Source organism: Equus caballus, chromosome 15 (genome assembly GCF_041296265.1).
Source record: "Equus caballus isolate H_3958 breed thoroughbred chromosome 15, TB-T2T, whole genome shotgun sequence".
Lineage (NCBI taxonomy): Eukaryota > Metazoa > Chordata > Mammalia > Perissodactyla > Equidae > Equus > Equus caballus.
Window position 1 is genome coordinate 56,004,425 of NC_091698.1, and position 144,179 is coordinate 56,148,603.

Here is a 144,179-nt window from a genome sequence, read left to right on the forward strand (position 1 = left end):
TGCATGTTTTAAGTGATGGAAAGACTCATCTAATCCCCATGTTGGGTGCACCTGCTTAGATCTGTAAGTTCCAAAAGTCTGTACAGCCTGTGTATGCTGAGGTTGCAGAGGTGTGGGGTTGCTGAGGGCCTGTGACATGGGTCTCATTAAACTGCTGTATCTTAAAGCAGTCAAGGACCTAGAAACCCTGTGCTTACTAAGGTGCTGACGCCTCCTATCCCAGCCACACCTGAAGCGTCCTTTTCTCTGGATGTATCTTAAATCTTCAAAGCCCTATCTTTGTGCCTGTTCCTTAAGCTTTCCTGGTTTGTGGACCGTGTGTGGTGGCTGGGGGTGAGGAGGAAACAAATCAAACCCCCCTCCTCTGAGTTCAGAACCAACAGAGAATTAGGATCAGGACATCACTAGGGATCAATGCATCAATTTTACTGCTGATAAAGTTGAATTGGAAAATGCAGCTGGGAATCCAGCCACCGTGGGGCTTCCTCACACCTTCCTCCGGGATTGAACCTCCCCACCCTAAATGCCGGCTTCCTGGTCTGCCGGGGAGGTTGCCAGATGCCGTGTTGTCACTAGAGCTAGTGCAGCCTTTCCCCAACCTCCCAATCAGCTCGTTTACTTGGTCTTTGGCGAAGAAGACCAGGAGAGGTGCTTTGGTACCATACCTTCCTGAGTGGGTGTGAGGATGGAGGAATAAGTTTTTCTCCGGCTGTGGGAACAACATTTGAGGTTATTGACATCAAAGAAAGAGTCTAGAATGGGAAGAGGGGAAAGTCAGGACTAAGGCTTGAGGAAGGCTCACCGTAAATGTGGTTTCAAGGAGGAAGCCCCAGCCAAAGAAACTGAGAGGAGAGACCAGAGAAAGGAGGAGGACCAGGAGCCTGTGGTGTCAGAGGCTGGGTGAAGAGCATTTTCAGGTGAGAGTGATCAGCAGAGTCAAAGTTTCCTGAGGGGGCCAGAAAATGCAAAATAAAAACTGTTCCTTAGACTTAGGCACGTGGAACCCACTGGTGATCTTATTGAACGGTGGGAAGGGGAACCAAGCTTTAGGGTAGTCACTGGAAGGTGTCTAGGGGGAGATTTTAAAGATTGGCACCTGAGCTAACAACTGTTGCCAATCCTCTTCTTTTTTTTCTGCTTTTTCTCCCCAAATTCCCCCCGTACACAGTTGCACACTCTAATTGTGGGTCCCTCTAGTTGTGGCATGTGTGATGTCACCTCAGCATGGCCTGATGAGCGGTGCCATGTCCGCATCCAGGATCTGAACCAGTGAAACCCTGGGCCGGCGAAGGGTAGCTCGTGAACCCAACCACTCTGCCACAGGGCCGGCCCCTAGGGGGAGATTTTTTTAAGGGGGACAAAGCGTGTTTGAAAATTGGTGGGGAAAGACAGCCACATGTGCTATGGAAGTTGTGGCAGGAGCAAGTAGCCGGTGCCCACCTCTCTAGGCCAGGTGCCTGGGTTTTAGGGTGTTGTCTGTCTGGAGCACGTTTTCCTAATTTGCACAAAGATACAGTGTGAGCTAACAGCAAGTGTGAGTGGGACAATACTGGTGCCCAAGAGAGGGGATAAAGGATAGTAAGTCACGTAGTCACCTGCAAAGCCAGGACTAGAAGCCAAACGCTTTTGGCTCCAAGTTCAGAGATAGCTCGAAATTCCGCTTAGGTCAGAAACAACAAAGGCTCTTTTTCACTTGAAGAATTTGCCAGTATTTTTGGCAGTCTCTAATTATTTCAACACCAATATACCGAGTATTTAAACCCTGATCTGGTAAGATGATCAGGATCCAATGGTCGTAATCTTCTCTTAGTTACAACACCTTAGTTCCCTAGGGACCCACACTTTAGATTATGGGGAGGGAGGCCCACAAAGGTGACATACCAGCCTCTGAGTCTCAGGATGGGAGACTGTCTCCCTGGACCAGTTGGTGGTCTCTCCCTACTGTCTATCACTAGTCTCAGAGCCCATATTCTCTAGGAGCTGGTCTTCAGACACAGTTTTTAGAACCAGGGACTTAACCTTTATTTACAGTATCTTACTTTTTTCAATTAAATCATTTCCAACTCTGATATTATAGAACTATTACCATTACTACAATATAGTAATATTACTTAATGATAAGCTTCCCCCTGCTAGTACCACACTCTTCCAATTTCCTAAATCATTTATCATGTGCTCACATGTCTGGAAAACCAAAATAAGTGGACTTGGGAGAGAATGTTTGGCAATTTTGCTAAGGATCTTATAGGTCTCTCAGTATGTGTTTTTTTCCTGTAATGTTAATCAAATTCCATAAATAAAAACATAATACTACAAAGGTACATTTAGCCTATATTAAGATTTAAATCTGTCCTTGAAGGAAAAAAGTACAATTGATGCTAAAAGTTTATTTTAAATTGGCCTCTGGATAATTTAGATATGTAAGTTATTTTTTAAAGGCATATGCACACACCAATCTTATCAAACAGACAGATTTTAAAAGTCTAAACTTCGCATACTGTAATTAGGAGTCAATTAATCAATAATTTTAAGTTAATGAAAATCTACCCATGTTTTTGGTATTCAAAGGTAAATGAAATGACAATATAAAGATTTATTAGGAAACGATTAGGTAAAGGACCCAAGGGGACTACACAAGGGGATGTATGATGATCAAAATCAATACACATGTGGTAGCCAGAAACTTAAAACAGAATGAGAATAAATTTGTACAGAAACATTTCTCCATCCACTGTATAACGTTTATGCCAAACTCTTTTTTAGCAGATAAAATATTACACTGTGATGTAATAGGCTTCAAAACAACATGATAAAAAAACACAGCAGGGACTTATTTATAGATAAAAATAACTTCTAATGAGATTTTGGCCTTTCCTTTGAATGGGGTCCGAGGTGGAGTGATCTTTGCAAAAGTCTATTTTAGGGTTAACAAGTTCTTGTGGTAGTTTTAACGTGGTTCTATTCTTCTGAAGCCTAGGAGGAAGCTGACTAGGTCTTGTACTGGACATGGAGGACACACGATCACTTCAAAGAGACATCACAGGTCTGTGCAGAATGATCCCCTGGTTCAGGCACGGCTGAGACACGGGGCTGTTACACCCAGAGATATAGAGAGAGGAACCAGGATGGCCCCTCTACATACAAAATACTCTCTAATATATGAGAATGGTTTCCAGTAGGGATGAGGGGGGAGTAGGGAGTAGAAAGGAAAGGAAATAAATACATAAATAAAACAAGAGTGACATTTTACCATGCAATGATATAATAATGATGAGCATAATGTGCCATGAACTGGGGAGTAGAGTTAATAGTTCAATTAAAAAATACATCATACTTACAAAGAAAGTATACCCAGTATAAAGTGGGTGTGTTTTCAGTCCTTTTTACTTTTCACTTGGCTCCTTTCCCATTCCTTCTTTCCTAACCTTCCTTTTCTCCATTCTTTGGCTGGCCCCATGGCTACCCAAGAACTCATGTGAGCCCCTCCCCAGGCAGTATCTCATGCTGGCCACATATTCCTCCCTTCTCCCTCCCCTGTGCCTAGCCTGCACTTCAGAGGGCTGCTCCTGCCATGCCCCTCTCTAGGAGGAGTCCCTAGGGCCAAGGGGACACGCCCTCTTGTCCCATCCCAGAGTGCACGCTCTCATTCTAGAGTACATTCTGGGAATCTGGGACCCCAAAGAGCCCCAGCCCTCCTTCAGGCCTGTTCCCAGTATTGGTCCTCTTGAGGGCAGACTGTGAACCGTGTGTGTACTCCAAAGTCCAAAGTGTCCAGTGTGTATTCCAAAGTCCAAGGGGCAGGTGTTTGGGGAGGTGAACAGAGCTTGGAGCTGCCGACTGGGGTGTCCACATGCATGTGCAGGAGGCCCCTGTGGTGTGGGATGGAGCCAGGGTGGGAGGAGAAGGGAGGCTGGACATGGGCTGGGGGCTAGGGGCTCTCCCTCCATGAGCTACCTCTTCTGGCAAAGAAGTCCAAAGAATCTGAGAATTCTAAATTTGAACCCAACCTTCCAGGTTGCTCTCAGGGTAGAAGGATAGAACATATTTTATCAGTTTGTTGGCTTGATTTATAACTTTCAAATATTTAAACACATTTTTTAGGCCTCCATTTGCCCTCTTGCCTTGGCAAGTATAAGCAACTGTCTTGGATTGGACTCTCTGCCTTTCATAGGACATCTAGGGCTTTAATTGGTGACCCCTAGAGACATAGCACCTTAACCCAAGGAAGAGCTGCCCTAATCAGAGCAAGGCAACTGCTGTGGCAGGTGAGTGGTGCCTCACTGCCTTTGCCAGCTCGTCCTGCTGGAGAACTGCAGTTGGCCATTATGTTATCACTGAGGTGTGCAGTTAAAAGCAAGCCTCCCGCTCCGTATGCAGCACTGGGGCAGCTGGCGTCCCTTCCACCCTCTCCCACCTCTAATGGGAGAGGTGGTATTTACACAGGCTGTAAATAGTTTTTTGTTCTTTCTTAACACACACCCTTGTATGGTGGAAATTTTAAATGGGGAGGCTTTGATACAACCTAAAAGAAGCGCCATTAGTGACGAAACCAGCCAGAAGGATTCCTTCGTTAGGAGGAGTAATGAACCTGGGAGGGACCAGAAAGCAGAAGGGAAACCTGCTTCAGGACCTAGCTGAGGCAGAAAGATCTAGGGCAAGTCCAGTCCCGTGGGTCATGCATTCCATGGAGTCCTCTTCCCTTCATTTGCCTGCCTCTCCTCTCTTCCCTGTTTCCTTGCCCTGGCTCCCACTCTCCATTCTTAGCTGTGTTCTCATTAAAGTATATTAAAGATTAGAAAGGGATTACTGGGGCAGGCATGTGTAGCCTCTGTTAAATAGAACTTTCAGAAATAAAGGGGAAAGACAAAACTATTTCCCCCTTCAAATAAGTTGTATTCTCTCAGGCCAAAGAACTCTTGGAGATTTCCCCCAAGATCTCTTTTACCAAGCTGTTTGTTTTGTTTCTCATTCGTGAGTAGGGACTAATTAATGCATTAAACCAGTGTTTACTGAGCTTGTATTACAGGCCAGCACTGCTCCAGGTGCAGGAGAAATTGGAATGAACTGAAATGACAAAAACCGTGCCCCCATGCTCTGTACACTCTACTGGGGAAAACAAGCATTAAACAAGGTAAATAACAACAACAACAATGTGTGTGTGTTGGGTTTGTTGGTGAGAAGTACTGGGGACAAAATAAAGAAGGGTACAGTGTAAAGTAGAGTGGTCAGGGAGGGCCTCACTGAGGAGGTGACATTTAAATAAAGACCTGAGGAGGTGGGGAAGAGGCAGGAGGATACCTGAGGTAAGAACATTCTTGGCATAGAGAAGAGCAAATGCAAAGGCCAGAGGCAGGAGTGTGCCTGGCAAGTTTAGGGATCAACAAACATGCTAGTGTGACTGAGTCAAAAACAGGATGAGCACAGGAAAGAGGAGAAGATGAGGTCAGAAAGGTGTGGGTGTGTGGGTGGGGGATCATGGAGGGCCTTTACAGCACTTTGATTTACTCTGAACAAGGTGGGAAGCCACTGTATGGTTTAAGCCTAGGAGTGACATAATCTGATTTGCATTTTATCAAATCACTCACTGCTGTGTTGAGAATAAACTGTGGAGGACGAGGATGAAACCAGTTAGGAGGGTACTGAAATAATCCAAGGAAGAGAAGAAAGTACCTTAAACCAGGGTAGAAATAATCTAGATGGTGAGAAGTGGTCAGATGCTGGATATATTTTGAAAATGGAGTCAAAAGGATTTGCTAGTAAATTGGTTGTGGAATGTGAGAAAAAGAAAGGAGTCAAATAGAACATTAAGTTTTTTGATTTGAGCAACTCGAAAAGGGGGGTTTGCAGCAGTATTATTAGCAATTGTTCAAACTACAAACAATTCAAATGCCCATCAACGGTAGAATAGACTAATAAATTGTGGTATATCCATACAGTGGAATACTGAATAGTATCGGAAGTTTGCAAACTACGGCTACAACCACATGGATGAATCTCACAAATGCGATGTTCAGTGAAACAAGCCGGACGTAAAGATTTTCCTCAAAACATGGAACGTCATAAAATCAGGAAAATCTTAAGTGTCTATGGTGTTAGAAGTCAGGACAAGAGTTACCTTTGGAGAAGAGGGAATGAGTAGATGTAGGGAGGGCACAAGAAGGGCTTCTGGGTTGCTGGTAGTGTGTGTGTGTGTTTACACCTCAATGATGGTTATACAAATAAAAAATACATATACATTTTGGATAATTCACTGAGCTGCACACCTACGATTTGTGCGATTTTTTGGTCTGTGTATTTCACTTCAATTAAAAACCAAGACTGCCGCCTTGTTCCCGTCCCGGGCCAGTTAAATCAGAATCCCTCAGGAGAGCGTCCAGGGTTGAGAATACCGCGCTCTGCCTTCGCTGGTGCTGTTCGCTCTAGGAGGGAAGACCTAGGGCTGTGTGTCTGGGAGCTGACCTAGTGCCTCAGAGAGGTGGTGGGGACAGGGCTGTCTCGTGGAGAGAAGGCTGGAGGTTCCTGTGCGCAGGTGGCAGATAGCAAAAATGTCCCCTGAGGTCACACCTCTGAGGGTGAGGACGAGGCTCGGCACCTGGGGTAGTGACTAAAGACTACCAACAGGGACACTGGCCTCCAGGGACTGCCTGTAGTCACCCTCCCTTGAGAAGTGACTCTTGAATTTAATTTCAAGTTCACCAATCGTTTGCTGCAGCCTTTAGTTATTTTTATTTGCCAGACATTTTGTGAAGATTTTCACCTCTTCATTGGTGTTTTTGTGTTTTACTTTAGTGACTTAGTTCTTGTTGTCTTAATTCTTTTCTGTCTTCTTTCTAATATATAACCTCTCAGTCCACCAGTGATCCAGCCACATCCAATGGCTGGCCCCTCACCTGCCAGGAGGTTGGGGCTTGTTTTCTAACTCTCGGCCCACACAGGGGGTTGGAGGGGACAAGCAAATGCTAGTGCACGGCACTCTTTTTTATTTTTTTAAAGATTGGCACCTGTGCTAACATCTGTTGCCAATCTTTTTTTTTTCTTCTTCCTCTTCTCCCCAAAGCCCACCCCCCACCCCCGGTACACAGTTGCACATTCTAGCTGTGAGTGCCCCTGGTTGTGCTATGTGGGACGCCACCCCAACGTGACCCGATGAGTGGTGCCATGTCCACGCCCAGGATCTGAACCGGCCAAACCCTGGGCTGCTGAAGCAGAACGTTTGAACCCAACCCCTCGGCCACGGGGCTGGCCGGCCCCCACCTCCACTCTCAATCTCTGCTATTCTCAACTTTACTCCATTGAGAAAAGGGTTATCAACAATGAAAACCTTTAGTATCTCTCAATAATTACTCTGAGTTTATAAACAGAAAACATTTATGGGCCAAGCTCTGTAGCTTGATAGAGACTCTACCCTTTTAACATTTCTTCAGAGGCTTTAACAAAATAATACCTTTAGAATTCAACTTAAGTAGTATTTTAACAGGGCTGTACCCTCTTTAACTTTTATTTAAATAGCTGGATATAGCTTTTCTAAAACTATTTTTGTTATAGAAGATTTAAGGTATTATCAAAAGAAATAAACTTGGTTGTAGCTTTAAAATAAAGCAAAATTTACTGTATAGGTCACATATACAATTGTATAGATTTTACAGATTTTGATGTAAAGGATAGTGAAACAGAATGCATAAATATCTTTTTAGATGCAAAACTGTTCTTCATATGACCGTTACAATTTCTGAAAGAAAGTCTGTATACATATATCTCTATTGTGTAGGAAAAAGAGCTGCTGCTTATTCATTGGATTATGGGTGATTTCAATGTTTTCATTTTTGTCTGAATTTTTTTGGTCCAGTAAAAAAAAGCAGAGGAAAAAGTAGGAAATATGAAATACAGGCATCCTTCTCTACAAAGTAGTTAAGATCTTACTAGCAAAGCAACTGAGTTTCTGGAAGCTGCAGCATCAGCATCACCTGGGAACGGGGTAGAAATGCAAATTCTTGGGCCCACCTCAGACTTGCTGAATTAGAAACTCTGGGGCTGGGCCCAGCAATCTCCTTTAACAAACTCTCCAGGTGATTCTGATGCATCCTAAAATTGGAGAACCGCTGCTCTAAAGAATAGCAGGAAACCAATTTGGCCAACCCTCAAGCAATCCATTCTGGTGTTTTGTTTGGTAAGTTTGTTTTTTGCCCCCCCCCCCCCACTCATCACCCCCCTATCAAACCTATACCAGTAGTTCTCAACTCTTTTAAAAAAGACTCTCCCCAGATGGGTCTTGGGCATCCAGGTGCTTCTGATGTGCGCCAGGGCTGATAAACTCTGTTCTATATTCAGGTACTTTTGTGGTTGAGACAGATGATTGTTAACACCTGCCCCCAAATTCTTTTGGTTATTTCCTGCAAGCCCTGTGATGCAGAACTCAGGCCTCTATGGACCGCTTGTCCAGATCTAAAGGTGTTTCCTGAGGGCCGAATTGGCCTCGTATGCAGGTTCCTCTGCAGACCACAGCAATGCATAGAAGATGCGGCACTGCCTCCTGGCATGCACACAGGGCCGGCTCCCCCAGCTACACATCAAACACCAACTCTGCTGCCCATGCCGGATGCCAAGTGAGATAATGTGAGTTAAACCCTTAATTTGGTGCACAGAGAAAATGTCAACAAATGCTAGCTATCTTTATCTTCATTATCTAAAGCATATGGATCCCTTTTCGTTTAAGCTCACAAAATACCTGCTTGCGAGACCCATCTTGGTTCTTTCATCTTAAATTCTCTACCCCCTGACCCCCTGCTTCTGCCCTCGCCCCCAGCTTTACCTGCAAAGCCCAGGAGGGACTACTCACATTCATGAGGGATGTTCTAAGCCAGTGGTTCCTAAAATGTGGTGCTGGTAGGAGTGTCAACAGCACGAGTATCATCTGGGTAATTGTTAGAAATGCGAACTCCTATCACCTAAAAATGTAATAGTAATAAATGAAGAGGGCAGGAGGAAACTTTTTCAGGTGATGGATATGTTTATGGTATAGATTATGGTGATGGGTCCACAGATGTATATTTATCTCCAAACTCATCAAGTTGTATGTATTAAATATCTACTGCTTTTTGTATGTCAATCACACCTCCATAATGTGGTTTAAAGAGAATGCAAACTGTTGAGCCCCAGCCCAGAACTTCGACCTCAGAAACTCAGGAGGTGGGGCCCAGCCATCCACGTGTGATTCTGATGCGTGCTCACCTTGGACAACTACTGCTCTAAGCCCTTGACTCTCAAGATGGTTAGAAATGCAGAACCTCAGACTCCAACCCAGGCCAATGGAATTATAATCCCCAGGTCACCAGGGTTCACCGTTAGAGTTTGAAAAGCACCGCTCTAAATTCTGTCCCTCCACCCAGTTAAGATTAGAACACCAGAAAGGTGTGTTCTTGGATTGCAGCTTCTTGGCTCCCTGCAGAAAAGCCATCACAGGACAATCATTTCAGTGTGAGAAACAGATGCATGAAAGACCTTTCTATATCCGGGGAAAACAGTTTCTACTGCCATTCACCACCCCCTCGGATAAAGATTCCTCCTGTCCGTTTTCTTAGAGTTTAGAACAAGCACGTATGTCTGTGTTTTAAAAAAGAAGTTGAAGTTATAAAACTCATTGTACCTAAGTTGCCAGGACACTTAGATTTTACCCCAATTCTAAGATATATTCTTAGTCTAGGTTCTCTCGTACAGCTCTCTCTTCTCCTCCTTAAAGTGATCTTTGTGTTTTAGTTCTTGTTTGAACGATTCTACTGTGGCTGGCTGCCTTGTTTTACTATAAGTAGCCTCAAATATGGTGTGAGGAAATAAGGGATTGATGAGAAATGAGTCTGGCTGATGCCTTGGAGCAGCGCCGCCTGTGTGACGCGTAGTGCCTTCAAGAGCTCAGTTCAAGGCCCTCCTGCTCATGAAGCGTTCCTGGTGGCTCTCTGCCACAACTGTAATTAATGTGGCCTCAGATAACACTGGTATCGTCATTATAACATATATCACTATTGCCCAATATTCTGTGAGTTAATGTTGGTAAAGTGCTCGAACAGAATAGGAACATAGTACATATTCAAATTATTGTTGTTACCATTACCATTATTATCATCATTGCTTATATATACTATATGTCGTTCCTACTAGACCATAAGCCTCTTTGGCGTGAGGAGAGGGCCTTAATTATTGTTGGATTCCCAAGTAAGCCTGGTGGATGTTGCACTCACAAGAATTTCTTACACATGACATTAATGAGAGTAAATATGAGAGTGCTTTGAAAGGGAAAACATGATTTAAGGCCACGATTGGAGCATCGAGTCCCAGCCCATCTATCCAAAGAGAGATGCTGTTGTGACAAGAAGAGCAGCACATCCCTTAGCCTGGGTTCTAGAATGCATCAAAAAAAAAAGGAAGTGAAGGATAAATGTCACAAAACGTGTCAGTGAAACTCAGTTCAGAAGAAACTCTGACCAAAACCAAAATGGAACCAAATGAAAATGTTAATGGTCATTTTTAGTAAGTCACAAGAATTTGAAGAAAGGCTATTTTAATAAATAGAACAATTTCATTTTCCATACAGCCTAGGAAATTAGATCTAGTTGGTTTCTTTTACATAGTCTCTGCTCAGCTTTGCACTTCTTTTGCAGAAAGCAGTATGGTTTCACCTTCAATAACTTATGAAAAAAGGAAGCAAAAGAGAGAGTGTCTTAGTATTTGTTTACAAGAGAAAAACACATTGGATGTCATTTGTGGAGTTATCTTACATAGGGGAAAAAAAAAGTTCAGGCAAGAGAAGAAAATCGAGCAAAGAATCAGGTTTGCCTGACGTGTGGAAGCAGGTTCACAGGGACCCTCATGAAGCCGGAGATTCAGGGCCCCTCTCGTAGGCTCTTCCAAAGCCCCAAGAGAGCCCCTGGCAATTTTGTATTTATAATTCTGCATTAGCGTTCATAAGTGGGCTTCCCAAGTTGTCTAAGTTTGAGGGTTTGTGAAACTGAAACTGATCCTGAGGAAATGCCTGTTTCTGTAGCTCTTGCTTTTCAGATTCACTCTTTTCCTTAACTTGTCTTGCCAGGTAAGGTGATGCAACAACTAGGGGATTTGATAATGAGGAAGAGGTCCTTGGAAGACTGCTGGGAGGGGAGGTGGATCACCATGGGCTGAGTTCAGTGATGAAATGTAGATACTAGGATGTTTTTCTTCAAGAATTAGCATTGTCTTTCTAGGGGTAGTGGTTCTCAACCATAGGTAATTCCACTCCCCCCGCCCCCCCCGACCCCTGCAAGAGACACTTGACAATGTCTGGAGACATTTTTGGTTATCATAAATAGGTTGGGATGGGGAGGGCTGCTGCTGGCATCTAGTAAGGGGCCAGGGATGTTGCTAAATGTCCTACAATACACCGGACAGCCCTTCACAACAGAGAATTATCTGGCCCCAAATGTCAATAGTGCTGACGTTGAGAAATCCTATTCTAGGCTACTCCTTTTACCGTAGGTCACTGACAACTCAGGTTGTCAAAATGAAATAACCAACAAACAGTATAAGGTAACGTCTCAAAGGCATTTTGCAGTTTGATCTCTCCCATAAGCCATTGTTTGGCACGTATCTGGCTTTCTTTAGTAACTTCCACTCCCCCCACACCACCCACCTCCCATGTGCAAAGGCTCTCAGGACAGTGGCTCTAACTAAAGCAAAGGTGGAAACCTGGTTCAGGCGCTGATGTGTGAGAAACAGGGAGTCCCTCTTACAGTAGTGGAGAGGGGACTGGAAATGGCCTCCACACCACAGGAGAATCCTAGGCACTGGAATGGTGCTTTGTTGTGCAAATCCTGATCAAAAGACTGGGTTCCCGAAAACTAAAACAATTAGCCACTCCCTTCAACAATTTCAATGTCAATGCAATGCTGACAGAAAAGTCCACACCTTGAAAATGTTGATCCCACCCCTAGGCTGCTGAGCCCTCCTAGTTCAAATCTCAGAGTTACCAATGGACTGCCCCAGATTACTGCCCTCTGACCAGAGCTGGTCCTTCACCACCTTTGGCCTTCCTTCTAGTCACCTTCTTTTTGTATCTCTGTCTTGTTCCCATGGCAGCTCACTTCCTCTGAGGCCCCAGACTGTTCTCTCCCTATTTCTCTTTTGCAGATGTCCTTGCCTCCTGCTTTCCTGAGATGAGTAACAAAATAATCCTAGCTGCTATCATTCATGCGGTAGCCACAAGCTCTAAGCAGGTGCAGAATATACTCTTCATCTGCAAAGTGAGTACTAACAATAACCCTGCTTTGCAGATGATGAAACCAGAGCTTTAAAGAAGCCTCTAACCTATTACAACTCATGGTACAGGCATTTGGTCCCGGGACTACCCATCTCCAGTATGAACTCCCTGTATTTCTCTCTTTTCCTCTGAAAATCTGTCTCTGTCTTGATCCCTGGTCTTGGAGGAAGAAAAGTTCTTTCAATGCAAAGTTTCCTCCTCCATCTTGAGCTTGGTTTCCTCCTGTCTCCCACTGCACCTCCCTACATTAACTGTCCCCTCCCTCTCTCATATAGATCAGCCTCTCCTCCCCACTGCCTCTTCCCTACAAATGCATTTGGTCTGCCCACCTTCACCAATCACTCCTGCTTCATCTGCCTCCTTGCTTCACTGTCAGCTTGTCAAAAGGAAGGGTGTTTCAGTTTGGCCACCTCTTCTGTTCCCTCATGCACTCCTTGGCTGTCCAGTCACCTACTTGGTGAGCAAAGCCTTGGTCCCTTCCCTGACACTGTGTGTCTTGGGTCCCTTCTCTTCCCTCCTGGATGGGCACCATGTCATCTCCTACCCTTTTGTTTCTCAGTGCCTGGGACTGTGCCCTGAATAGCAAGGGCGATGGTGATGACCTCACATTCAGAACTGGTCAAAAATCAAGACAAACACTTCCCAGGGGCAGGGAGCTAGCTGAGGTGGGGCTCCCAGGGAAATTCCTTTGGGCTGGAGTTCTGTTCAGCAGAATGACGACACACTATTGCCATTTTTAGAGCAGTGATTACCAAATGGAAATACCCTATTTCACCAGAGACTGAGATCCGAAGTCACTCGCTTCATAGCTAAATGTCATTTACCTCTTCACTGTAACTGAGGCGCTGAGAAACAAGCACATGACTACATGCTAGGGGATTCAATTCCTGTTTTTCCTTCCTGTTTGTCCTCTGTTAAAATAAAAAAAGAATTACCTAAAAGAAACTTCTTGGTATTGTTATCCTGAGAGTGTATTACTACCACATATATGGAGATAATGTTAAATGAAACAATAAATAGTTTTTCAGTTGTTGGTATCGAATGCCACCAATTTTTAAAAGGCAAGTAACATCTGGGCGCTAAATCTATATTTGACGGCAAAGATCCCTTTTCTGGGTAATTCCATTCTCATACCCTCTCCACTGAAATGTCTGTAGGAATTTCCATAAGTTGGTATTAGTAAGCTTTTTCTAACATTCATCCATCTATTTATCTATTGGTTCATTTCTTAATTCATCAAATATTTATCAAAACTGTGTGCTCAGTGCCTGTCATCAGGGAGTGTAGTCCCATCAGCATTTATAATTCAATGTGATGGGTGCTGCGTAAGAGAAACATAGGGTGTGGTAGGAATATTTACGTAGACGCTAACCCCAGACTTGGGGGTGGCTGGTCAGGGACAGCTTCTAGGAGGAACTAATTAATACCTAAGGTAAAACCTGAGTGTGTTAGGTGAAGGCAGGGGACGCAGTTGAGGGGAAGGGGTTGTCCCAATAAGAGAGAACATTCTAGTAGGCTCATGTCAAGGAAGAGAGAGATACAGAGACAGAGAGGAGAGAGTTTTAGGAACTGAAAAGTTCATTCTCACTGGATCGGAGAAGAACAGAGATTATCATCATCATCATAGCTAACACTTTAGTACATAAAATGAGTGCTATTATTATCCCCATTTTGCAGATGTGGGAACTGAGGCACTGAAAGGTTAAAGTAACTTACCCAGGGTCACCCAGCTAGTATGTAGCAGATCCCAACACTACCCGGTATCTGTGCCCTTAACCGACACAATACTGTCTGCCATCCTGTCTCTGAGATAATTTTCTAAACTCCCTCCCAGCAACGATTTGGAGGCGCCAGAAGAAAAGAATAAATTGAGGCAGTGATTTTAAATTTAGTGGGACATCTGAGTGGAAATCTTAACCAAAGAAACCTTGCCCTTGCCCACCTGCTCCCCTCCATAAATCAGATTAAGGTAAGAGCACTGCTCTTCTGAGGGGAGTTTTCACTTAAATGGGGGAGGGACCAACGAGTTTTGAACACTGTAACTGGTAGGATGGGACAGAGGGAGATGTTGTGGGGTAGAGGCCTAGCCTGTGCCTCCCAGGGTAACAAGTAGGTTTTATATAAGGACTACCTAGTCCTGTAATCGGAGGCATCTCTTTGGCCTAGTAGAGTTGGTATGAATTACTAAACTCTTAATTTTCTATCAGGGAATGACAGGCTCTTGAAAGCTGCACATTAGAAGGTTTTTTTCCCCTCCAATTACTGAAGAAATAGGTGGATATTACTCAAGTTGACTCAAGGAGTAAGTTGGCTTATTCAGAGGTAGCTGAGTTCACTGATCTGGAACAAACAACAGCTTCATATCCCTTAAGGAGGAAGCCAAAAAGGGCTTAATGTCATAAACTTTCCAAATGCACACTTCAAAGCGGTGAAGTGTGTGGATGGTTCACCCAAGCATGGTGCATGGTGATAAGACTTCTCAAGACCAAATAATCTCTCATGGACAATTACCCGTCAGTTAGATTAAACCTTGAGCCAACGAGAAATCTAGAATTTGTTCACAACTAATTCTTCCTAGAATAAAAATATTTCAGTTTGAATAGTCTTGTATGTCACCCTCCCTGAATCAAATGCTCACTTTTCCTATTTCATCCCGGTTGCCTGGTTCCTTTTCAAGAGAGTAAACAGGGATAGGTAATATTTTAGAGACTGGCTGAAACTGGCTTGAGTTAAAATGCTCATCTCTAAGACCTGCAGTGGTGAGATGGATGAGGAATGAGTTATTTTCCATGTTTATGTCCAACACTGGTAAAGCTGATGGCTTGTGTGTATGTGATTGGGTTTGATTAGAAAAGGTGTTTTGGAGAAGCTGATGGTCAATGTGAATGTGAACACATTGGTTTAGCTAGTTGCCTGAGTAGAGATGATGCTTGTGCTTTATATCCTTGTCTATACCAGTACCTAGGGAATTCAAAGTCACTTGGAAATTGATATGGTTTATCATTAGTCTTCTTGACTCAAACCATTCCCCATCCCTCCACCAAAAACTGGACAACAGTTTTATTGGTCCTTTCCCTATTACTTAAAACTCCTCCTTCTACTTGGCCAGATCTGATTTTACTATTCCTCTCAGACATGTGGATAGAGAGCTTGGTTAACAACTTCTGCTTGTTGATTTATTGTATAGATAATTAGTTAACTCATCACCTTGAAAATTCAGGAATGTCATTATATAATGATTGATTGACACTTTTTTTCATTGGGACATAGGCTGCCCCTGCCCTTTTGGTACATGTTGTGGTCAGAAACACAACTGTCAGCAATGAGCCTTTATCCTTGTTTGTTTCTCTGTTGCCATTGGGTCTACTTGTCACAATAGCTAGAAATGTACGATGTGGTGCTTCTGCCTTGGAGTGATGGAGTGATTGAGTGGTGGGAAAGAAGGGAATTGAACCACTCAACAAACCCAACTCTGACTAAGTGAATGACTAAATGAACCCAACTCTGACCAAGCCAATGGCTTCAAGAGTACTGGAACAATGAGCATGCCATGGTGGTTCTCATTCCACAAACATTTGTTCTTTCAAACAGATGGTGCCTTTTATGAGCCAGATATTTGGAAGACACAGGTCTGACCTTGAAAGCTCACATTTAGAACTCACCCCAAAGTGGGCCCAATAAAGGTGCTGAAAAGACCTGAGGCTCATCTACAATCAGCAGCCTCTTCCCCTTTTCACATGATAAAGTGGATGGAGTTGTTTTTCACCCTTCTTTGGCCTCGACTTGCCTGTATTAATAAACTGTAAAGGGACAGACTCAAAATGACTTAGATAACAGAGGGGTTTATTGCAAGGCTCATAGAAAGAAGATTCAACAACTCAATCACAGGAAGGGCAGAGCATCATTTATAGGGAACCAGGGAATCCCTCCCTCCCTCGTCCGTCCTTCCTATCCTACAATCCTTCTCTTTGGCTAACTCTGCAAGGAGGCTCTCTTCTCTCTCCCAGCGGATCGGGGTCCTCCTCATGATGGTGGTACCACAGCCTCACATTTCCCAGCTTCCATTCCTCTTTCTGTCTCCTTGGGAAGCTCAGCCCCTTAACTGGCCACCAAATGTTAGAGCTCCTCCGGGCTCTATCCTAGGTCCTCCTACTCCCTCCCTCAGAGATCTCATTCATGCCCACAGCTTCAATCACCATCTCGACTTAGAGGATTCACAAATTTATTCTCTAACACAGACCTTTTTCCAAGCTCTAGGCCTGTGTACTCAAATACCTACCTGGCATCTACTCTTGGGTATCTCAGAAGCATCTGAAACTTTCCCCTTTTTTCTTGGTAAGAGAAGCTCCATGTTGTTGGAAGTGATAATGTACTCAGCTGAAAAGACTACATTTTCCAGCTTCCCTTGCAGCCAGGGATGGACGGTGAGATGTATGCAGAAGTGAAGTTGCACTTCCAGGCAAGTCCTTCACAAATGCTGACTCAGCGGGAAATTTTGCCGTTTTTGCCATTATGCCTTCCTCCTTCTTCTGCTTGGAATGTGCATGTGATAGCTAGTGCTAGTGGTCGTCTTGAGGATATGAGAACTTGAGGATGGAAATAGCAGAGACAATGGTGGAAAGAGTCTGGATAAAAATGCCTACTTTGTATCTCTAGACAATTTTTAGGCGAGAAATGATAAATTTCTATCTTATTGAAGCCACTCCTATTTCAGGTCTCTATAACTAGAACCAAACACAATTCCTAACGAATATGATGGCCTCTTCCTACACCTCCATCCTCCTCTGGCATCAGGCCCCACTCTACTCTCTTCACTCTTCTCTAGTCACACTGTCTTCTCTCCCTATACTCACCTGCTCTCTCCTGCCACTTAGTCTATTCAGACACCATTCCCAAGGCCTACATCTTAGCTTGGTCATCACTTCCTCAGGGAAGCCATTCTTGAACTACTTCACCAGGTCAAGTCCCCTGTAATAGGTTCTCAAAACACCAGCAGCCTCTCTTTAGTAGTAATTGTCCCCATTGCAATTTTATAGTCTAGTGGGAGGGACTCATAGCTCTCCTGCCTTCTAGATTGTAAGCTCCATGGACGCAGGGACTGTGTCCTTTCCTTTTATTACCGTTGTATCCTTTATACCTAAGCACAGTTTTGTAATAAGTACTCACCCCCAAAAATAAAAATGTTGACTACATGAATGCACCAGAAAGGTGTTACTCAGACCTCTCTGGTCCATATTTTTAAAATCCTAGGGAAGGATTGTGACCAGCTTATCTAGGGCCACGTTTCCACCTCAGGACTGTGGCCAAGAGCAGGGTCTATAAGAATATGGCAGCCCCCATTCAACTCACATGTTTGGAGTAGGGAGAAGAACAATTTCAAAAAAGGGAAAGGGATCAATACCTGTAACAATAAATATCCACCCATTTAAGGCCATCCTTGATGCTTAGCGTAAATTGATTTTACCTGTAGGTGAAGGTGGAGGAAAGAGGGTTCACGATATAATGTGGCTCAGGTCCTGCATGCCCTGGAAGAGGACCTGGTCCCCAAACTCTTGTATATAATAAGAGGATGACCTTGGTAATTCCCTCAAGGTCTATTCTCCATTCATTGTCAGTAGATAATGACAATAAAATTGAAAAACTTTGTTTTGTCCAATTTTATGACTTTCATTTAATTCAACAAACACTTAAAATAAAATATAAGCTCTTTACTCAAAACACTTCCCTTTCTGGCCCTGCTGCCTTCTCTGACTTCCTTCTCTCTCCCTACACATCCCTTCCTGCCTTCTCTGACTTCCTTCTCTCTCCCTACACATCCCTTCCTGCCTTCATTGGGTTCCAGCCATTCTGGCCTCTTATTTCTCAATGCCTGAGCTCTGTCCTGCCTCAAGGACTTTGCACTGCTGCTCCCTCTGCCTGGAACTCTCTGCTCCTAGATCTTGGCAAGGCTGGCTCCGGAGGCCAAGCCAGCAGTGCTGCTATGAACACTTCTGCCGTTTGTACACTGCACAGAGATGCTGAACTAAGGCCTGAAATTCAGTTCCTATGCTGCCCACCAAGCTCCGTGCTCTGAGGAAGAGGTGCATTTTTCTTCACCAAAGCGCATCCTGTAGCAAATCCTAGGGTCATTGGAGCTGCATCTGGCCAGAGGGGAGATCTTTGTCTATTTGTACACAAGCCACGTAAGGCTAGTGGTGGCCCAAGGCTAGAGGGCCTCCTCATCAGAGCTGGAAAATTTTCTCCTCTACTGGATGATGCCCTGTGGCTAGACTGACACTGGAGCTGAAAACCTTGAAACTGACTGAAGGTGAAGGAGAGAGCGCTCCACGGGGAGATCCTGAAAGTTAGGTCTGCTTCTGCCTTGTGTCCACACTCTTTTGGTCTAGTCACTTCTTCAAACCATGCCCTCCATTGTCCCACAAGTATATTGTGAGCTCCATCACATGCTAGGGAGGGATTAAAGGCGACTAGCCTCTGCCCTCTAGGAGATTAGTCCAGAGGTAGAGAGATACAAATCAAATAATCACACCAACAGGATTTCACATTGAACTGTGATGAGCCCCCACAGGAAGGAGAGGCGGGTGGGGCCTTGAGAGCTGGTGGTAGGAAGATGTGACCTCGTTGGGGGATGGGGTGTTGGGAAGACTGCCTTGAGGAAGTGACTCAAGCTGAAAATGGAAGGATGGGTAGGAGGGAATGGGCAGAGAAAAGATGGGACCTCATATGGAAGGTAGCCTGGTCCAGAGAAGAACAGAGCCCTGGTTCCTGAGGCCTGGGCCCAGCTCTGAGTGCAGGTCACTCTAATGCCCAAAGGTGTTTTGAACAATTCTGTTTGGCTTTTAAGAATGTGCTGTTATTCATCACTGAAGTAACACTTGCAGATCATTCTGGTAAGTCATCGTTCAGTGTCCAAGTAGAGCCTGACTGAGTGGTGTACTGGAGCAGGCTCCTTTCTGCTTGCAACAGTGGCTTGCACACATCTCTTCCCAACTCCACATTCAATGACATCACATTGGTAGCTTGAAATTGGTCATGGTGAGAGTATTTACACCAGAGAAATTGGCAAACAAATCAGGGCTTTTTTTTTTTCTTGGAAAGTCAATGTGAAACATTTACTAGCATGCCACTGAGCATGAACCATCTCTGACAGCCCTAGAGAAGTTACCCAGTTTCACAGAGCATCACAAGTTTTCTTGAAAAGTTGGATTTATGACAAAGCAACATGGTGGATTTGGGATTCTGCCTGAGATAGCTGGAAAAAGATGCTGCTGACCCAGCTGAGATGAAATGTGGTTTCTGTCACTCATGAATGCTTCCTGGGAATTGATTTTCAAGAAGCAGAACCTCGTAAATGCTGTTATTTGAGCATGATAGAAGTGGTTGGACCTGGACGGTCAGCATGGCTTGCTGACTCCCTCTGTGCTCAGAGAAACTGTTACAGGTCTTGGGAACAAATAGTAAAAGGCACCCAAGACCTCATCTTTCCCCTCTGAGGACAAGCAGTTGGTGAGCAACATAGAACAAATACAAATTATGTGTGTAACTCCTGTCCCCTGCTTTCTACCACCCTAGTGGTTTTGGCAAGGCTTGATTCAGATGATGAGTCTCCTGAGAGCATGAGTCCATCTGACTAAGAGGATGTCTTAGTCATCTTCGTGTTTCTCACAGTAGCTGGCACACAGACAATCTCTCATTAAATGTGGGCTTTCGAATGAATGTACCTAGTGAAAGAGAACCCAGAAAGTTTACATAGCTAGATCCCCTCCTCACCCAGGCCGTTGTTTGTCCTTATGACTTGCCTTTCTGGCAACTTCTATTTATCCTGCTAAACTCAGGGGAATTCTGAGAAGCCTTCCCTAGTCCCTGGATAGTGGGGGTGGGGTGGGGGGGGTGGGTGGGAGGCCTACACCGTGCAGGCTATCCCCGGTACCTGTCCTCTCAGGTACTCTACCCACCCCATCTACTGTGAGTGTCGCCATCGTATCCATCCCTCCAGCCCTGGCCCCTCACACAATGCTTGGCACAAAATAGGTGCCCAATAAATATTTAATGTGTGAATGAGGGGCTGAAGCTAGTGCACATAGGAACTTAAATTTCAGGAAAGATTGAAGAAAGTCACACTTAACAAGTTCCTTCACATGCCAGATGTATGAAGGGTAGCAGAATAGGGCACCCCAAAATACGTCACTTTGGCATAAGGATATTGCTTTGAGCTGAAGAAAAATTGAGAAGCAGCTACAATAAAAGCTCTCTGCTCTCCCCCTATTTTCCTAAAAGTAGGACAGGAATTCTTAAAGGTGTCCCCCTCCCCTCTCCACCAAGAAGGACAGAAGTTAATCATTGGAGAAAACTCTAAACCCTTATCAGCCCGGAAACAGCACTGGAGGAACCGACTTCACAAACCTTGTGAACCTAATGGGCTTTACTTTCATCAGTTCCTCCATACATTTGCCTTCCCACAGTTTGCTGCCCCAGAAACTCAAGGTCCTTTTCCTTTTCTTGTTACTTCTCTAAAAGTGTATTGCTCTTTTGTTAAGATGCTGTATAAGCCCAAGCTCTAACCAATCCTTTGAGTTACTCATCACTGGGTACTCGCATGTGTATGTGTGATGCACATGTTAATTCTTGTTTGTTTTCCTCTTGTTAATCTGTCTTTTGTCAGTTTAATTTACAGGATCACCTGAAGAGAACCTAAGAGGGTGGAGGGAAAAAGGTTTTTTTCCTCCCTTACATATGGTACAATGTCCTTACATTCTTTCTCTCTTTTCATCCTTACAACAACACCATGAAATAAATTCTATAATTCCCATTTTACAGAGAAGGAACTGACGATCAGAGCTGTCAAGTAATTTACCCAAAGTCACACAGTTCACAACAGGAGGAGCTAGTATTAGGGTTTCAGTATGATTCTCTGCCTTCTACTACACAGTGATTTAGGGTGGGCTGGAACCAGAGAAATCAAGTGCAGCAATTAAAAACTGTTTAGTTTTAGGGTCCCTTTCTTTGCCTTTTTTTCTTTCCTCCAACATCATAGACTTCACTCCTAGGGGCCAGTTGGTGCAGTGATTCAATTTAAGTGTATAGGACATCTGGGTCTATTTCTGTTGCACTTGTTACAGCTTTTCAGGGAACATTTTGCTACATTTGTTCCATTCACTCCAAGTGCTCTAGGCTTATGGAATAGGAATGTGTGTGAAGCAGCTAATGGGCCAGTACATACCTTCTGCTGCAACTCTTGACCAGTGCATAGTAGAGCGCTGTTCCAGGACAACCTGCATCAGAATCCCCTGGGGGCTGGATAAGACTCAGTTTCTCAACCCCACTCCATAGAGTAGGTCTCTGGAGTGGCCCTGAAATCTTCATGTTGACCAGGAACCCCTGGCTGAATGTTTTTTAAACGAGGTTTCAAGGACCTGTTTAAGGTATAATTTACAAAAGGCAAGTACACAAATCTCAATTATATAGCTAGAATTTTTATATAAGTACACACATTTAACCTGAGTACATCTGCGTAACAATCACTCAGATGAAGATAGAGAATATTTCCTTCTAAGTCTTCCCAGAGGTAACTACTATTCTGACTATCACCATGGGCTGGTTTTGCCTGTTTTTGAACCTCATAGGTAAGGAATCACACAGTCTATGCTCTTCTGTGTCTGTTTTCTTCCACTCACATTATGTTTTTGCAATTTATCCACATTGTTATGTGTAGCAGTATTCTTTTTATCGCTGGTAATATTCTATTGTATGACTATCCTTATTTATTCCCTTATTGAAGATCACTTAGACCGTTTCCAGTTTTGGACTATTATGAACAAAGCTGCTATGAACATTCTCGTACTGGTCTTTCGGTCGACATAGGTGCTCAGTCTCCTTGGGTAACTACTTAAGAGTAAAATTGCTGCAGCCTTAAGGTTTGACTGTGAGAGGCCGATGGGAGTTTACATACAACCCTGAGCCAGAAACGCAATGTTGGGGCAGGATGTCAACCGTCACCGCCCAAAAGGAAGAAAGTGCTAGGGCGGGGAACTCAGTTGCTGATTCTAACTCATGGATTCTCGACAGGTGATACTGCCCCCAAGGAGGTGAAAATTGTTGCTTGGAAGGACAGAGGTATGTGAAAAAAATCTTAGCTATTAAAATGGTTTGTGGCCCTGAAATATGCTGATATATAGTAATGTCATGGGGAGAAGGGGAACTAGGAAAAAAATATCTGACAAGACTCCTGAGCAGGTGCTTGAGAAATGTTGGTCTGGCTAAACCTACACATTCTCGTATCTCCAAAATCTGAAACATAAGGGGATCACCTTGCTTTTGGGTCAAGGAGGGTAACCTGGGAACAGGCAACACTCCCCAGAGATGCCCAAGAAAAATACAGCTAAGTCCCTGTGTGTGTGTTGGGAGACGCTGGGGCTTGTAGGTACACAGACACAATAATTCTTTGAAAGGACAAGTAAGTAACCAGAGTCCTTAGAAATCTTGCTCTAGTCAACACAGCGGCCAGCTGGCCCATGAGAGGAAAAGTTTCTTTTATTAGCACCTTTTGCTGAGGGAGGAAGTGATGAATGTCTCCATCAGCCCTGGGCGTCATGTGAGATCAGATCTTGCATGGAGGAAGCTCAGGAACCACAAGACAGCCACCACACTCAAGGCTTCCTCGGCACCTCGGCGCCCAATCTCCTTTAACTCATGCGTGATGTTTCCGCCCCAGCAGGCCTTCACTTGTGAGCAAATGGAAAGAAAAGAAAAAATCTGGAAAGAATGAATGCATCAAAGAGAAAGCAGACACCGTGAATCAAGCCAGAGGGAGACACATGTGGTCTCTGGACACTAGGCAGGCAGAAGGGGGGCTTTGAGAGAAGCCCCTGCAGTTCTCCGTGTTCTCTTTAACCCAGGTTTCTGGTGGGCCACTCATCTCTGCTTGCTCCTGCGGGGCTTGTGGTCAGCTGTGAGAAGGGCCACGGGGGCAGTGTACCCTACTAAGCCCCAGGCACTGCCTTCAACCCTGAATTACACAGACCAACATATGGTACAGTGACCAAATCCACTTATAACCTGTGTGACCTTAGTAAGTTTTGTACTCTTTCTTAAGCTTTCTGTGCCTCAGTCTCCTCATCTGCAAAATGGGGTGATCATAATGGTACCTACCTCATAGCGTTGTTATGAAACTAGAGAATAGGATGAAACTAGCAAATATATGTAAAGTGTTCAGAACAGAGCTTGGCACAGTCTACTCTATATGAGCATTACTCTCGACTATTATTGATGATAACTGATAGCTGCCCTCACCCTGCTCCCACAAGAGGGAGGGGGCTACCTTCTAATTTCTGAATCAAAAGGTTGACAGGTAAGTATGATTTTAATAATTTTTGCCTGTTCCTCTCTAGACTTCAGGCAGGGATATTGCTGCCCCCTTGGGGTTGTCGTTTCTTGATTGACTCGTTTTCTCCTTCCCTCCTTTCTCCCACTCAGCAGCCATGCTCCACAAGGGGGAGGCGGAGATAACCACTGTCCTGAGGTGGGGGCGGGGTACGTAGCGAAGAGGAAATTTTGATTGAGCCCGATGACTCATGAGTCACTGTACATTTGGCTCAGCAGGGTGAGGTCACAGCACAGACAGGGAGCCCAAGCTCAGGTCTGCTTGGCCAAGAAATGAAGCTGCTTTCACGTGAGGGATGCTCCAGAGCCATGGACACGATCATGGGCCATGCACACCACATTCTCTTCCTTTCCAAGTTATTTTGTTAAAAGGGATATGATGAGCTGGGCTCATGCAAACACAGGTAGGATTGGTTCATCTGGTGGTGGTTGTGGCTTTCAGAGGTCTAGCTTATTTGTTCTGTGTCCAATTTCCCAAAGATCCTTCGACCTTTCCCGAAAGCCACTGGATGATTGATTCTGAGCATCTCGGGCTGAGCTCCCCAGGAAGCAGGCTCTGCAACAGAGATTTGTGTACACAAAGTTTATTGGGGAGTGCTCTCAAGATCAATGCCTCTTGGGGAGGGAAGGAAGCAGGAGGGACAGAGGGAAAAGTTGAACTTCAGGTGCTGTCACAGCTAAGGCTTCAGCTAATGCCACAAGGAACTCTGGAGCTAGGATAGGATGGCCCTTTAAAATCGGAGCCCAGGGCAGTCTTTATACCTGCGCCCCCCACGCCCCCCGCTGACCGTTGGTTACAGGCTGCTCTGGAAAAGGGCAATGGCCTTGGGTGAGGCAACTCTCTTTAGGCCAGGGCAAGCCATGAAGATGCAGCTGTGAGCTGCTGGCTGCCAACACTCCCAGTAGCTGGGGTAACGAACACCGTGGGTTGAGGGGAGATCCAGCATCCACTGATGTGGATCAAGGCTGCCCCAGGGAGAGAAGCCCAAGGCATCCTGGCCTACATGCCGATCTATATGACCCGATTCATATCTAAAGTTATACGACCACACAATAACCAGACCCCACCTGCACTGATACCATTTAATGACTATTTATATCATCTTTTCTTTGTCTACTAAAAATAAGTTACATACCCATGCCTTATAAATTTAGTCCTAACCCTCAACATACTGCAGCTCTTCACTGCCCATGGGTCCTGTCCCCATGCTATTCTCTGAGCACTACTACCAGACCTTGAGAGTCCAAGAAATCTTTCTTTCGACTCCTTGGCTTATTGAGCCCGCATCATCCACCACACTGAGCATGGGCATTAGATCATTGTTCTGCCTTTTATCACCTGTTCAAATCTTCCCTGTTCTCTGAGATCCACAGAGCATAATGATTAAGGGTATAGGTTTTGGAGTCTGAAACACTCATGTTCAAATCCTATTTCTGCCATTCATTTGACAATATTTATAGAGCATATTTCAGGTGGTGTTCAAGGAACTAAGGATACAAAAGTGATAACGCCCCTGCCTCTGGAGCTTATATTCCATGGATGGCAGGGGGACACAGACAATTAAAAAAGAAATACATATATTTAGCATCATATATATAATATATGTAATTATGAGAGATACTATTTGTGGTATATAAATTCTATGTAATGATTAGTGACATGGCAACAGTTCAGTAGGGTGTGGGGTAAGGGAATGGTGGGAGTGCAGTTCTGTGTGGCAGTCAGGGAAGGCTTCCCTGGGAAGGTGGCATTTGAACAGACATGAAGAGGGGAAGGTGTGGCTGTGCAGAGGTCTGGGGAGAGTGGGTTTCAGATGGAGGGAACTGTGCTGCAAAGGCCCTGAGAAGGGAGGTGCCGGGAGTGTTCAGGGAGCACCAGGAGGCCATGGTATTGGGGGCAGGGGGCGGGGAAGGAGAGGGAGGAAGGTGTGGAGAAGGAGTAGGAGATAAAACCAGAGAGGTTTATAGGAAATACCCACAACAAGCAAAGCTATGGAGACAGCAGGTTGCCTAGGGCTGGGAGCGAGGGAAAGACTGGGGAGTGATGGCTAGGGGTGAAGGGTGTCTTTTTGAAATGATGGAAGAGTCCTAAAATTCACTGAGATTATGGCTGCACAACTCTGTGAATAAGCTGAAAGCGACGCATTTGTACACTTCAAGTGGGTCAACTGTATTGTATGTGCATTATATCTGAAGAAGCTATTTTAAAAATCAGAGCAGGGCCTGGGTCATGCAGGCCCTGGTGGGCCGTGGTGAGGATTTGTGCTTTTACTCTGAGATCAGGGCCACTCGAAGATTTTAAGCAGAAGAGTGAAATGATTGGATTTGTATTTGAAAAGCACCCTCTGCCGCTGTGTTGAGAAGAGGCTGCGGGGGGCAGGGAGATGGAGGGGAAGGAGTTTCTTGCGATAACCCAGGTGAGAGGGGCTGGCGGCTCCTGGCAGGTGTGGGAAGCAGGAGAGGAGGTGACTAAGTTTAGACATCTTTGGATGCTGGAGCTGACGAGAGGTGCCTAGAGGATCACAGGGTGTGGATGTGTGAAAGAGAGGAGGCAAAGTTCTTGAGTCCTAACTGGTGGAGTAGAGTCGCCGTTTACTAGGATGAAGACAACTGTGGGAGCAGCACATTTTGGGGAGGAATCAGGAGTTCATGTTTGACTAGGTGAATTTGAGAGTCTATCTCAGAAGTGCCGCATAGGCAGCTGGGAGTTGTGTCTAGAGTTCAGCACAAGGGCAGGCTGGGCTGGAGAGGAAATCTGAGTGTTATCAGCATATTCATGGAATTTAGTCTTGAGACTGGATGAAACCTAGGGAGGACTAAAGAGACCAGTCCTAGCCAAGTGTCTGAAGCTTTGAGCCTTAGTTTCTCAAACTGTGGAAGATCTACCTTGCACAGTTGTCGTGAGTGTTGACAGATGCACAGCGGACGAAGTGCTCAGGGGATAGTAACTCTCTCCCACTGCCTTTTCTTTTTTGAGGAAGATTAGCCCTGAGCTAACATCTGCCACCAATCCTCCTCTTTTTGCTGAGGAAGACTAGCCCTGATCCAACATCTGTGCCCTTCTTCCTCCACTTTATATGTGGGACACCTGCCACAGCATGGCTTGATGAGTGGTGCTTAGGTCCGCACCTGGGATCCGAAATGATGAACCCTGGGCCGCCTAAGCAGAACCTGCGAACTTAACCACTGCATCACTGGGCTGGCCCTCCCACTGCCTTTTTAATCTCGGAGTTCCTCAGGCAGATTTATTGTCTGCTCAGGGTCTTCAGCCTTATTTAACCACTTTATCCAGTTCAGTAATGAGGACTGACTGCGAATCAGCCACTCTGCTGGGAACATCAGCTACCTAAAGATCCTGGCTCATACTTTCTACCCTCCAAGGATGTACCTTCCAAAGGAGAGAACAGAAAACTCCATAAACCTAATGATAATGGATAGCAAACTATAGTGCAACAGTGGGCTGGGGATGGGCAGACATTAAGTCAGACTGGAGACATTTGTGAGGACCTCATTAAGGAAGCAGAACATGAGCTGCAGCTTGAAAGTCAAAAAGGAATATGTTGGGGAAAGATACGGGTGGAAGGGAGGGCTCCCCAGGCAGACGTGACAAGAGCAGGACCATAAGCCATAGGAGTTCTTTGCAGCTGAGGCATGGATTCGTGGTGACGGGGTAGAGGGGCTCAGACTGGTTTAGGTCAGACTGGAGGAGTTGGCAGAGGGCACTCCATTCAGGAAACCCGTGCCCATGGGCACACCTTGAGTCATGTGGCTACCCAGAACTGCTCCCCTCTGAATACATGCCTGGGGTCTTTTGGCTCCTCTCACTTTTAAACCCATCACATCAGCTCATCAGCTTCATTGAGACTGCCATTTTCTACCCATCTAACCATGACCTTCTAACCACCTCTTGCTTCCTTCCTGTGGTTCCGTCAGTGTAGCCCATCTCTCGCTAGCATCCTCAACTGATTTACCTCTTTGGCTTTCTATTCCATCACCTTATAAACTCCCAATCCTGTTAGTTCAACAACTTCTTTCTCTTCTATTTCAGGGCGTCGGGATAGCTGGATAACGATTCCTTGACTGCATGTTGCAGTGGCTTTGACTTTGTTGTCACCGATCTCAGTTGGGCCCTAAGAGTATTCGTCCCTCCTGTCATGCATCCTTAGCCAGATAAATTTCTTACCTTCCACTGTGGCCATGCCAAAACTTTGCTCCTCTTTTTACTTGTTCTCAGCACAGAAAATGGAAGGCTGTTTGCCTTCCCTGCAGGCAAACTTATCTGCTTCTTATTAGTGATCTATTGCTGAATTCAAAACTCAGTGGCTTAAAATGACAAACATTTATTGTCTTACAGTTTGTGGACTCTGGCTGTTAATTGGGTGCCTCTCCTTCGAGGTCTCTCCTTAAGATTGCTGTCTCAAGGCTTGAGTTGTCTGCGGTCGTCTCAAGGCTTGACTGGGGCTGAAGGGTCCTCTTCTAAGGTCACTCATGTGGGCCTTTACATAGCGTTGCCTAAGCAACATGGCAGCTGATTTCCCTCAGTGGGAGTGATCCAAGGGAGAGAAGACAAGAATGCCCAAGATAGAGGCCACAGTGCTCCTACAACCTAATATCAGAAGTGGCATACCATCACTTCTACAGCATTCTCTTTGTTAGAAGTGAGTCAGTAAGGCCAGCCCCCACTTAAGGGGAGGAGATCACACGAGGGCATGAATACCAGAAGGCAGAGATCACTGGGGACCATCTTAGAAGCTCCCTATCACCACTTCTCCCCTCTTTTCCATATTCCTGTTCTGGGCCTGCGCTAGTTCTTCAACATGTGCAACTCTTCCTGTCCTTTGGATCTAGTTCTATAAAGTATCTACCATTGTTCCATTGGCTCCTTCTCCTCAACCTTAAGGCACATTCAGAAATCTCCCAAGTTAAAAATAAACCTTCCCTCCACCTCGATCTATGACCCCTGATCTCTCCCTCCTTCCCCTGCTACTCTTCTTGAGAATGTGACCTTTATTCCTTGCATTCACTTCCACCTCCACAGCACTGCTCTGCTAAGGTCATCCTAAATGCCAGATCACATGGCTACCTTTTAATCTTTATCTTAGTTGACCTCTGCAGTATTTACTCCCCTCTCTAGTGTCTCTTGCTTTGCTAACTTCACTTTTTCAGCCCCCTCTTTCTTCACTTACCCCTAAATCTGAAATTTGTAAGGCTTTGCCCACATTCCTTGGCTTCACTCCCTCTAAATTCCCACATCCAGGACTCCCAGCACCTCTATGTTCTGACGACTCTATTCTCTGTTCTCTATTGTCGGAGCCGTGAATCTTAGTCTCCCATCTCTGGGGTGAAGGAAATGACACATTTCTTGACTTCATTTAAATCAACTTCAATCTGATGTTGAGCCCCCATTCTACTGAGCTGGCAGGAAATTAATCTCAGCAATTGTTGACTATCTCACCTTCCACCCAGGGTTGTGCCAAGGTCGGCTCCTCTTGGGAGGCCCCCACAGGCAAAGCCATTGGTCTTTGGTTCTGGCTGATAATTGCTGAGATGTTTCCTCGTCTGCCACATGGTCCCTTCATGTCCAGTAGCCTTGCTACTTGGAGCAAAGGAATCTTTGGTAAAATGACTGCTCCTGGACCCAGGGTCCTGCTTCTTAACTACACTGATCAACTGCCCTCTTTGAGGATTTATCACCTCCCCATGGGTTGACACAGAGCAGTCCTTGGGGACCTGCTGCTATTTCCCCTCTTCCCAGTCCCTGGGTCAAATTTCTTCTCTCTCCTATTGCAGCATTCAAAGCCCCTGCCACAAGAACACCGAGAACAGACAACCAGTGATTGCTTTTTCACCCTGCAAAAACATCTCAGGAAAGGAACTACTACAGGCCTGACCACCTACTTGGAATGCAGTGGAAGGAAAAGTACAGCAAACAAAACTTACATTAAGGGGCCGGCCCCATGGCCGAGTGGTTAAGTTCACATGCTCCACTTCAGTGGCCCGGGGTTTCGCTGGTTCGGATCCTGGGCACCGACATGGCACCGCTCATCAAGCCCTGCTGAGGCAGTGTCCCACATACCACAACCAGAAGGACGTACAACTAGAATATACAACTATATATACAACTATGTGCTGGGGAGGCTTTGAGGAGAAGAAGAAGAAGAAAAAAAAGAAGACTGGCAACAGATCTTAGCTCAGGTGCCGATTTAAAAAAAAAAAAAACCCCAAAAACTTACAGTAATATTCTTTGGAGTTTGGCAGTGGTTTTGATAAACAACACTTTTTCCCTCCTGAGTTTGTAGGAGACATGGAGATCAAAACATTTGCTTTATTACTGATAAAGCTGATTTGAGACTATGACTTTGGGTCTGTTCCAAGTGGCTCACTCTACAGACCAACCCACTGCAATCCCAGGGGAGCCATTCAGCACGTGGGGAGACAGATCAAGAGGAGGTGAACCCCCAGGGGCTGGGCTGCGCATGCCCAGTTCTTTCCCCAAGCCAACCAATCAGATAAGCCACTTTCTCTCTCTTTCTCTAGTAGGAGAACCCTCTCGTGAGGCTAATTCCCCCCTAAGAAATATCTATAAAGATAACCCTGCCATGCTGTGAAATCTAGACATCCAGCTAAGGCCTCTCTCCTGGGCTCCAGACCAGTATTTCCCACTGTCTGCTGCACATCTCCACGTGGATGAACTTGAGGCAGCTCACATTCAACCTTGCCAAAACCGAATTCATGACTCTCTCACTGCAACCCTCCCCTAGTATCCTCAGAATTGATTAACGACAAGACAATCTGTCTTCCAACCCAAGGAGAGTGGGAACTGTCCTCTACTCTTCCCCTAATCCAGTTTGGCAGCAGATCCCATCCATCCTTCCTCAGAACCTCTCTAAACATGTCCCCTCTGCCGCTCGGTTTCCTCTCTCCCCATTTCTTGACTATGAGCAGGAACCTCACCATCTCCCTGCTCCGCTTCTCCCATCCACAGGTGTAGGACTCGGTCTGCATTTCTAGCCTCTTATAACTTTTGCTCAAATGCATCCAATCCTTTCGCATGGTCCTACTATGACATCTAATTTTCAGAACCTCCATCCTTTGCACAGGTGGTTTCCTCTGCATTGCTTTCCACCCTCCCACCTCTCGCAACTGTTGGTCTGCCTGGAAAACTCCTAATTGTCCTACATTCAACTCCAAGGTTATTCTTCCCTAACACCATCCATGCCCAAGGCAGAAGCAAGGGATCCCTCTGCTGTGCTCCCACAGTACAGCACAACCAAGATGACAGCCAACTTCCCACCAGTCTGAGGAGTCCATCAGTGTAGGGACAACTTTAATTCTTGCTTGTGTCCTGGGTGCCTAACTCAATGCCTGGTGAATGTTAGGGGCTCAATAAACATTTCTGGAATGAATGGCCTCAAGGCTACTGTCTCCCACTGGCCCCATCAACTTAGCCTTGTCAAACCCATCTCATCCTTTCTTCCCTCCTTCCCCATCCCCTTCACCTGGTGACCTTGGTGCAGCTCATTGGCTCAGAGCTCACAGGGAATTTAATGGTGCTTTCCCTCCGGTGTGCTCAGCTGGAGGCAGGCAAAGCAGGCGTCTCAGCAGGCGTCTCGGCAGGCAGTAAGTGGGCCTCGCTGGAGGAGTGGCTGCTTTGTGCAACCTCAGGGCCTCCTGCAAATCAGACTCCATCGCCTTCACTTCCTGTGCACAGGGAGATTAGACACTGCCTCATCAACGCTGATTTTTTTTTTTTCTTAATATTTGAAACTACCAAGTACCAGTTGCCATCCTAGTGGGTGGCTTTCAAAAATCCCCTCTTTTTCTGGTGTTTGACTTCTTGTGAGTTTCAAGAAACCAATCTATTTGGAAAGAACCTGCACTTAGAAGTTCTTTGAATTGCTGTGAAGCCCTGGCAGGAAATGACTTGGGATCTGGGTTAGATAGTCTTCTCTCACTCCCAGGAGAGGTGGGAGTAACGAGGTACAGGTGCATTTGGGTGTGAGCGTGGCTTTACATGCATTCCTGCGGCCAGTTTTACGATGTAGCCTGACATGAACTCAGAGGATACCTGTTTCAGCTGCAGAGCATCTGTCGCACACTGGTGTGGTGCACCTGCTCCGCTAGGTACTCTGAGTCCCGGCCTGGCAGAGATGGCCTTGATAGGCTTTCTCATCTCAGCCTAACCTGTAAACTTTAAGGAGACTGAAGAACAAGCCAGTGAAGTTCTATAAGAATTAAATGAGTCTTATACACTTTCTAGAAATAAAACAACTCTTCTGAGAAGTATGTTTGGAGAGGGGCTTCGTGGCAGGGCAAGGACCACTTATCTCCATATTGTTGCATGGGAGGTAGCCATCTATCCTATTAGTCTGGCTGGGGAGACTTCTTCTCTGATTCTTCTGATGTGTTTTTGGGAGAAAGGGATGCCTGTTATGGGTCAAGCGCCATGCATCCTGCATGATGTGCTATTTTGTGTAACCCTCATAATGCCTGAAAGTTATTTACTGAAACCCACTGTGTGTCAGGAGCTTCTGGATTGTCTCTTTTAATCCATTTAGCAACTCTCCCAGGTAGGTTCTGTTATTATAATCACCATTTTTCAGAAGAAAAGACTGAGGCACAGAGAAATGAACTAATTTCCACAATTTCTCACAGGCTTTCAGTCAGTAAGATCTGGAATCTGAGCTTAGACAGTCCACCTGCAGAGCCTCTCAACCATTTCCCATGCTTCTCTTCTGACATAGGTAGTGACAGTCCCACTTTACAGATTAGCAAACTGGAACTCAAAGAGGAGAAGCCACTTGCCCAAGGTCCCACAAGCAGTAAGAGATGTAGCTGAGGTCTGTCTGTTTCAAAGTCTACAACATTCTTTTACTGCCGACTGGCTAGATAGGGGATATACTGGTTTAAAAGTGAAAAAGTTCTACAAATCTTCTTTAAAAAGAAAAAAAGCCATCTCCTCCCTTCCTTTTCCCCATTCCTGATTTCTGCTCCCTAGAGGCAATTATTTTCAACTTTTTGAAACTTGTCTCCTATTATTTACTCTTAGTTACTATTTTTCTCTGGTTATTTCTAAATAACATGCTTACACTCTTCTAGACTTTTAGATATTTTCTGGTTATTACTACTAAAGATAAGGATTTCATCTTCTTACACTCTGTCCCCCCTTCCCCAACCACCTTCTCAGTACTGTTACAATTTGGGGCTAGTTCAACATTCTCTATTTACATTATTAAGACTATATGAAGATTCACATCTGAGCCATGTGATATACTGTAATTATATTTCCTTTTTATTTAGCTTTTTGATCTCCCTAAAATTAATATGTAAAGTTAAAAAAATTTACTTGGTTATTCTTGAACTCTGACAGAAATGTTTCTATCCTCTCACTATGATCGAGCCTATCAGGTAAACGTTTTTTTCATTGTTATTTTCTTGACACTATTTCTCCTGGATCCCTTTTCTTCCTGCTCCAACCTAGACTGACAGCTAAGAAATGCTACATAGCTGTTATTCTGGGAGATGAACTGTCCATCCTATTTGTAGAACTCTGCCAATCTTTTGGAATACTTTCATGTCACAGCTCCCCTATGAGACTTGAAGAGCAAGTGTTTCACATGCGAGAAAACAAAGCACAGGAGGGTTGGGTGTCAGTTAAAGTTACACAAATGTAAGTGGCAGAGCCAGGCTGGAACTGGGCTTTCCCGACTCTCAGCCTTGGGCTCTCTGCAGGAGGCCACAGTGCTCCCTGCAGCCTGGCATAAATGACCATTGTTGCTGCTGGCCAGGGAAACCTCAAAAGTTCCAGACTCCACAGAAGAATGCAGGGTGGCGGCATTTTGATCCACACGCCTCCATCTAACTTCTTTCCTCAATGGGAGATATGCTTGAGTGCTAGACTTAGAGTCATACTTCCTGAGTCTGCCTATTCATAGTTATGCAATTTGGAGCTGGTCACATAATCTCTCTAAGCCTCAATTTCCTCATTGGTAAAATAATTATAGTGCTACCTCATAGGATCATTGTAAAGATCAAATGCCATGTTTTAAAAGGTACATCCTACATGCTTAGTAAATGTTAAACACTTATAATTATGGTCTGAAATTTCTCAGGAGATAGTAATACTTTTACTACGGGCCTCAATTCTCTAGTATTCTTGAGTTCCTGGACCACGTTGGGAGATTAGATAAGAGCTGTGTACATTAGAATTTTCTAAATGAGTAATTTATGCACGCCACTCGAGCGACTCTTGGTTAATAAGATGTGTCTGTCATTCTTCAGTTTACCCCCAGGTTATCCTCCGGAGATTGATGACATCCCTTTGCCAGCCAAGGTCAACTGACTAATACCAAAATAAATACCATCCAAATGACTCAAAATTCTTACTCTTTGCTAATGTCTGGCTTTTACTTTTTTTCTTTATTGTTGATCAATGCAAAGATGTTAAGTTTTTGGGGTAAGATTTTTTCTTGAGAGAAAGGAGCATCTATACTTCATCTCCTTCTCCCACATGCTTCACACTGCTGTCCCTTCCAGTACTGCTTGCTGTAACGGCTGCATTCTAGAACAAGCAGACCGAATAAAGAAAGAAGATCCAAGTTTGAGATTAACTTTTTCTAATGTGTATTTCAAACTGTAGGACTTGACTCAGGAGAGGTTATGAAATCACCTTAGCGAAATCACAACTAGCACTTAAAACAAAAAGAAAATATCAACCTCTATTACACACAGTAAGGAAAGCATTGTTTTGTGAGACTTGTTTTATTTATATATATAAAAATATTTGTATATGTATATATGTATATTTATATATACACACATACATACATGTATGTATGTATACATATGCTGCCTTGCAATATAAAATGTATTTCTGTTACAGGTGAAAAAGTTTGAAAAAACATGTCTTAATGATCTCCAGGTTGAAAGTTTGAAAAATATGTCAATCATTTTCACTAAGTTTTTTTTGCCTCTGAGTCTTAGTTCCTTTATCAGGCCCCTCTTCTAGATAATCCTAGTCAAAGAAAGAATCAAAAACAACTAGCCAAACAGGACTCGTGCATTTCACCCTTCGGCATTTTCTAGGCACCCACTATGTGAAGGTTCTTGGATAAAGATTACTTCCACTCTCAAACCTACAACCTCATCGGGGGAAACAAATAGGTAAACTGAATGTTAGGAAAATTGGAATAATTAATGCTAAAAGCTCCAAGGAACATTAGGAAGGGGGGATGATTCACTCTGGCCAGGTTATCATGGAAAGCTTTATGCTGCCATTAGGTCTAAAATGTCAATAATCAGAGACTGGCAAGGCCGGTTTTAACATGTGCTGTAAGAGCATACATTCCCATTTGCCCTTAATACCTTAATGCATCCAGATCCACGAAGAACCTGTCATGGCGTTGATTTACTTTAAAACATTTCAGCATAGTGTGATAATTGTGTTTAAGTTATATCCTAGGAGCACTGAGTTGACCTAATCAGAAATTCACACTCCAGGGACAGTCAGCTGGCAATCCAATAGGGAAGCCCACAAGTGACTACTAGAAGCTCTTCTGTTATCCATACTCAACCAACATAGGGGGCTTTATTAATTAGCTTAATGAACGTCAAATGTGCTTCCAGGGGGCCATGAGTGGCTTGCTAATAATCTTAATGATGTAGACACACGTGGTTATCCATGAATTCAGTACTAGTATTCAAGATATGTGGATTGGTTCAAAACAAGTCACTGTTCCTTAACAACAATGGAACAAGCTCTGTAATGTGCACTTCTGTAGACAGTACCCAAGGCCTGATTACTGTCCAGCCATTAGTAGAGGATTCTGGTCACCTGATGTTGATCACAAGGGTGACAGAATTTTGCCCTCAATACTTGAGGCAGACTCTACTGTTGTGCTACTGCTTGCTAATAAATGTTTAATAAGCAATTCTGTGTGAGGCAAATTGAGTATGAGCTGGGCTTTCATATTAAGTAGGTAGTAGATACCATTATCTGCCAAAGAGTCTGAGTGGTAAGTGACCAAATTGGCTGTCAGTTTGAAAAATAACTAAGTAAAGCTGCCTGGTACTTTTGAGTTACTCCCAAATAATATCAGTCAATCATCAACACCTAGTTATTAAAGCAAGTTTATTTGATTACTTATTCCAGACAAATAACGAGGCTTGTGTGTACAACTAAGAAATAAGACAATCCAAATAAAAAGCAGGAAAAATTACTATGAACTACACAACAGCTATCTAGAAAGGAACAGGAGCTGCATTCATTGTACATAACACTGTGGAGTGACGTAGCACCATTGACCTCAAAGATATCCTAAGTACTTTATAAGGTAATTATGTGGGTCTCTGCTAAAATGCAGCAATAGCTTAAAAATTATAGCAAGCCTGAGGATAATCTTATGTTCAACTAACTTCAAATATAAAATTATATCAGAAAAATTATTTCAGAGAAAATAGGGAATTTGGGAAGCATCTGACCTTGCATAATTCTTTTTTAAAAATCCTAAGGAAACAGTTACCATTATTGAGACTGGTTTTCTTCCATCATCTGCATGATGTATCACTATCATCATGACCTAAATTCTAAGCTTTGGAAAATATAATAGGTAGTTACTTATTTAAACACACACACAATTTTATTTGCAAAATTTTTTTTCTTAAACCAAAGTTCTATTTATTGGTCTGTTCTGGTCTGAACCACAAACATGGATGAACAAGAGAGAACTTTAATAATACTGAAATCAAAGGATTAGGATCTTAAATAATAATTTTTTTAAAAATCATTTCTAATGATCATTCTAAGCTATTCTACTCTGATCAATCTTAGGTTGAAATTTGTTGAACAAAGTTTGACCCTGTTAATGAATCTAAGTTAACATGAGGACATTTATAAATCCAATAGTAAGCATTTTTCTGAATACTGATGAAGTTTTATCTGAAATATAGAGAAATTTGGTGTTCCAGAGTCCTCCGTCAGCCTACTTTACCAGTTAAGAGCCATCATACACTTTCAGAAATATACCACAGAAAAACCTTATGGAAAAAATTCCAGACTCTGGTATTATTCAGTCCTGGAAAGCTGTGGTTTCTAACTCCTCCGGCCCCCTTTTTTTTTAGGGTCATGAACCACTTTGAGAGGCTGACGAAAACTATGAAATTTCCCCCAGAAAAATGCATATAAACAAAAACTTCTTACATACATTTGCAAAGGATTCCCTAAAGTCCAGGATCCCCATGTTAGGAATTCCTATGTCAAAGCTGTGGGACACAGCGCAAATAAATTTAGCCCATTTCAACACTGCCCATCCTCACTTCCTTGCTACTATAGTAAACATTTTAACGTTACTAAACTGTTGCCTTAAGACAAAGTTACTCTTATTGTAAGCACCAACATAATCTTAAAATTCATTCTCCCGCTCCTTTATAAGGTTTTAAGCCATGTACCCTGTCTCTTAAATAAGTTAAGTCCCTAAGGTTTAAACTAGCAGATAACTGTTTTCCTTTGATATATACTATTCTTAAGTCAGTCACTGAAAAATGAGATTAAAATTTAAAACCCTTGTGAAAATGAACATGTGTCTACATATTGAAGAACAGGTTATTTGACTTTATAAACCACTTCTAGGTTTAGTTTCAGACTTGAAATCAAACACTTCTACTTCTTATCTCTGGACATCATAACAAATGATCCCAGACCATCCCTTCCCCTTTTACTTACTTGGAACCAGTACAGTGGAGGTCTCCTACTATGGGAGCAGAATGTACTGAACTTTCCACCTATGGTACAGGATAGAAAACACTTCATTTCTGACCAAACCCACCATCTCAAGAACATCTGCTCCTGATGCTTGGTAACTCCCCAGTTACCACACAGGTTGAAGACTGCTGTCTTTGAGGAGCCTAATGTTGCACCAGTGGCTATGTCTTAACCCCATGCTGAATGGATCCTTAAAACAAGAGAAATGACTATACTATAGTTGCTTTCTTATTATAAAAAAAAAAAACTCCACTAGTCACTCCAAAGAATCTGTTTATATAATAGGGTAAACATAGGTAATTCTTAAAGAGACTGTGAAGACTGATAATAGAAGGGGATAATAGCTGCATATTAAATACAGAAATGTAAACACATCACATATATAAAATTTAACCAAATCCCTTACTAAAGAATTTTTCAAAGTTTGTAGTCAGGTGACAATTTTTTGGTCCTTTCATAATCATTCCCTTTTGTTCAAATAGCGTATTTGTAGAACAAACCTTAAAATATTTGATCAAAGGAAAAGGGTCAGCTAACAGAACAGCTTTACCAAGGAAGCTACAACTTGGTTATGGGATTTCGTTCTTGTCTTTTGCTATGTAAAAAATGAACAATGGCATAACCATTATTATTTCCTTGTTCTTCTTTACTTCTAAGAAGTCTTTCTGTGAAAGTGAAACACTAGAATTTCCATTTCAGAGACCTGGGGCAGGGAACAGGAGTGGGAGAACGAGGATACTGCTCTCAATCAGGATTCAAGTATTCAACTCAAGGGTGAAGAGCTTGCGAGAGAAAATGGACTGCTCTTACTCCACTGGCTAAATGGCATCCCATGAATCCTATACAATACACAGCCAAGTATTTTCCCTGCACCATTCAAATGTACCATTTTGTGTTTTCCTACTGGACCTACTAAATGATGAGTGAAAGCGGAAGAAGGTAATATATACCAGCATTCCTGGCTGTGCAATCTATACATTTTCATTTTAAGAATAATTCAAGCATAATCCATATTTAAAAAATTAAAGAGAGACAGTAAAGGTTTTAAAGTTTTCTCTTTGAAAAGATGGTATCTTACAGTACATACAAAAATACTCTGAAAATACATACGACTTCATTTACAAAACACTGAATCAACATATTACAAGAATTACATGGTTATGGATTTTAATAAACTGAGCATGCGTTCATGAAACTTAAAAAATATTAAGAAATGCATTGAAAAAAGCAGTGTAAAAAAAGACAACTTATGTAGTTAAATAAAAATTACAAAGGTCCTGAGCCAATTAATGGTTGGTAACAATGTCATTCAAAAATGCCTTCAGGTTTCAATAAAATCCACTGCTTATTTCTGCATGCCTAGTCCATGAAGAAACTGTCTGAAGTTGTGGGGTAAGTAATGGTCAGGAATTATCATGCCAAGTTAATTTTACACCTCAAAAATACAAGTTTGCCATACTTAAAGGTATCTTATTTTGATGCTGGAATGAGATGCTCCTCAGTAAAAAATACCAGTCAACTAACAAGGATGGCATGAGACACAATACGTAACAATTTCACCATTCATATACTGACTTTCAGTATCCTGGTTATATTTTGATTCTTAATAAAGATGCATTTTGAAGGCCTCCACAGGAGGCAAAATATTGAGAATTTATGGTGCCCAACTCTTATGTAATCACTGGACTAATCCTCCCTGCTAACTATGCAACATTTGGACAGAAAGGCACAAAAAAATAAAAAATTAAATATTCCAAGTGCCAATCTGGAGAAAAAATAATTTAAATCAACAGAACAGACAATAAGTACATCTACACAAATGAAGAAAGCTGAAAAGATACCTCACATTCATTTATCTCAGGATTCACAAAGTGGCTTCAATGCTAAAGTAAATATGTGTTAACATTTGGAAAATTACAAGACAATTTTTTTTTTTGTTTTCAACTTTTTCAGTTCTATACAATGATTACAACATAAGACTTAAAAAAAGGAAAAAAAAAAAAGAGTTCAGGACTTGTTTTATCAGTGTCCAAAGAGCCAAGAACTGGTTCCCATAACAGAGAAACAAGCATCGAAAGTTAAGGCAGTAAAACCTCCAACGCAAAGCCATACTATTGTAGATGACAATTTGATAGCAGGTGATCCTCAGAGAAGTGTATGTAGCAATCAGTGAGAGAATGCTACAGCATCTGCAGGTCAAAGTGTGAGAGTTCAAAAACCACTTCAAGGTCGTTAGGCTGATGACTGTAACTTTCACCTTATTTTATGCATGACAGCCACTTCTCTTTTAAAAAGAGTGGCTGCATCTACGCCACTAAATGATTGCATATTCACTTAAGTAAGGAGGCACTGCTTTTACCGATTGAGGGTCAGTCGAATGGAATTTTTGATGACACGGATGTTATTTGCTGGAACTGGAGATGATGAATCTGGTAGTTCTTTACTGGGTAGTCTCTATCAGAAAGAAATAGAAACTGTATGTTACAAAGGCCCAACTAGTAGATCAGTCACAAAACTGAATTTTTCTCGAAATCCTTTAAGCTCCTAAACACTCAAGTCTGTGTTGAATATTTTCTCCCAATGTTTCATACGCATTTCTTGTTGGGGGGAGTTTTTTTTTTTTTTTTTTACAGTCAGAGGTGAAAAGCAGAGGGATAGGGAAAGGGCAGAAGTGGGAGGAGCATAGGTATAGGAAAGAGGACTTTGTTAAATCAACTGCCACTTCCAAACTGAGAAATGCATAAAGAACAGAGTCTTCCTAAAAGTCAGGCAATGGTAAAGAGAAATAGGAAGTATATGGTCACTAAACAGGAATCTCTTGGAGTGTAAGCTGAAAAACGAGTGTGTGTTACAGAGGAAAATTTGATAACCAATTATATCCTCAATCAGTTTCTATAATACATTCACGCAGAAGAACACTATAACCCAACCTGTGAGGCACTTAAGTTCTCAGGAAAACTGACTGCACTCAGGCTGGGTAACTTCAGTGATGGTGAAATTCAGGGAAGTCTATATGAAGGCTTTTGTGGACACTAAAGATTATTATATAATGAAGGCAAAGTCCAACAAATTGAGAAACATAGACAGACCTTGACCCCCAAAATACAGATAGTTGTGTGATTGAAACAGTACGTTAGCTTCTTGTCAAGAGATAACTACAGGAGTTAATTCTCCTCTCAGGTTACCTTGGCTAAAAGTATCTATATCACAGGCACATCCATTCAGAAAAACAAGAAAAATTTCAGACATACATAAAAGTAAAGAATAGGACAATGAAGACTTAGGTGCTACAACTAAGACTCAGACATTATTAAAATTTTGCTACATTTGTTTGGTTTATGCTCTTACTCTTTATACTTGAAATATTTTAAAACAAAACCCAGATATGTTATTTCATGCTTTCACACTTGAGTCTCCATGTCAAATTTTTTTCTTCCATTATCACACATAAAATAACTAAACACCCATATTTTTTGCAACCCATTCTTATGTTAAAAGAAATTTCACAAATTCTACCACTAATAGAAAGTATGAGGACACTTTCTATTTTGCTTTAGAATGGCCAATAAATCCTGGGGAACCTGGCAGGGTGGCAGCTGCTTGTGATGAGAAGCACTTTATTCTTTAATGAGGGTGAAAATACGCCATTTTGTTCACTGTAAACACTCAGGGAAGGGCTTTCTCTGTTTACACGACACTGATTTTTCGAGCACCTGCTTATTAGCTTACCATGCTTAATACTACTTTATTATCAGTTTCAATGGTAATTCTTTGAAAAATAAATTTTTAAATTGAGATTTAGGAGACTCTTTAGTTCATGTTTTAAAAGTACTTACTAAACACTGGTACATTTGGTTCCTCCAAAATATTATTAAGTATAGTTCCTAATTAGCAAACCTAAATTTTGACAGTAAGCAGTGGTACAAAAGATATCTTATCAAATGTTGGTAAGAAATTATTGTGCTGAGCACTAAACTGCTTCTTTAAAAATAAATAAAAAACAAAGGTTGAAGATAATCTGAATAAATTATGAAGTCTTAAACTACTCTGTCTTCTCTAGACTTCTGAGGTACATACATTTAGGACTTCACACTTTGCTATTTCCAGCCCCAACTCCCAACTACACTGCTGGTCTTTGAGGACAGGGACAAAGGAGTAACCTTTCCTTCACCCAGTTAGGCTCTTAATAAGCTTTTTGTATCTGTAGATTATCTATGAATTTTTACCTACGTATCCTACCTATGAATAAGACTATTTGTTACCTTTTTGCGTGATGTATCAATAGTTGGAATAGGCATACATTCTCCTCCAATGGTATCCTAAAAACAGAACAATTATATACAAGTGAAAACTTTCTTTCCTATATGTAAAAGCTTATTTCTACATGAAATAAAACATAAGCAAAACTTGCAAGACAGATCTAATCTGATCTTCTTTTGAATATACTACTTTCTCTGATACATGGCTCTTTAAAAGTAAATAGTTTGAAGTACATTATTAATATATTTACCACTGATTTTCTTTTTCTGTCCTCAGCAGCACGAGATTCCTTAAACGTTGATTCCAGTCGAATAAACTAAAATATAAACATTAAAATGAGTTGCTATTATTACCTACAAAAACCATACAAATCTATATAAAGTGAGAAACTAGTGATTAAGGCTATCATCAAAACTACAAAAATGGGTTGGTGAGGGAAGGAAATTTAAATTAGATTGAATTCAACTGCATCCATCCTTAATTTCTACAGTTTGCGTTAGCTTTTTGGTTAAATCGATTCAGATTATAACAAATAAAATAGTTTTACCACCACCTACTGGAGAAAGAGGAGATCAACATTATGACACACAATAAATGATTATTTAGTCACCAGTAAAGACTTCTGTGTATGCCAAGGAGAAACTAAGACCAATCATTCAATTTTTCTGACACATTAGTAATTTGAATTTAGGATGAACAATTAGTATTATTCCTTTAGGGTTTGGGTAAATATTCTTTTTAAACAGTCAAATCGTAACAGAACATTAAGAAAGCTACAGAGAATTGTGAGTTCAAATACTATTTTAAATTAACTTTTAAAAAATCAAGTGCTGAATCACCACTCAAGTTTTAACTTTACCTTTTCTATGTCTTTCAACCTCTTGGAAGACCCATCTACGGATGGGGAATGGGATCTTTTGGGCGTAACGTTCTTAGCTATACTTGACATTCCATTTAGATGTGGTTGTGCCGGGGCAGGGTTGTGGGGTGTTGTGATTCTAGGAATGACATTTCGTCCTACTACAGTAGGAATGGTGCACACAGCTGGGGGTGATACAGCTTTTACTGCAGAGTCAACTTCTGAAAGGGAGAAAAAGAAAGATTTTAGTAATTAAATATATATGTAGTAGAATCATTATCAACACGAGTGTAGATACCTACTTGCACCAATGACTGGAATAGACAGTCCTTGAGCTGGTGGAATACTCAGTGGCTTTTCCACAATTACGGCAGCAGGCTCAGCATTATTCCTATTAAAAGTGTTAAATTATCATCATTAAATATTTAAGTATTACTTATTTAAAACACTCAACATTTAGGATTACTTCTTTCAAGTTCTCCTACTTTAACATTTCACTGAAGGAAGAGATAAGGGGAGAAAAAGGCAGAGGACCCAGTGAGAATTAAGACAAAAAATTAAATAGAAAACCTGTGTGTTTCTGGGTACTTATCTAGTCCCACATTACTCATAAACGTATACCATGTCCCACAGGATTACCACGAATTGTCAAGTATTTCTAAAGAAAAAACTGACTAGCAGCTGGTAAAAAGAAAATCTTTTAACAATTAAAAAAGGTACAGCAAAGGTAAAGAAAAGTTCACATTATCCTCAAACAAACTGAAGACTGAAAGGACAATTTTGAAACACAGACCTTTCAGTTTCTCCTGCAGGAGGAACATCAGGCTTGGAAGGTTTGTTTGTAGACACTGGGGAATTAAAAGGTGTTCCATTGTCAGTGTCTCTGGAGCTATCCAAACAACTGCCATCCAGAGATGATCTTTTGGATTGAAGTCCACTTGAACTTCGACTGACATCAGAAAGACTTTGCTGAAAGAGTAGAAAGCTTTTAGGATTTCAAAAAGCAAATGAGAATAATGACTGGTTTCAATTCTGAAGTACATATAAAACACTATCTTTGTGATTCATGAAGGTGAGTTTTTAGTCCCAAATTGAACCCCCTGTACCTTCCCTCTGAATCCCAATAGGAATGGGAGCTGTAAGAACGCAAACTGGGTCCCAGGATCATTTGTGTGAGTGCAACACACTGGAAAGTTAAGATTACAAACTCACCTTTTTCTTCTTTTGAAGAATCTCTGCTGGAAGGTAGTGATGAAGTTGTTTTTTTTTAACATGAGTTGCTTCAATTTTCATTCCTTCCTTTAGCATGTTTATATTGTTTGCCTGTCTGTACACTGTAACAATGTCAATACGTTACTAAATGGGAAACTTCTTTCTGAACCAAGGACTCTTTCTTTTTCTGAAACGCGTACCTGTTATATCTCCCTACGACTACATAAACACACATTCCTCTTACAGAACAAATTATTTCTAAAACATTTTCACCATGTCACAATCCTACTCAAGTACCACTAGTTTTCTCATGTCCAGCTTCTAAGAGTTCCCCATAGTCAAATCTCATTAACAAAATGAATGTATGAAAAAAAGGTTTTTCCAAATTTTGTCAGCTGTCTTCCCAAAAGGCAATCTCTTTTCATAATTATTTGCCCAAGTCTAAGCTAATCCTTATACCAAATACCCAACATGTAATTCAAGCTCTCCTCTCCCATGAAGCTTCTTTTACTGCACTAATTATAGAACGTCAGATGTCAGAAGCCATCTAGAAATACATTGTTACTGTACAGGTGAGGAAATGAGGCTCAACAGCCCTGAATGCCTGGCTGGGATTGGCCTAGATTCCCATTCTAGTGCTTTTCACACCTTAGGAGAAAATCAGTTTTATTAACTACCACATAAATTATTTAATGTATAGTCATGTATCGCTTAACAATGGAAATACTTTGAGAAATGCGTCGTTAGGTGATTTCATCATTGTGTCAACATCAAGTGTACTTAAACAAACCAAGATGGTACAGCCTACTACATGCCTAGGCTATGTGCTACTAATCTTATGGGAACCACTGTGGTATATGGGGTTCATTGCTGACTGACAGGTCATTATGCGGAACATGACTATATTAACTGTGAATATTCAATCAGATTATAAGCTTACTGAAGACATGGACGGGAGGCTTCTTTTGCACAGTAACTACTGTGAAATGTGGTTAATTAATCTCTTGGGACCTCAGTATCTCTATGGAGGAGAACATTTTATCAATCTATAATAAACAGAGCTTCCAAACCTCCCCCTTTTGAAAAATGAGCCCAAATTAGAATGGAAAAATTTATATCTATGTTTTCTTTCCAGATTGCTTATAGAAGAATCAGCAGGAGTGCTTGTTCAACTTGCAGATTCTCTGGCTCCACTCCCAGAGAGTGTGATTCAGTAGTTCTAAGGCAATGCAGGAATCCGCATTTTCATGACAAATATGACAGCTAGTTGAATAGAATTTAGAAAACCCAGATGAGCCAAACCAAGAATATTAATAGTAATGAATGTACATTATTCCAGATTATTAAGACAACTCCAAATTTATAACAGATATATTAAGATAATCCAGAAAGGCGTTATTAGGGAGCTGGGTGTTCTGAAAAACACTCTTTTCACTGATTCTGAAACATATTCAGCAAGCCTATACTGACTGATATTTACTTCATATAAAAACGTAAAAATCAAGTCATCTTTATGACAGTGATTACAAACCCTGCCTGTGCACACTAAGAATCACCTGTAGTTTCTTTTTTTAAAAAATTTTTTTTTAAAGATTTTATTTTTTTCCTTTTTCTCCCCAAAGCCCCCCGGTACATAGTTGTATATTCTTCGTTGTGGGTCCTTCTAGTTGTGGCATGTGGGACGCTGCCTCAGCGTGGCCTGATGAGCAGTGCCATGTCCGCACCCAGCATTCGAACCAACAAAACACTGGGCCGCCTGCAGTGGAGCACGTGAACTTAACCACTTGGCCACGGGGCCAGCCCCTCACCTGTAGTTTCTTTAGTCTTTCTTTTTGTTTTAAAACAGATACAAAACTTAAAGGGTTCAAGAATATTCAGTGAAGTCTCTTCACCACTGTCCCCTAGATACACCTGGTTCCTCGTTCTAGAAGCAACCAGTTCTGCCAGTTTCCTTTTTTAAAACTATATATCCTTCCAGAAATACTCTATGTATTTACAAGCAAACATGCATATATTCTTTACTTATTTATATAAATGGTAGCACACTATAGACACTGGTCTGCAATCTATCCCCCACCCACAACTTAATGTCTTGGAAATTGTTTCACCATGCCTTTACTTTTTTTAATAGCAGCATAGATTTTCATAATATGGATGTACCACATTCATTTAACCAATTGCAGAACTTTAAAAAATACAGCCAGCCGGATCCCAGGCAGATGATACTGCGTTACATACAGCCAAGGTTGACAACCACAGCTTTATGATGACAAAATCTTACCTGTATCAGTAAATGACTGTATATCGTACGTCAAGTCTATGTTAACACTTTCTGCATTCTCTACTCTCCGAAAAATTATTCCAAGGAACCACATTGATACGTAATTGTTGCTATAAAAAAAATTTTTAAGAATTTCCATTAATTTTCTACAATTTTATAGATGCTATTTTGCAATTAAAACTTGGTATCTGTGGACACGTAAATACAAATTACAATGGTCTGGCCAAATTCTTAACACTGACACTAAGAACACAGGTGAGTTATCCTGTGTTGTCATAGAGAGGATTAAATGGCTTTGAAAATGACTTACTAAATATATACTTAAAGATGCTCCAAATATTGTGTTGGAATTTTTGCCAGAGTGTGTGAGCTACCAACATAGCATGTACTTAGTTTTAATGCATGACCACTCATGCTCAAATATACTAATGTATCATCCCTCATCAATGCCTAATAAATAACAATCTCACAATTGATCTTAAATAATGCATATGTCAAATAGCATCATTTAAGAAATATAATATTAAAAAATAACTTACTCTTTATGATGTTCTTTATTTCCTGGGAATGACTGAGGATTTACATGGGCAAGAGTAATAAATTCATTCCGTTCCAAGTTCCCAACAAGTACACGGATTTTGGATTCTACTAATCCAACCCTAAAATAAAACAATGGACAAGATTTTTCACATTAAATTGGGAAGCTACATCCAAGTAAACCAAACAGCATATTAGCTATCATGCTTTACAAGTTCATTTAAAAAATCCAGTCCACTATATTAGCGACTGTTTAAAATACCATTCCAGTAAGTGACAAGTTACTTAGAGAATCTGTGTGTGTCCCCATCTCCTTTTTTAAAGAACTGATCTATTTAATGCATTCCCAATCTAAAATACCCTGCCTGTTAAGACCATAAAATAGTCATGATTTGAGCATGAACAAAAACTCTTGGTTAATCTGATTCAAAATCTTTTTCCACTTTCAAATCTTATGTCTAAACCCTAAAGCTAAGATATGTTTAAATAATGTGAACAAAAAAAGCTAATAATTCGCGCTTAATTCATGAAATAAATATGCTCTGTTTCATTTCAATTTTGTTCTCACAAAACTGATACAAGATATTGCATTTAAAAAAAATTCATAGGGCAGGCCCTGTGGCATGGTGGTTAAGTTCAGCATGCTCTGCTTTGGTGGCCAGGGTTCACAGGTTTGGATCCTGGGTGCAGACCTACGCCACTCGTCAGCCATGCTGTGGTGACGATCCACATACAAAATAGAGGAAGACTGGCATAGATGTTAGCTCAGGGCTAATCTTTCTTCCCCAAGCAAAAAGAGGAAGATTGGCAAATAGACGTCAGCTCAGGATGAACCTTCCTCACCAAAAAAAAAAAAAAAAAAAAAAAAAAGAATTCACTAATATTAGACCAGATATTACTAAAATATAGAAAGTTTCATCAGATTTCTACAACTTTATCTCACTTATGAAACGTGATTGCTGTCAGCTATCATGTTAACTTCTTAATGACTTTATGAGTTAGAACAAGAATATTTTACATTTTCCAAACACTTGAAAAAGCTTACACATTATAATTGTGTGTGCTTCAACAGCAGATATGCAAAACACTGAATTATTCCTCAGTGTTATCTAAGTGAGAGGTTGGCAAACTTTTTCTATAAAGGGCCAGATAGTAAATATTTTAGGCTTTGTGGGCCATATACTTCCTATTACAACTATTCAGCTCTGCTGTATAGCAGGAAGGCAGTCACAGACAATATATAAATGAGTGAGCATGACTGTGTTCCAATAAAACTTTATTTATTAAGACAAGTGGCAGACTGGATATGGCCCAGAACATAGTTTCCTGACCCTGATCTAGACAAACGAAATACTCTGTTTTAGTGAACAGATTCTTTTCAGGGTCCCTTTAACTATCTGAAATATATGTTAAAGCCTTGATGCAAAATAAGACAGTATTGTTCTGTTTTCCTTTTCTAGGAGTCAGAAGTGACAACCATCTCTGGTGGCCTAGAAGCTTCTGCCTGATGGAGCTTGGGATGTCAAGACACTGGAGGCAAAGGGAATGAACTTAGATGCACTAGAAAGAATGCACTGCTCCTTGACCAAAAATATCTCCTATCTGTTGACAGAAGCTTAAAATCTGAAACCTTTCATGCCACCATCTCCTAATTAAAAGAATATGTAAGTGTCTTTTCCTTCTAGTTTTGATGGAGAAAACATGATGGCAAGGATGGAAAACTCAGTAAGAGCCTAGGTATCAGAATCATTCAATACCTCACAATTTTGCTTAAATCCAATGCTTAGAAGTAACAAAAGGCAAAGACCCATACGTATATCCTTATCTTGTGTCACTTCTGATTCTGAAACATTAATTTGATGGCATTTCTTAAACACTGATGCTCCATGGTCATGTAAAATAGTCTCCAATAAGATTTAATGATTTTGAAAATAGAGAAAGTATTTTGTAAATGGTAAAGCACTACATAAATATGTTATCACCACACAGCAGGTAGAGAAGATGAGATATAAGTCTTACCACTCCAGATGGTTTTCTTCTGTTGATGCACTGGCAGTTAATACTATATAATGTCTATGAAGAATTTTCAGCAAGATTCAGGAAAAAAAAAAAAGCGAGACATACTGTTAGGGTCTGTTTTTCCATTATTATTTTTTCTTTCTCTCTCCCAACGAATAAAAGAGTTAATATAGGCACACAATTTATAAAAATTAAAACACGCTCTAATTTTCAAAAAATTAATTCTAGACATGCAATTATAAAACAATTCATGGGGCTGGCCCAGTGGCATAGTGGTTAAGTTCGTGAGCTCTGCTTTGGTGGCCCAGGGTTCGCAGGTTCGGATCCTGGGCGTGGACCTACACACTACTTATTAAAACCCATGCTGTGGAGGTGTCCCATATACAAAATAAAGATCAGTATAGATGTTAGCTTGATGAAACTCTTCCTCAAGCAAAAAGAGGACTGGCAAGGATGTTAGCTCAGGGCCAATCTTCCTCACCAAAACAAGTCACTAATTGTTTTTTCTTGGGTCAGATACTACTAGAACATAGGAACTCTTGCATTACTTAGGATTTCTGCTAAGCTATTCTCTACTTCATTCGAAATATAAGTGACAATTGTCACCTATCATATATAAACTCTGTAGGTTTAACATTCTTCTTTTTTAAACATACACATACACAAAATGCAAAATTTCAAATACCTATACTTTTGAAAAAAATTTGGTGGCTCAAGTAGTTTGGACCAATCTGATTTCCCTTGAAGAATTTCATCTGTAACTGCGAGACCTAAATTAAAAAAAGAGAGAGACTGATTTTGAAAACTGACAATTGTATTATCACACAACCCCAAAACCTCTAACCCCAACAAATTCTTGAGTGAAAAATCAATTTCAACCACACTGGGCTGGCTCCATTTTTGGCCTTAAAATATTATCATACATTTTTGAAAACTAACTACTGAAAAAAATACACATTTGAAAGAATTTTTAGAATAGGCATAACTTCAATAGAGAACAAAACTGTTGTCAACCAAAAACTTGTGGGAATATGTAAAGGACAATAGGGCCAACAGGTTTACCTTGTTTAAATTCTTCTACCATTACTGTTCGAGTTGATGTGGACACATTATACGTAGAATTCTGTTGTGGGTAGGCAGGGGTGATTATGGGCATGAGATGATACCTATCTGATGGATTTACCTGTGAAATTAGAAGCAGAATATTTGATCTATTCTCCTATTTCAGTTGTCCTCACTTCATTTCCCCAAAAGTCTGAAGAATATGAAATATAAATTTAATACTACATTTCCTCAATGCTAAGAAGTACATTTCCCCTCCCCAACTACATTTATTTCTGAAGTCAGATGTGTCTGATCAAAGGAAACTCAGTAGAAGTTTATTTTACCCAAGAAAAGCTGTTAAACTGATGGTACATTTATAAACAATGGAAACACAGTATCATAGCTGCAAAAAGCATTATCTGGTCCAATGGTTCTCAATCCTCTTTCCACATCTACTCACTGGATGACTTCCCCTAGGTTACTCAGAGGAAGGAGCACTCACTTTAAAAGCAAATTAAAACGCAAGGTGAGTGAGAGTTATGCTATCTTGGAACAATGAATCTGCTTTAAATTGCACTGCAAAGTAAATTTTTTATATATTTCAGTACTTTAACTATTACTAGAAACTACTTGTAAGAGAGCTTTTAACAATGGATTATGACATTTTGGTTGATACAACCACTCATCTAGTCTTACATGGGTGATTTTTAATGACATAACATTTGGATCAGCATTGGAGATACAAATCATTTGCACCAAACACAGCAGAAGAAGGGAAAGAACTATAGTTATATGGAAGGAAGATGAGCAGGGATAAGAAGAATTATCTTTAGCCTATAATTTAGAGAATCATCCTTTTCCTAAAAGGTTTAATGAAATTCCCTAAGTCACATACCCGAGGATCCCAAACAGGCAAATTCAAATTGCTTTCTTCAGGTTGCTTCAGCAGCACAGGATTTGGCCATTCCCTAATATGAACAAGGCAAATTACTCACACAGGACCTCACTTCAGGAACTATATGAAACATTAAAATCATCAGACTCTGTTCCAACTTTCATATGGCTAGTATTTTGGGTATTTGATACTGGAGACCAAAAAAAAAAAAAAAAAGAAATGGCCAAGGGAAGGAAGCATACAAAGGAAAAAGCTGCTTATTTTAAAGCAGTGTTCTCTGAAAGGGCAAATACTGCTTTGGCCATTAGCCGTAACTGATTTAAACCTGAATTTTTCCCTTTCTTCTCATTTGCTTTCGTGGATTTAACTCTGATAATTTAAGAACAGCAACAGCTAATATTTACTGAAAATAGTCCTAACAAATCCATGCAGTAGCTCTGATTATCACCTCCATTTTACAGATGAGATCTTAAACAACCTCTATATAGCTAGTAATTGGCAGAGCCAAATCTTTTGTGACCACTCTCTCAAGCTAAAGGTCCACATTTACAGACCACCCTAGAAGAAAGTGCCATCTGGTGTTCCATCACTGCCTCAAATTTGATGTTTTTAAACTTTTAACTTAAAAAAGGAAAGTAAGACAACAGAAAAAGTCTATACACAGCTCTCAAATTTCCAAACAAATTTACATATAGGCAGAGGTCAGTAAATAGTGAAAATACACATAATTACTTACCACTTGGAAAAAACTAAAAAGAACTTATGAACTAAAGTAGAAGCTGCTGCATTTGGATATAGTTGGCAAGTTCTTGCAACTAGCATTGCCCAGGAGACACCACCAAGGAATCCCAGCATGTTGGAATAGATACCACGTCCTAGAAAATTAACATATTTCTTAATTATTCTTAGGACCCACTATCCATGACATTCAACTATGAGGAACAGGATAACCTCCTTCCCAAGACTGTTCCTTAGAACTCTTTTCCCCTAAAGAAACATTAAAATCAACAAGCAGACTTTCATGCTAGTCTTATTAGTAAACCATAAGCTGCTCATCTTACCCCCTACTTTGCCTTCCACTACAGACACCTCAGTTCCCTGCCTCAGTTCTGAGTGCCCAGCTGGGCTCTACTGATATTTCTGATCTTTCTGATTACTGGAATTTCTGATCTTTCAATATCTACAGTTGAGAGAGAAACAAAAGGAAGGAGCAAAGAGATTTGGAGGGTCTAGAAGTAGGGAAGAATAAACATTTCATTAGTAATCATATTCATGGGCATTTTAAAGTCAAATGTAAAGTTGAGGAGTCAATATTTTGCAGAATTTGGATACTCTCCATAAAGTACAATATACCATTGATATTACTCATTCCTTGTATGATTGTTTCCTATAGCAATCCATTAAAAAGTATTACCATATTTCATCAAACCTAAGATATCTCAATTATATAATATAGCATTACTTTATGTCTAAGCAAGAGAAATACAAAATATCAATTTGTTATGTTAAATGTAAAAAATATGCACCTAATAACTGACAAAACATGGTATTTAATTTAATCTGTAAGGAAAGACAAATTGTTTGTGATATCCCTTCCTTGCAAATTACTTTATCCTGACTATACAAGATAACTGAGCCAAACGACAAATTCTACTTGCTTAAAGTCTTCTTAGATGTGTAGTGTCCAATATGGTAGCCACAAGTCACATGTGGCTATTTTTTTTCTCTTTTTGTAACAGCTTTATTGGGAAAAGCATTCCATACCATAAGACTCATCCATTTAAAGAATAAAATTCGATGGTTTTTAGTATACTCACAATCGTGTAACCATCACCATAATCTGGAACTTTTTTTTTTTTTTTTTAAAGATTTTTTATTTTTTTCCTTTTTCTCCCCAAATCCCCCCAGTACATAGTTGTATATTCTTCGTTGTGGGTCCTTCTAGTTGTGGCATGTGGGACGCTGCCTCAGCGTGGTTTGATGAGCAGTGCCATGTCCGCGCCCAGGATTCGAACCAACGAAACACTGGGCCGCCTGCAGCGGAGCGCATGAACTTAACCACTCGGCCACGGGGCCAGCCCCCTGGAACATTTTTTTCACCACAAAGTAACAGTCACACCTAGGCAACCACTAATCTATTTTATTCTCTACTGATTTGCCTATTCTGGACATTTCATAAAAGTGGAATTGTACAATATGTGGTCTTCCGTCACTGGCTTCTTTCACTTAACATAATGGTTTCAATGTTCAAACATGTTGTAAGATGTATCAATACTCCATTCCTTTTTATTGCAAAGTAATATTCCACATTATGGATACACCACTTTTTGTTTATCCATTCCTCAGTTTATGGACATGTGGTCGTTTCCACTTTTTGACTATTATGAATAATGCAGCTATGAATGTTTGTGTACAAGTTTTTGTATGGATATATTTTCACTTCTCTTAAATACTGTTTAATTTTAAATTTAAATTAAAATTTTAAAAAATTAAAAAACTCAGTTCCTCACCTCAACAGCCACATGGTTACTGTATTGAACAGCAGATATGAAATATTTCCATTGTCACAGAAGGTTTTATTGAAGAGCACTGTTTTAGACTATGTAAAACGTGGTGCCAGAAGTGCAGCACTTCTTAACTGTAGTTACAAATAATACAAAATGTGCTGTGCCAGCTCAGGACTGGGCCTTTTCTGAACCATATCCTATTTATATACATATATAAATTAGTGCCGTCCCAGGCTTTATTAGAAGAGTGTTATAAGGTTTAAAAAAAACACCACCACCACCACAAGTTAAAACTGTCACCGGAGGCTCTTCATTTAATAGATTTACTGAATAACTACTATCAACTAGACTCTTTGCTGGTGATGGGGAGACAAAGATGAGTAAGACGGTTCCGCCCACAAAGAGCTCAAAGACCAGAGAGGGTTTTACCTCTTCAAGTTCTAACTCATTCTGATTGCCTGGCTGAAACCTGAGATGGAAAGGCAGGAGCTTTTAGTTTTCACCCAAGGGAGAAGGAGGTAGAAGTCACACATCAGAGCAGCATAACCATTGCACCTGAAAAAGAAACAACTTCTCCAAAACTCATTGGACCTCAATCCTTGACAGTATCAATAGGTTCAGGAGTTTCCATATGTGCTTCTATCATTAGCAACTGAAAATTATAATTTTATAATGCAAACACAAAATAAAAGACTTGGGATACTTACGTTTTGCCCATAATTTGACTGCTCTTAGAGTGAGTCTAAAAGTTTCTTTGTTTGGCACTAAATGCAATATTTCATCAGTAACTCTACATCCTGAAAAAGATAAAGCATTCATTTTTCATTATGCAACAAAACCCAGTTAACTCAAATCCTCTTCTAACTTCCATACTCTCAAATGCTAAAAATACCAAAGACGATAAAATGTGAGGGTTTATTTTCTATGGGTTTGAAATTCAGCACTTATATATGAGAAATCACTTCAATTTTAAAGAATTAAAAAGCACATGGGTAATGCAATCCAACATTAAAATAAGAGATGGGTCTGAATATCTTTTTAGCTTTCTTCCACATCTGACTTCATTGTTAGTCAAACGTCTCCCAGTTATAAACTGTTATTACTTCAATGCTAACCTCATCCACAAATACTGTGATGTACTGTTGCACTTTGGAAACCAGTGGTTTTCAAAGTGAGGTCTGTGGACCCCTGGGAATTGTTAGGTCAAACCTATTTTAATAATAACACCAAGGCTTTCTTTGCCTGTTTCACTGTGTTAATATTCGCACTGATGGTGCAAAAGCAGTGATGGGTAAAACTGCTGGTACCTTTGTAATAAATCAAAGCCACAGCCAACAAACTGTACTAGTAGACAATATATCTTCACCGTCAAATGTTTGCAGTTAGAAAACAGGAAAGGAATGTTATGTGATGTTTGAACATGTTCAAGGTAAGCTGAACTATCTGCTTTTTTCTAGGAACACTAGTTTTACTGGAAAGAATGACAAACTATGGTTATTCATACTTGAATATTTAGCAGACACCTCCTAAAAAATGAACAAAGTGAGCCCTTCACTTCAAGGAAAACAAATGACAAAATTTGTTGCCAATAATAAAATTCAAGCTTTCAAGTAGAAATCAGAATTTTGGACAACTAGTATCTGCTTCTGTGAGCTCGACAGTTTTCCAATACTTAAAGACTTTTCTGACGAGATTGGTGGTGATATTAATGAATTAAATGTGATTTTTTGCAGATATTTTATAATGAGATGTGTGTTAACATTTAGAAGATCCAAATAACTTTGAGAATCAGTATTTTCCAAATCATCACGGCATGACAGTACAAAATCACACCTGGGTAAAAGATCCAGTCAAAGAACAAGACAGACAAATGGATTTTAATGTAACAGAGTACTAAAAGTTAATTGATATGGTTTTAGATTCTATATTCTAATTAACCTTTTTAAAATGATCACTTTTATTCAGAAATAAAAATAAACTACCTATATATGCTACAAACGTAGATGGACCTCACAAACTTTATGCTAAGTGATAGAAGCCAGACACAAAAGACCACATATTGCATGATCCCATTTATATGAAATGTCCAGAAAAGGCAAACCTACAGAGACAGAACGTAGATTAGTGGTTGCCTGGGACTGGAGGGGTGGAAAGGGAAATGACTGTAAATGGGTATGAGGGATCTTTTGAGGATGATGAAAATGTTCTGAAATTGGATTTGGTGCACAACTCTGTGAATATAGGAAAGACAACAGAATTGTACACCTAAAAAAAGGTGAATTTTATGGTATGTAATTATACCTCAAACAAAGCTGTTGAAAGAAAAAAGAAATTGTCACCGGTCAAGTTTTGGTGTAGTATCAAAGAATATCCACAAGTATCTGAAAAGGCTATTAAAATACTCCTCCCTTTTCCAATTATATATCTTTAAGAGGCCAGATTTTCTTCCTATGTGTCAATCAAAACAAAGTATTACAAGAGCTTGACTGTAAAAGGTGATATGAGAATCTAGCTTTCTTCTGTTAAGTCAAATACTAAACAGATTTGCAAAAATGCAAAAAATGCTATTCTCACACAAAAATGTATTTATATTCACTTACAATGGGTTTATTTTTATTTTAGAATGAACTAATAAATACTTAAAATTTTCTGATTTTATTTCTAATATGGTAATTATTGACAGATACAACCCACATAAACACAAGGTCTTTGGGGTCCTCAATAATTTTTTAGAGTGTAAAGGGGTCCTGAGACCAATAAGTTTGAGAACCACTACTACAAACATTTCAAACACATTTGTGTTTTTTAAGATGCTTAAATGTGGTCAGATTATCTGTATAAAGAAAATTACAACATCATTTTTAACTGAGTTAGTCCAATCCCTTAAAGAGTCGATTAATAGTTCTGCAAAAGGATCTCTATTTGCCTAATCATTTTCAAGCAGGTTTCTGAGATTTCTTTTCAGAAGCTTACCATTTAGGCTGCGAATACACCTTATATCAAGGCTTCTCAGTCGAGAGTCGTCTCTTAGATCTAAATTATCTGATATGGTTTGTATTGCCAGTCTCGCAAAGACTAGATCAATCTTTGGAAAAATGCAAAAAAAGAGAAAAATATTACGTTTTCTCCTTCTAGTCCATTCTTCCCCCTCCCCACCTCAAAAATGTAAAAATTTTAATTAGTTTGGGAAGTTCTACCAAAACTTCAAAAGGCCTATGTAGGCAATCTCACATGGGAAAATCAGTGCAAAGTTTTGCGAGACAAATTAAAACTTCAAATTAAGGAAGAGCATTTTAATTTTACCATATATGCCAAGCATTAAAAAAAAAATCAAAACCTTATGAGTGAATTTCTAGATAAAGATGGCAGATCCAACACACATTTACATTCATTCCCTCTTGAAACCTCACTAAAATACTAGCAAAATCTTGTTTTGCTTTTTGTTTAGTTTTACTTTGTTTTTAAAAGTATAACCCACTAGGACAGAGAACAGAAGGAGACAACATCAAAAACTATGAAAGCTGGAAAGCAGATGGATAAGCGGTAACAAACTTGGCAGATCTAAGAAAGCAGAGAGGAAAAATACTGTACCTTGGAAATAAGGACAAGAGGCTGTAAATACATAAATAAAAAGAAATATTTAGAGAAAAAAGTATTCTTAGAAATTAAAAATATGACAGCAGAAATGGAAAACAATGGAAAGTTTGGAAGATGAGAAAACCCCAAAAAGCAGAAAAGTATAAAATATGAAAATGTGGTTAATAAGTGGGAAAGAGAGTTAAAAAAAAAAAGAAGGCAGTCCTAGAGGTCCAACATACAAATGTTAGGAGTTCCAGAAAGAGAGAAAACAAAGGCAGGAAATCCAATCGAATTCAATACAATTTCCAGAACTGAAGGACAGGAGTTTCCAAATTGAAAGAGACTTCTGAATGCCCAGCGTATTTGGTTGAAAGGACACATACCAAGTATATTACCACGAATTTTACAACTGTGAAGACCAGGAAAAAAAAATCATACAAGTATCTAAAGAGACAAAACAGATCACACCTACAAATGATGAGGATGAGGAATCAAAATGGCATCATACTTCTTAACACAGTATGGAAGCTAGAAGACAACGAAGCAAGGCCTTCAAAATTCTGAGAAACATTATTTCCTACCTAGAACTTTATACTCAGGCAAACTATCAATTTAGTGTGAGAACAGAATAAAGACATTTTTAAACATGCAAGATCTCAAAAATACGTGCTCTTTCTCAAGAAGCTAGTGGAAGAGAGCCACTAAAATGAGAATAAGTTAAGAAAGAAGAAAACTCTAGAGAGAAGCAAAAGGAAATCCCAGGATGATAGTAAAGAAAGATGTCGAGATGACAGCTGTCTATCAGTATTGGAGAACAAGGAGGGTGAAATAGAACAGGTGAGAAGACTCAGTGAGACATTTTTTCCAAGATGATAAGGACAGAACATCTGAGAAATCCAAATCTATTTAGAAAAGATTTAGGCAACTAGGGGTGACTGGGTTTCAATCAGTCACAAGTATAGAAACCAAACAAACAAAATGCAAAACAAATATTAACTCCCAAGGAAGCAAAATGCCACACAGAAAAGAATGGTAATCTAGTATACTTTGTGCTTAGCTTTGAATATTATATATAAGATTATAATAATGTAAACACTGAATACTGCATCAACCAAACTTATAACAATATAAGTATTTTAGGAGATTATGGGAACGAGAAGGGTGTGTATAAAAATCATGGAGGTAGGAATGAAGGTTGGTTCATTTCCCATGGTGAGAAGTCAGTAGATATAGGAGGGAGGCAGGTGAGGGACCATTTAGACTATTTGATTCTTTAAAATACGTGCCTGTATAAGTCTGATGTTAAAAAAACAAAACTAAACAGAAAAACCCACGACAACTAAAAAAGCCCTATGAGTTAGACAGTTCAATTGGAAAGTCATAAAAATATTAAACACTTACTTCAATTCCATCAAATTCAAATTTTATAACAGGTACAAAAGCATCTTCTACAGCCTATAAAAGAGGAAAACAATAACGATACACAAGGTGTAATCTTTTCTCTATCGTTCCTAACTGCCAATAAAGTGAATACATTTGCTCCTGACTTGTATTTTAACTCAACAGAAAAAATGAAAATGTTCTTGGTCTCACATTTTAGGTAAGTCAGCACTTGTACTCTGTGACTGTTACTTAAGATACACAAAATGTATATGAGAGCAGTTATCTAACTTGTTAACCTCCTAAAAATATTCAGCAGAAACTGGCAGGCAGAACTGCTATCATCTGGGTACTTACTATCTGTTAAGCTTAAACTGAAAACTCATTATTTACAAAGAGCACTAGTGTTAGAAATTAAAATGTAATCAGAGCTCATGAGTAATCTATCAAAAAAATATAGTTAATATAGTTTGGATTTAGGAGAAATGAGGTCTTTCTGAGCCTTCCTTAATTAATCCCCCAACCTAACAAATTTTCAGCCTCCTCCATTTCCAGACACCCAAATAATGCAGATCCTTTAAACTTCACCTTATCCTAGCACTTCAGATTGCATTAAAACTACCTGTTTGTTTAGTTCCCCCAATCCCTCCCTTTCATAAACTACGTGTAGTTCACTATTTTATTTCTGGGGACTATGGCTACTATCTGACAAATCATTGGTGCTAAAATTTTATTTGTTGAATGAATGGCTAGATATACACATATAAAGAGCTACTACTAATTGAACCTTATACCTAATAGCAGCTACCATTTGATATCCATCAACCATTTATCAGATAAAATGGTTTATGTAAATTATCTCATCCAGTCTCAGAAAAACCTTATAAAAAAGTAATTCCTACATCTCCACTTTACAGCTGAGGAAACTGAGGCTCAGGGAGAAGAGGTAACTTGACCAAAATCTAACCTAATATGTGGTAGATTCTAGATTCAAACCCAGGTCTATGTAATTATAAAGCCCCTGTTCTTAATCATTATCCATTAGTTTAACAATGTAACAATTTCTTAAGAAATATTTCAACAGTCATAAGCCCTAGCTTTTACAGCTATTTGTTAACGAGTTCAAAATATTAACTACCAGAGAATACTTACTCTTAAGTTTCTAATGCCATCTTGATGTTTCAATTTTTCAAAAAAAGATTGAAAAAAATCAGATCTCTCCACATGTCTTGGAGCTACACAAAGTGCATCAATGTCAGCTCCTGCAAATCAGCAAGTTTTCTTATCAAGAAGAGTATATTAAGTATGTATTGTATTTTTCTTAAAGTATACACAAACATACGTACAGAAGTACGTAAGATGAGTACAGAAAAATGTTAATGATTAATTCTGAGTAGTGAGCTAGGAATTTTTTCTTTTATATTTTCTAATTATGGACAACAAATAAGAGTTTGCTATTGAAAGTTCTTATCAGTAGAACATAGAAAAGCAGTTACCTTTCGTGTGTACTCCAAGCCTATAGGAGCCAAACGTGAAAATTTTACCACCAACAGTAGCCACAACAGATGGTGGGAGATTCTAAAATAAAATAAAGTTAAACAAAAGGCATTCAATTGTTCAAATTATTTAGCATAAAAATTGCCTAAATGCTACTCATATATACTACATTTGTCAACTTTGATAACATGAGATTTGTAAAAGTACTTCAGAGTTTTTTTGGGTGCAGCTTGAAGTAATGAGGGTTAGGGTTAGAGGGAAGACAAAACAAATACACGCACACATCTCCTCTATCTTAAGAAAAACATTTTTTATCACTTGACCCTACTTGTCCCCTCCAATTGCCTGTCTTTGGCTCCATGACTCTCAATAGTCACCAAAGAACTCTTAACTACCACATTAAAATTTCAGCTCTCTACAATACCATACTCTCGACTAGTCTCATCTCCTCTTTAGTTTTAGGGATTTTTCGTTTTTTTTTTTTTCGGTGAGGAAGATTTCCCCTGAGCTAACATCTGTTGCCAATCTTCCTCTTTTTGCTTGAGGAAGATTGTTGCTGAGCTAACATCTGCCAATCTTCCTCTATGTTGTATGTGGGATGCTGCCACAGCATGACTGCTGATGAGTGGTGTGTAGGTCCGCTCCCAGGATCTGAACCCGTGAACCCCAGTCCACTGAAGCTGAGCTTGTAAACCTAACCACTATACCACCAGGCCGGACTGACCTCTTTAGTTTTTGTGACAGACGTGCTTAATTTCTTGATTCTAGCTCTGTAACTTTTCTGCAAGAAAGTGGAATCATTCTTGACATGATCTCCTTATGAGAGCTAATCTAACAACTTTAATTAACATGTTTTTGATTGTACCAGAATTATAATGCTACTTTTCACCTCTCTCTAGAGCCAATTCTAACTGTCCATCATATATTTTCACTCAAACATTCTGATTCACTTCAATATTCATGCCTGAAACAAGCAAAAAATTCTTCCTATGATAAACCAGGTGTCCTTCCTGATTTCTCTTTCTGTTCCTCATTTTCCTTACTGCACACACCTACAGTCATTATTATTGTTCTTGGTGTATCGATTCTTAGTTTATATCCCTCACATGCCGCCTCCTTTCTATTTAACTACCACCCCAATTCTGGGTTATTTAATAGTATCATAAGCTACCCTCTTGCCCTTAGTCTTTATTTTCTGTTACTCCACTTTGTATAAAATTCACTGGCCGATGTTCTTAAATTACTCTATTATATAACTCTTCTGCTCAAAACTTGCCATGGCATTCTTCTCTGACTCTTGAGGTTAAGGATCCTTGGGTCCTAAGGATATCTGCAATATGCTGATATGGATCTTTTTTGCCTTGTCTCCTGATTTCCCCTTCTGAAGCTTTAACTGCCAGCATGTTACATAATCTGGTCTCCTTTCCGTTTCATTTGCCATCTTCCCTGCCTTGAATGCTGGCCCATTCTGAGTATCTCAATACCATCTATTTTTCAAAGTTCACACTTCAAGTTCCACCTCTTTCATGAAGCCTTCTCTGATTATCCTCACCTCCATAACAAGCTCTTTTCCCTCTCTGTGCTCCTCTACTATTATTATCTTTAACCTCTTTTATACTATATGTATTAACTTTGTCTAGGGCGAGCAGGTAAGTCCCATGTCTTCAACTACATTTAAATTCCTTGAAGGTGAGAACAGTGTCTACTACTTCTCTTATTTCTCCATAACGCCCAACGCAGGTTGCAAAGAATAATATCTGCTGATTAACTTGAATAAAAGTATCTGTATAACAGGATATTATGTTTGTTACTTTCTCTGTTTAATGGATATTAATGCTTCAAGAGTATCACAAATAATTTTATAGCTAAAAAAGAGTCAGTAAACTTATTGATGACCAAGAAGAAGCAAAAGGATAGAGAAGCCAGAACCTTCTAGTTTCCCTTCCTACTTGCAAAGGCATGATTCTTGCATGATTTATAAGAAAGTGATACACTGAATCACAGAGCAAAATATTTTTGCCACAACCAAAGTATTTAAACCAAAATTATTTGATTTGGAGTTCTAGATTGTTTAAAGTTTAAATATCCCAATTGTGTGTAGAATATTCAAGTGATTTTTGGTCTAACTCAAATCCTTCAGATATTTTCCAAACTAAAATATGCATAAATGAAAGGGAATTATAATTGATACAGAAAATGACCAATCACCTTATCTATGCAATGGAAGATGTTAAAACCAATTTAATTTTTTTAATAATTATTTTATTTACTTTGCTTTTTAAAAAAATTGCGGCAGTCTCAAATTTTTAAATGGTTTCATGCCTAAAAATTAAACGGAAACCAGCTACTGGTTTTTGCAGATTAAAGCAGTGATGTGAGTAAAATGGGAGAGAAAGCAACTAAAGTTTTTAAAAAAAAATCTTTGATCACAGAACAGAATTCTACTAGATTTTTAAGCACAAAGAAACTATGCAGTAAGAAAATTAGTAGGAGCATCTCAACAAATTAATCTAGCTTATTTTGCAAATAATAACACTTGACTTATTTTGAATGCATCCCAGAATGGGGTTGGAAGCAAAGACCTTGGCACAATCACAATAGTTGATATACAGACCATGCACAAGAAGTCATAAAGCTCCTTACTCTGATTTTAAAACAATTCTAGCAGGCTGAGTATTTGGTTCGCAGACCCAGAGCAATTATGGGCTGATTAGAGAGGGACAACAGTTTTCCTAACATTTATTCAATGTGTGAGAGCTCTCTCCTGAGGCTGTGCAGGTGAACAAGATAGGTTTTTTGCTTAAGTAGTAGGAGAGAAACAAACATGAACTTTTTTTTTTAATTACTCATGACTAGTATTTCACCTGCTCAGAATTCAACTTACATGAAAACTTCAATTATTGATAAAAGAGGTCAGAAATATACCAGATAGCTGTTTGGCAGCAAAAGTAAACAGATAAAGACCATTTATTTAAACACAATGACTGTAGACTTAGTAGAGTTCTTCATAACCTTATTCAGAGTCCACTGTTTAAAAGAGCCAATTTTAAATATGTATCTCAGGTACAGAAAAATAATAAAAATTGTATAAGAAAGAATTCTAACAGGTGTTTATCTAATTTCTAAACCCCTGCAGATAAGGGGCAGAAAGGAGTTTACAGAGACACTGACTACTGTGAGACATTAACCTTCAGCTAATTGTTGTTAAGGGAAAGATGGGAAAACTGTAACAAACAAACAAAAAACTTAAAATACAACAAATTTGGGCCACTTAGTGAAGAGGCAAATGGTATCACCCAGTTGAACATGACCTACCTCATTTTAGTACAGTAAAATAATAATCATAGTGATGATTCTCAAATGAAAATTCAATTATATTCAAAATATTCTAAGAAAGCAAAAAAAAAAAGTACTTGATTTTAGAAGAAAAATAGTTAAGCTACTGGAAGAGAAAACCGTTGTATAACTATAAATCAGGGTTTGTAAACTCCTATGTCTCAGGGGCCAGGGAAATGAGGGAAGTACACATAAGAAACACAGAAACTGACTGATAAATGACAGTTGCTGTGCTAGAGAGAGAAGAGAGATGTAAGGGCCATGAGGCACTGGAGGGCAAGAGCCCAATTCCATTCAAGCTTCTTCCTGCTTAGCACAAAGGCAGGCCCAGTGTTGCCAGATTCTGCATTTCACAAGAAGTCTGAAATCTGGCTTTTTAAGTAAAATCTCTTGATATTTAAATTTTTGTCCACTACGTATGAGTTAAACAAGACATTTATGCAGAATTGTAGATAGATATTGGCGACCTCTGAGGGAAATCCTCATTCAGAGACTCAACCCTCAAGACCAATTCATTACCAAGTACACCAAAAAGGCAAGTTTTAATGTAGTTTAGATTATTCTCCACTCCTGCATCTTATTACCAGGACTAATGACCAGAACATAATGAAACTATGAATTTAATGTAGTTTAGAGTCTTACCTTACTCTCACTGACATCGGAAATCCATTCTTTTACTAAATTGTTCAATTTACCAAGAACAACCAGCCTATAATAAAAAATAACATGCTTTAGATTAAAACTAAAAATACAAACTATTCAAAAAAATAATTAAACATATAGGCAGTACCTTTGTGTTGGTGCTAGAATAAAAGCATATTATACACGTGCTAGTGCTATCACATCTGTTGATACATGGCACATCTCTTTGGCATTCTTTAGGTCCCTAAGAGTTCCAAAGAGACGATAAATGTAATGATAGTATTTTGGTCTTTGAGCTGTTTTCAAAATTCAAAAAGCCTATTAAAAAATCAAAATTACCTTCAATAAGGCTGCAGAAGCCAACTGAACTGTCAACTTTCTTGGCCTTACTATGGAATAAAATCAATTCAGTGTAGTAATAATAGAGGTTAGCATTCTCTCATTGAGAGTCATAGGTTTTTGGATAATTAAAATGGGTAAATTAATTATTTGCTAATTTTTTACAAAATAATATTTCTTAAAAGCAATTTGATATAAAATAAACAAAACTTGCAACCAATGGTATATCCAAATCCACATTAAAAAAAAAGAGAGACGAAAAGCAGAGTTTAGGCATCTCAAAGATAACATAAGAAAAACTTAATTCTTGATCTGTCCAAACTTGCTTCTCCTCAGCCATCCCCAGGTAATGGAATTCCATCCTTCTAGGCGCTGAGACCAAAAACCTTGGAATCATCCTTGACTGTCCCCCTCCCTTTCTCTCTCACACATTCCAGTCATTAAACAATCCTACCTTTAAAATACATCCAGAATTCTACTGCTTCTTATCACCTCCACTGCCACCCGCCTAGTTCCAGCCACCAGCATGTTACTGTAACAGCCTCCTTGCTAGTCTCCCCACTTCTGTTCCTGACCTCTCTTCAGACTATTCTCAATACAGCAGCCAGAGTGCGTTAAAACACGAGCAAATCATGTCAGTTTTCTGCTCAAAACCCTAACAGCTTCCCATTACACTCAGAATAAACGCCAAAACCTTTATAACGGCTTACAAGGTCCTAAGTGACCTTGCCCTCCAAGCTCCTTCCCACCTCAATTTCTTTAAGCCCACATTCCCCTGCTTACTTACTCTGATTCAGACACTCAGGCTACCTTGCTACGTAGTCCTTAAATATACCAGGTACACTCCCATCTCAAGCCTTCCAGCTAGAATGTGCTTCCCTCAAATATCCACATAGGTTTCTCCCTAACCTTCGAAATTTTCCCTCAAATGTCAATGAGGCCTTCCCTGACAATTTCCCCTCTCAGCTTTACTTTTCTCAGCAGCACTTGTCAAGTGTAACATTGTATTTATTTTACTTATTTGGCTAACAGTTAGTCTCCTTCCCTAACCTCCACCCAAAATGTAAGCTCCCGGAGGACCAAGATTTCTCTTCATTTTGTCATTTTTGTATCCCTAGACATAGTAAATACTTGAAATATGTCTGTAGAATGGATGATTAAATAATATACTGTAAAATATTTTGCACTTTTAAATGACACACCTGTGGTTCAATTCTTCCTCATCTTCAAACACTCCAAACGGTTTCATGGCATCAATTAATTTCTGTGTGTAAATATGATCAATTTCTTTTGGACATGCCAAGCTAATTGGAGAGGTGATTCCATAATGCTTTTGTTGACGCTGGCTGTCCAGCATGGTATTTCTGTTCAAGAAAAAGGAAACAGCAGAAAACATGTAAAGTATCATATCATACTGATATACTGAATCTCTCAAACCACTGATTAATTTAGCTACCTTAAAAGTTTACTTAGTACCAACAGTAGGGGTAGGCACTTTTTTTTTAAGGAAAAAAGGGTATTTTGTGTTTATGTTGATGAAGGGCTATTCATACTGCCTCTAGCTTTCATGGTTAGGATGTCTTTTCAAGCCCAAAGCAGCATTTGTTGGCATCAGGACAAGTGTGCCAACAGCACTCAACTCAAATGCAAAGAGCCTGAATGGGAGCTGGGCCAGGGCCACCTCCACTATACCCTGCAGACTTAAGTCAAGTATCATCTAGATTCAATCGCTGAAAAGCAGGCAGCCACTTGAAAGAAAGCTCTAAGTAAAAACAATGGTTTTTCCCCCCCTCAGGAAAGAAACAAAAACATCCCATTAGAATGTCCTTCTGAAATATTCTGGTTTTTAAAAAGAAATCACAACTAAATTTGTCCTTGAGAAACCTACACTAACATCCCTTCCTTGAATCAGAGTTTACAGTCCTAACATTTTGTGACTCAGTTAATTGTTCTCTTCATTTAGACTGGTACCCAGACTACTTTCACAATGAATAATTATCAATTCTTTACACTAAACGGCAATCTTTTATAGGATAAAATAAATACAAGGCACCATCCAAAAGATCCTAGCCATCAGGAAATGATAGTCTTGAACAAAGAGCAACAGAATTTCTGAGATTTTGGATGTACAGAGACCAATATTTTCAAAATAAATTTTGGAACCAACATGAGTCGGTAAAACTTTTTATTTTGGAAGAAAAGAAAGTAAAAACAAACATACACACTAACCAACTAATCCTACCATCTATCTTTACCATCCTTTCATGAAGAACCACTAACACCAATAATAAGAATTTAACTTCAAAATAAAGAGCAGTCTTTTAAATGAATAAATTAGCCCTGTAAACAATAACACACAAAAATAGAAGAGTGATTACTTTTGAATTTTAACTGTCAAAACACTGGCCTATCACTACTGAGTTCATACAGTACGGCATGCTCTTTGGCTAAATATTTCATTAGGTAGGGAAGGAGAATCAAATGGAAGATAAAATAGCATATATACCTTCCAAAATGACTCAATGACTCAGAGAAACAAAACGGAAATATCAATACTAGTGACTTTAATTTCCTTCCAGTATTTATTTTACTGCAGAACAAAATTTCAACTAGTTATTTCAAGTTGTAACTTCTTTTTAAAGATTTAGCTTTTTACGAACTCTAAGAGACCTAGAGAGGTGTTTGGTATTGTTTGTGTGTGTTTACATGTGATGATAAATGGACAGGACAGACTGATTAAATATAATCATTAAATTAATCTCAACAATAACCCTGAGAGGCAGGTAATGAATAAGTGCCATTTTACTGTTCAATACCCAAGACTCAAAGGGATAGGAGGAGGAAGAGTCAGAATCTGAACTCCAAAACCCAAGATCTTTCCACCACACCATTCTCCCTTCCATAACTACTTCAGTTCTGACACTAATTATGATCTTGGCTCCCACTTTCTTCTCTGTATGCTGAAAAAGTTAGCAGTCAAGGTCCCTACAAAGACCAAAATTCCAAATCTGTGTTTCTGAACCCTCCCTCATCTAGATAGGGGGGAAAAAAGGGCAAACAACAGAATCCCACATCCTTTCAATCCATCAGTCTCACTTATAGGTAAACACTCTAGAGAAATTCTAGTACAAGTGTACAAGGAGACAGGTACAAGAATGTTCACTGCCACACTGTAACATTAAAAACTTAGAAACAACCTAAAACAGTCACTAATAGGAAAATAACTCAATTAGGGTGTATCCCTACAATGGAATACAATACAGTAGCTAATTTGAATTAATCAGAGCTGAAAATATTAACATGGACAAAGATCAAAGATACTATGTTGCACTAAAGTTGCAGAATGATAAGTGTGATACCAGTTACATAAAGCCTAAAAACAAGTAAAACTATGCCAATTATTATGGACAGATACATATGTAGTAATAGCATTAAAAACCATGCAGCAGTAACATCAAATTCACGACTATGGGGAACTCTGCGGAGGGAGGTGAATGGGACCAGAGAAGAGGTAGGAGACTCCTTCATGTATTTGAAATGCTTGATTTTTTTATAATTAAGCATGTGTACACACAGACATACAGAATGTTATGCTTTGGGAGAGATGGGTGGTGGCTACACAAACGAGGCTTATGTTATTATCTGCATTTTCTGTGTGTTCAAGTTATTTCCTAATAAACCAAAATGTAAGAAGCTACAACAAAATCTTGCCAAGCACGGGAACCGTTTCTGACTTATCAAAATGTGAGCAGGAGGTAAAGACGGGTAGAAGATATATTGCGCGTACGTGGGGAGGCCGGGGGAAGGCGAAAAGACCATAGCCTTTATTAAAGAGAAACCCACGGGCTGGGATAGGTCATTCTCTCCTGAAGACCTGGAGACAGCCGGTCGCGAAGGGAGGTGGGGGGGGGGGTAGGGGGATGGTATTTGCGCCAATGCAGACAGGAGCAGGGACGGGCTCAGACAGCGCTGGGGGCAGGAGAGTGACCGACAATTTCTCCCCACGGACACATGCGCCTCTCTCCCGCCGCATCCTTGTCTGGGGGCGTCCTCGGAGGCGGGACAGCCGGGGACAGAGAGGGACTCCTGGAGCCCCTGAGTCTGTGTAGGGCCAGGTGTGTTGCCCTGTGTAGGGGAGGTGCCCTTGCCGAGTGGCCAGGAGAAGGGAAGGAGACCACCCGAGAGAGCTCTGGGCAGGGTCCGGGGGGCAGGAAACGGAAACGGGGTCCTGGGCCGACCACCCCAGCCCACCCCTCTCCGCCTCGCCCCCAGCCGCCGCCCCCCACCACTTACGCAGACATCTCTTTCATCGCTTCCTGCGTCGCGGCTGCCTCCCCGGCGAGTGTCTTTCGCTCTGCAGTCCTGTTCTTGCTCTCCCCTTCTCCCCCGCTGTCCACTTTCCTCCGGTCGCTTGCAGCTCGCTTGCTCGCTCACTTTCTCACTCACTACGGCCGAGGCATCCAACCGAATAGTGAAAACACCACAAAACCGGCTCTATTTATGACAATACAGCGCGGCCGACGCCAATATGGCGCCCCTTCCCAGCCTGCCTCTCGCCCGCCGCGGCCCCGCCCCTGGAGGCCTGGACCCACCCTCGGCCCCGCCCCCTTCTTCTTTGGGTCCTGGGAGGCTCCGGGCGCCCCGCCCACAGGGACGCCGGCTGTGGCTGCAAACGCGGGTGCGAGGGAGCTTTTGGTCCCCTCCTTTGTCCCTGGAAGTATCAATCCAGGCAAACCACTTGGAAGGTAATTTAGAACATGTTTTTCTTTTTTCTCTAATGAGAGCCTATATCATATATTTTTTAAAAGATCACAAGCTTGCCTAGCAAATACTATTTTAACTCTGAGATTATCCCACATCTTTAATTAGCCAGTCATACGTAGTCAATCCACTGGTTAAGGAGATTATGTCGCGAGAGGGTCACACTCGGGAACGTGTGACTTTGCAATTATCCTAGGGAAAAGAAAACTTGTAAATTGGAGGCTAACTGTTCACTTCACCTCTAAGTACCGCCCCCTGATTCATGACATGCTGGCAATTAAGTGAGGGAGGTTGAAAGTAGTCATAGCAGTTTGCAATAGGAGGAAAAATCCAAGGCAGAATCAAAATATCACACTTTCCAATAGTGGAGATCATGTTCCATGTGAGTGTGAGGATGAAAGTGGGAAAATACTGATGAATTTAAAAATATTAAAAGGTAGAAATTATTTACAATACTAAATTATTACAAGGAAGACAATGTCAAGAAGCTGCTTTTTCTCGAAATGTGACCCAGAGTCACAGTAAATAGAGGAGATTACTTATAGAATTATTCATTCATTCATTCAAAAATATTTATTGAAAACCTAATCTGTGCCAAGCGCTGTTAGGTTCCAGTGATTTAATGGTGCGTGAAGCCAGATGTGCTCTTTAACTTTAGGAAGTTCAGAAACTTGGAGGAGTTTCTGGTGGAGGAGGAAAAATGTACAGAGGTGTTAAAACACAGTATCATCTGTGATATAGACGGGATCAGGGGCTTTAGGGAGGCTTAAAGAGGGCCACCTAAACTTGGGGGGATGCGTAAGAGTGGCTTCCTGGAAGAGGGGATGCTGCCTAAATTAGCAAGATTTGGGAGTAGGGATTGGGTGCCCGTGGTAGGGAGAAGGCAAACTCGGTTCCAGGCAGCACAGACTCATAGCTAGCATGGGCTTCAGGGTGAGGGAGACCCAAATTTGAGTTCTAGTTTAGCTACTTGCTAGTTTTATGACCTCAGTAAAATTAACCTTAAAAAGCCCTTTTGTCATCTGTAAAAATGAAAATAATAGGATTGTAAGAGAATAAAATGAGTGTGTATAGCCTATATGAATCTCAGTCCAAAAATTCAGCCATGCAAGAAATATCACTTTATTTTCTAAAACTTAATTTTTGACCCTGAGCTCCTCATTCTTTTGAGCTGTCAGACTAAGACAATCTTGGTTATCCTGGGTATGCTCCCTCCCCAGTTCTTGAGATGGTGCCAAAGTATTGGGGGAGGTAGGGCAGATGGTGTACATCTGGTCCTGGGCCTTGGTAAGTCCACCTCCCTGTCCTCTTGGCACATGGGCCTGGAGGGTCTCTGCCTCCAGGTCTTGTCTGGGGCTCATCGTAAGGGCCGTGGTCTTCTCAGGCCGTATGGACCATAGATCTAGTTCTTCCCGCCTCTCCCCCTCTCCCTTACAGCTTAGGGAATCTTGCCAGTCTGGGAGGCAGAAAGTCTTCTTTCCTCAAGGTCTCTAACCAAGACATTTGTTGCTAACTGTAGAGAGTCTTTTCAGAGTTTAGTCTTGTTTCGGGCCCAAAAGCCATAAAGAGTTGCGGGCTGATTCTGATATCTTCATAGTGTAGGGCACTTAGCACGGTGGCAGGCACATAGGACTCAGTGAATTTAAGTCTTATTTACATTGATTACCGGAAGTCTTCTCTTAGCTTTTTCTCTCTGTTTATGTATTTAATTTTGAAATATTTCTTTTCCTTCCTACCTTTTCCCCCCTCTTCATTTAACTGTTTAGAGTGCTTCGTTTGCTCTTACCTGCTGCAGTAATTTGGAAGGGAAGTGAACTCCGCTTTTAATTCTACTAGTTCAGTGGGATCTTAAAGTGTTTCAAAGGCAGCTTTAAACCTATATTCAACAAATTGTCAAAGTCAATATCAGAACAATACTTTTTTATTCCTTTTTATGTTATTTGTAGTTGGCTCAGTTTTAGTTGTTTTTCTTCCCATTTTCCTCTCTTTGTTAATCTACCTGGGGTTGAAGGCCATTCCCCAACCCCCATTTCAATAAGGACACTTTCTTTCAAGGGAGAGTATATTTTCCCCTTTTGAGGGTCTACATTGTAGCTGTGTTTTTTAAGCTAAAATTTTCCAATTATAAAAATAACCCATGGGGCCAGCCCTGGTGGCCTAGTGGTTAAGTTCAGTGTGCTCTGCTTCGGTGGCCTGGGTTTGGTTCCCTGGTGTGAACCTACACTGCTCTCTTAGCAGCCATGCTGTGCTGGCAGCCCACATACTAAAAAATAGAGGAAGATTGGCATGGATGTTAGCTCAGGGCAAATCTTCCTCAGCAAAAAAAGTAACCCACACTTGTAAACAAAGAGTGGAAATCTGTCCCTCTCTTCTATTCCTAACTCCAGTTCTGTTCCCCAGGGAACCATTATTAACAGTTGGGTATCTATCCTTCCAGGATTTTTTCAATGTACCCCAAACCACATATACACATGTACCAGAGGTATTGTTTTTTAATTTTGAAAAGGGATCATACTGTACATTTGCTCTGCTCTTTTTTTTTTTTTTTGAGGAAAATTAGCCCTGAGCTAACATCTGCCACCAATCCTCCTCTTTTTGCTGAGGAAGACTGGCCCTGAGCTAACATCCGTGCCCATCTTCCTCTACTTTATATGTGGGATGACTGCCACAGCATGGCTTCACAAGCGGTGCTTAGGTCCACACCTGGGATCCAAACTGGCGAACCCCAGGCTACTGAAGCAGAACGTGTGAACTTAACTGCTGCTCCACCAGGCAGGCCCCACTGCTCTTTTGTTTTTTTTAACCTAAACATCATGAGCGTCCTTCCATATCAGTAAATGTTATGGACTGAATTGTGTCCCCCAGATTTCATCTGTTGAAGTTCTAACTCCCAGTACCTCAGAATGCGACTGCATTTGGAGATAGGGTCTTTAAAGACATAATTAAGTTTAATTGAGGTAGTTAGTGTGGCCCCTACTCCAAAATGACTGGTGTCCTTTTAAGAAGAGGATATTTGGACGCAGATGGGTACAGAGGGAAGACCATGTGAAGGCACTGGGAGAAGACAGCCATCTACAAGCCAAGAGGAGAGGCCTCAGAAGAAGCCAGCCCAGCTGACTCTTCGTTTCAGACTTCTCGCCTCCAGAACTGAGAGAGAATACATTTCTGTTGTTTAGGGCCCCCGCACAGTCTGTGGTGCTTTCTTATGGCAGCCCTAGCAGACCAATACAAGAAGTGTGCACCTACTTTGTTCTTTTTAACAGTAATATGGTTTTCTTTGTTATAGGTAATCTAAAGTATATCGTCAAAATATATTCAACCATTTCCCTTATTGTCTCAAATTTGCTTATGTTATAAATAATGCTATAATAAACATCCTTATACACATATCCTCTCTACTTGTGTTGCTAGTCATTGAACAGATTCTTAATGATGGGATTACTCTGTCAAAGAGTATGTATATATTTATTCCAAATTATCCTCTAAGAAGGTTATACCAATTTACACTCCAGCCAACAATATATATGAGATGGTCTGTTTCCTTGAACCCTCACGAATGCTAGATATTAAAAATCCTTTTGATGCTTATTATAAAGATTATAAACGTGCAGAGAAGTAGAGAGAATAGTATAATAAATCCACTATACCTATCATCTAGATTTAATGATTATTTTAACATTTCGTCATGTTTCGCCTATTTTTTGGTTGAAGTGTTTTTTGTTTTTGTTTTTGTTTTTTTTTTAAAGATCTTATTTTTTCCTTTTTCTCCCCAAAGCCCCCCCCGGTACATAGTTGTATATTCTTGGTTGTGGGTCCTTCTAGTTGTGGTATGTGGGACGCCGCCTCAGCGTGGTTTGATGAGCAGTGTCATGTCCGCGCCCAGGATTCGAACCAACAAAGCACTGGGCCGCCTGCAGCGGAACGCGCGAACTTAACCACTCGGCCACGGGGCCAGCCCCTTGGTTGAAGTGTTTTAAAGTAAATACAGATATCATGACATTTCACTCCTAAATATTTTAATATGCATATCTAAATAAGAACACTTTCTTATATAACCACAATAATATTAACACACTCAAGTTTCCCCAACTTGTCCCCAAAATGTCTTTTCCAGCAAGTTTGTTCACATTAGGATCCAATCAAGAGCCATGATTACATTTGTTTGTTTGGGTCTCTGAAGTGTGTTTTAGTCTAGAACAGACAGCCACTTTCCTGTCCCTCTTCATCTGCCTCTTACACTCCTAGGTTTTTATTTTTCCTATGCCATTGGCTTGGAAAGACCAGGATAGTTGTTCTCTCGAATGTCCCAATTTCTGGATTTATCTGATTGCTTCCTTATGGTATCATTTAACAACAACCCTCATATTTTCTATTATTGGAAATGGGATCTAAAGTCTTGATTAGATTCGGGCATCACGCCAGGAGTCACATAAGGAAGTTCTGGTTATCCCACTATTGGGGATATTAAGATTGACTACTGGGTTTATGTCGTGATGGTCATCTTGGAACTAGCTACTCATCTGTGATGTGATAACTTTGGCACCAGAGAAATAGCCAGCTCTCCATCAGTCAACCTTTCACCTAATGGTTTCAGCCTCCATTGGTAATTCTTGGCTTAACTCATTATTTCCTTAGGGGTTGCAAATTGTGATTTGCCACTTCTGTCTGCATTTATACCTGGCATTTTTCTGGAAAGAAGGGCTCTTCCTCATTGAGTAGGACTATTACCTTACCATGCAATGCAATTCCTGTTGTGAAGGAAAAATATTCCTTTCCCTTTCAGAACGAGAACTTGGTGTAATGGCCACCTGCAAAGAAGATTTTATTTGCTTGCTTGTTTTATTCCTCTTACTTTTTTTTTTTTTGAGTATCATATGGACTCATGGGTTTTTTTTTTTAAAATATAGTCAGCATGTTTCAATTAATTACAGTCATTGTTCTTCTGATGCTAAAATTGTCCCAACCTTGCCAGTGGCTTCCTCTGTCAAGCTGGTTCCTCTGTTAGTATTAAAAAAATTTTTTTGATCAATATGATAGGTTGGAAAGTTGTATTTCTTTGTGATTTCAACTCTCATATCTCTGATCAGAGGTGGAAGGGATCATCCTTCGTGTTTTACCAGCCATTTATATTTTACTCTGTGGATTGCCTATTCGTATTTTTGTCCATGTACCTTTTGGTATAACTGTATGTACACCAACTAACTATCAAGACTTATCCATACAAATGAAGTGTTTTCAGTGCTCACTGCCAGTCTCTTCCAGCTGCAACTTCTCTATGCTTGAATTTTTTCTTTTGATCATCTCTTGCTCTAGAATGTCTTGAAATAGCTTATTCAGAGAGGGGATACATTTTCTTAGTTCTGGCATATTTGAAAATGCCCTTCTACTAAATTGTAATATTTCCTTCAAAGCTTGGCAGATGTTGCTTTATTGTTACTTGATGAGTCTCAGACATTTGTAGGATTCTTACTTTTGAAGTTTAAAAATTCTCCCCCAATAAACCTATGTTTGACAGTCTTTTCCTGAAATGTGTCCAGAACAAAACATTCAAATTTTTTTCTGAGTAGTTTTTTTAAAGATTAGGTAAGTCTTTTTCTTTTTCTACTTTAAAAACTATTGCTTCTGTTTCATCCGTCAGTTCTTTTTTTTTTTTCATTTAGGTAAACAAAATTGCAACTTAGAGGAGTGTTAAAATGTTGGTGCAAGTAATTCAGGAAAAAAAATCTTTAAAAGTGATTATTTTAGCTTTTCAAGATCTACGGGGCTGTCTCTTTGTCTGTAGGACAAGAAGGGACCATATCTGTCTTACTCGCCAGCTCATCCTCAGAACTTAGCACAGATGTTCAATAAATATTTGTTGAATGAGTTTATTTCAAATATTATTCTCTTATATTTTTCATCTCATCATCTCTTCATCTTTTCCCCCCAATTGATGGACTATCTCCATTTTGCCTTCTCCCTCTAACTTAATATTCTGATGTGTCTGACTGTTAGACAAGTATTCCAGTGAAACCTTTTCATCTCTGAACAACCTTTCATTAACTCAACGCATTTCCTTTACCTGGCAGATTATTATGGCCTGGTATTGTTCACACTGGTCACTAGCAGGTTATGACTAACATTTTTAAAAGAATGAGTGGAAGAGTGTGGTGCCTCACATAGGATCATCCAATAATGATCTTGGGAGCTAAGGCTGGGGTTGCCCACATATTGTGCCAGGAGGGTCTAAGGTCTTCCATTCTGCCATCAGGTGGGGCTCTGCCCAAACTTAGCTTCCAAGGATGACTTTCCACCCCTAGCAAAAGGGGCTGCAACCTACAGAATGTCTTTCTACCCCTAGCAAAAGGGGCTACAACTTCCTAAGGGTCCCTGAGATCTCTAGGTGTTGGGCAGCTGGTACCTAATCTCAGTCACCCTGGCTCTAAATAGTCTCTTTGTCCACATTCTGACAAGGCTGCTTTCTCACAATTTTGCTCTAAGAAAATATCATCTTGGAGGTACATGTCTCTCCACTGGAACACACATAGCACCTAGCCATAGCATCCCTCTCTCTGGGCTGATGGGAAGACTTGAGACCATGTTATCTTCTTTTGGGACCCTTGGCTTCTAAGTTTCCCCGTTAAAGCCTGTTCCTTAACTCAAGCTGAATGACCATGAATTCATCCCAAACCCTGTTGCATGATAGGTGGTGACTATGCAGGATCTCCCTACTCAATTTGAATCATAAAAATAAAGTAAAGTAAAATATATGGTTGGATTTGCTTTTAATGTATTCATGTCCAGTCTTGCTCAGTTGATTTTGAACAAATAGGAGTTGGATGTTGTCAGAAATTGATATGGGTCCTGTTATGGACTGCGTGGTGTTTGTGTCCCTCCCCACCTCCAATTCATGTTAGAACTTTAATCCCCATTGTGACCATATCTGGAGATGGGGCCTTCAGGAGGTTGTTAGGTCATGAGGGTGGAGTCCTCATGATGGGATTAGTGCCCTTATGAGAAGAGATCAGGGCAGCCCAATGGCACAGCAGTTAAGTGTGCATGTTCTGCTTTGGTGGCCCAGGGTTTGCTGGTCCGGATCCCAGGTGCGGACATGGCACCACTTGGCAAGCCGTGCTGTGGTAGGTGTCCCACATATAAAGTAGAGGAAGATGGGCACGGATGTTAGCTCAGGGCCAGTCTTCCTCAGCAAAAAAAGAGGAGGATTAGCAGCAGATGTTAGCTCAGGGCTAATCTGCCTCAAAAAAAAAAAAAAAGTAGTTTCCTACTGAGAAGATTAGATTAAAAAAAAGAAGAGATCGGAGATAGCTTGTTTTTTTTCTTTGCTCTCTGCCATGTGAGAATACAATGAGAAAACTGCCTTCTGCACACTAGGAAGAGGGTTCTCACCAGACACGGAATCTACTGGCACCCTGATCTTGGATTTCTTAGCCTCCAGAACCGTGAGACATAAATTTCGGTGATTTAAGCCACCCAGTCTATGGTTTCTTGTTATAGCAGCCCAAACTGACTAAGACTGGCCCCACCCAATTTTTAATAGTAGGACATCAGATCCAAATGAAATAAAGAGGAAAAAAGCTGGCAAAAATGATATTTCAGAACTGGAGTAATATTTTGTTACAGAATTGTGGGGGAGGACCCGAGTGAAATGGGGGAGATAGTCATGTGAAGCCACATCTCTATCAATGTGGGGGGGGGGTGTCTCTGGGAAAAGGACCTTACTCTTTAAGGTTTTATGCTTGGGTGACTAGTTTGTGCCGTACTGGTGTCTCAGCCCATGGCTGAAGTTGTTGAAGAGGGAGGGGCACCCAAGTGTTCAACAGTTCCTAACAGACCTGCTTTTCCTTCGGCCCTCTGTGACCAAGTGACCACTGCCGCTTCATGTTAGGGGTGTCAGAAGGCGCCTTCCAGCATTTCCTGCTTACACCCATAATTCATTGTCTCCTCTCAGAAGAAGGATTGCTTTCTGTGGTTTGGTTTTATTTTGCTACCCAGTTCATTCAGCATTGAATTTAAGCGTAAATTCTCAGTGTTTCTAATGTGAAATTTTGATTGCTGACACAGATATTTTGTTTGTACAATTCATTGCTTTTTTTAAAAATATGAATTTGGTGCAAAGGAGGGGCAAGACAAGTGTGTATTCATTTTTCTGTTCCTAGTTTAATATATAAAGTCCTGGACATGCTTTAAGCAATTCGAGAGCCCATTGATTAGATGAGTCTGCCCCTGACAGCAACTCCAATTCCAAGTGTCTGGATTTTCATGGTTTATGTTTGTGGGGTGAGGCCCCCAACATCTCTAAGTATTTTCCTGCATTAAAAAACCTGCTAGCTTCATTGAAAGAGCCTTTGCTCCGTGCTCTCAGATGCGTCAAACCAAGCAAGGTAGCAATCAACAGCTTTCTGGGAGGCGTCTTAACTGCCTGAAGTTAGGGAACTCAGCAACCCCTACCAACTGTTTCTTCTCTACACTTTCGGAAGGGCAGAAAAAGTCTTTACACCAATTTAAAAACTTTTTCCCAGAGCTTGGGGGATTAACATATAAACTCAGTGGACAGGGCAGACAGGTTCCCCGCTTCCCTCCAAATTGAAGCCAAGATTAATTACGGTATTCACCTGTTCCTGAAACGGGCCGGGTAATGGATCCTGGCTGTGCGCTCCCTGAAGCAGCACTAATCCCACCGTTCTCGGCGGACTCCCTGGCTTTGATCAACTCATTCCCTCCCAGCAGGCCAACACGGTAGCCACAGGACACAAGTGCTTGGTTTACAATCATGTTAATTTTGCTTTTTGTTTGTCTTTAGCAGTTGGAGATTAATGAGTAAAAAGGGTGTTTAAATTTTCAACCAGCCTTCTTCGAATCACCTGGCCGCATTGTTGCTGGCAGTTTTATTACTTTGATTTCCTGAATCAATCAGGTACATAGTTTCCTTGTCCCATGTCGGTTACCTGCAGGAAAAGACCGTCCTGCCAGGAATTGCTGCTGCCGCTCCACGAAAGGCTATTGTGAAAATACGTTAGCACATTTGTACTGACTTTTTATAGGATTTCGTTGCTGAATGCGTCCCTGGCATTTTTAATAAATCAGAGACATTTCCAAAGTATTTCACAAAGGATGTGGCTATGCCCGTGTTTCATAGCTAGGGAATCAAATTAGGCTAGATCTGTTGGGATGGTGAAAATTAATTCAAAATTTGGAGTCAATTCTTTAGAAGGTGAGGTTGCTGCTAGTCCACCGCCTAATTCTGTCTTCTGAACTGAGGAAAACAAACTCCGCTCCACTGCAGGGTTTCCTCAGTGTGTGCTTCCTGGCATGTACATAAACAAGGTAGCCCTTGATGATTCTCTCTCAAAGAGGCTTCATATCAAAGAAATTCCCCTCAGGTTGAATACATTGTAATGGAGATTTTGTACAAACAGTGCCACTGATTATGCATTGTTCCTGGCAGTAAGGGACAAGGATAGCTTTGCTTTAACATAGTGATGATCTTTCTAAGGTGCAAACCCGATTGTGATACTTCTTGGCTTGATGTCCTTTAATGTTCCCTATATCCTCTGGCTCATGCTCCGACAAGTTTCTCTTGTCGCATCTCTCCACTGTGAGTTCCTTCTTTCTTTGTCATTGTGCTACCAGCTTCTAACACAATCCTGGTCAGGAGGAGGCCCTCACTGAGAAGGTGTCTGAGGCATTGAGGAAAGAGTTTCGTCTTGGCACATTGGCATGAAGATGCATTCAGGGATCTGTCCAGTTGACCCAAGTGCGTGATGGCATTTCTCAGGACCTCTACCCTGGGTGACATGTGATATCCATTTCTCAAGCCCAATGGGCCTCTTCCTTACCCTCCAAAACTCTAGTGAAGATACTGAGAGATTGGCCTTAAGAGAGAGTTTGTGGGACTTGAGTGTGTAGCTATGTATGAAGAACAATGAAGTAAAGATGGGCACTATGCTACTGACAGTAGAGATAAGGAAGGAGGTGTGGGACCTAATGTAGACAGGCTGCAGCTGGGTGGAATGGTAGAGTTGACTGTGTAAAGCTGGCTATGGGACTTGTGGGATGCTGCTGTGGCAGGTTGCAGGTTCTGAAGGTAGCCTCACTGATATATACCTGATCCACATGTTCTCCTTACAGTGTGACTTGACAATCCTCCATTGAGAGATGGGTCTATGCTCCCAACCCTTGAACCTGAATGGGCTTTTGTAACTGCCTCAACCAACAGTATGGTAGAATGACGCTGTGTGACTTCTAAGGCTGGGTCATAAAAGGTAATTCAGCTTCCCCCTGCCTCTCTCTTGGGACACATGCCTTTGGAACACGTGAAGCTGCCATGTGGAGATATCACACAAAGTTAGAGAGGGATGTTTGTCAAGCATCCACAAGGTGTTCCAACAGCCAGCTGTTGGAGTCTCCCCAGCCTAGGCACCAAGGATGTGAGTGAGGAAACCTTTGAAATAACTCCAACTCCACCCAGTCTGACTTGCAACCTCATGAGAGACCTTGAGCAGAATTGCCCAGCTGAACTGCTCTGGAATTCTTGACACATAGACACAGTGAGAGATAAAGATAATTATTGTGGTCCTAAGCCATTAAGTTTTAGTGATTTGTTACATAGCTGTGGTGTCTGGAAAAGAAAGCTTGAAACATTCACCAAAATTGACCATAACCTGGGCATAAATTAAGCCAAATTGTATTTGGGATTCTTTTTTTTAAACCATTTGGGAGTAACTGCAATTTAGTCTTAAAAATAAGAACCTAGGAAAGACCACAGCAATTGTATATGACTGGGTTGGGTTTATTCTGGAAATGCAAGGTTGATTTAATATTAAAAAGTTAATCAGTGTAATTAACTATACTTACAGAATAAAGGAAATATTATCAATTTAATAAAGACAAAAAGACATTTGGTAAAATTCTACATATATTCATGATTGAAAAAAAAGTCTAGTGCCAATGGACAGAAAGGATCTTCCCTAATCTGATCTATAGGAAATATTGTATTAATCAAATAAATATCAAAATATCAAAATCTTTCCCCCTGAAGTTGAGAACAAGACAAGGATGTCCACTATCACTATTTCTATTTAATATTGTCCTAGCTAGTACAAAAGCTAAGAAACAAAATGTATAAGGCTAAGAACAGAAGAAAAAAACTGTCATATGTGCAACTGACATACTTGTATGTATAGAAAATTATTCCTAAATATATACTGTGCAGAAATATGTACATATATTAAAAAAAAGACAAGTGCAGGAATACTATTCATAGTAGTTACAAACTGGATACAACCCCCAAAAACTGACATATTCATATAATTGAACATTACTGGTGATAAAAATGAAGGAAATACAACTATGTTCAAGCACATAGGTGAATTTCTCAAACACAATGTCGAGCAAGATACAAAAGAACACGTGGTATAATTCCATTTACGTATAGTTCAAAAACAGGCAAAATCAATCCTTTAAAAATTTTACTTTTTATTGAATTATAACTTTAGAGAAAATTCACAGATTGTAAATGTGCAAGATAATTTTTAAATATGTCAATACTCTTAATAACTATCACTCAGATCAAAATAGGGAACATTTTCAACATTCCAGCAGACATGTCCCTGTCCCATATGATAACTCCCAATGTTAACCATTATTCTGATTTATTTTTACCATGAATTAGTTTTTTTCATAGGTTACTATTTCTTGACCTGATTGTTGGTTACATAGATGTGGTCACTTTTTATTATTTATCCACCTGTACACTTAGGATTTGTGCACTTTTCTGTATGTATGTTATACTTCAGTAAAAAAATTTTTAAAAATCTAATGATCCTATGGCCCCTCAAACCCTGCACAGGGATTACAGGATTTTATTCAGGCGTGTTCTAAGTATCAGCTTCTTCCATTTTGCTACTACGAGCATATTTCATGATTTTATGACTGTTATCGTTTTATGAGTCTGTCTATTTAAACTAAAGACTCACATTAAAATAGGAAGGAGGAATAACATTTAAAAAATTACTGTACTATAAAAGTCATTGTTTCTCTGTGAGGAGAGAGAATGAATACATGAACTACGTTTTCTCGGCTTCCCTTGTCTTCTAAAGAACAACTCCAAAGACACTGAAGAGGTGTGGGAAGGGACTTATCACACAGCAAACAAAAGCATATTGTTTGAACCAGGTATTACCTGAATGCTCTGCCTCCTTGTCAGTTCCATTTAAATTAAGGTATGGTCCCAAGTCTGGTCTTCAACATTAAAGTCTGACACTAATACCTCAACGTAGAATCTCTTATTATGTCTAGTGGTATTCTGTGTTATGAGTTCATTAGCTTCATGCTGGGACTATGTAAAATTCTGTCTGCTGCTTTCTGAAAAATCTTATAGGAGGAGTGAATACCAATAATTATTGAAACTGTGGACTTTTATGTAGGAATTGACTTTTTGTTGTTTTTATCTCTTCCCTCACCCTCCTCATGTTGCGCAGGCTTCCTATTAAGATAATGTTGAGCTATTGTTATGGCTAATGTTAAAGGATATTATTTTTATCTGAGCTAGTTCCAATTTAATCTCCATTTAATAAAATTACCTCAAAATGAATTGATGGCTTTAAAAAAATAATCACTTCTAGGAAACAATTAGTTTGGGACATCGTGTTTCTACTATTAGGTGAACATCAAATGGAATTTTATGTTTGAAAAATTAGAAGCAGTTAATTGCATCAAATTATGACTCTCTCCTGAGGAAAGTACTTTGCAGACTAGAATTATTAGTCCCACTTTGTAAATGAAAAAGCAAGCATTGAAGAAATTAAGTGCTCTGTGTAAAATTAGAGGCCGGAATGAGACTCAGGATTTCTGGTTCTTGTTCTTGTACCAAATCCTCTGACCACAGGCAACTTTTAGAATTCAGCCGGGAATAAAGGAATTTGTCAAGATAACCTTAATAAATTAATGTGCAATAGTAAAAGGGAATATTTAATCTATGCAATCTTCTTTCACATTAAATTTATGAAATCGCATTTAAGGGATACTGTAACTAAGATGTGAAACCTTCTATTTCAGTCTGAGCTGGTTACCCCAGTCACTCATGCTAGAAACCTGGGAGTCATTCTTGACTCCTGACTCATCTCCAATTAAACTTTAAGCTCTGCCAGTTACTTTTTCTTTTTCCTTTTGAAATAATTTCAAGCTTGCAAGAATAGTGCAAAAATCATTTTTCCTTGAACCACTTGAGTATACATTGCTGACATGGTGCTCTAACACCCCACGAAATCTCTGGAGATTTCTCCACTTTGTTGTGGGTATCAATAGTTCACTCTTTCTTTTTCCTGAGCAGAAGTCTGTGGTACCATAGTTTGTTTAACCTTTTAACTGTTGAAAGACATCTGGGTCGCTTCGAGGTTTTGGCTATTACAATAAAGCTGTGACAGCATGCATGTACAGGTTTTTGTGTGAACATTAGTTTTCATTTCTCTGGGATAAAAGCCCAGGAGGGCAGTGGCTGGGTTACATGGTACTTGCATGTTTAATTTTATAAGAAATGGCCAAACTGTTTTCCAGAGTGGCGGTATCATTTTACATTCCCACCAGCAATGTGTGAGTGATCTGGTTTCTCCACATCCTCGCTAGCATTTGGTGCTGTCACTATATTTTATTTTGGCTATTCGGATAGGCATTGAGTGATATTTCATTGTGGTTTTAATCTGCATTTCTATAACGGCCAATGATGTTGAACATCATGTGCTTATTTGCTTTCTGAATATTTTCTTTGGTGAAATGTCTGGTCTTCTCTTGTGCCCGCGTTCTGATCTATGCAATCCTCTTTTACATTAAATTTAGGAAATCACATTTAACATTTACCTAAGATATAAAATCTTATATTCTCAGTCCCAGCTGGTAACCACAATTCACCTAAGCCAGAAACTTGGGAGTCAGTCTTGACTGTTGCCTCTCTCGGGTCTCATGTGTCGTGTCTCACTCCTCTGTCTCACGTTCTAATTGGATTGTTTATATTTTTACCATTGAGTTTTGAGTTCTTTATATATTCTGTGTACTAGTCCTTTGTTAGATTCAAGGTTGCAAATATTTTTCCCCAGTCTGTAGCTTGTCTTTTCATCCTCTTAGAGTCTTTTGCAGAGCAAAAATTTTTATTTTGATGAGGTCTAATTTACCAATTTTTCCTTCTGTAGATCAGGCTTTTGGTGTCAAGTCTAAGAACTCTTTGCATGGCCTGAGATCCCAAAGACTTTCTCCCATTTGTTTATTCCTAAAAGTTTTATAGTTTCACATTTTATATTTAAGCCGTGATACATTTTGTGTTAAATTTTGTAGAAGGTGTGAGGTTTAGGTTTAGCTTCATTTTTTTTTTTTTTTTTTTGCCTATGGATGTCTAATTGTTCCAGCATCATTTGTTGAAAATACTATCCTTCTTCCATTGAATCGCTTTTACACCTTTATCAAAAATCAGTTGGTCATATTTGTGTGGGTCTCTTTCTGGGTTCTTTATTCTGTTCCATTGATCAGTGTGTCTATCCCTTCACCAATATCACACTCTCTTGATCACTGAAGCTAAATAGTAATGCTTAATGTTGGGTAGGGTGAGTCTTCCCGGTTTATTCTTATTTTTCAAGATTGTTTGAGCTGTTCTGGGGCCTATACCTTTCCATATAAATTTTAGAATCAGCTTGCCGATGTCTACAAAAAACTTTGCCAAGATTCTCATAGAAATTATGTGAAACCTGTAGGTAAATTTGGGAAGAATTGACATGTTTGCTATGCTGAGTCTTCCAGTGCATGAACACAGTATGTTTCTCTGTTTATTTGGGTCATTTTTAATTTTTTTTCATTAGCATTTTGTAATTTTTAGCATACAGATTCTACACATTTTGTAAGTTTATACTGACATATTCCATTTTCTTTGGAGTGATTGTAAATAGTATTGTGTTTTAAATTTCAGTTTCCACATGTTCATTGTTAGTATAACGAAATGGCAGTCCGACCTTTGTGTGTTGATCTTGTATCCTGTGACCTTGATGAACTTACTTATTAATTCTAGGAGGTTTTTGGTAGATTCTTTGGGATTTTCTATGTAGACAATCATGTCTGCAAATGGGTAGAGTTTTATTTTTTTCCTTTCCAATCTGTATGCCTTTTGTTCCCCTCTCTTCCTTCCTTTATTTTTCCCCCTTTATTGCACCAGCTAGAACTTTCCTTACTGTGTTGAGTGAGAGTAGTGAGGAGACACCTTGATCTTAGAGGGAAAATATTGAGTCTTTTACAATTAAGTATGATGTTAGCTGTAGGGCTTTTTTTGTAAATACTTTTTTTCAGCTTGGGGAAGATTCTTCTCTTCCTAGTTTGCTGAGAGTTTTTATTTTGAATGAGTGTTAGATTTTGTTAAATGCTTTTTCTCCATCAATTGGTATGATCATATGGTTGTTCTTTAGTTTATGGATATGGTGGGTGGTGGGTTACAGTGGTTGGTTTAAAACATGTTGAACCAGCTTTGTATCCCTGAAATAAATCACACTTGGTTATGGTGTATTATTCTTTTTATACATTGCTAGGTTAGGTTTGTTAATATTTTGTTGGGAATTTTGGTGTCTAAATGAGATATTGTGAGATATTGATCTCCAGTTTTCTTTTTTTGTACTGTCTTTGATTTTGGTATCAGGGTAATACCAGCCTCATAAAATGATTAGGGACTTGTTCCCTCTTCTATTTTCTGGAAGAGATTGTGTAAAATTGGTGTTAATTCTTTAAATGGTCAATTGAATTCTCCAGTGGAACCATCTAAACTGATGATTTCTTTTTTGGGAGCTTTTTAATTACAAATTGAATTTCTTTAATGGCTATAGGACTACTCAAGTTGTCTATTTCATCTTGGTTCAGTTTTGGTAGTTTGTGGTTTTTAAGCAATTGATCCCTTTTTTCTAAGTTGTAAAATTTATGAATGTAAATTTTGTAGTATTTCCTTATTATCCTTTTAGTAGCTGCAGAATCTATAGTGACACTCCCTGTTTCATTCCTGATATAGGTAAATTGTGTTTTCTCTCTTTTATCTTTGTTAGTCTTCCTAAAGACTTACCAATTTTATTGATTTTTTTCAAAGCTCCAGCTTTTTGTTTCACTGGTTTTCTCCACTCTTTTCCTGTTTTAAATTTCATTAGTTTCTGTAATCTTTGTTATTTTCTTTCTTCTTTGTGCTTTAGTTTTTTTTTTCTCTTCTTTATCTAGTTTCTTGAGTTAGGAACTTAGATGACTGATTTGAGGCCTTTTCTTTTTTCTAATATAGCATTTAGTATTATAAATCTCCTGATTTCAGCACTGCTTTAGCTAAATTCCACCTATTTTGATATGTTATATTTTCATTTTCATTCAGTTGTATGTATTTTTCATTTCTCTTGAGACTTCCTATTTCACTCATGCATTATTTAGAAATGTCTTGTTTAATTTCTAAGTGTTTGGAGATTTTTCTGTTATCTTTCTGTTATTGATTTCTAGTTTGATTTCATTGTGGTCAGAGAACACGCTTTATATGACTTAAACTCTTTTGAATTTGTTGAGATTTGTTTTCTGGCCAAGGATATGGTGAATGTTCCATGGGTACTAGACAAAAATGTGTTTTCTGCTGTTGTTGGGTGTTCTATATTAATTAGATTCTGTTGGTGGATTGTGTTGTTGAGATCTTCTGTATCCTTGCTGATTTTCTGTTTAAGTAGCTCTATCAGTTGTTGAGAAGGCAGTGTTGAGTTCCCCAGCTCTAACTGCATATTTGTCTATTTCTCCTTTCAGCTCTCACTGGGTCTGCTTTACGTCTTTCATGGCTCATGTGTTTCATGTGCTTGGTGGATTCACATTTGGGATTGTAATATTTTCTTGGTGGATTCACATTTATCATTTTTACTTTTATCATTTTGTAACATCTCATTTGGTCTCTAGTAACTTTCTTTGTTCTGATGTTTACTTTATCTGGCATTGGTATAGCCACTCATGGTCTTTTTTTTTTTTTTGGATTAATATTTGCATTAATGTTTTGCATAATGTTTTTCCATTCTTTCACTTTCAACCTACCTATGTCATTGTACTTGAAGTGAGTTTCTTGTAAACAGTGTATTGTTAGATTATTATTATTAATTTTTTTTTTTTTAAAGATTGGCACCTAGGCTAACAACTGTTGCCAATCTTCTTTTTTTTAAATTTTTTATTAAGGATTGGCACCTGGGCTAACAACTGTTGCCAATCTTTTTTTTTTTTTCTGCTTTATTTCCCCAACCCCCCTGATACATAGTTGTATATCTTAGTTGCAGGTCGCTCTAGTTGTGGGATGTGGGACACCGCCTCAACGTGGTCTGACGAGCGGTGCCATGTCCGCGCCCAGGATCTGAACCCTGGGCCACCGCAGCAGAGCATGCGAACTGAACCACTTGGCCATGGAGCCGGCCCCTGTTAGATTATTTTTTAATCAGCTCTACCAATCACTTTTAATGGGTGTGTTTAGACTATTTGCATTTAAGGTATTATTGGTATATTTCTGGCTTTTTATGAGTTATTTTCTCCTTGCTTTCTCTTTCTCATTCCTCTGTTTCTCTTTTACTTGAATGTTTTTAAGTATTCCTTCTTGGTTTATTTAATATGTTTTTGGGTATATTGCTTTGTATAGTTTTCTTAGTGGTTGCTCTGAGTATTCTAACATACGTGCATAACTTATCAAAGTCTACTGGTATTGACATTATTAATCCTTTTTTCCTTCATTTCTAATAGCAGCTGACTACTGTACACACAAATCCTCTCTTCTACTCCTGGATTGAAGATTGGAGCACTTGGGATGATGCCATTTCACTGAAGCAATCCCACAAATCTGATGCTTTATGCAGATCTTATTAAAGAGGATGCTCTCTGAATATTTTCAGAAATAGACTCAAGATTCTTGCCCTCCTTATATTTCTTGATTCTAACTGACTGTTTCACGCAAGCACTTGAAAAAAATTTTTGAACCTTGGAGCCAGGAATAAGGCAAGGGAGGAATGTAATTGGCTTTTGTGATAATCAAACAGTATTTGAATTTCTGTCTATATTTCACTTGTGATTGCATGGATGCTAATTTCAGCATCTTTCCTGGAACAGAATGATAGGAGGGTCTCTATAGCAGGGATCATGCAAGAAAGGCCATACTTGAACTTACAAGGCACATCAATTTGGTTATTTCTTCATCAGGTTCCTGCCAATGATTCACTTTCTCTGTAAGCAACTATTGACCTGCCACTAAGCTTGCTACATTGGTATTGTCTTCTGTGGAGTACATTATTAAGGCTTTCTTTTGTTCAAGTGCCTTTAAAACATGTAATAGCTACTGTTCCATCTTATTTGAGCATCTTTTATAATAAGTAAAAGATAAGAGAGCTCCCAAATCTCTTATATGTTCAATAGCTTGCTTTTAGCTGAAGAATGATGAGAAGGGCCCACCATTCTTTAAGCCACGGCCAGTAATCCTGTTATATTATTCTGTACTGTAATTACCTCTTTGGATATATAACTAAACGACATGAACAAAACATTGAATGGTTGTGATTCCTGAATCATTCTTAACCTTTACCTTGTTAGTTCCATGCAGTGAAAATTGCATGACACTTAAATGAGTTTCCACTCTATTACTATTTCATCAATCAGATTCACTATGCTATTAGTTTTAGGGAGATCCAGAAACCTCTCAGCCACCAAGGAGAGTAGAAGGAGAGTTGATTTAGTCATTATTCCACATAACTACCAAACTTAAAGATGTTAGACTTTCTCTGCATGCCCAAATGTCTACATATACAACACCAAAGCGCCACGTTCAATAAATGCACTACCCTTCTTGTGCACAGCAAGACAGCAATGACATTCTGGAAAAGATTTTCCAGTACCTGTGTCCTTGAAGGAATTTTGTACCTAAGATTCATAGCTTGAGAAATCTCAAAAGATCTTTTTACTTCACATACAGAAAATGGTAGAAGTTTGGTTGGTCAAATTAAATTATGGTTTGGGTACTTCATTTTTCTCTCAAATTTTCCTCTTTTAAAAATGCTGTTTATATTCTTTGTTATGTCTGAATTGAAGAAAGTTACCATGGATGTTGTGGTACTTGATTAGGAATGAAATTTTGAAGTGGCAAAGTTGACATTATGCTGTGATTTCATGTTGAGGAGATATGATGAACACCCAAATAAGTATTCTTTTCTTGAAAGTCTCATGGCCAAAATGGAATTAAATAATCAAAACTTTAATACAGTTCTTACAAGTGATTTTTGTTATGAATGCAGGCTAGTACACCAAGTATTTCTGCCAATATTAGAATTATAATATGATAGAATCCCTTTTATTCTGCATTGTATTATTCTTTAAATTTTATAAACATATTGGCTCAAAAAGAATATAAGATTCTTTATAAAGTTATTCAGCTATCACACTCTTTTTTTTTTTCCCTGAGGAAGATTCACCCGGAGCTTACATCTGCTGCCAATCTTCCTCTTTTTATATGTGAGCCTCCACCACAGCAAGGCCACTGACAGATGAGTGGTGTAGGTCCGTGCCCAGGAACCGAACCCAGGCCGCCAAAGTGGAGTGTGCCAAATTTAACCACTAGGCCACTGGAGCTGACCCTGCACTCTGTTTAAATCTTCATATTAAATGCCAATCTATTTCCCTATTTATTTAACAATTTGAAAATTTTAAACTGGTTTCATATGTAAAATTATTAGCTTCATAGTCACCACTGATTAATGCAGCATTGTACTCTTGCAATAATGAATATACATTTATATATATTTCAGCCAACAGCTAGAATTTCCACTAATAAAACACAGAAGAAAATTTGCTCACAATTACATCTAGAATGCTCACTTATTTTAGAAAACAAATATTCTAATAGTAACAGTGAAACCAAATCACATGCCTTGTTTATGTGACTGTTGCTGTTAATGCTGATTAGACAGGATGGTGATCTTTGCTTTCACAGGATCACTGATTACCCAGAGGTTCAGGGATGTCAGAAATGATGTTAAAATAACCATTTGGTCAAAGCCAAAGTTAATTGGCAGATTCTGCTTGAGTTCTGAGGTTGATCCCAAACTTTAGTGTATGCCTAATATTTATTTATTATGTAACATGTCCCATGGCACTAATGTACTAGGTACATTATAAAACATACTCAAAAATAAAATATTTGAAGCATAAGAGAGCAGTTCTAACATTTTCTTCTTCCTGTATTCCAGTGAATGTCCTTTTGCACATCCTGGAGTGTGTGTACCTCCCCTTTGGGGACCACTGACCTATAAGATAAAGCTCAAGCTCCTTAATCTGATGTGAGTTTCCCCTTACATTCACCCTTTTGTCTCCTGTCACACATCCCATCTCCAGGCGCTTCCCTGACGCTCCTGTTTCCCTCCTTCACGGCTGCGGTAGGTGTCCCTCTGCTTGGTTCCCAAATTCCTAGTGTGCAGTTCTATTCTTACGCTTATTAATTGTATTTTGATTGTCAGGGGGCACCCTGAACTGATTTCGCTTGTTTCCGCCACCCCGGAGGATTGGGGCCAGAATAGAAATTAAGTTGGGTTATAGAAAAGTGGAAAAAGTTGTCTTTTCTGTACATGTGAGAGTTTTCCGACTGAGATCTGAACCTACTACCCTTACCTACCCTGGCCTTTGGTACAAGGAACCATACCTTACCCAGGCGTGCAGTTCAAATGAGAAGAATGCACATATATTTGTCAGGTAGAGTGCCAGGAAATGGCTGGCACTGTCAAATGAAGATATCTGAGGAGATTTTAATAAGAGAATGTCTAGGAAAAACTCTCTGTGGTTTCCTTTACTCTCACACGTAACAGGTGTATGAGGTTTCTTCCCCACACTGACCGATTCTCTGACACTGCCTGGGTGTCCTGCAGTTCAATTCAATTCTGACACAACTGGAGTGAGCGCAGACCCCACAGATTAAGGGCTCAGACCCACAAGACCACCCTCCACTTCTGACACCAATCACAAGTAGTGAGTACCCAGGAGACCCACAACTTTTCTGACTTGACTATAAGTTGGAGGTTTCCATGACCCCCTTCTGAGGTTTAATAATTTGCTGAAGCCACTCACAGAACCCAGGAAAAGAGTGTACTTACTATTGCCGATTTATTACAAAGGGTATTTTAAAGGCTACAAGTGAACAGCCAGATGAAGAGATACATAGGGCAAGGTCTGGAAGGGTCCTGAGTGCAGAAACTTCAGTCCCTGTGGAGCTGGGGTGCGCCACCCTCCCGGCATGTGGATGTCTTCGCCAACCTAGAGGCTCTCTGGACCCCGTCCTTTGGGGATTTTTCTGGAGGCGTCATCACACAGTCGTGACTGATTATCAAGTCTACTTCTAGCCCCTCTCCTCTCTCTAGAGAATGGGGGTGGCACCAAAAGTCCCAAGCTTCTAATCGTGTCTTGGTCTTTTTGGTGACCAGCTGCCATGCAGGAACCCACCAAGCATTGCCTCATTAGAACAAAAGACATTTCCATGCCCTAGGAAATTCCAAGGGATTTAGGAATCTGTGTTGGACACTCCTGTCACTCAGGACATTACAAAGGTGTTGGGAATTCTGCATCAGGAGCTGAGATCAAAGACTAGATGTCAGAATAAAAGATTTTCCTAGCACTCTATTTATAAGGGTTTTAGGAGCTCTGTATCAGGAACTGGGCCCAGAGACCAGTATGTATCTATTTCTTATTATTTCACAGAGACTACTAATGGAGCTATTGGCTGTGTATAGGTAAACCATGAAGGACTGTGCAGCACCCAGGGCTTGTAACAGCAGATTCTGTTTCCACTCCTAGGCCTACAGCGGCCGTGGGAGGGAGTGGTTACAGGAACCCTGAGACAGAGAAAGCTGTATAGACAAGGTCACCTGACAAGAGCAGAGACCTTTGAAGTGACCCTCCTGGGAAATAAACACCTTGATCTTGCTCTCCTGCCCCTCCATCTCCTGCCAGTGCCCCCCACCTTTGGCTGAAGTCAACTGGAAGCTAGAGGGCAAAGCAGCATATTAACGTAGTCCCTGGCACAGCGCATGCTGGGGAAGGTGGAGAGAGGATGAGGAGGGCAAACAGAAGACATCCAGCACAGCAGATAACCCAAAGTACCCTCGACAATCCCTAAAACCCACCCCAGCCCCTCCTCCACTCAGTCTTGAGGTTGCACATAGGAAACCTTTATATAAGTGACTTATCATAGTGATAGCAAATGCTAAAATCTTTCCATTATTCCTCTTCCTCTGAGAGGACTGCTCTCTCTCAGTCATTTAACCATGGCTGTTGGCTGAAGTGGTGGGGAATTCTGTAATGTAGAAGATTAGCAAAATATCAGACATCACAAACTCAAATGCCTCAGGGGGCCAGTCTGGTGATGAAAATCAGACCAAATAAAACAGTGATGGATGCAGTTGCAGGCAACCAGTGGGTGATCTCTGGCTTGCTCTCCTAATGATATCGCCTTTCGTCAGCCTTTAGTTAACAGTGATGAGCAACCACAGTGTTGGCTAATCATCTCTGGTGCAGAGTGGGATTGATATAAAGCAGTCTCTTGCATGCCGTTTAGAAAGACTGATTCCCCTAGTAACTGTGGGCAGGAGTCGAGGAGCACTTCCGGGGGCCCACTATGTGTAAGCACCGTTCTAAGTACTTCACCAGAATTAGCTCCTTTAACACCTTCCAGGTCCCTACAAGATAAGAGTTATGATCCCTGCTTTACAGGTGAGGAAACTGAGGCACAGGGATGTTAAGGAAGGATCAGGTCACCCGCTACATCTCTTCGGCAGTGCATTTCAGGCAGGATAGTCTAGCTGGCAAGAGCCAAGGGGATTATTTATTAATTTTTGAATTTTATTTGAATCTGTCTTGGTTTAAGAAATAATTGGAAGTGTCTAGAATATTTCACCTTTGAAATATATTACAAATTATATCATTAAGTAAATAGTAAAACTGGCAAATCATAAAGCTTACCTTTAAAGGGGCTGGATAGTTGTGTGGCCACAGCCACGGCTGCATTAACCTCCTGGGGCAGGAAGTCACAGTAACCCTCTCTTCACTTGTTAGGACACCTGCCTGGGCCTCTTGGGGCCTGGGGGCTTCCAGGTGCTACATGTGCACCCTGCATTCCGGGCACATTCCCTTGGAACAGACAAACGGTGGGGAGAGGCTTTCTGGAAGGTTCTTCCTCCTTGGCTGCCTTAACTCACCACCTGCAGCTCCTCTGTATTTAACAACTTATGAGTGTTTGAGCTCAACAATGGGTATTTAGTCAGATCCAAGATACATTAGCATAAGAAAAAACATTATTTGAAAACTTCTAGCACTATGCTGAATAAGAGTGAAGAGAAAGGACGTCTTGCCTTGTTCCTCATCCCAGAGGGAAAGTATTTACTCTTTCACTATGAAGAATAATGTTAGCTGTAGGTTGCTTTGTAGAGGCTCTGCATAAAGTTGAGGAAATTCCCCTCTCTCCTTATTTGTATCATAAATGAATGTTGAATTTTGTCAAATATTTTTCTGCATCAATTAATTTGACCATGTAACTTTTATTCTTGTTAATATGATGGATTACACTGATTATTTTTAAAATGTTAAACCAGCCTTGCATACCTGGAATAAATCCCACTTGGTCATGGTATATAATTCCTTTTATACATTGCTGGATCAGATTTATTAACATTTTGTTGAGAACTTTTGCATCTAAGTTTGTGAGAGATGTTGGTCTGTAGTTCTCTTTATTTGTACTATCTTTGTCTGGTTTTGGTATCAGGATAACACTGACTTCATGAAATGAACTAGGAAATGTTCTCTTCTGTTTTCTAGAAGAGATTGTGTAGAGTTGGTGTTAACTTTTGTTTAATTGTTTGGTAGAATTCTTCAGTGAAACCATCTTGGCCTGGAGATTTCTTTTTCGGGAGTTTTAAAATTATGAATTCAATTTCCTTAATAATTATAGGGCTATTCAAATGAACTTTCATATTGGGTGAGTTGTGGTAGTTTATGTTTTTCAAGGTATTTGTTCATTTCATCTAAGTTGTCACTAAATGGTGTGTAGAGGTTTTCGTGTTTTTTTTTTTTTTTTTTTTTTTGAGGAAGATTAGTCCTGAGCCAACATCTGCTGCCAGTCCTCCTCTTTTTGCTGAGGAAGACTGGCCCAGAACTAACATCTGTGCCCATCTTCCTCTACTTTTATATGTGGGATGCCTGCCACAGCATGGCTTGACAAGCGGTGCGTAGTGCCGCACCTGGGACTTGAACTGGCGAACCCTGGGCCGCTGAAGCGGAACGTGTGCACTTAACTGCTGCACCACAAGGCTGGCCACAGAGGGTTTTGTTTTTTTTTTTTTAGTATTCCCTTATTATCCTTTTGATGTCTGCAGGGTCTGTAGTGATATCCTCTGTTTCATTCTTTTATTTTTTATTAACAGCTTTATTGAGGTATAATTGAAACACAAAAAATGCACATATTTAAGGTATACAATTTGATGAGTTTGGACATGCATACATCCATGAAACCATCACCACAATCAGGATAATAAACATGTCCATCATGTACAAAAGTTTTCTTGTGTCCTCCTGTCCCCTCTTTTTTGTGGTAAGAACATGTAATGTGACATCTATCCTCAATAAATTTTTTAAGTGCTCAATACAGTATTGTTAAGTATAGGCACTATGTTACACAGCAAATCTCTAGAATTTATTCTTTTTTGCATAACTGAAACTTTCTACCTGTTGAACAACAACTCCCCGTTTCCTTCTCTCCCTGGCCCCTGGCAACCACCTTTCTACTCTCTGCTTCTATGAGTCTGACTATTTTAGATACTTCATGTAAGTGGAATAATGCAGTATTTGTCCTTTTGTGACTGTCTTATTTCACTTAGCATAACATCCTCCAGGTTCATCCATGTTGGCTCATATGGCGGAATTTCCTTCTTTTTTAAGGCTGAATAATATTCCATTGAATGTATATACCACATTTTCTTCATCCATTCATCTGCCAACGGATTTTTAGGTTGTTTCCATATCTTTGCTATTGTGAATGATGCTACAACGAACACAGGAGTGCAGATAGATCTTTGAGATCCTAATTTGAATTCTTTTGGATAGATACCCAGAAGTGGGATTTCTGGATCATATAGCAATTCTATTTTTAATTTTTTGAGGAAGATTCATACTGTTTTCCATAGAGGCCACACCATTTTTCATTCCCACTAACAGTGTACAAGCGTTCCAATTTCTCCTTGTACAATCTAGTTATTTGTTTTGGCCACCGAGTTGTAGAAACTCCTTATATATTTTGGATATTAATCCTTTACCAGATATGTAATTTGCAAATATTTTCTCCTTCCATTGTTTGCCTCTTCACTCTGTTGACTATTTCCCTTGCTGTGCAGAAGGTTTTTATTTTGATGTAGTTCCACTTGTCTATTTTTGCTTTTTTTGAGAAAGATTAGCCCTGAGCTAACTACTGCCAATCTTCCTCTCTTTGCTGAGGAAGAGTGGTGGCCCTGAGCTAAGATCGGTGACCATCTTCCTCTACTTTATACATGGGATGCCTACCACAGCGTGGCTTGTCAAGCGGTGCCATGTCTGCACCCGGGATCTGAACCGGTGAACCCCGGGTTGCCGAGAAGCGGAACGTGCAAACTTAACCACTGTGCCACTGGGCCAGCCCCTGTTTTTGCTTTTGTTGCCTATGCTTTTGGCGTCATATCCAAGAAATCATCATCAAGACCAACATCAAAGAGCTTTCCCCCTACGTTTTCTTACAGGAATTTTACAGTTTCAGGTCTTACATTTAAGCCCTGTTTCATTCTTGATATTTGTAATATGTGTCTTCTCTCTTTTTTTGTCATTCTTGCTAAAATATAATTTATTGATCTTCTCAAAGAACCAACTCCTTGTTTCATTGATTTTCTCTATTGTTTTTCTGTTTTCAGTTTCACTGATTTCTGCTCTTATCGTCATTATTTAGTTTTTTCTGCTTGTTGTAGGTTTATTTCACTCTTCTTTTTCTAGGTTCTTGAGGTGGGAGCTTAGATTATTGATGTGAGATTTGTCCTCTTTTCTAATGTATGTATTTAGTGCTATAAATTGCCCTCTCAGAACTGCTTTAAATGTGTCCCACAAATTTTGTTATGTTTTATTTTCATTTCCATTCAATTCAATGTATTTTTTTTTCCCTTGAGAATTCCTCTTTGACTCATGTATTATTTAGAAGTGTGTTGTTTAATTTCTAAGTGTTTGGAGATTTTCCTGTTATCTTTCTGCTATTCATTTCTAGTTTGATTCCACTGTGGTCGGAGAACACACTTTGTATGATTTAAATTCTTTTATATGTGTTGAAGTTTGTTTTATGGCTCAGGATGTGGTCTATCTTGGTGTACTCTGTGGACACTTGGGTAAAACATGTATTCTAGTGTTGTTGGGTGGAGTGTTCTATACATGTTGATTAGATCCTGTTGGTTGATGATCTTGTTGAGTTCTTCTATGCCGTTGCTGATTTTCTGTCTAGCTGTTCTATCAACTGTTGATACGCTAGGGCTTAAGTCCGCCATTTTATTGTTTGTTTTCTATTCAAGTGGTTTTTGTTTTTCTGTTCACTTTTTCCTGCCTTCCTGTGGGTTACTTGAACATTTTAAGGATTCCATTTTGATTCATACATAGTGTTTTTGAGCATATCTCTTTGTATATTTTAAAAAAATGGTTGTTCAAAGTATTACATGATATATACATATCACAGTATACTAGTTATTTTATCAGTTTCAGTGAAACTTTACCTCTTTTTATTTCCTTTATCCTCTCTCCTTTATAATATAATTATGTGAAGTGTTTCTTCTACATACATTTAGAACCACATGAGCATTATAATTTTTGCTTCAACCATCAAACCTAATTTAGAAAACTCAGAAGGAAATCCTATTGTATTTACCCATATATTTGTATACTGTGTTCTTTCTTCTTTTCTGATATTCCAGGTTTTCTTCTTTTATCATTTCCTTTCTGTTTATAGAACTTCCTTCAGCCATTCTTTCAGGATAGGTCTGCTGGCAACAAATCCCTTTGTTTCCCTTTGTCTGAGAATGTCTTGATTCCCCCTTCATGCCTGAGGGATATTTTCACTGGGTATAGGATTTTGGGTTGAGAAGTTCTCTTCTTTCAGCACCTGGAAAATATTATATTACCTCCTCCTGTCCTCCATGGTTTCTGATGATAAATCCACTGTCATTCTAATGGTTTCTCCTCTATTGGTGTCATTTTTCTCTGAATGCTTTCAAGATTTTTTTCTTTGTCTTTAGTTTTCAGAATTTTAATCATGATGTGTCTTGGTGTGGATCACTTTGAGTTTATCCTGTTTGGGATTTGCTGAGCTTCTTAAATCTCTAGGTTTGCCTCTCTTGCCAAATTTGAGAAGCTTTCGGCCATTATTTTTTTCTATTACTTTTTCAACACTACCCTCTTTCTGGTCTCTTTCTGGGACTCCAGTGACACAAATGTTACATTCTTTGTGATAGTCCCATGGTCTCTGAGGCTCTGTTCATTTTTTTCACTGCATTTTCTCTCTGTTCAGAGTTGGGAATAATTTCTATTGTTCTGTCAGTTCAATGCTTATTTGCTCTGTCTCTTCCATTCTGCTGTTTATTTTGTTGGAGGTTTGTATCTTTTCAAATAATCAACTTTTGGGTTTATTGATCCTTTGTATCATTTCTTTTTTTTCCCCTATATTTCTTTAATTTCTTCCTTTATCATTATTATCATCTTCTTTCTATGTTCTTTGGGCCCATCTGTTGCTGTTTTCAACTTGTTAAATTGAGTATTTTGGTCATTAATTTTTAGTCTTTTTCTTTCCTCATATGAGCATTTAAGACTACAAATTTCCCTTAAGTATCACTTTTGCTACATCTCACAAATTTCTGTCATATTGTACTTTTATCATTATTCAGTTCTAAGTATGTTTCTTGTTTCTGATATGATTTCTCCTTTGACCAATGGATTGTCTAAAAAAAGTTCTAAAATTTCCAAATGCAAGGAGACATTTATCTTTTTTGTAATTGGGTCTTAATTTAACTGCATTGTGGGTAAAGATTGTGGTCTCTTTGATTGATACCTAGTCTCTTCAGTTTGCTGAGATTTGCTTTATAGCTGAGTCCAACAGTTCTCAAAGTGTAGTCTGCATACCCCCGGGGATTCCCAAGACCATTTTAGGAGCTCTATGAAGTCAAAAGTATTTTCAGGGCCAGCCCTGGTGGCCTACAGGTTAAGTTTGGCTCACTCCACTTTGGTGGCCAGGGTTTAGTTCCTGGGTGCAGACCTACAGCCTTTGGCTGTTAGCAGCTATGCTGTGGTGGTGGGTCACATTAAAAAAACAACAACAACAAAAAAGGAAGATTGGCAATAGGTGTTAGCTCAGGGCAAATCTTCCTCAGTAAAAAACCCCCAAACAACCAAAAACCTATTTTCATAACAATACTGGGACATTATTTGCCTTTTCACTGTGTTGCTATTTGTACTGGCAGTGGGTAAAACTGCTGGTGCCCTAGCATGAATCCAGGCAGTGGCATCACACTGTGTTAGTAGAGTAAAGCTTGGGGGAGGGAGCAGTGGGCTTGTGGGTTAAAGGAGAAAAAACACAAGGACTTTCCACCTGAAGCAATGGCCAAGGATGAGAAAGGTGTGACGAATGCTGGGATTGGACTCAAGGTTCCAAATAATATTCTAGACAATGAAGCTCAGACTAAGGCCCAAGGTGGTGTCAGTTTATTAATGATTTAGGCAAGGAGAGGCAGTTACAGATAGATCAACAAGAAAGGGGACTTTCTCAGGAAGAGTGGTGCCCAGCTGTAGAATAGTCTGTCCCGGGGGTAGTGAATTCTCCATTGTAATTGTTTTCAATTTGTTTTCAAAGAAGTTAGATGGACATCTTTCAGGGAAAATGAAAAGAGGGTTGGGCTGGAAGATTTTTAAAATTCTAACGTAAAAATAAATCTTAGAATTTGAGTATAGTATTTGGCTATGTCTCCCTCTAGTGGCCATTGTGCAGAATTAACAAAAATAAATTGAAAAATCTTAAACCCAAAGGCTGGGGTTTGTGACTCTCAGAATATCCTAAATTCACTTTTATGGTGAATTCTGCATGAAATCCAGACGGGCATTTGGGCATTTATTGTTTGGATGACATCGATGATTTTTCTAAATCTGAGACGGCTGCATCAGGAAGATGCCATTGGCTAGTACACTTCTACGCCAGGCATATAATGTCTAGGGATGGAGCATAAGACAATTTAGATTCCTACCTTCATAAGACTTACATTCTAGAATGGGGAAACAGACTATCAATAAGCAGTACACAAGAAAGTTGCAGCCTCTGATTAGTACCATGCAGGAGATAATCAGAATGCTGTGACGGGGACTAAAGAGGGTGAGCTGCTTCAGATAGGGTGATCAGGGAAGACTTCTCGGAAGAGGCAATAGTTAAGATGAGAAGAGGCAGAAGAATATTCTAGGGAGGGAAAACAAGTAGCCCAGTGTAAAGATGGACAAAAGGCATGTAGAAGCATTTTAGAGAAGTGGAAGAGTGAAGATATATATGAGAAGATGTTCAACCTCATTAGCTACCAGTAAAATGCCAGATAAAAACCAGAGATTCCATTTCACACTTCCATATTGGCAAAAACTAAAAATTCTGATCATTTCGAGTGGAGCAATATGACATGTATATTCTGATGATAGGATAAAAATTGGTAAAACCTCTATGTAGGGTCAACAATTTGGCAGAACCTAGAGAAGTTTTCTCCTCTGAAAAACGGACTTACTATGATATCTACCTCATAGACTTGTTTTGAGGATTAAGTGACTTACCACCTTTTGAGGAGGTGTTATTATGCTCATTTCTTCATATAAGGAAACTGAGACCTCGAAAGTTTTAAGTACTCTTCCTATGGCCTGGGAGAAGCTATCTGCAGCGCACATAAGGGAAAAGCGTGACTATCCAGAATGTGCAAATATGTCTCATTGATAATAAAAAGGCAAATAACTTAATGAAAAAGAGCAGATTCCCATAGGAAACCTAAATGGCCAATAAACATATGAAAAGACACTCAACCGCTTTAATAATCAGGGAGAGACAAAACAAACAAAAATACAATCCCAGTGAAAAATAAAAATAACGTTGAGATGCTCTATCAAACCGACTGCTGTGGGCATATAAACTGATTCGACTGCTTTAGAAGCAGTTTGCCAAAATCTAGTAAAGCTGAAAATACCCACATTTTGTGACTCAGTAATTCCTCTCTTAATGTCTCCCCTGGAGCAATGGTCTTCAATGTGAGGTATGCATGTCCTTGTGGTTATATGAAGATTTTGCCCGGGTTCTAGGGTACCTGAAGTTGTTGTACTTGAAGAAAACCTTCAACTTCCGTGTATACTTTTCCCTGTGTGCTGCTGTCTCACCTCCTCTTTCATAATTGCCCTTCTGCCACTCTTCAAAAAGAAAATCAAGTCACACTTCTTCTTTCCATGACAACGGCAGGGATCATGTCATCAGCCTAAACTGCTTCGGTTACTCAAAGGTGTTTTTCATTTCTACTAAATACACAGAGTTGCACCATCATGTATATGGAATTATTTTTGAATTTTATACATGATTTAAATAATATTTCCAAAAGCCAAGCACTAGAGTACATATATATGCACATATTTACTGAAAGAAAATCACACTTTTTACCCTACTTCTTGCTTTCAAAAGCTCCATTATTTTAGCTACATCTTACGTTACATTTTTACCAATTAAGCAATGAGAAACAGCATATAGTTTTACTCGTTTTAAATAATTATAAGCTAGATTAATTATATTAGATCTACGTGATTTCTATCTTGACTTCGTTCATTATCTTAAAGATGTGTTCGATAATTTATTTTTGATAAAAATAATTTATTTTCTAATATTCCTTGATGTATTAATTCATTCACTTTGATTAAAATGCTTAAATTCCTTTTAGCTCCTCCTCCTGCCTCTTGTACTATTGTTGTTCTGTATTTTAATTCTTTATATATTTCAAACCTCATAGGATATTGTTTGATACAGCTAATATTTGTATACACGCACTCATATACTTACCCTTTCTAGTGCACTTTGTTCCTTTCTGCATCTTTGTGCATCCATCAAGGATATTTTTCCTTTTTTAAGAGTAGGTATTCTGGTGACAAATCTCTCCATTCTTGTTTTTCCCACAAAATGGCTTTATTTTGCTTTCATTTTTGAAAAGTATTTTTCCTGGATACAGATTTCTGGGTTAGCAGGTATTTTCTGTCAGTACTTATAAAGGTATCTTTCTATTGTCATCTGGTTTCCATTGTTTCTGTTGAGAAGTCAACTGCCAGTATTGTTGCTGCAACTTGGAAGGTAATGTTTCTTTCCTCTCTGAGAGTCTTCTCTCTCTCTCTTTTTGCTTTGAGTTAGAAATGATTCTTTTTCTATAGTTTTCAGCTGTTTTACTCTGATGTGTCTAAGTGTATGTTTTAGTATTTATGTTTATTCTATTTGGACTTTGTAATAGTTCTCAAATCTATTAATTGATGCTTTTCATTGCTCATGAAAAATTCTGCAAGGTGGGCACCCAGGTATTCAGTATGTTATTCTATGTGCTTTACCATTTGTTACAAATATTTCAAAAAATATTTTAAAAGCAAAATGACCGGTCCTGCCTCAGGTATTCACATAGACCCTACTGCCACTTGTTTGCTTAGAGGTTGCTCCTCGTGCATGAATTCCTGGCTTGCCATTGATTCCCTAGTTTACTTTTTTAACAGTAAGATTTTCAAGTGTTCTGCTTGTGAACACATCTGAGAATTACTGCTTAAAATACAGAAGCTTGAAATACATCTTAAAGGGTAAAATAAATGCAGAAGTAGCATTAAGAGGGACACTCAAACAAAAGCAAACCTTGCCAAAGATGATAAGGTCTAGAGGTAGGGAGAAGGGGAGAAGACTCTGCTATAAGGATTCAGTCTATAGATGCAGCTGTAGGAGCAGAGGACTGCCACAATAATCAGACTCAAGGAAATTGCAGAAGTTGGAGAACTTCTGCGCCAACCTTAAAGTTCACTGAGATGTCCAAGAAACAAATAACACAGGTTCAGGACAGAAAAAAAAAGAAAGGAGTTATCCAGAATCATGACAGCTGATTGACTGTATTTCCAGTTATCCCCAGTTAGAAGAATTTTTAATCCTCTGTAAGGAATACGCGGTCAAACAAGAACACACTCGTGAGTACATATCATAATCAGCTGGGCTTAAGAAACCCAGAGTGTGATATGTGGAGTCAGATATTCTTATTTTGATTTCTACTTTGTCCTATCTATGTGGCCTAGGCAAATCACATCCCCTCTGGTCCTTGGTTTTTGTAAAACGGAAATAGTAATAATAACAACTTACCCTACCTTCTTCACAGGGCTGCAGTGAGAAACAGGACCGTGACCTAGTGGAGAGCATGGGCTCCAGAGTCAGGTGGGCCTGGGTTCAAATCTTACTTGTGATACTTACCTGGATATATTGGGTAAGTCTCAATATCTTTCAGCCTTACTGTGTTCATTGGTAAAATGGAGTTAATGATGGTACCCTCAGGATTCACCAGAGTATACTGAAATTTTTACACAATGCTCTAAATATGGTAATTCATATTTGCTATTACTGTATAATTGAGAAATAAGTCAATGTAGGTAGAAACATTTTGAAAATTATAATGAGTTAGCAAGTATTGCCTGTATCATGTCTTATTTTGGTTCTTTAAACTGCTTCTCTCTATTATTTCCAAAGTCCTGAGTGAAAGAACCCCTCCAGGAACTGCACCTATATGCAGTGTGGTTGATCTGAGGTGGACAGAACAAACCTTTTAGACATGGGCTTCTCTGATGGAGTCTACAGTCTACTTGATGCTGGTTATATCACCGATTATCTATGCGGATTACATACGGGGCTTAAGAGTGGCTAGTTCTCTTAGGGCGTTCTAACCGACTTACAGTACTGCGAGTCTTCAGTGTCCCCACAAATGGGATCCTTTGACTGAGGATATTAGAAAGAGCGAGAGACTAAGGGCACATGAGGACAATATACTAGCTACATTCTCTTTATGCCCAGGGCTGATTCTAGAGAGAGAAACTATGCAAGTTCCCTTTTCCTCTAACTTTAAGTCCCCTGTGACATGCAAAATTTTATAAATATAGAAAACAAATATGAACCTATTTAAAGAAATAGAAATAAAGGGTAAATATTTTTGTATCTCCACATGCAAATATGAGAAAGATAATTTAAGGAATTTTTAAACATTTCAAATGTTTATTTTTTTAAGCGGGTAATAGATTCACATGGTACAACACTTAAAAGCACAAATGGTATGCCTTCCTTCCCTTTTCTGGTCACCTTACTTCTATTCTTCTCTAGATCCAATGACTGTACCCAATTTCTCAATTGTTCTAGATCTTACATATGAGTATGTGTGTATATATATATGTACGTGTGTATGTACACTCACATACACACACACGGATTTGTTATAGGGATTTAATCTTATGGAATTGCAGAAGTTGGCTAAATAGTCTTTGTAAGGCTCTTGTTTTCATACCTGATGCTAGAGCTTAAAATCTGCAGGACATGCAGTTGAGGAGGGAGGGTGGATATAAAATAGGAAGGAGCAAGCTGGAACCATGAGCATGGGCTGGAATCCACGGGGATGGATTGGAACTTCTGTCAATTCTCATTGCCTCTGCCTTGGTGCGGGTGTCCTGCAGAAGAAGCTGGTACCTTTCACAGAGGTAAACAAACACACACCTGGGCCTAGAGTTGGAGAAGCTGATGGAGAATCCAGGGGAAGGTGAAGTAGTTGCAGGCCCACCTGCTACCCTTTTCCAAAGAGGTGAGCAAACAGATAAAAGACAGTGTATGTGAACTACAGAAGTGCCTGCTTCTACCTTATAAGCATACAAATAAAAATGGCTGCTACTTTACTTCTACCTTCCAAATCTCATGCAAAAATGTCTCTTGAGGCCTACCCTAACCGGAAACATGCAGAGAGAGGAATTTTGGGAAACGTAGTTCAGGCTAGTTAAATCAACACATTACGAAGGTACTATATATAGGTACCATTTTTTTATTCCTACAAAAATGCTACCATACTACGTACACTCCTTTGTACCTTGCTTAGATGTCCTACTATATCATATATAGATTTGTGCCATTCCTTTTAATGGTGGCACAATATTGCACTGTGTTTGGATTGTTCCAATCCTTTGCTATTTCGAAGAATGTTGAAATAAATAACCTTGTGCACATGTCATTTTGCATATGTGCAAGCATATTTGTATGCTAAGTTCCTAGAAGTTCAACTTCTAGGCCAAAGGGTTTCTGATTTAAAATTCTGATATATTGCCTAATTGCTCTGTATAGAGGTTGTGTCAATTTTCTCTCCTGTTAAGCAAAATATGACAGTACCTGTTTCTCCTACTCTTGTAACACAATGTCTTTTCAAATCTGTTTGTCTTTGCAAATATTATAGGTAAAAAATATATTTCAGCATGGCAGTATGATTGTAATTTGCACTTTCATTATTTTGAACGGGTTTGATCCCTTGGGGCTATTTCTGGAAAGGAAAAGGAAATAAAAAGTTTAGAAATTCCAATTCGAGTTGAATTCAATGTTCATTTTAAAAGTTCTTTTTAAAGTACTGGCCTCTCCTCTTCCAAAACACATTGGATGTTAAAGAATCTCTCACTGGTAACAAGTGATAATACTGATGAGAAAGAGTGTACAACTGTACTATAAGGCTCCATCATTTTAGCAGAAAGCAAGGGAGTAAAATACAACCTAGAAGTTGCTAAACCTGCTTTTTTCTTAGCTTACAGCAGAAACATAATATACATAGGATTAAATGAGAATGACGTCTTATAAATATTGGATTGAATGTAATTATACATCTTCAGAACAATCTTGGGTGCGTTAATCTGAAAAACAAGGCACAGATACTGGAAACAAACTTCTTTCCTAAACTATCCCTGGATGGTCATTAATAGCAAAATATTAAAGGTGTTCTACATCCCAGGTGTTCTGTGCAGATCAAAGTTATCTAACACCAGTTTGTGAGTCAGTATCATAAATCTGTTACTTTTGGAGATGGCTGAATTCTACCTTTTTTTTTTTCTTAGTTCTTTCATTCTTAGAAAAAGATTAACAATTTACATGGAAAGTAATTGATTTTTTAAAAAATTACAAGATGTCGTTAGGTATGGCTGGCATGGAATTAATGGTCCATTTTATAACTCAGATTTCTGGATATGGCTTTTAGGTATTTTATTGTTTCCTAGTTGAAGATTATTTGATTTAGTAAGACTCTTTCAACATCTCAGCTTTCATTCTCTCAAGTACCATCTTTTCCTGGAGGAACTCTGATCTATTCCGTGAGAACGTGCTCAGCTCCCTCCTGGGAAAGCTCCTTTCAAAAGCAAGTATGTAGCCAATGCATATCGCTGCTGTTTATCATGGCGTTACATTTGTTAAAGACGTTCGGGGAACGCTATTAATGAGTCTGTGTGAAGTTGATATTAATTATGTCCTCTGGTAAGTGTAGGGGATGTTTTATGATAGCAAGTCATCAGAGATAAGTACATATGAGTGGAAGGCACACGTTAATACTTAGCCATCACGCACACCTATTTGTTTTGCCTGTGAAATAAAAATTCCCTTTTACTGTGGTTAACGAGAGTCCTCATCCTAACAGTGGGCTATCTCTTGTTAGAAGAATCAAGAATTGTGAAGGGTTTGAGATTTTACCCTACTTTCAAGCTAACAAGTTAGTCTTCTAGTTTCCTGGATGTTGGAAGAAGACATGAGCTTCTTGGGCCAAAAACCAAGGACTTCATTACTCATGGCCCAGTAGGCACCATGATCTTCACGTTCTCATGAATTCGCTTGGCCCTTGACTCCCACAGGGCCAATGTGGAGGCAAGCCTAAGGGAATGCTGTGCATCCAGTGAGTTTGTGCCATAGCTGAGGGATAATGAGCTTACAAAACCAACAATCTTACAAGGGGATTGCTTGCAAACCTGCTGAAACTTTTCCCTGGAAAGAAACATTGTCTTTATTATCCTCGACAGCAAACAAATCCTCTGTACTAGAGGGAGACACTATCTCTATCTTTTAGGACTGTTCATTTGAACAGATAATCCAGAATAAAAGCTGTCACAAGATGAGCAGAAACACAAAGGACTCGTGGAGAATTGTCTGCCAACAAGAAATAGGGCAATTTCCAGACCCATTATCAGATCTGAATTCCTATTTTTTCTTCTGCGTTATGTTTTCTATAACCAAGACATAGTTCTCTGTCTTAAGTATCACCTCCTGCTGGTGTGTAAGTTCCACACGTGTAAAGAATTGGTTGGGAAAGATACTGGATAATGAACATAGAATATGGAGAACTATAACAGTTCTCTGAATAAATATCCGTTCAAATTATCAGAATAAAATGAGGGAGAGAGCTCTAAATGCTTGACTTGGCCTCTTGGGGAAACTTCAAATGCCCCTAAGTCTTCTTGGGTGTTAAGCTACATCCAAGTAGGTGAGGCAAGGACTCTCTGGAACCTAAGATGGCCGTGAAGACAGATGTTTTAATGAACTGGGAAATTGTGAGCTTGGTACAAGTGGCACTTTTTGATACTCAGTGATAAGAATCTCAAAGACATTCAGGTGGTTTGAAAGACCTTGCAGAAAAAAAGTGATTTTCAGGGACAGAATTATGTTGTCCATAAGAAAACACATCACATACACCATACACCTGAAATGGCTAACCTTTGCCTAAGGACGCAAAACAGACGTTTGTGGAGTTCTCAGTAAATCCCTGAGGCGTTAGGGAACACTGAACACTGTGAATATTTAAAGAAAGGATCTCTTCGGAGCTTCTGCTGATAAAATATTCTCTAAGTCAAAGAGTACCTTCACCTCTCAGCTTCTTAATAATGAAAATGCTGGTCAGGGTAGCAGGCTTCGGGCATCCTCTGTGTTAGGAAAAGACTGACCAGTGCGTGCGTATCTTCTGGAAAGCGTTCTTTTCACCCTCTTTAAAAAATTAATTTCCCTCAGTCCTTGTCAGGGAACTATAATTTTTTAAAATCCTACACTTCACTTTAGAACTACTCATTCTACCAAACTGGATAGAAACAGTAATTGTCCTTCACTGAAGAATGGAAGGCTTGTTACTGTTGTATTAAGGACAGGAAAGGATTCTTTTTTGTCTTCATATTTAGCAATAAATTATAAGAAAAATTATTGATAATATGATGTAAAAATATTAGAGAAAATAAGTCACTCATAATCATATTGCCTGTACATGGCAGTTACTCTCCTCATTTTTGAAAGTTACCTGTTGATCCTTATTTAAATACATACATATTTTCGAATATATCATGCTAGATGTTTAAGGAATGGGATTTTTCTTTAAAAATCATCATAAGCTGCTAACGTGTTTTAAAAGCCACACCTTAATTTATCTTACAGCTTAACTATTATCTTATTTCACTAGAGGGAATAAATACACTTTCTTCTGACTCTAGACACTCAGACCTATTGCATTTTGGGTTCTTCCTGGTTTTGATGGAGTGACTCCATTACCGACCCCTTTTTATCTGGTCTGACATGTAAACATGCATCCAGTTAACCTCAAAGTTGTATCAGACTATTAAAGTATAAATTAAACAGAAAAGGGGCTAAAACCGTAGTCCCATTTCCTGCTGCTTGAGACTGTGATCTGATCTGTTGGAGGATAAGGTTTGCCCACAGTGTTATTAAAATGCAAGTCACAAAAGTGTTGATAACTGGCGAATCTATGTTTGGTTATAACATCAGACCTTAGCTGATGCTTCTCTCTAGGAGCAATCAGTGAAAGCTTCAAATTGTCCTATGTTACTTGTGGTTTTTTAATCTATAAGGCTAAAAAAGGCATAAGGGTAGGTAATAAGAGATGTAATCGACAGGAGATTGGGAAAACTCTTCACTTGGTGGTCCATCCTATCTACTCATGACACTTTGCAGTGACTCAAATCTCTGGCTCAGGAGAGTTGTGAAAACATTGACAATGCAAATGCATTAGTGGGTGGGAAGGCTATTATGGCAGAGACTGCCATGTGTTCACCCAAAACTTGTTTTCTCATTTTTCTGAGCACATAGCTGGTTGACATTTCTCAGCTTCCTTCTCAGGCTATGTGACTGAGTTCTAGCCAGTGGTGTTTGAGCCCATTGAATGTGTGCGATTTCTAGGCCTGGCCAATGATAACCTAACAGATGAGCCTCCATGCTCTTTCTCTTTCCTACTTGACCCAGAAGAGCATGACAAACTCAGAAACCTTGAATTTCCAAGATGGTGGAGCCATGAGATGGAAGCCTGTTTCTGAGAGTCACCATCTGATTAGAATCAGCTATTTTGTACTTACTTTAGTACGAATTAGACAATTGTGTTAGGCAAATGAGACTTTCGGGTTGTGTCCATAACAGCTGCTCAGGTTACCCTAATTAATATAATTATGAAATAGAAAGTTATTTGACTTGTATAATCACACACACAGAGACACACGTTATTTTTGTCCCTCTATAAACAAGCCATGATGATGGCAGAGAGGTTACTAGCCTAGAATATTTTGAAGTTAAGCACCATTGGGGACTGAGTTGCTACCCAGAGGAAACAATTACCTATAGGATCTGAGAAGCGGCATAAAGCAGCGGGTAAGCATGAGGGATCTGAGACCAGATTGTCTGGGTTCCAATCCTGGCTCTGCCACTTGTTATCTGTGTGAACTTGGACAGATTATGCAAATTCTTTTGGCCCAACTTTCTCATCTGTAAAGTAGAAATGATAATAAGAGTATGTATCTACCTCACAGGGATCTTGTAAGATTTAAATAAGCTAATATGTGTAAAATGCTTCCAGCAGTGCCTGGCAACGTAAGCACTCGACAGTATGCACTCAACAAATGTTACCTTATTATTAGCAAGTAAGAACCATGTGTCAAGCAGGGAAAGAGATGAGGAGAAAGCCTCTGTGCATAGAGACTCAGGCCATGATGGCTGCTCAATCTTGCGGTTAACACCTCTCCTCATTGACACGCTTTCCCACTGGGTGGATAAAATCTTGTGGCAAGACACCTCAAAATGGAGGAGCACCTCAAACTTCTGCAAAGAATTTCCCTCCTTCCTGCTCATCTGCCGTGGGCATGTCTTGCCTCCTGCGGGGACTGCTTTCTTTATCAGCACCAAGTGGCAAGTTGTACGTCTTTCTTCCTTTTTCCTCTCAAATGCCTTCTGTCCTCCAATTCCTCAAGGTGGAGAAGCAAAATAGATATTTAGGGAGCCACAACCCTCTGCCTTTGTTTTTTATTGGTTCTATCTCTGGTTAGCCTTGGGGTAAAATGAGCTACCTTAAAAGCACCTTGAGTGATGAGTTAGAAGTCTATTTAAAGTCAGTAGCATGTTGAATCTTTAAGCAAAATATAGAATTAAGAGATCCAGAATTGCAATTTGCTAAGTAAAAAATAGGCACAAAAATTTTTAATTCGTATTTTTTCATTGTGGTAAAATATGCATAACATAAATTTAACACCTTAAACATTTTTAACTGTGCTATGCAACAACATTAAGTGCATTCACAATGTTGTATGACTGTCACCACTATTCATCTCCAGAACTTGTTCCGCATCCCCAACAGAAACTCTGTGTGTCCGTTATATAACCCCCATTCCTCCTCCCTCCAGCCCCCGGTAACCTCTGTTCTGCTTTCTATCTCTATGAACTTGCTTATTTTGGTACCTCATGTAAATGGAATCAAGTAATATTTGTCCTTTTGTGTCTGGCTTATTTCACTTAGCATAATGTTTCCAAGGTTCATCTCTGTTGTAGCATGTATCAGAATTTCATTCCTTTTTATGGTTCAATAATATTCCATTGTGTGTTTACACACCACATTTTGTTGATCTACTCATTTGTTGATGGATACTTGGATTGTTTCCTCCTTTTGGTTATTGTGAATAATGACGCTATGAACATGGGTATACAGGTATCTGTTTGAGTGCCTGCTTTCAATTCTTTTGGACATACATCTGGGAGTGGAAATACTGGTAATTCACGTTTTTAAATAGGAGATGTCTATATACATCTCATTGACCAGAACTGGGTCACATGGTGTCTCCTTACTGCAAGGGGTTAAAATAGGGCTGAGAACATGAGGTTTTAATTTTTTCCCCAACCTCTGTAGTAGAGGAAGGCAAGAAAATGTGGTCTGGAAAAAGTGGTAAGTGAATCCACCTATAGTATCTGTCACAATATACAACCTAGAAGATGAATCTAGAACTGAGATTTCGTACTCCCACAGGAGGCAATATGGATGAGAATTGATTCCCTACGGTAGCTGTAATGTTGGTCTTCTATAAATTCAAATGCAATGCTGTCCTTTTTTCCTGGATCTAATTTTGAATGATTTTATGACTTAAAGGAACTGCCTCATCTAGTTTCAGTGGGAATTTAGATAAATCTGCTTTTGATAGGTAATTACCCATGGTTCGGTTTGTATAAAATAGGCTTTCCAACAGAAGGGGGGCACTCAACTGTAGATAAAGATAATTAAATGATAATTAAAGTTGGGTGGTTTAGCAATAACAATACAAATGGGGAAGGGGCAAGATGGTATCTTGAAAAGGAAATCATTTCTATTAGAATATTCAGAACTAAACACAACTAGTTCTGTTTAAAGATTACTATTCAAAGATTATTGCTCAATTACTCCAGTATTTGCTATTTGACTTACCTGAAGACATTCATCTATCACCAGAAGTTTGAGAATAGGATCTAGTCATTGCATTTATACACAATAGGCATTCAGAAAGAAGATTCACCCCTATCTTAGATACAAATTTTAAATTTTCATTATTAAGGAGAAAATCACCAAGGTGACAATCTTATCAATGATAGATTCAAGAATGGAATGAAAAATGGCAAGATCAAAGCATGAATTAGGCATTTTGTACTTGTCTGACAGATACATAGCTAAAGAAAGAGAAGGATGAGGGTAATAGGGAACAGTTTCAGACACTTGTAACAGAGCCTCAGCTTCCACTGTATTGAACAAGGGAGAAGTTTATTTCTCTGTAGTGTGGATGGTCCCGGGCAGGTAGACTGGCTCTTCTTCAGAGCATCATTCAGGGTCCCTGGCTCCTTCTCTCCTGTTTCTTTGCCATTCCAACCAGCAGGATGGAAGCAGGGGAAGGGGTGAAGGGGTGGCACATCCTTACCTTTAAGAGTGTGACCAGAAGTCACTCCCCATTTTTCCCAGGATTTAGACATGGCCACACCTCTCTGCAAGGGAGTCTGGGAAATATAGTTTTTATTCTGATGGCCATGTATCCAGCTAAAAATTAGCGGAACTATTATTTAAAAAGGAAAGAATAGATTTTAAGATATAATGAATAGTCTTTGCTACAATGAAAATGTTGCTATTATAGAAAATAGAACAATTACTTTAAAGCAAATTTGAAAAATTTGGAGCCAGAGGAGATCTTGGGTTTGTGCAGAAACAAATCCCTTCCATCCTCTTGACAGATTGGTAATTCACTTTTCCATGTGAGTTTTGTGGCTTTTAAGTGCATGGCCAGAGCCAGCAATTGCCCTGTATTAGCCATCGTCCTGAGCAGGACAGGCTCCCAAATATATACTATCATAGGAGACACATCCAGAACAAGGCTCTCCCTCTGATTGCATGTGCTATTGCAGACTGGATTACTTCTCTACTACTGCCAGTCGTTTCCTGTAAACAGGATGGCAGCCACATCCTTCCTCTGTAAACTTTATCTGTACCTACTCACCAGTCTAATTTGATGCACAGAAAAGTAGTCAAAAGAAAAACTAGGATACAACCACGGTGCCGGGGGCACTGGAGGGAAAGGAGTCAGTGGGTCTGTTGGAGAGAAAAAGTTCCTACTGGGCATCAAGGTGGCCCATAGAGAGAGGGGTGGCTGTAATCGAGGAAGGTAACCGAGGGAGGGCAAGAAAACCCATCAGCAAAAGGAAACATGTTTCCCTCTCTCTAGAGAAAGTGGGGCGGGTCTGGGGACCTATGGATCTCACGTATCAGAGGAATTGAGGCAGGCGTACCTCTGAGGTGGCAGAGACTGGTGACCTAACAGAAAGGTAGGAAGTAGAGCAAGGCTAGGGAGTTACAGCAAGAACAGCAGGAGGAAATCTCAGTGAAAGCGCCCACACAGTTAGTCTGTCTATAAGGTCCTGCATTCTTCAACTCCACGGGCACTTACCCACCAACCTCACCTCGCTTTCTGGCTTGCCTATGACTCCTTGTGTCCTTCCTTCCACACTTGCTCAGGTTAGATTCCATGGTCCATCCCTAAAATCCCACCCTTAGATAATACTCGGTTTACCTGCCCCTGTCTCCCTCCATATTTCTCTGGCAAAACCTCAACTCTGATTAAACCCAAGCTTCCCCCACTCCCTGTCTGCCCCTGAGCAGCTGGATGTGGCTGGAGAAAAGCCCACAATGGAGCCGACTCTGCTGAATCTCAAGAGCCAGCAGCCTTGCCCAGCTGTCCTGTACACTGCCATGGTCACGTTAGTCTCTTCTTCCGAAATGACTATTTTATACCTTTTCTTCTCTCATCAAACTGTCAATGTCACCTCTCTGCTTCTCACTCTTAGCTGTTGGCTTGGCTCCTTTTTTCGCTGAATAAATAAAAACAGAAACAAAATAAATAAAATGAAAACAGAAATAAAATAAATAAAAGCAGAAACGACCTGAGAATCTTCACACATAACTGTGTTGGTGGCCACGCGTGCTGTGCTTCCTGATGGTTACGATGAATGTCTCACCCTGTCCGACCACAGGCACCACTTGTGTAGTGGTCCCTCCCTTCCTGCCTGCTCAAGGTCTTCTTCCTGCAACCATCCCCTTCCTCTGTATCATTTCTGTCCCCTCTCTACTGGGTCATTCCTGTCAGCATACAAGCATTCGGTAACATTTCCCAGCTAAGAAAATACCTCCTGGATCCCACATCCTCCTCCAGCAATGGCTCTGTTTCTCTGCTTCCCTGAACAGCAACACTCCAGAAAGGGATATCTTTGAAGTACCATATTGATTGGAACTTTTCCTGTGGTCCTGGAACTTATGATTAGGGCCAGAGATGGGGACAAAAGGGTGTGTATTAAGAGAAGGTTTAACTGTCTCTGTTGTCTCAACTATCACGTCACTTTTCCTAACAATTCTTAGCCTATTAAAAAAAAAAGACACGATCACACTGGTTGAGTTATCAGCCTGGTGGGGAGATCTGTGCCTTTCCCTCCCCTCCTCTAAGGCAAGTGAGAGGGGTCCCAGAAATTCACTTGTGAATATAAGTTGGAGAGATTGGCATCCATTCTCTAGCTGGGCGTCTGTCTCCCTCTGCTGATTTGAGAGGGGAAAATGGGGACTGGAGGGAGGTCAGGGCAGAGACAAGGCTGCAGTGGGACAGCCTGCTCTCCCCTGTTGGAAGTGTCAGATTTCCATCGGTCAAGGAAAATCAGGGGAAGGTTTTGAGACCACCCACCAGAATTGTAGGGGGTGGAAGGGGTCTCAGGTGGGCTCATATCTCCCACCTCAGGAAAACCAGTAGGGAGGCTCCATTTGGGATCCCCCAAGGAACTCATACACATGCTCCAGAGAGAGCTACCACGTGGATGCCAGCCACACAGAGGACATCTGTGGCCAAGAGGAGGCAGCTAGAGAGGCAGAGACAACCACCAGAGGGAGGAAGAGCGCTTCCTCTCCATCCCTCTCCCACTCCTGACACGGGGGACAGGGAGGAGGAGGCCAGAAAAAGAGCCCCCAACTCTACTAGCCCATTTCTGCTCTGAGTGGGAGGAGGTGGGAAAAGAACAGACCCCTCCGAGTCTATACTCCAAACCCCTGAATCTGGTCACCGTTTGGGGGTGGGTGGAAATGAGATTTAAATCACTGGTGAGCTTGGCGTTTTAGATTGGATAGACTTAGTGACTGAAAGTAACCAGAAAGTTATGAAATCTGCTCAACCTTTCATTAAGTAATGGGAAGACAAAATTCAACTGGGAAATGATTGAAAATCATATATCTATAGGAAAATAATATATATTATGTATAATAATATATAAATAGTAAAATATATATAAAATTATATATACATTTATTTATTTTAGAAAAGATGTAGATAAAGAAAGCCTCAAAAAACAGTAAAATTTGAAAGCAGTTGCCTCTGATGGGAAGAAATTGGATAATTTCTTTATAGTAAACCTTGTAAAACTTCAATTTTTAAAAACTTTTATATATATACTTCTTGACTTTTCAGTTTTATATATTATCTATTGACTTCCTATTATGGAAGATGAAGAATTAGTCTTTTTGCCCTTTCTCTTCCTACCATCCTTCCAACATATTTCTGTTATAGTTTTGGTTACACCAGTATTCATTGTTACTATGACTAGTAAATAGTCATAACTGAACCTTTTAATTTACTATGATTGCAGTCAAATGCTCTACCACTGAGCTATACCCCATAATTGAGACTTTTAATATGCTATTGTTGTATTTCCTTTCTTGTACAATTTGTTTCTTTGGAGTTATTTCCTCATTTTCTCCTTTACTTGCTTTTCTCTGTACTTAATAACAATTTATCCCCAAACTTTCTGCTAGAAGTATAAAGCAGCTAATATATATTTCTTTTCATTTCTTTTTCTTGGAGACATCCTTCTTGGAGTCCTCCATCCTCAACTCCAATCTGAAATTTTTGCTCTCTAGGCCTACTGCATGGGTGTCATCCTGGGATGTCCCTTTGCTTTTCTCCTGGGAATTCCCTTTACCACTTCCTATGTTGGGCCTCTTGACTCTTGGTTTTCTCTCTCTTGGCTTACCCTCTTGTTTTGATGGAGTACATCCTCCAGGACCTTTCTAAGAAAGAATCCGTAGGTGGTAAATGAGACTTTGTACATTGGAAGTGATCTTTTTTTTTTTTTTTTTTAAAGATTGGCACCTGAGCTAACATCTGTTACCAATCTTCTTCTTTTTCTCCCCAAAGCTCCCCAGTACATAGTTGTACATTCTAGTTGTGAGTGCCTCTGGTTGTGCTATGTGGGACGCTGCCTCAGCATGGCTTGATGAGTGGTGCCATGTCTGCACCTAGCATCTGAACCAGTAAAACCCTAGTCCACAGAAGTGGAGCACGTGAACTTAACTGCTTGGCCGTGGGGCCAGCCCCGGAAATAATCTTTATTTTACTGTCATGTGTGATTTGGTTCTCCCAGTCCAGAGTCCCTATGGTTCATCCTCTCTAGGCTTCTAGTCTTTTGATTGGGAAGTGGAGGGGCAGCCACTCAGCCATGCAGGAGTGGAAGAGGGCGTCTAGGAGACTTTTTCTCATGGAGACCTTCACTCATTCCTGCTTTCAGCCCCTTCTAGCACCCCTACCTTCATAAATACCTGGTACCTTCGATTCCTGAGACTTCCTGAGGTTCTTTGGCATGAATGAGACCATTTCTTGTTCCTCCAGACTATAGGTACCTAGCTTTCAATTTTCTTCAGGCTGCTAGGTCAGTTACCACTCAACCATCTGCTTTCTAGATTCCAAAATTTTACTGACATCTCTCAAATGCTCTCATCACATCACCTCTCCTATGTTCTCTGTTCCATGGGTTTAGGTATTTAAAACTTTTTATTGTCATTTTATTGGGGGTTCAAGAGGGAACAGAAGTAAAAGCAGCTATTCAGTCCCTTATTGAGCCTAGAAGTCTCCATTCTCTCAACCCACTCTACTCAGTCTTTCATCCCCATCATTTTGCTGAAACTGTTCTTATCAAGGTCAAAACCTTGCCTAATCTGGTGGCCAATTCCTAGTCTTTATCTCACTTGCATTCTCAATAGGATTTGATACAATTAATCACCTCTCCTTCTTGCAGCACACCTTCCTGTCTTTCCTGTTTCCCCTCAGTCTCCTTTCCTGGCTTCTCCTCTTTCTCACCTCTAAATGTTGCAGTGCCCCAGGGCTCAGTCCTCTACCCCTTCTCTCCTCTTCTCTGTTGTATTCTCTTGGGTGACATGCAGTCCATTGGGTTTAAATATCATCTACACACCAATATCTTCCAAGGATATATCTTCAGCTTCAATCTCTGCAACACCCTGGAGCTCCATCCTTGCAGAAGTCCATCTGTCTATCTGACATTTCAAGTTGGAAATCCAATAGACATCTCAAATTGAATCTCTTCAGTATAGAACTTGATTTTATCCCTCAAACCTGCTCCTATCTCCATCTTCTCCATCTCAGTATATTTGCCTAGATTTTGCTCAAGTTGAATACCCAGGAGTCATCGTTGGTTATTCTATTTCCCTTATATCCACGTCAATCTAACTGTGAGTTACAGCGATTCCATCTTCACGTCAGACAAATTCTCTTCCCTTCTGTTTGCTCACCCGAGTCATCCCCATCTCTCATTTGGGTCCCTATAATAGGTCCCTATCTTCTGGTCTTTCTGCCATCATTCTTGCTTTCCTCCCACATCTACAGTCTACTTTCTGCAAAGTAGCAAGAGTGCTCTATATCAAGAGCAGGTCAGTGATGTCATCCCTACTCACAACCATCCAGTGGCATCCATCACACCTTGAATGAAGCCCCCTCCTTACTAAGGCCTACAAGGCTGACAGGAACTGACCTCCACCTCCCTTTCGACCTCACTCTCACTCTGCTCTGGCCTCACTGGCCTTCTCTGACTATCTGTCTAAGATAATCCTCTTCCCCATCAGTCTCCATCCCCTTAGAAAGCCCCTGGAGGCAGCTATTCTCTGTGGTGACCACTGGTGGGTTTGCCATGCAGAAGGGAGTGGCCATAACACCTGGCACTGAATATCCCACCAGACGGGAGGGAGAGTGGCTAGAAAATCAATGTGGCATTTCTTGCGTCTGGAGTTTATGGAGCAAAACTCACATCTGCTGATTAATGGAGCACTGTGGTGAGAGTATACATCCTTCTTGTATTTTCTTTTTAATTTTAAACATTTTTTGGTGTTGATTGACCAGAGAGAGACAGATGGAGGCAGGGCGATTTGCCTGTATTGTAGATCTAGGGAGTCCAGAGGGAGGTTCTGGAGGGAGGAATGTGTGTAGGGTGGGAAGGATACACCAAGCAGAAAATAGCTCCTAAAGCTGACTTTTAAAAAAGTTTAAGAACAGAGGTTAGTGACTTCATCTTCTGGCTCTAGTAATTCTCTTCTTGGTTTCACACTGGGGTTGAGATTAAGCAGTGCTTGGCTCTAGTCAACTCTGGTCAGCACTGAAGGACTTGGACCCTGGTTTCTACCATGCTCTTGTTTAGGATCATTATCTGTGCCTGAGGAACAGCCAGAATTTCTCTAGGATTTTGCCTTGAGGGAGGGCTGTTAGCAGTCCCGAATCCCGACCGTAACCTGGCCTGTGAAGGCTGTCAGGACCCTGGAGGATTTAGCTTGCTGCTAGACACCCTCTCTGCCATGATGGAGAGTGAGGGAATGGAGTGCAGACCATGTGCTAGGCTCTGTGTAACACGCTTTACTGTATTATGTCAAACATTCTAGCACTTGTCCTGGGGGGGGGTCTATCTTGCTGCATTACCTCTGTCATTTATTCATTGTTGTAACAAACATTTATTGTGCACACAGTGTATCCCAGGCATTGTTCGAGAAACTATGGTTATGGGGTGAAGAAGACCAAGTCATTGCTTTCAGTGAGCTTACATTCAGGAGGAGGAGACCCAGTAAACAAATGAATAGATGATTAAATCTGATATCAGACAAGATAACAAATACAGAGGTCAATGGTTGTCTAAGTGCGATCCATGGATTTCTGGGGGACATTTACAGGAGGTTGGGAAGTCAAAACTATTTTCACAAAAATATTAAGATGTTATTTGCCTTTGCCACTCTCATTCTCTCATGAGTATACAGTGGCGTTTTCCAGAGGCTACATGACATGTGACGATGTTGCTCTGATAGGTAATGGAATGTGTGTAATATAGTAAATATTGATTAATATAATGCACATAAACAAAAGCTCTTTGAGGTCCTCAATAAGTTTTAAGAGTGCAAAGGGGTCTTGAGACCAAATATTTTGAGAACCACTGTGCTAGACAGAGACTAGGGTGGTAGAGGAATTTGTATATTACGAGATCTGTACAAAAATAATCAGTGCTATTCAATTGGATGTGCCTGTGGTACTGGGGTGGGGGCTGGCTCACTGGGCAGTGGTCATGACTGTTCATTCCAGGGAGCCATAAGACCTGGACCTGAGAAGAACCCTAGGGACTTTGGGAATTCAGCCCCAGGGCATCTCCTTTGTGTAACGGGGCAACAAGCTAATGCCAAGGCTCTAAGGTGGCAGTCTTGGCCAGTGCCACCAATCAGCAGAAGGTTTCTTCCTGTTCTTTGAACCCCAGGTAGACTCTTCTGGGGGTTTCATCTCTTACTCCCACCCTTACAAACATAAGGCTCACATAAGAGCCTGAGAAGTCAGAGTTGGGACCATTGCGACAGCAGCTATGAGAAGCAGAAAACCCCAGTGCTCAGTGTCCAGCTCCAGTCTCCACATGCCAATGTCTGGGGCGCTGAATTGCTATGACTTGGCTTATCCTAGCAGAGTCTCGGGAGGCACAGGGCAAAGAGCCCAGGAAGCTGGATCCCTCAGTGAGTTACTGAGGCTCTGCGTGACATGTGACATCTGCCAGGCCACTCAGCAAACTGATCCCCCCGCGGAGCTGCCTCAGCTCGACTGTCTGTCAGCTGCGTTTATTGGGAACCTGCTAGCAATGTGACTCGGTAGGTGATCCAGGCATTGAAGTAGCAGTTCCCAAGAGATGAGGGCTAAGTTATCTATCTATCAACTCCTGTCTCTCTGCTGACATCTGGAAAAACTAGGTGACACCCACACACCTGAGGCCTCGGCAGCAGCCCAATTAAAGGTTGCCGTTTTTCTTTAGTTACTTTCTGACCTTGGAGTTTGAGAGTGTGGGTACTGGGCTTTGCTTCTGATCAAACTGCATGAATATTCCAAGGTCTAAGAATTTGGAAATTAACGGAGGTGAACGTGCATACATGTGTGTTACATGTTTTGTTGGGTCACTTTCTATACAACCTAAGATTGATCCCTGGATCATGACTGATCACTGAGCACTCACTTATTTCCACAGGCAGAAGCAACCTGTCCAGAAAAAACCCCAAACATGCTACTGGATAAAGGTTTAAATGGGCTTTCTGCCAGTGAATTGCATTTGATAGTTGCGTGGGTGCAGCCCATGGCAGGAATCCACATAGCTCACAGGAGATCTGTGGGGCCCTGGGGTGTTGCAATGTCACTCTGTCTGGGTAAGTGACAGCCAGGATGTGGGATTTGGTGATTATTTTTGGTTCGGTTTGTTTCTAGCTCAGAAGAAAGACTATATATAACATTGAGAGAGGCATAACTTCTGGATTGTCAAGGTTGGTGCTAAGAGTGAATGATATACTAATATATGTTACATGGAACCACAAGCTTGCAAAAGCAATGCTCACGCACTAGATGAAAAAATAAATCTTCTGTTGTGTAATGGGAAAAGAAAGCTGGCAATGTAAATGCAGTCTTAATATTTTTTTTCCAGCATTGCATGTGTAATTAGGCATTCAGTGACTTCCTCATCTAAGGAAATGTGACTTTAATGGGAGTTATGTGGCTAACTATGGAAGGAGTCCTCTGAAAATGCAGGGGTGAGGAAGGGAAGGTATTAACTGTTAAGACGGATTATTTCCTTGGCCTTGAAACAACAAAACAAAACAAAAACAAACAACCTCACCACTACCAAGCGCCCAGCATATAAGCTATGTGGATAGATGCTAGACTCATTCCGAGCCTTGGAAATTAAGCCAGGAACAGAATGGTGGGCTAATTTTCATCCCCTGATGTGTATATCATGTCTCGTCATTTAAGGTCCCCATCCAGAAGGGCTTCTGCTTAATAAATGAAATTTCATTGGTGTCTGGAAATTCCACAGTTTATGATGCAGTCTTGTGATGTCTCAGGAAATAAGGCGTAACCTTGGGTAAATCCAAAGTTCACCATTAGGAAGAGAAGGGTTAAACACATAGCTTAACCAAAGTCTATATAATAGAGGCACTCCCCATCCACTCCCCCCGCCCAAAACTTCTAGAGAATCACTGGGAACTGCTAGGAGCAGTAACAGCCTGACCGGGATGAGTGCCGGATCTGAGAGCACTAAACATGCTGGCTGTGTGCCAGGGAGAAAAGGGTTAAAAGATAAGGGCAGAAACCGAGTTTAAAGATTGGAGACCACGGACAGTCCTCAAAGGCGACCATTCACTTCTCAAGCCCCAGCTCCCCCTGCCTGGTTCCTTCTGAGGGCAAACTTTCAAGAGGGCACAGTCTCAGAGCATCACTCCCATCATACCTTCGGCTTAAATGGCCAGGATTCCCACAAGGTTTCAATGCACCGGGCTTCATAGTTAGTCTATGGAAGGAATTAGTCTAGGAAAGGAATTCTTTCTAACCAATACGAATTGAAAAAAGATGTTTTGGAAGAAAATACACCTGCTGTTCCTCTTCTGGCATTTTAAAGAAAATATTCTGAGCTGTCAAAAGGGGGCATCCTTGCTTTTCCAGACGAAAGAAAGAACAATTTGAGCTTGCTTTTTAGAAAAGCTTCGATGGGAGTGGTAAGCGGCGGAGGAGCTCGTAGTGATTCTAAATAGAACAGGTGCGCAGTTAAGGATACACCTGGGGGGGGGGGGACCCTGAGTGTCTCCAACCTCGCTCCTGAAAGCGTGGCCATGGGCCAGCAGCACGGACATCACAGGGGAACCTTTACATGTGTGAGATCTCAGGCTCCAGCCCAGACCTACTGGATCAGAACCTGCGTTTCACCAGGTCCCAGGTGATTAGGGAGCCCCTTTGGGTTTGAGAGGCTCTGCTCCATAGCCATATTTCTCAAATTTCCTGGGGAACAAGAATCACCTGGGGTCCTTGTTAAAAACTGATTCCTGGGCTTCCAACTCTAAACTCCTGATCCAGAATGTCCAGCAGTGAGGCCTGATAATCTGTATATTTAACAAATGTCCTACATGATACTAGTCACGAGTGAGTGTGAGGAACACTACAAGATAGGTTTGTATTTTTGAAGGAAATACATAATGGTCTTAAAAAGAAACTGCTTTCTCCAGAACACATCTTTCTTTTGAGAAGGTGCAGTCTCTTTTCTGTCCCACCCCTACTCTTGAAAACAGCATGCTAAGGATGGGAAAGTGGGAAGCAGAGAAGAGCCAGAATGGCTGCCTGCCGGTGAAGCAGGAGAGGCCAGAGGGAGAGGCTCTGGGCGCCGGTGACTCTGCGGGAGCTGGGATGCTGTCAGCAGAGGGCAGCAAAGCACGCCCTGCTGTGGAGACCTCTGCGTGTGTGGTATGGCTCGACCAGGAGGAGAGACAGGGGAAGTGGCCACCTGTTACTTGCTTCTGGGACTTTCTGGAGCTGTTGGTGAACCTCAGGTCTTGCTGGACTGACGCTATGTTGGTCAAGTCAATGGGGTCTCGGTAGACTCTGGCCAGGTCTGATGGAAGCCAGGTAAGGTCTGAGCCAGTGCTGTTGAGTGGAATGTGAGCCACACAGATTATTTTAACTTTTCGAGAAGCTGCATTAAAAAAAATAAAAAGCAGGTGACATTAATTTTAATAGTATATTTCATTTAACTCAAGATATCCAAATAGGATCATTTCAACATGTAAGTAATATAAATATTAGTAATGAGATAGTTTACGTTCTTTATCTGTACTAACTCTTTGAAATCCAGTGTGTATTTTACCCTGTGGTACATTTCAATTCGGACCAGCCACATTTCAAGTGCTCAGTGGCCACACGTGGTAGTGGCTACTGTATTGGACAGCACAGGTCTGAGTAGTTGAAGAGCAGAGGGAAAATGGTACGGTTGGGGTGAGGGGGAGATTAGGACCAGACCGGGGAAGGACACAAATCTGGCCTAGGAGCAGATCCTGGTATTTTCATACATGAATATTCAGTGAGGGGCCACATTTTGGTTCATTATTGAGCACCCACCGTATGCCAGGAGCTGGGCTAGAGGCTGGAGATAGATAAATCCCAAACACAGTCCCTGATGCTGAGGACCCGGGTCCAGACTAGTGAAGATGCAGCCTGGAAACAGAATCTTTCAGATCACGCGCTGCAGCGGGTTTATGAGCAGATGCTGGGTGGGTCCTGAGACAAATAGCTGGACCCAGCCTAGGGGAGAGGCTCCGAGTGACAACTAACTCAGAGTTAGTTTAGTTTTGTTTTTTCTTCTGTCATTTCCAGGTTTACTCAGAAGTTGTTTATTTGAAGAAGACACATTTATTTGGTCTGGAGAAAGAAAATCTGGCTGAGGTGAAAATCCCTGAGCTGGCTCCAAGGCTCCCTGAAAGGAACAGCAAGTGTATCATCAGATAACCGCCACCCAGCGATCCCCTGGGAGCGCCCCTTGACCTTTTACCAAAGATGGACCCACTACATTCAAGGTCTCTTATTCCCCCAGCAGTGCTGTTCTAGGTTAATGCTATTTTGGGAGCGTGGTTCTTCATTTCAGTGTGAATTTCCTCATCTTTCCGCACAAATTGAGTGAAATCCTTAGTGCATTTTTCTCTTAGATGGATGGAGGCTAAAAGAGAATGGAAGGCCTCCAGCTGTTTGAGGCTCTGTCCTCAACGACAATCAAAATTCTCCATCTTTTCTTGTTCTTGGCACTTTCTGATTGAAATAAGATTCCAGCATTTATCTGCACCTGCAATTTTGACAAGAAAGGAAAATTTAAAAGACAAGTGAAAGAATTCTCTGAGGGAAGTCAATGAGTCGACAGTAGTCAGACGCCTGCGAATCTCTTTTTGCATTCCTCCGTCAATTAAGCTACAGTCACATATTGGAGAGCAGAACTTAAGTCTGTGAGTAGAAATGCAAAAATGTGCGTGGATCAGTAGCGGGAACCTTCCTTTGGAGTGAATATTACTTGGAGAGCAGCTGATGATCATTGGCGTTGAAACGGAGAGAATTTCGAGTCAGAGGGTACTTTAAATTATAGATTTGAGTTTAGTTGAAGGTCAAACTTACCTTGCATGAATAAAATCTTCAGAGATTTTGAAATATACTCGGAAAATGCAGGCTATCTTGAGCACATAAGCATTTCCTTCAGGGGATAAAAGCAGTTTAATATTATTGCCCTCTGCATAATTATTGATCATATTAGCATAGAAGATACTGAAAAGAAAGTCAGAATAACAGTCTGATGGCCACGTTGATTCTCAGCAACTACAACCACGAGTTTAGACAGGAAGTTGCCTGGAGACCTGGAAGATTGTTCAGGGAATTTGGTAGTGGCCAGTAGGTTCATTTTGGCCTAACAAATGGTACCAAAATGACCCTCTGAGAGGTGAAAGGGTATTTAGCTAATGCCATACGACATAAATAATCTCCCATCTCCAGGAATTTGGGAACCATCTGTGGGATCATAATGTTGATTTGGTTATCTGGATGCATATGTCATCTGACTCAAAGCTTCCTGGCAGCCGAGATGAAGAGGGAAATGTAGTGAGTTACAAACTTACCATTTGGGAGGGAGAAATGTACTCAGCTCACAAAGGAAACTGGGACATTCACAAGGAGGCATTCTAAACATTAAAACTATCTGGTTCATGGCTCTGTGATTCTTTCCAAAAGCTACTGGTTCACCATACCAATTAATGATTAGGATTTAGGAAAGTGTAAACGCACTGCAGAGGTTTGCGAACCTGTTTTAATATGAATTAACTTCTTTTCCCAGCTCCTCCCCCAATGCTAATCTAAAGCCTGTGTTTTTCTATGACTTGCTGAGTTAATTGGATTACAGAGATAATCCTTCTCCCATAAAAAGTAATCTCTGCAGGTTTTGGGATCTACATTCTGCTGCATTTTGTAGGATTATCTCTCAAAGGCAACAGATTAGAAGCGCTGGTTGGTGCAAATAAACTGAAATTTGTGCTGTAATCCCCTCCAGTGAAGATGGGGCCTGGGGAGGCTTCAGGGTTATAATGAGCAGAAGAATGCTAGATTAGCAGTCTGAACACCTGAGCCCTAATCTCAGTATTGCCACTAATTAGTCCTGTCATTTATGGCAGGTCACTTTACTTCTCCAGACTCAGTTTTCTGTGCAAAATGAGGAGATAGGACTGGATTAACATTTCTCAGAAGGTGGTCCGAGGAAAACTGGACCTTCAAAATGTTGATAGTCCATGAATGAAGAATTGGAGACAAAGTACATTTAGGGAATTCTGCGTACCGTCATCTCCCTCTACAGCATGGTGATGCTCATTAGCATATACAGGATTCTTAAGAGTCCTACAGTAAAGAAATGGGTTTATATATATATATATTTGTGTGTGTATATTAAAAATATATAAATAGATATATTTTTAATAATATATATTTTATATATATTACATATACGTGAATGGTTAAATGCAGGAATTTTCAAACCTATTTTGGCCATAGTATCCTTTTTTCTAAAGAAAACATTAACTTCTGGCATATGGCTGGTAAATATTGAACTAGATCAGATGTTCTCAAATTTTTTGTTCTCAGGGCTCTTAAAAATTGTTGAAGACTCCAAGAAGCTATTATTTATGTGAGCTATTCTATTGTTATTTATCATATTAGACATTTAAAAGGATACATTAAAATATTTATTAGCTCAGTAAAAATAACAGTGATAAACATATTACATGTTAATAGAAATAACTTTTTTTTTTCAAAAAGTAACTATATTTTCAAAACCAAAAAATATTGAAAGGAGTAGCATTGTTGTACATGTTTGTAAATATCTTTAGTGTCTGGTTTGGTCCAAGGCATCCAGATTCTTGTAACTGCTTCTGCATTCAATCTGTCTCGGTATGTAGTTTTGCTGAAGCTTCTGAAGAAAATCCAGCTTGATAGAGATATGTAATTGGAAGAGGGAGGAGAATTCTAATAAATGTGGACTATGAAATCCTATCAGTGAACTTGGCAGACTCGGTCCCAGTAAGATGCATTGTTCTACCTTATCCTTTGAATGCGTTGTTTACTTACGCGTGATTTTCTAACAGCACGTGTTTGTCACTGGGAACACATTGGTTTACTGAGTTATGTAGATCTTCCAGTTGTTGGCACATTCTATTACACAATATCAAATAAACAATACCAAATGTGCCCTATCAAAAAATCGCATTTGTTAGTATCACCACAAATCTACCGGAAAAGTCTTTAAGTATTGGGAAGCTGTCAGACTCACTAGAGTGGGTACAAGTTTTCCAAACCTCAAAATTTTATTTGAAAGCTCGAATCTTATCATTGGCAACAAATCCTGTGAATTGTTTTCCTTGAAGTAACAGGCTCACTTAGCTATTTTTGAGAAGATGTCTGCCTCATCCCCGTCTGAAGAATCACAGTTTGTGAGTTGTTCTTTCAAATAAAAATGATGTTGCGTGATAAAATCAGCTGGTCCAGCTTCAGCTCAAAAACCGCACATGTGCTTTTGCTCGGGATCGTCGTCCCAGGAAGGCACAGACATGCTTGATGTGCTTCCCTCTTGGTCCCATAGAATATTACCTCAAGGCTCAAAATTTACTAAAATTAATAATTTTTACTGCTTCCTCAGGGACGTTCTTAAGCCAGCGCTCTTTTCTTTTTAACTGTTCCTATAGAGCGGTCACACTGACCACTAGGACAGTTTGCTGCCACTGCTTTGATTTGTGCTAAGGCACCAGCAGGTTTATCCACCGTTGCTTTTGAATTGTTAGTACAGATCTTGTCACAGTGCAAAAGACAAATAATGCCCTAGTATTATTCTGAAATCAACTTTGACCTCTAAGATGCCCCTGAATAGGTCTTGGGGCCCACCCAGGGGTCTGTGGACTTCACTTTGAGAACCAGTGGACCAGATCATCTTGAAGGTCCTGCTCAGCTTTAAGACTCTAAGACAAGGACAAATATAGATTCATTTACATTTCCCCCCAGTCCCTCTTCATGTGTACTTTTATGCAGCTGTCTGGAACTTGGGGTTCAGTTGGTGACCCTGAAATAAAGTGAAATGAAGCCCAGTGGTTAAGAGCATGGACTCTGGAACCAAACTGTTTCTGTTTGAATCCTTGCTGCACCACTTCCCAGCTGTGTGACCTGGGGCAAGTTACTTAACCTCTCAGTGCCTTGGTTTTCTCATCTCTAAAAGGAACATCATAAAAGTCTCTGCTTCATAGCTTGTCGTGAGGATTAATTACACATAACGTGATTAGAACAGTGCCTTACACGTAGCCAGCCCCCAATAAACGCTCTGTATTTTGATGATTACAGGCCTTATATCCCTGGCTTCATAAGAGCATATGATGGAGACTGGTCACCCTTGACCCCAGGACTGCCGAGGCCCCACGAGTGCTGGTGGTCAGCAGTTTCACAGCTTCTCTGTATGGTTACGGCCATCCCACTGTTTTGTATCCGAGCCAGCTTAGGGGTGGGAGTTTCTATTCCTAACACCCGGAAGAGCCTTGACAAGATGAGAGCCCCTCTTGTGTTATAAAAATCGCTCTTTACTGTGGCTTGGCAAATCCATCATTTTGGTTTACAAGCAACCTCCTCTGTCCTCTTCCGGTGCAGAAGAAGTTGTTGAGACAAAGCCTAGAGCCTCTAGTTTCTCGTTAACACCTTGTGGTTTGAGTTCTGGTCAATTAGGACTACAAGGGCCACTGATGTCTTTGGTGGACACTTGGCGGTTGGGTACCTCATTAGGGGCTACTTTGTGCCAGCCAAAGAAAAGCATTTAGACTATTTTTTCTACATCAAGAAATATTTACAAAGATATTTCCCACACTCCACTTCCAACAGTCCCTAGTCCACATCTGAAGATGGTGATTACCTCTTTTAGTTTTCTATTCTTCCTGTCGGTTCTTCCCTCTTCTGTCTACGAAACCATAACTACCCAGGTTACTGCCTCGAGATGCCCTTTAACAAGTCATCATCGACTATGGGATACATCATTGCTTTAATTCCAGCTTTTGAGTATGGAGAGAAAAGAAACACATACACACGTGGTTTACAAAATTACTTCAATGTCAGAAACGTTAAAGTAGAAAACATTCTTGAGTTTTAGAACCAAGGAAATACAGTGCAAGGAGGGGAGACGGAATGTCTTAATACTTTAGTCAGTGCCATTAACACATGTGAAAACAAGAACTCTTACAACTCAGTGAGGAAGACACGACCCAACTAAAAAATAGTCTGAATAGACATTTCTTCAAAGAAGATATGCAAACAGCCAATAAGTGCATGAGAAGATGCACAATATCAGGCAAATGCAAATTGAAATCATGAGATTCTGCTTCCTACTCAGCAGGATGGCTACAGTCGGAAAGTCAGCTAATAACAAGTATTGGCAAGGATGCGGAGGAATTGGAACTCTCACACGCTGCTGGTGGGAATGTAAAATGGTGAAGCCACTTGGGAAGACAGACTGGCAGTTCCTCAACAAGTCAAACATAAAGTTACCATTTAACTCAGCTCTGCTTCTGTCTCACCAAGCAACCTCAGATTACTAATTCAGCATGACACAGGGAAAGGATGGACCTTTGGTTGGGGCTCTAGAACTTTCTGGCTTCTGGAAAGACATAACCCATGTAATAAGAATAAATTGGTGTTCTGATTTATATTTCAGTCTCTTGTGAGTTTAGTTAGGTGGAGTTTACCACTGAAAGCCTGAACAACTCTAGGTTTGTTGATCGAGTCCACTTTCAAATACTTCAGGTTGAGAGTCTGATGCTGGACAGTGATATATTCATGAAGACCATCCGAGCCATGAGGTCTCTTGAAGGTCCAGTGGCTGACTTTCCCTGGATGACACCCATGACCTTCCTGCTCACACATTTTTCTAACTATAACTGATGTGGCATCATGATACATGTGCGGACATTGATCTTCAGTAGCCCGAGCAAGGATCCTGCCAGTTCTGTGGACCCACCAGCCAGTTTTTAAGTGAGACCCTTAATTGCTATTGACTGATCTGACATTGTGAGTGTAGACCTGTGGTCATTTGTTTGGCTGCTTTGACTTGGGAGGGTGAAAAATGCACTCAGAAATGGAACAGTGTTTGACCCTGCTGGGAGACTCAATGGCCTAGAACTTGTTACTAAGGCAATTTTGTGCCTGTCTCTTGTGCTCTCTGCCCTGCTTTTTTGGCTGCTGAGAGCATGGAGCAGCAGACACGGGAAGGCATGTTCTCCACGCCAGCGATGGAGAGGGAGATAGGCGGACCATCCTGGAAGAGGGCTGATTTGTGTGAGCAAGGACAACGAAAGGCACATTTTGAGGTCGTACTGTCTCGTTGGGGGTTTTCATTTATACAACAAATACTTAGTTCCAGTACTAGACAGCAAAGAAGACAGACTAGCCCCTTCTCTCAAGGAGTTTATATTCTGACATGTGGGTAAGGTGACCATATTAACTAATCTGCTAATGGGGACACCTAATTCGTTGCAGTGTTGGACACATGGTTATTGGTGCTAAATATTTAAGTCAGGATGCTGCCAGAAAGTTCAGAGGTATGGGTCTGGGGAGGGTGGAAAGGACACAGATAGTGATAAAATTCGTGTGCTTCCTCACTGAGGATGAGCACCCAGAGCAAGCCTGAGCACCCGAATCTAGGGGTGAGATTTGCATATTGACTCGCATGTGAGTGAAAATGCGTGTACATATCGCACATGGACATCTTTCCGCTTCCTTCTCCACCACCCGTCTTAAGGCACCCGCAAAGGATCCTGTATTTTGGCAACCCTGTAGTAATCCCTGACTTGCATAATGGGTGCCTCATTGAGAAGAAGACAAAGGTTGATTTTGGAGGCAAGACAGGACACGGGGGTGGTGATTTTAGGCCTATCAGAGGCATAGAGACAAGAGTTAGAGGGAAAGTAAATTAGCAGAAAATTTGGGGCTAGAAGGTAAAGGGAACGGAGAAACCAGAGAGGAGAAGCTGGTCAGAGGTTGGGCAACAAGGGGCAGAGGGCGCCTCGCAGGGGCTCTTGGCCAGCAGAAGGCCCTGCCCCGTGATGGATGAGGCTGTACAGCATTCTTCTATTTCCATGTCACCAGACTCTGTTGTCGTTTACACTTTCAAATATTATGAGGTACAGCAGAGAGAGAGAGGAGCGGCATGAAATGCAGCAGAAGTTTGACAGGAACAAATATAACTAGGCAGCAACATGAAAACAAGAAGATAAGAATAGATTAGGATATTAAGAAAAACAAGGTATTTCTTTTTAAAAAAAGAGGAAGAGAAACTAAAGTCAAAAGAGGAATTTAAAGAAGGTGAATTTTACTAAAGGGCTGGGAATTGGAAGCTGGCACAAGAAAACAATTATTATTCATAAGGGGCAGATGTAGGTTTTGGGGGCCAGAAGCTTAAACAGTACTGGGAGGGGGCTTTATAGGAGAAAGACTACAAAATTATGAATATGAAGTTAGAAACAGGCCTGGGAAGGGGCCTCGGCCCCGGGGTAGGGGGTCCTGAAGCTTCACTTCCAATTGCTCCCCAGTGAATCCTCCTGCCGGCGTGAGGTGGGGCCTCACTGATCCCCCCGGGGTCCTCACCCCTCCACTTCACATGCCAGAGGGCCTCCAGCACAGTCTGCAGGAGGGCCCTGTCCCCATCCTTCTCAAGCAGCTGTTGGCCCCCGGGCGCAGGTGAAGCTCGCTAGTGGGCACAGCAGCCCTTCCGCAGGCCGACCCAGGCCTGCCCCTTCCCCTTTCACATCACACCGTCAGCTCCACTTTACATGTCACTCTCCTAATGCTCCAACAGTACCAAATACTCATTCTATTGCCTCTGCCTGCAAAGTCCCCTCACACCTTCTCCACCTCGGTCTACTTATCCTTTCAGAAACCCTAAATACCCGCATCCCAGGCTGGCTCATCTGCCCAGCCTCTGTGCTGTTAGGACTCTGCATACCTTTATCATAGGACTTTTCACGCGGTATTATGTTTACCTATTGCTGTCTGCTGCCTGCCCCCAGACCATAATACTCCAGCTGGTAATTAGGAGTATGGGCTCTGGAGCAGATTGCTCAGCTTTAAATTCTGGCTGTGCAACCTTGAGCAAGTGGCTCAACCTTTCTTATACTTCCTCACTTATACAAGGACACTAACAACAGTGCTTACCTCATAGGGTTGTTGTGAGGGTTCAAGGAGATAATGCACATAATGTGCTTAGCCTGATCCATAAACAGTGGTCAATGGCTCCAAGCTCTGCAGCTTGGTGAACAGAGACCACTGAATCCATTCTTGGATTGCCTGTGCCTATCACAGTGCCTGGTGCTTCAGAGCATCACTGCATCGAGCCAAAACATGCACTTTGGATTAACCTGGGGATGATCAGGTTAAATGACTGAGAAATGAACATTATAAAATGCTTTTTCCCCCTAAAAATGAAAATAGCTACTTTCTTAATGATAAGAAGAAAGGCATGCTAAAATGCAAAAATACAAGAGTAAAGTAAAACTACCAATAGCTTGGGTGACCATATAATTTATCATATAAACAGGAACACTTTTGAGAGTGAACAGAAGTGCTCTTATAGTTAGGCTGTCCCAGACAAACCAGGAAATATGGTCACCCCAGCAATAAATTCCCCTCCCCAAAGATGGCCATGGTTGGGGCTGGCCCCACGGCCGAGTGGTTAAGTTTGTGCGCTCCACTTTGGCGGCCCAGGGTTTTGCTGGTTTGGCTCTTGGGCACGGACATCGTGCTGCTCATCAGGCCACAGTGAGGTGGCGTCCCACATGTCACAACTAGAAGGACCCACAACGAAAAATATACAACTATGTACTGGGGGGCCTTGGGGAGAAAAAGCAGAAAAAAACAGAAGATTGGCAACAGTTGTTAGCTCAGGTGCCAATCTTTAAAGAAAACAAAAAGATGGCCATGGTAAGCACTTTTGTTTTACATAGTCTTCGATTTTCTAACCTGCTTTTCCTTTGTTGAACAATATGTCATGAAATCCTTTCCTGTCAATAAATATAGATTTCACCATTATTTTTAATGACTGCATACTACTTCAGTTGGATGTACCATAACTTATTTAACTCATCCTGTATTTGTAGATATTTAGATTGTTTCCAATTTTTGAGAATGATAAAATATTTATAAAGAAATTTCAAATTGCTTGTTATTACTCTGTAGATGGGAATTTTGCAGAAACAATATCCAGGCAGCCAATTACTTTCTCTACGGGGCTTTGCCCTCCCCATGGATGTGTCTGTTCTCCAGGGTTGTAGTTATGATCTTGCGGGCTGGCTAGCTCTTCTCCCTACAGGCATATGCAGAAAGAAGTTAGCATATCCTCCCCTTCAAATAAATGGGATTAAAAAATAGAGAATTTTCATTAAAACAACTAAACATAAACAGTAACAAATAATACTGACAATTGTATATAAATGGGTGACACACAATTTGGTCAAGAGGTAAAGAACTGTGAATGCTGATGTTTAATTAGGTACGATTCTTACTGGCCCTTAATCCTATTGCTGCTTGAGTACATGTTTCGTTCATTCATTCATACATTCATTCATTTACAAACTATTAATCACTCTCTTGTGGCAGTTGTGGGGAAGCTTTCTGCAACAGAAATCAAATACAGTAACACCTCCTTTATGCTGATTCCACTCGTTTATTAGAGGACTTTCACTCTATTCATGTTTGGGTCGCTCACTTGAATACTTCACTTTAATTGAGAATACCAGTTACTGTTTCTGCCAATTGTATCCCGAGCGAGACTGCGAGGCACACTGGCCCCTGGATATCCTCATGGGATGTAGCCAAGAGAACTCTGCAATCTCCAAATTTGAGAACTCCAGAATAGTGCTGCTTGGGGAGGATCGTGGAGATGAAGACAAGTGGAGAGAAACAAAGCTGTGCGGAGAGGCAGATGCGGATGCTGGCTTTCAGACAGAGAACTTCACGGGTTGCAGTGGCGTGGGATGCTGAGGATTTCTGGACGGGCTGAGTATTTAGCAATTGTTTCAAAGCAGGATAATGAGCTGACTCGAGAACATATTGGTAAAAAGAGAAAGGGAGCTCAAAGCCAAAAATGGAGAGATGTGTGAGAAGTATTTGGGGAAAAGGCTAAAGATGACCAAGCTAGAGAGAAACAGGCTTAAATTGGGCCCTACCTTAAAATTGGGGTGATATGAAGAAGCCCCAGAGGGAGTGCATCAGTTTTTTGTTGCTGCATAACAAATCACCCACAACTTTGTGGCTTAAAACAACACCCAACAATTGTCTCACCGATTCTGTAGGTTAGACGTCTGGGCACAGAATAACTGGGTCCTCTGCTCGGGGTCCCCTCAAAGCTGAAATCAAGGTGTTGGCAGGGCTGCATTCTCATCTGGAGCTCCGAGTTCTCTTCCACTCTCATTTAGGTTGTTGGCAGAATTCAGCTCCTTGTGGTTGCAGGACTGAACCCTGTTTTCTTGCTGCCTATTGGTAGGGGCTGCTCTCAGTTCCTAAGGCTGCTCTAGGTGTGGGCTACATGGCCCACTCCATAGGCAGTTCACAACATGGCTGTTTGCGTTCTACCAGACCAACAGGAGAGTGTCTGTTGCTGCTTCCTGTCTCTTTCCGGGGCTCAGCTGATTAGGTCAGGCCTATCCAAGATAATCTCCCTTTTGATTAACTCAAAGACAAAGTCAAATGATTAGGGACCTTAATTACACTTGCAAAATCTCTTGTGCCATATAATGCAGCATATTCACAGGAGTGAAACGCCATCCTATTCATAGGTCCTGCCGACACTCAAGGGGCGGGGGTGTATGGGACATGTATGCCAGGGGGCAGAAATCTTAGAATTCTGCCTACCACGATGAGATAAACCAAAACAACTAGAAAGAGCATGTTTATTGTGAGCCTTAGAGTCACTTGAGTTCTTTAATGAGAATACAGTAAACACAATGCATGCTGATGCGAATGTTCTGGTGCTAGCAATTACAAACGTTTGAACAGCAGAATGAGAATCTTCAGGAACCATATCACTGGGCCACCCCCTTAGTTAAAGTCCCAGGTTGAGGGGGCAGTAGAGGAAGGGGAGTGTGGCAGAGTTCGGGTGGGGACAGGATTCCGGTTCTTTCTGCTGGAGCCCGGCGAGCTCTTTATCTAAGACTACCAGATTAGTCCTGAGGGACCATCCAGTTCAAAGACCACTGGCAATGCCCAGGGCTCCACTGAGAAGTACTTCAGGGGTGAGCTCCCAGCAGAGGATGGTCAGGATAGAGTGTAGTTTCTGGGGCCATGCAGACATGTGCAGGAGTCAGGGTGATGGGCAGATATAGGGAAAGTTTAGTTTAACCTTCATTGCTCAAGATAGGGGTGTCCACCTTTAATCTCCACACTCACTCTTAAAGGACTGACATTCACCACGTTGCATATGAAAAGTTGCATATGAAACTGATAGGGGAGCCAGCTCTATCCCAGACCTGCTCCCCTCTTACCTACCAGAGGTTCTTCTGGATAGATCAGTGAAGCGACGCTGTGGAAGCTTCGGGAGTGTAGGTCACCATCTTACGTAGGACTGCATTTTATCTCACAAATCCCAAGCTACTAAGTTATGCCCCATCACCACAAAATGAAGGGAAAATGGAAGTAGGTTGTCCGGGGCCTTCCAGTTCTGAAGGGATGCCCTGCTCAGCCAGACTTGAGCAGGGGAGAGGGGTGGCGAGGGGAGCAGGAATCCTTGTAATCACTGGGACCAACTAGATAAATCCAGATAGAGAGACTTGGGCTTCTGGTTAAGCACATTTGAGGTCCCAGCATCTGAAACTCCTGTTCCTGGCGGCCACAGTCCGTGCTGTGGATTAAACCAGTTAAACTCACGTTCACAAAGCTGATGCACAGACTTCCGTTTGCAGCTACTGAATGCCATCAGCATTGGAAAAAGGTCTTGATAGAACCAAAAGAGCAGCAAAATTCTGAAAGCCCGGAGCCCGTGGGAACTTAAACCACCTGTACCTGGAAACTTACAAAATGGTGGCGCAGTGGAGATTCCTGTTGTTGGGGACAGCCTCTGAGTTTTGTGGACACCTGGACGCTCGGCAGGTGGCAAGGCTCACTTGGTGACGTGGAACATCCTCCTTGCAGCGCTCAAGACTTGAATAAATGCCTCCGGAGGGTGGTGGCTTGCACAGCTCGTGGCCTTCAGAGTCACTCATGGAGAGTGCTACGTTTGTTATAGGTGAGCGTGGAGGGTCAGCTTTTTTTTTCTGCATGGAGGCCTGGGCTGAAAAATTGGAAGAAAGAAGAAGCCCAGCTCTGTGCGTGTCCTCTAATGTCTTGCTATCTACCAGGAACTATTCTGAGGGATGCATGTGGGTGTGGTTATCCCTTATTACAGATGGGGAAACTAAGGCATAGAGAGTCAATTGTTTGAGGCCACATGATTAAGTGGCAGAACTGGGATTTGAACCAAGTCAGTATAGGGTCAGAGTCCTCGTGCTTAGGGGCCAGGCTATTCTGGCCTCCCGCCAAGCTACACTGTCTTACACAACCAGGACAGGGCACTCAAAGAATCTGGCACAGTTCTTCAAGGCAGGTAATACTCACAAATCGAGTAAAAACATCTAGTACATGGAGGGCAGTAAAGAGGAGTGTGGGGTGCCTGGGTGGTAGTGATGGGCCCACGGAGGTGTCCTTTTCTCTCTCCACCGCACCCTGCCTGCAGGATTACTGACTGTGGCGTCACAGAACTGCCACTCGCCACTTCGGTGCTATTGGTATTTGCAGTGCCAGATGGCTGTCCTCAGGGTTCACTGAGCTGAGCATAAATATCAAACCCACCATTTCTAAGGATGGGCCAGATGATGCCCAGGTGTGTGGTTCCGGAGCAATTTTGCCTCAAGTAAATCAGTAGGTCCGTATTAGAAGACACGTGTTAATTTATTGCAGCAAGATTTTATGTCTTAGTCAGTCGTTAGCAAAGTTTCGTACCAGAAATTCTTTCCTCTTTAATCTTGGTGGGATTGGTATTATCCATAACTCGACTATTAAAACAAGAATATCTTGCAGATAGGGAAGTCATTAATCTAAAGGGTTTTTGCAGTGTGAAATGCAAATACTCGGCGACAGGTATGTGGATCCCCTGAAGCCTTCTTAATCTGCCATAAAGGGATCTAAGGAAAGGTTTGATTATTTTGTTAACACAAATAAGAAGCCCTTCTGCAGCTTGGCTGTCTTTGCAGCTCTAATTCCTTCACCATTTGTTCAGGTAAACTTTCCAGCCCCTGGAGGGTCGGTTGATCAACACCGCCTTCCCTTCTGTGTTCCCAGTGACAGACCTGGGGTTTGGGTCTATGTTCAGAGAAGGTGAGGGAAAGCAAAGACGGTCTCTCTCTCCAGTGTCTCCTCTGCTGGCCTCTGTGACCAGCTCTTTCTTGTGGACTCCTCCTCCCTCTGGGGCCGCAACCTGGATGGTTCCAACGCGTCTGCTGGGTTGATGGGACCATTGGTCAATTCTGGGAGATGAGCAATGTTGACACATGAGTCATGCTGGCAGCAAGCCAGGAGTTAGGAGCCTCAGATTCCAACCCAGCTGGGCCACAAAGTAATTGTGTGCCCTTGGGCAAGTCCTCCCTATTGCCTCAGTTTCCTCAACTGAGACTAAAGATTGCCAAAGTCCTTCCAGCTTCTAATAGGATCCTGTAACCTCTGCTCCACAACATGCAGAGGCCCTCAGTGAAGAATCTCAGAGTTAGGTCACTTTATTCAGTGTATTAAGCCTCCTAAAGTTTGTTACAATAGCCCACACAACGGTCTGGTAGAGAGCCAGTGTTAAAAGGGTGGCTCTGGTCTTGGACTGCCTAGTTCAAATCCTGGCTCTAGGTAACCTTGGGCAAATTTTGTAACCTGTCTATGCCTTAGTTCTCTTCTAATAATAGTACCAATCTCATAGAGAACTTACGAGATTTAAATAACCTAATGTGCATAAACTACTTACAATTCTTGGTATACAGTAAATACTAAATATTAACTGTATTATTATTAATTTTATTATTCTCTATAACTTGGAAAGACTATGGGCTTAAATTTCTATTACAAAGATAACCAGCAAACCACTTCCCCCACCAAAAAATATTTAGTCTTTGTTTAGAGACTGATAAGAAAGGTAGCAAACCCCTTCTTCCCCCGTGTACCCCGAGTTCCAGTGAGAAGGTTGCCCTCACTTGAGAGGATGAGGACAGGAGTTCCTGGGGGTTCTGTAGCAAGCCTCGCTGAGGCTGGCCCATGATCTGCTTCTGTCCTGGTGTCTGGAATCGGATGCCCCCCGGCCATCAAGTGCCCTACTGTGAGCAGCTTTCTGGCTTCTCTACTCTCAAAACCTGTGGAACACTTGTAGAAAGGTCTTCAATGGTCTTGCGGCAGCAAGGGATCTTCGTGTCTTCCCCCCTTCATCATTTTCTCTCCCTCATCCTTGGCTGCCCCCACCTCCCATTTTGCTTCCCAGGGAGCCCCTTCTGGTTCCTCTATCTTCTTCTCTTCATCCCCAAAGAGTCCTCCCAGGACTCATCCACAATGGTCTCGGCTTAGTGCCTTGCAAAAAAAATTCTGTCCCTCTGCACCTTTCAGGAAAACAATCAGCCCAAAAAGTTGAGGGAAAAAATTCATTATCTTTAATGGGATTTCCATACCAGCCCCAGGCAGGAGGGACCCGAGTTCCCAGGTAATCTACGTTAATAAATGCTCTACCAAGAGGTGGGGGCGGGGAGGCCAACCAAACTGAGATATAATTTCTTTTTGAGCTTTGCCATGAAGGGTGAGAGTCTTAAACAGAAAACCTAAAATGCCGTCTAGCTAGAAAAAAGGATTTAAAGCATCCCTGAGAACCCCAGGCCTGTTTGGAATCCATTTCGAGCAAAGTGGAAATATTTGGATGAGTGAAACGGCTGCTTCCTTTTAATTGGCAGCTGGTTGATCAGGGACTGCTATCTACGACCATGAGAGAGTTGTCAGGAAAATCAGCGTATAGAACATTTCACTAACAAATTCCTAATTTCATCTATGTCAGCCACAAAACTTATTGTACTCATTTTGGCTCTCGAATGAAAGAGCAACTGGCGGGTACCTTTGGGGTCTCGGAAGAAGATTTAGAGAGGTTTGTTAGTCTATTAGAAAGCAGAGGGAGCGGCTCTTCCCTTCAGCTGTAAACTCTAGAGAAGTCTATTAGAAACTCTCCATGTAGAGCTTGAATCTCCTTCCTCTTTGATTCAATCACCCCGAGTCATTAGGCTGGTTGAACACCACTTTAGACCGTGCACTATAAATAATTAAAATGTAGGAACTTGTGCGGTCACCTGATTCAGCCCCATGAGGAAGTGTCATGTGGAGGACGTCTGACTTTGTACTGAGCTCCTCGCTGATGGCCAGGATTTTAAAACTGCGTCTCTAGTCTCAGCCTGGTGCTCTAAGCAATGGCCCCACATTTCAAACTAGCACCATCTTGGCATTTGCTGCACCAGGCAAGCTCCCCCGAGCGAATCCCGGAACTAGAGCCTACCCCTCTAGGCCAGCTCTACCTCCTGATGCTATGTTTCAAAACTGTACCTCCAGTCTTCAAGCCACCGAGCATGGCACATGGTACTCTCCAAAACCGGCCTAGTTTCCTAGGGCTGCCCTAACAAATTATCACAAACTCGGTGACTTCAAACTACAGAAATGTATTCTCTCACAGTTCTGGAAGCCAGAAGTCCAAAATCAAGGTGTCCGCAGGGCCGTGCTCCCTCTGAAGCCTCTAGGGGAGGATTCTTCCTTGTCTCTTCCAGCTTCTGGTGGCTCCTGGCATTCCTTGGCTCGTGGCTGCAGAACTCCAGTTGCTGCCTCCGTCTTTACATGGCCTTCTTCTCTGTGTGTCTGTGCGTCATCTCCTCTTTTTGTAAAAGGACATCAGTGGTTGGATTTAGGGCCAACCCTAAATATGGCCTTATCTTAATTACATCTGCAAAGACCCTTTTTCCAAATAAGGTCACATTGTGAGGCCTGGGGAGACATGAATTTTGGGGCGGGGGATGGGTGGCTCCGTTTAACCCAGTACAGGCTACAGTGGTCTTTCCTATCCCATATGCACTTCCAGAACCTTGCCACTCTTCCATTAAGAGGTGAAGTCTATGCCCCCTGCCCTTGAACTGGGTGGGTCTTTGTGATGGCTTCGGTTAACAAAGAATGGCAGAAGTGACGCTGTGTGACTTCCAAGGCTACGTCATAAAAGACATACAGATTCTGCCTGCCTCTTTCTCTGGTGATGTTTGCCCTTGGAATGAGCCACTGTGCTGTGAGGAAGCCCAGGCACATGGAGGGGACCACGTGGAGAAAAACCACTTGTCAGCCTCAGCTGAGGTCTCAGCAACCGCCAGCACCAAGCTGCCAGCTGGAAGGGGGAGCCATCTGGGAAGAAGGTCCTCCATCCCTCAGTCAGCCACCCCAACCGGTGCTGCGTGGAGCACAGACGAGCCTTCCCCACTGAGCCCTGCCCAAATTGCATATTTATAAACAAAATAAATTGTTATTGTTTTAAGCCACTAAGTTTTGGGGTGGTTTTTTATACAGCGTTAGATATCATGGAGCCTAGAGTCTTCGGAGCACTGTAACTCCTCTCTCCTCAGTGCCCTCTTCTCCACCTCTAACCAATTAGTGCACAAGTCTCTTACCTTCCTCCTGCGCCCACATAGCTGGGTACCTAATATCTCGCTCCGGACTGCACCCTTAGCATCTTAACTGGCCTCTGGACTTTGGTGCCCTCTTCTTCCATCCTACCAAATGATCTCTTTAGTGCATTTTTGTCTTGCTACCATCTTGCTGAAAATTCATTGATGGCTCTCTATTGCTCAAAGCCTTTCCCCACATGCCTTAACAGAGAGATAAGACTCCTTTAATCTGGCCTCAATTTACCTTTCCTGCCTTGTCTCCTGTGCCTTCTTCATAAGGATTCTATGCCTCCAACAAACAAGACTATTCACTGGTCCAAACACACCTTGAGCTCTCTTTTCTGCCTTGGTAACTTGGTTTACTTTTTCAACATTAAATAATGTTTTTTGAGCACCTATTCATGCCAGGCAATGTGTAGGAAACTCGGGAATACTGGAACTTCACCCCCTCCCTATCTTCTTACTTCATCTGACTGAAATGCTACCTGTTTTCCAAGGCTAAGCTCCAAACTTCACCCTCTCCTTGAGGCCTTCCCAGATTCCTTAGCCAAAAATTATCTTTGCTTTTCTCTGAACTCTTCTTACCTCTTCTTCTCCAATCAAACCAAATGATTTGCAGCTCTGTGACCACACCAAGCTTTCCCAAAGCTCTTGGCCCTCGTGCATGCTGCATGTTTTTCCTTCAGTCTATCCCAACTGGCTAACTCTCATGAACCTTCATAACTCAACTCAGATGTCACTTTCTTTTTATAAATTTTCTGTGATCCACTTGATCTGGCTTAGACATCCCAATGTATGATTACCCTAGGCTCAGAATAGACCCCATGTCCACCTCTGTGGCCCTGGGAAGGCATGGACTGGGTCTTTTACTCCTGAATTCCATGCACCCAGCCCATAAAGAGTGCTCCATAAATGTTCGTTGAATGACTGAATGGTGAATATATGAGGAACTCGCTAGAAAGATCTCAAAGTCCTTTTGACATGGCTGAATATTGGAAAAGAATTGGGAAGTGAGGCTTTGCTTAGCCATTAAAGATCCCAGCTGTATTTCAGTTTCTTTGAGTTGATTTTAGAGCTCGGCTCCAGGTAAAGGAATACTATACACACCCTGTCATTGACCCTCAAGCATATTTTGATAATGAAGCAATGCTTTAACTAGAAGACGATCAATTTAGCATTTTGCTAGTTGTTCTTTGTGTGAAGGCTTATCTCTTCAACAAAATTATGAACTTTTCAAGCATGGGACTACATATTCTTTCTCTTTTGATTCTCTCCCAGTGCCTATTTGTGTTGGGAACATATAAGCCCTCCATATTTATGCAGCAGATTTTTGTGGGGAGATATAACTAATCCCCCACATTTCCTGTCAGTTTGGTTTTTGTGCATACCAGTGTAGAAAGCTCCTTTCTTCCCTTGAATGGATGATGAAGCTCTTAGACTTGGAGCACTGGAAGAAGTGAATTCTAAAGAGAATTGCATTCTGGGAGGAATTCCCCATCTCACACTCTTTAACTTGTCTTCCCTTTTGGGGATAGGATTGTGAACCCTGAGTTTCCTGGGATGTCATTATACATCCTGGGGTTTAATCATCTAAGACTTGTCCCCCCCTTCCCCCCACAAAGTGTCCCCCAGGACCATGAAGACATTATTGTGGGAGAGAGGTAAGCTCTTTTAAAAATCCAAGTTTCAAGCTAAAGTTAGATGACCTCTCTTAGGCTCTAATATTAAATCTGAGACTCTTGAGAGCATTTGCTGAAGGAATCCATCATCCTTTTATTTTGTATTTCCCGGGTCTTACTCAATATTACGACTCTAGGGGAAAAAAATACCATGAGTAGTACTGGAAATGCTGGCACCTAGAGTATTTTGAGTTGATGTTACTTGCAGCTTTCTCCAGGAACAATTCTGCCGTGAAATACTCAGCCGTAAAAGAAATGAGACTACTGAGAAGGATTCTTTTGAGTGTCGCTGGCATGCAGAGAGGCGATGGGAATCTGCGTGTGTACATGGGGGACAGTGAGGGGGATGATAAACAGTGTGCTACCTCTCCTTTAAGAGCATGTCCTTTCATTCCTGACACTTAAAAAGACACTGTCAAAAAGATGTTTTACTGATTTGACTTTCGGTGCAGGAGAATGTGCAACAGTTACCTAGTAAGTGGTTTTATGGGGAGTTTCACCCACACGTTATTATAAACTGAGCCCGAAGATAACATATCTTTTGTGCTTTTACAATGCTTGGATGATAACTGTGAAAAATTATCTAGTGGAGGTTAGCAAACTGTACCCGTGGTCTTTTTCTCATGACCTCTGTATGATAAAGTTTACTATCTCGGAGCATGATGCATTGTCAAATAATAGGTTTGCTTGTCTGGCCAACAAGAAGTAATTGAGGAGTGTTATAGTTTTACAATCGTGTTTCAATGACTCTGCTGCTTTTGAGTTGTTAGACCTGAACAAAATGGGTCAATGTTGAAAGAATAAAGTTTTTTTCTCTCTCCCCCTCCCCTACCTCCCACCTTCTTTCCGGAGGTGTTTGAAAGGGAGGGATGGGATACGGGCTTTGACTACGATCCTTGGCTGTCAGTTTGGGGCATGAGGTGGGAGATCTTAGTCCCAGTTTAATGACTGAGAGCAAATTTGAGTTTGACTTGCCAGCAAATATCTACTGAGCACTCTTGTATTGTTTCTGTCTTTGGGGAGAAAACAAGCTAAAAAGCTTATTTTGCTTTAAAGAGTCTTTGGACCTCAGATCTATGTCTTTAAGGAATGATTTTCCTTACACATTCTAAAGACTTGCTGGGAGCAGATCAAAGCTGGGGTGACCTGAATGATCCAGGACAGGTAGCGCCTTAAAGAATATTTGATTTTGCTACATCCCATCTTCTCTGGGGCTAGGTCTCAGCTAGCATTCTACAAAGAGTGTTCCATGTAACACTAGTTCCATGAAATGCTTTGTGGAGAAGTCAGTTTGGGAAACATTGCACACCTGATTGAAACCCTTATTTTTGTGCCACACATGATGAATATTAGCATATTAAAGGCTCCAAGGAGTCCCATGGCAGAGAAGCACCTTCACTCTGGCATTTCCCAAAGGCAATCACAGAATCCCACCCACCCCAACACACTGCAGAGCTAGTATGCTGCACAATGTATTTTGGAGAATTTTGAAAAACTGAGGTTTTGGTGATTTATAAATATAACCATCATTCTTTCAAGAAAGAAACCATTAAGAGGCCAATCATTGCTCAGCAGCCCCCTCCCCTCACCAACATATACACTTGTCTTAGAAATGATTTTTTTTCAATAGGGCTGTTAAGATAAAAAATTGAGAGCTTCTCCATGTGTAGAAAGAGTTATTTCACTGTTCTGGGAGCCAAGGAACTTTTTAGGAAAATAAATGAGATAAATGACTAGGATTCCTATTTGTGCAGGAATGTTTGATGGACTTATTTGTGTCTGCTGATAGTGGGAGTTACTAAAAATGCAAGGAAGGTATAAAGGGCTGGTATCCAAAATATACAAAGAACTCTTAAAGCTCAACAATAAGAAAACACACAACTCAATTGAAAAATGGGCCAAAGACCTTAAGAGACATCTCACTAATGAGATATACAGATGGCAAATAAGCATATGAAAAGATGTTCCACATGATATGTCGTCAAGGAAATGTGAATTAAAACAAGATACCACCGTACACCTGTTAGAATGGCCAAAATCTGGAACAGTGACAACAGCAATTGGTAGCAGGAATGTGGAACAACAGGAACTCTCATTCATTGCTGGTGGGAATGCAAAATGGCACAGCCACTTTGGAAGACAGTTTGGCAGTTTCTTACAAACTAAACCTACTCTTACCATATAATCTAGCAATTGATATTTACCCAAGAGTGGAAAACTTACGTCCACACAAAAACCGGCACATGGGTGTTCATAGCAGCTTTATTCATAATTGCCAAAATCTGGAAGCAACCAAGATGTCCTTCAGTAGGTGAATGGATAAATAAAGTGTGGTACATCCAGACAAAGGAATATTATTCAGCGCTAAAATGAAATGAGCTATCAAGCTATGAAAAGAAATAGAGGAATTCTTTTTATTGAGGTAATATTGGTTTATAACATTATATAAACTTCAGGTGTACATCATTATGTTTTAACTTCTGTATAGGCTATATTGTGTTCACCACCAAAAGTCTAGTTGCCATCTGTCACCGTACAAAAGCTCCCCTTTATTCTTTTTGCGCTATCCCCCACCCCCTTCCCCTCTGGTAACCACCAATCTGTTCTCTGTACCCTTGTGTTTGTCTGTTTGTTTGTTTATCTTCCATGTATGAGTGGAATCGTATGGTATTTGTGTTTCTCTGCCTGACTTATTTTGCTTAGCGTAATAACTTCAAGGTTTGTCCACGTTGTTGCAAAAGGCAAGATTTCATCTTTTTTTATGACTGAGTAGTATTCCATATATATATATATATATGTATACCACATCTTCTTTATCCGTTCATCCATTGATGAGCACTTAGGTTGTTTCCAAGTCTTGGCTATTGTGAATAATGCTGCAATGAATATATGGGTGTATATATCTTTTCGAATTAGTGGTTTCGTGTTCTTTGGCTAAATACCCAGAAGTGGAATAGCTAGATCATATGGCAGCTCTATTTTTAATTTTTTGAGGAATCTTCATACTGTTTTCCATAGTGGCTGCATCAGTTTACACTCCCATCAGCAGTGTACAAGTGTTCCCTTTTCTCCACATCCTCTCCAACACTTGTTATTTCTTGTCTTTTTAATAATAGCCGTTCTAGTGGGTGTGAGATGATATCTCATTGTGGTTTTGATTTGCATTTTCCTAGTAATTAGTGATACTGAACATCTTTTCATGTGCCTGTTGGTCATCTGTATATCTTTGGAAAAATGTCTGTTCAGATCCTCTGCCAATTTTTCAATTGAGTTTTTTGTTATTGTTGAATTGCATGAGTTCTTTATATATTTTGATATTAACCCCTTGACAAGTAGATGATTTGCAAATATCTTCTCCCAGTTGGTAAGTTGTTTATGGTTTCCCTTGCCGTGCAGAAGCTTTTTAGTTAGACGTAGTCTCATTCGTTTATTTTTTCTTTTGTTTCCCTTGCCTGAGAGGAGACATATTAAAAAAGAGACTGCTAAGACCAATGTCAAAGAGCATAGTGCCTAAGTTTTCTTCTGCGAGTTTTGTGTTTTCAAGTCTTACATTCAAGCCTTTAGTCCATTTTGAGTTAATTTTAGTGTGTGGTTTAAGATAATGGTCTACTTTTTATTTTTTCCCAACACCATTTATTGAAGAGATTTTCCTTTCTCCCACTACTCTATAGAATGTTTTTGGCTCCTTTGTTGAAAATTAGTTGTTCAGAAATGTGTGGGTTTATTTCTGGGCTCTCAGTTCTGTTCCTTTGACCTGTGGGTCTGTTTTTCTGCCAGTACTATGCTGTTTTGATTACTAAAGTTTGAAGTATATTTTGAAATGAGGGAGTGTGATACCCCCAGCTTTGTTCTTTTTTCTCAGGATTGCTTTGGCTATTCGACATCTTTTGTTGTTCCATATAAATTTTAGGATTCTTTGTTCTATTTCCATGAAGAATGTCATTGGGATTCTGATAGGGATTGCATTGAATCTGTAGATTGTTTTAGGTAATATGGGCATTTTAATTATGTTACTTCTTCGAATCCATTTCTTTGTGTCTTCTTTGATTCCTTTCAACAAAGACATAGAGGAATCTTAAATGCATATTACTAAGTGAAAGAAGCCAATCTGAAAAGGCTACATACTGTATGATTCCAACTATATAACATTCTCAAAAAGGCAGAATTATGGAGGCAGTAAAAAGATCAATGGTTTCCAGGGGTTGGGGATGGGGGTAGCGATGAATAGGAGATGCACAGAAGATTTTTAGGGTGGTGAAAATACTCTGTATGATACTATAGTGATTGATACATGTCATTATACATTTGTCCAAACCAACAGAGTGTACAACATCCAGAGTGAACCCTAATGTAAACTATGGACTTTGGGTGATAATGCTGTGTCACTGTAGGTTCATTGATTGTAACAAATATACCCCATTGGTGAGGGATGCTAATAATGAGGCAGGTGATATGTGGGAAATCTCTATACTTTCCCTTCAATTTTGCTGTGAACCTAAAACTGCTCTAAAAAAATAAAGTCTTAGGAAAAAATGCAAGGAGGGGCCTGTTGGGTCTGGGAGAGAATCTACTCTAAAAAACAAAAATGTTAGGCATGATTGGCCAGATTCAACAACAGGGCTCTGGGGGTCACAAGGGAGCAGAGGTCCTTCTCTGGTGTGCTGGCTGCTACCTGCATGCAGCACCCTCGTCGTGGCAGCATCCCTGCAGAGGGAAGGCTGTGTGTGTAAAGTTCAAGGAACTCTAACACTGCTTTGGGACACCTCTAAGTTACCAGCAGAGGGAAGGACAGCTGTTAGATAGTCCTGCATACGGTGAACTGGGACAAGGACAGGGCCTCAGAGAATGTGACTCAGTAACCAAGAAGTGGACAATGACAGTTGCTTGGGCAGTGGCCTGGAGAAGCATGAAGATGGCCTTGGAGATGAGCAGTAGCAGCTGTATGGCATGTGGGAAACAGGATTAAACTGGGGGTGCTGTGGGCACTCCTCCCTCCATCAAGGGGCTGGGCATTATGAAAGCAGGCCTTGGGGCTAACAGAAGCTGGCTCCGCCATATTACTAGGACTTAACTCTACCCATG

General features: G+C 40.7%; 1 protein-coding gene and 1 long non-coding RNA gene across 2 annotated transcripts; both read right to left on the reverse strand.

The window, feature by feature from the left end:
* Positions 1-22,668: 22,668 nt before the first annotated feature.
* On the reverse strand, positions 22,669-31,349 carry LOC111768094 (uncharacterized). Its single transcript, XR_002800144.2, has 2 exons — positions 31,162-31,349; positions 22,669-24,218 (listed from the first exon to the last, which is right to left on the reverse strand). It is a non-coding gene; the product is annotated as an uncharacterized lncRNA (long non-coding RNA).
* A 4,426-nt stretch (positions 31,350-35,775) lies between these two features.
* On the reverse strand, positions 35,776-68,404 carry PAPOLG (poly(A) polymerase gamma). Its single transcript, XM_001917544.6, has 22 exons — positions 68,102-68,404; positions 65,011-65,172; positions 63,470-63,536; positions 59,491-59,572; positions 59,147-59,256; positions 58,016-58,069; positions 56,009-56,120; positions 53,743-53,832; positions 51,265-51,403; positions 50,529-50,601; positions 49,652-49,772; positions 49,275-49,359; positions 48,590-48,643; positions 46,573-46,692; positions 46,034-46,143; positions 43,753-43,874; positions 43,334-43,509; positions 42,843-42,931; positions 42,541-42,761; positions 41,932-41,997; positions 41,684-41,740; positions 35,776-39,875 (listed from the first exon to the last, which is right to left on the reverse strand). Exons 1-22 carry the CDS (start codon positions 68,116-68,118, stop codon positions 39,777-39,779), a joined length of 2,226 nt encoding a protein of 741 aa, XP_001917579.2. The 5' UTR covers positions 68,119-68,404; the 3' UTR covers positions 35,776-39,776.
* Positions 68,405-144,179: the final 75,775 nt, after the last annotated feature.

What these genes read in the sequence shown, in the direction of transcription:
- PAPOLG (XM_001917544.6), bottom strand. An exon ending in ATGGCATTAGAAACTTAAGA is followed by an intron (nt 58,070 to 59,146) that starts GTAAGTATTCTC and finishes CCTCTTTTATAG; the next exon opens with GCTGTAGAAGATGCTTTTGT. An exon ending in GGTAGAAGAATTTAAACAAG is followed by an intron (nt 49,360 to 49,651) that starts GTAAACCTGTTG and finishes TTTTTAATTTAG; the next exon opens with GTCTCGCAGTTACAGATGAA.